The sequence below is a fragment of the Onthophagus taurus genome, chromosome 1 (genome assembly GCF_036711975.1).
Source record: "Onthophagus taurus isolate NC chromosome 1, IU_Otau_3.0, whole genome shotgun sequence".
In the NCBI taxonomy this organism is placed as follows: Eukaryota; Metazoa; Arthropoda; class Insecta; order Coleoptera; family Scarabaeidae; genus Onthophagus; species Onthophagus taurus.
The window spans coordinates 10171761-10292350 of record NC_091966.1 but is presented as its reverse complement, the minus strand read 5'-3'; the positions used below and the strand labels follow the sequence as shown (position 1 = coordinate 10292350).

At 31.2% G+C, this 120590-nt stretch overlaps 9 protein-coding genes, 1 long non-coding RNA gene and 1 other non-coding gene across 14 annotated transcripts in view; 7 read left to right on the top strand and 4 right to left on the bottom strand.

The window, feature by feature from the left end:
- The first annotated feature begins 1898 nt into the window (after nt 1–1898).
- Nucleotides 1899–2770, top strand: LOC139431436 (uncharacterized). The gene is made up of 3 exons (XR_011641552.1): nt 1899–2344; nt 2415–2570; nt 2631–2770. It is a non-coding gene; the product is annotated as an uncharacterized lncRNA (long non-coding RNA).
- A 12422-nt stretch (nt 2771–15192) lies between these two features.
- On the top strand, nt 15193–51402 carry LOC111420511 (modifier of mdg4-like). 4 transcript variants are annotated; one of them, XR_011640642.1, is made up of 5 exons: nt 15194–15421; nt 27947–28309; nt 31884–32391; nt 44026–51013; nt 51070–51402. XR_011640642.1 is itself a non-coding variant. In XM_023053523.2 (4 exons), exons 2-4 carry the CDS (start codon nt 27950–27952, stop codon nt 32970–32972), a joined length of 1077 nt encoding a protein of 358 aa, XP_022909291.1. In that variant the 5' UTR covers nt 15193–15421; nt 27947–27949; the 3' UTR covers nt 32973–33089. The 4 variants fall into 4 exon arrangements, 3 of the variants coding, with proteins under 3 accessions (XP_022909291.1, XP_022909290.1, XP_022909289.1); XM_023053523.2 differs by lacking the exons at nt 44026–51013; nt 51070–51402 and adding an exon at nt 32764–33089 and having other exon boundaries at nt 15193–15421; XM_023053522.2 differs by having other exon boundaries at nt 44026–51402.
- A 2971-nt stretch (nt 51403–54373) lies between these two features.
- Nucleotides 54374–56560, bottom strand: LOC111420488 (inner centromere protein A-like). Its single transcript, XM_023053489.2, has one exon. The coding sequence runs from the start codon at nt 56476–56478 to the stop codon at nt 54502–54504; it is 1977 nt and encodes a 658-aa protein (XP_022909257.2). The 5' UTR covers nt 56479–56560; the 3' UTR covers nt 54374–54501.
- A 3879-nt stretch (nt 56561–60439) lies between these two features.
- Nucleotides 60440–73783, bottom strand: LOC111420498 (abnormal spindle). Its single transcript, XM_023053503.2, has 6 exons — nt 73547–73783; nt 73292–73483; nt 72987–73190; nt 64082–69163; nt 61162–61354; nt 60440–61067 (listed from the first exon to the last, which is right to left on the bottom strand). Exons 1-6 carry the CDS (start codon nt 73556–73558, stop codon nt 60523–60525), a joined length of 6228 nt encoding a protein of 2075 aa, XP_022909271.2. The 5' UTR covers nt 73559–73783; the 3' UTR covers nt 60440–60522.
- A 2015-nt stretch (nt 73784–75798) lies between these two features.
- LOC111418225 (uncharacterized protein MCAP_0864-like) lies at nt 75799–77996 on the bottom strand. The gene is made up of 2 exons (XM_023050718.2): nt 77890–77996; nt 75799–77821 (listed from the first exon to the last, which is right to left on the bottom strand). The coding sequence occupies exon 2, from the start codon at nt 77772–77774 to the stop codon at nt 75882–75884; it is 1893 nt and encodes a 630-aa protein (XP_022906486.2). The 5' UTR covers nt 77775–77821; nt 77890–77996; the 3' UTR covers nt 75799–75881.
- Nucleotides 77997–81333: 3337 nt separating this feature from the next.
- On the top strand, nt 81334–88214 carry LOC111418218 (uncharacterized). The gene is made up of 2 exons (XM_023050708.2): nt 81334–82452; nt 86267–88214. The coding sequence occupies exons 1-2, from the start codon at nt 81417–81419 to the stop codon at nt 88096–88098; spliced, it is 2868 nt and encodes a 955-aa protein (XP_022906476.2). The 5' UTR covers nt 81334–81416; the 3' UTR covers nt 88099–88214.
- A 155-nt stretch (nt 88215–88369) lies between these two features.
- Nucleotides 88370–92079, top strand: LOC111418223 (uncharacterized). The gene is made up of 3 exons (XM_023050715.2): nt 88370–88603; nt 88658–88850; nt 89364–92079. The coding sequence occupies exons 1-3, from the start codon at nt 88568–88570 to the stop codon at nt 91970–91972; spliced, it is 2838 nt and encodes a 945-aa protein (XP_022906483.2). The 5' UTR covers nt 88370–88567; the 3' UTR covers nt 91973–92079.
- A 935-nt stretch (nt 92080–93014) lies between these two features.
- On the top strand, nt 93015–107874 carry LOC111418222 (ubiquitin conjugation factor E4 A-like). The gene is given in 23 exon segments (XM_023050714.2): nt 93015–93124; nt 93179–93383; nt 93442–93611; nt 93670–93909; nt 93959–94331; nt 94386–94577; nt 95505–95767; nt 95836–95971; nt 96036–96564; nt 96618–96734; nt 96798–96906; nt 96965–97133; nt 100761–101282; nt 101340–101626; nt 101693–102028; nt 102084–102293; nt 102371–102477; nt 105978–106163; nt 106216–106653; nt 106736–106885; nt 106940–107183; nt 107238–107605; nt 107664–107874. Coding segments are annotated over 23 exon segments (5520 nt in total). The 5' UTR covers nt 93015–93088; the 3' UTR covers nt 107797–107874.
- LOC111418219 (queuosine-tRNA galactosyltransferase-like) lies at nt 98925–100430 on the top strand. Its single transcript, XM_023050709.2, has 4 exons — nt 98925–99203; nt 99254–99924; nt 99976–100255; nt 100306–100430. Exons 1-4 carry the CDS (start codon nt 99195–99197, stop codon nt 100384–100386), a joined length of 1041 nt encoding a protein of 346 aa, XP_022906477.2. The 5' UTR covers nt 98925–99194; the 3' UTR covers nt 100387–100430.
- A 650-nt stretch (nt 107875–108524) lies between the features above and the next one.
- On the bottom strand, nt 108525–108615 carry TRNAY-GUA (transfer RNA tyrosine (anticodon GUA)). Its single transcript is given in 2 exon segments — nt 108525–108560; nt 108579–108615. It is a non-coding gene; the product is annotated as a tRNA-Tyr (tRNA).
- Nucleotides 108616–115160: 6545 nt separating this feature from the next.
- LOC111417357 (serine-rich adhesin for platelets) overlaps nt 115161–120590 on the top strand; it is a 177854-nt gene continuing 172424 nt past the window's right edge. The window contains exon 1 of the mRNA XM_071196672.1: nt 115161–115436. The gene's annotated coding sequence lies outside the window, so the exon portion shown is untranslated. The remainder of the gene's footprint in view (nt 115437–120590) is intronic.

Sequence of the window (120590 nt, the reverse complement as noted above, 5' to 3'; positions counted from 1 at the left end):
CAGTTATATCATACCGTGCCATTTGATGCCATTAGATTTGTGCAAAATTGAGTGCAAAGAAACGATCGCTACAAATACACTCGAAGTAGACATTTAAATATGTCGGTTGGTTATTCTGAGGCGTATGAAAAACTTTAGTTGATCAAGAGATACTGAAGTAACATTGGATTATTTGGGTTGTGGCAATAACGCAAAAAGGTTTTACATGTTTTTGTAAGCAAGCAATAAACAGTTTGCATCGCAAGGCGATTGACGACTCTGAATTACATGAAACGAAATTGGGAGTACCGCCGTAGTTTACAAGCTTTTTGCTAATGTTTTACAACACATTTTTTTTTTAATTTGCTCTCTAAATTGTTTGAATGAATAATTTTAATGCACACAAATTCGAACAACTATCCACACGGTGCGTTCATCCCGATTGTTACATCCCATGAACAGATGCATAGCTCGAAGGGCCGTTCAAAACGTGATGAACAGAGTTACCAAATACTCAATTTATTCTATTCGTGTTCTGTAATGTTGTTAGTTTGAGAGTTAAGGTTCATAACATAAAATAAAGACCAGGATATACAAACGAAGTAATTTCTTACCCTATTATTACCATGGAACGTTTCATGGATAGTATTAGTTTGCTCTATTATCAAAAAAATCAGTCAAAAATAGTAGGTAAAAATTTACGAGAAGAATTTATACGGCCGGGTTTAGGTGTTCAACTATCTTGATTGATATTGCGATTTGTTTGAATCGAAATTGAGAGTAATCGTGGTGTCTCATGAAGTAAATAAAATAAATAAAATTCCTAAAGGTATGGAACGTTAAACAATAATAATTGGACCATTTATTACATTGTTAAATACATTTTAGTTCCTAAAAGTAAGATGTACTTTCATAACATTAGCTTGCTTTCTCTCTGTATTTGATAAGAAGTTAACGCTTCTTATTGTCATTATTATTTTCAAATGTTTGAAGCTTCTATTACATATTGTTAAACAAATTTTATTTTGTACACTATTATTTACAAATCGGCATAAAAGTATATTAAACATTAAGTTTATTCGAAGAATCGTCGTACCTCCATAAAATTTGTTTACATTAAATTCCATTAAAGTTCCATTAAATTTACTGATCGTAAATCAATTGCAAATATTCAATTATTAATACTAACATGATAATAAAACCTGCGTTCTACATTCTTGGTGTTCATTTCATTCAATAGATTCAGTCGTATCAATTCGTCGGTGTTTAAAATGACAAAAACGCTTGGTTTTTTTCTTATTGAAAAATATTTGCGAATATGTGGTAGTTGGCCCACGTCTCAAGGACTACGAGGATTTGGACCACTTATTTTGATAAGTATTAATTTCATTTGGTCAGTTTATCCATTGATAACAGAAGTTAAAGGTAGCTGTTTTCTAATAACGTTAAAGAAAAATATTATGATCATTTTCTTAATAATTTCAGATTTGAAGCCGAATTTTACAAAATTTTTATTCCATATTGAGTATGTAGCACCGGGGTTATTACTTCTATCTATTAATATTCAATTATCGGGGAGTCAACATCGTGAATTCAAATCGATAATTCATTCATTGAGTGATTTCAGCAAATTCGGTATTCCGCAACGTTTTAAATTTATTGAAAAAAAAATGAAAACTATCCTAAAAGCTATTCGTTGTGGAGCATTTCTTATGGCGTTTTATATCTCATATAGTATTATGTTACAGAAAAACTGCGCCATCTTTAAGAATACTAAGCATTGTTTACTCCTTGAATATTACATACCATTTCAAGTGAAACAATGGCATATAACGTTAATATTGTTATTTCAAATATATACTATAGGTATAACTCTAAACGTTTCATTCCTTATCATATTATTGTATTGGTACTCGTTTGAATTACTGGTTATTCGTATAGAACATTTTAAAGAATCTATTGATAACACAAGGTTCACCAGAAACAAGAATAGAAACTCTGAAATGTTGTGGCCTGTTGTCTTACAACATGTCGACATATTTCGGTATTATAATTTCGAACATTATTTCATTAATAAGATTTAAGATTACTATGAAATTAACAATTAACGATTTCAGGATGTTTCAGTATGCTAAAAATATCTGCATTGGTTTACTTGTACCAACAAAAATATGGGCTCCCCTTTGTTTAACTGTGTCTGCTACTGTATTTATTCTGGTTTGAGTGTTGAGTTACTGTCCCATATAGGTTAATTAATAAATAATAAAACTTTTAGAAAAAAGATTTGGCAAGCTTTTCCGTAGCAGCATTGGCTTTCGTATGTTTATTTGTATGTCACATCATTGGACAGAGATTCACAACAGCGGTAAGAGTAACTCAGTCTTACGCATACATTTGCTTGAAAATACGAATTCTTCTTTTATTTTTAATAATAGATTGACAATGTAGCGGAAGCCGTTTATAACATGAATTGGTATGATGCAGATGTGTCAACAAGAAAAGATGTGTTAACGTTGCTTTGTATAAGTCAGAAAGTTTCCACAGTGGAAGTTCCTATCTTTGGGCAATTGTCACATACTGGAGCAGCTAAGGTGTGTTATTTATCACATTTGGGTAATTTGGATAATTGTAAAATGAATGCTATTTTTAAGGATTTCAAGAAAGTTTATGTTTTCTGTAATTGGATAGTAAATGTTAAAAAGATGAAAAGCTTTTAAAACTTATTTACATCCGGATTTAATAACTATGTTAAATAGTAGTGGAAAGCTGTTAAAATAATATTTATCACAAATATTGCACGATTAAGCTTCAAATAAATATATTTATTGTTGAATTATGATTTTTTATTATAATCTAATTATTTTGACCAATGTGCAAATAAACGTTATGATAATTCTAACTTGGCTATCATTTACAACATTATAATCTTCAAAACCAATGGATATCTCAAGAAGGATTTTACTCCCCATATTGAACAGAACTTCTACATCCATTCAAAGATCTGTGAAAATCCTTGGTACTGACATGTAGTTTAAGAACAAAAGATTTGTGAGGAAATATCGGAGGATGTTATCACCGAAGATGTTGCCAGATAAAGACATATTCAGAAGACAATTCCGAGAAGAGAAAAGAAATTACTCCAGTACAAATTGGAGTGTCAAGTACTATTTTTATTATAAATAAAGAATAATAAATGTTATAAATGTTATATTTATCCTTTTACATAATTTTTAATGTATAGATAAAAAGATTATTTACTTGTTTATTTTTGTTTGTCAATAACGATATGATAATAATAATAATCATAACATTTTGGTAACTAATGTAACATAGCAAACTCGATTTGAAATAATACAGGGCCCGATTGCACTTGCTCGTTTTAAATTGAACATATCTTTTTGCCGTAAAACACATCTATTAATTTTTCTCAGTTCAAAGCTCGTTTTTTTAGCTTTTATTTCATATTGTTAAACAAATTTCATTTTGTACACTATTTTTTACAAGTCGGCATAAAAGTATATTAAACATTAAGTTTATTGGAAGAATCGTCGTACCTCCATAAAACTTGTTTATTTTCTATTGGCTGCAAAACACCACTGATCGTAAATCAATTGCAACGATTCAATTATTAAGACTAATGGGATAATAATACCTGTGTTCTACATTCTTGTTTGTTGTTGTTCTTTTCATTTAGTCGATTCAGTCGTATCAATTCGGCAGTGTTTAAAATGACAAAAACGCTTGGTTTTTTTCTTATAGAAAAATATTTTCGAATATGTGGTTGTTGGCCCACGTCGCATGGACTACGAGGATTTGGACCAACTATTTTGATAAGTATTAATCTCTTATGGTCAGCTTATCAAGTGATCATGAACGTTAAAGGTAAGTGTTATGTAAAAACATTAAAGACAAACATTATGATTATTTTCTTAATAATTTCAGATTTGAAGGCAAATTTTACAAAATGTTTAACCAATATTGAGTATGCAGCGCCGATGTTATTACTTATATTTATTAATATTAAATTATTGCCGAGTCAACGTCGTGAATTAGAATTTATGATTCATTCATTGAGTGATTTCAGCAAATTCGATATTCCGCAACGTGTTAAATTTATTGAAAAAAAAAATGAAAACTATCCTAAAAGCTATTCGTTGTGGAGCATTTCTTATGGCGCTTTATATCTCATATAGTATTATGTTACAGAAAAACTGCGCCATCTTTAAGAATACTAAACATTGTTCACTCCTTGAATATTACATACCATTTCAAGTGAAACAATGGCATATAACGTTAATATTGTTATTTCAAATATATACTATAGGTATAACTCTAAACGTTTCATTCCTTACCATATTATTGTATTGGTACTCGTTTGAATTAATAGTTATTCGTATAGAACATTTTAAAGAATCTATCGATAACACAAGGTTCACCAGAAACAAGAAGAGAAACTCTGAAATGTTGTGGCCTGTTGTCTTACAACATCTCGATATATTTCGGTATTATAATTTCGAGCATTATTTCTTTAATAAGATTTAAGATTACTATGAAATTAACAATTAACGATTTCAGGATATTTCAGTATGCTAAAAATATCTACATTGGTTTTCTTGTACCAACAAAAATATTTGCTACCCTTTCTTTAACTATGTCTACTACTGTCGTTATTCTGGTTTGAGTTTTGAGTTACTGTCCCATATAGTTTAATTAATAAATAATAAAACTTTTAGAAAAAAGACTTGATAAACTTTCCCGCAACAGCAGCGATTTTCGTAAGTTTACTTGTATGTCACACTATTGGACAGAGATTCACAACAGCGGTAAGAGTAATTCAGTTTTACGCATAAATTTACTTGAAAATTTGAATTCTTCTATTATTTTTAATAACAGATTGACAACGTGTCGGAAGCCGTTTACAACATGAATTGGTACGATGCGGATGTGTCAACAAGAAAAGATGTGTTAACGTTGCTTTGCATGAGTCAGAAAGTTTCCACGTTGGAAGTTCCCATCTTTGGGCAAATGTCTCATACAGGAGCAGCCAAGGTATATTATTTATTACATTTGGGTAATTTGGATAATTGGAAAATTAATGCTGTTTTTAAGGATTTACAAGAATGTTTATATTTTCTGTAGTTGGATGATGAACGTAAAATAGATGAAAAGCTTTTAAAACTTATTTACAACCGGATTCAGTAACTATGTTAAATAGTAGTGTAAAACTGTTAAAAAGATAAATATCACAAATATTGTACGATAATTAAGTAATAAATACATTTATTGTTGAATTGTTTTTCTTTTATTATAATCTAACTTTGCTATGATTACAACATTAAAACCTTCAAAACCAATGAATATCTCAAGTAGGAATTCACTCCCCATATTGAACAGAACTGCGAATAGCCTTGATAAGGACATGTAGCTTAAGAACAAAAAATTTGTGAAGAAATATAGGAGGATGTTATCATCGAAGATGTTGCAAGACTAAGACATATTCAGAGAAGAGAAAACGAAATTACTCCAGTACAAATTGAAGTATCAAATAATATTTATGTTATAACCGGCTTAGGTGTCAGGCACCAGTATTTGCAAATCAATAATCTAACTGAACCTGCGTGTATCAAATTTAATACCGAGTTTTAATCACCACAGGATGTGAAAAAACTTACCTAACTAAGAAAGTTAAAACATCGGGTGGGTTGAAAAAAACAGTAGTAAATGCTAATTCTACAATACTGAAGTAAATTCTTCAAGTAGTGTAAATTCTTAGCTATCACTACAAAATTTCAAAAAGCTTTGAGAAGCGATGTGGAACTGCTATCACCACCATGAAAACCCAATTGTATCGAAGACAGCTGATATTTGAAAACAAATGAGTAAACGTTAGTGAACTAACACTTTGTTGCACTTTTGAAGTGCGTACTACTCTTTAAAAATATTTACTTCCTGCTAGTAGTATTTACTTTAAATAGCATAGTTCGTACTACTTATGTGAGTAAATTCTACCAGAACTAAAGGCGTACTACATCCGAAAGTATTTGCTATGCAGTAAATTCTTTTTCCTCAAGCATTGGCATGTACTACTTTTTTATTCAACCCACCCATTCATTGTGTTAAAACTACAGTAAACTATGTATCTATTCATAGTATCTATAATATCATAGGAAGAATGTCAACAATACGGCAATATTGGAGCAACAGCTGATATAATTCGCAGTGATTTCAATAAACCAAAATGAAAGAAGCGTCTATTGAATAAATCAAACCGTATTAAAGAATAGCAGTTATTGTAAGAGTAAAAAGATAAGGATTTGTAAGCCATAAAGGAGTTTCAGTGGCTGTAGATAAAATAGACCCGATTGCACTTGCTCATTTTAAATAGAATATATCCTTTTGCCGTAAAACACATCTATTAATTTTTCTCAGTCAGATCCTTTCTCCAATCAACTATTCAATTACTTTATTAACACTATAACTACACTTTGATTTGCTACAAGAGTATTCACTGAACTAAGTCAAAAATTTTATCAATCTACAACAAAATGATATTCAATGTAATTATAAATTTACCCCACAATATTATTTAACATCTACCTGTTCCATATCATCAAATTACAATATTTTGTGTCATATCTCACAGCTATATTACATAAAATTCAGTTATATCATACTGTGCCATTTGATGCCATTAGATTTGTGCAAAATTGGGTGCAAAGAAACGTTCGCTACAAATATACTCGAAGTAGACATTTAAATATGTCGGTTGGTTATTCTGAGGCGTATGAAAAACTTTAGTTGATCAAGAGATACTGAAGTAACATTGGATTATTTGGGTTGTGGCAATAACGCAAAAACGTTTTACATGTTTTTCTAAGCAAGCAAAAAACAGTTTGCATCGCAAGGAGATTGACGACTCTGAATTACATGAAACGAAATCGGGAGTACCGCAGTAGTTTACAAGCTTTTTGCTAATGTTTTACAACACAATTTTTTTTAATTTGCTCTCTAAATTGTTTGAATGAATAATTTTAATGCACACAAATTCGAACAACTATCCACACGGTACATAGCTCGAAGGGCTGTTCAAGACGTGACGAACTGAGTTACCAAATGCTCAATTTATTCGTGTTCTGTAATGTTGTTAGTTTGAGAGTTAAGATTCATAATATAAAATAAAGACCAGGATATACAAACGAAGTAATTTCTTACCCTATTATTACCATGGAACGTTTCATGGATAGTATTAGTTTGCTCTATTATCAAAAAAATCTGTCAAAAATAGTAGGTAAAAATTTACCAGAAGAATTTACACGGCCGGGTTTAGGTGTACAACGATCTTGATTGATATTGCGATTTGTTTGAATCGAAATTGAGAGTAATCGCGGTGTCTCATGAAGTAAATAAAATAAATAAAATTCTTAAAGGTATGGGACATTAAACAATAATAATTGGACCGTTTATTACATTGTTAAATACATTTTAGTTCCAAAAAGTAAGTTGTACTTCCATAACATTATCTTGTTTTCTGTCTGTATTTGATAAATTAACATTTCTTATTGTCATTATTATTAAATGTTTGAAGCTTCTATTACATATTGTTAAACAAATTTTATTTTGTACACTATTATTTAAAAATCAGCATAAAAGTATATTAAACATTAAGTTTATTCGAAGAATCGTCGTACCTCCACAAAACTTGTTTCTTTTCTCTTGGCTGCAAAACACCACTGATCGTAAATCAATTGCAAATATTCAATTATTAATACTAACATGATAATAAAACCTGCGTTCTACATTCTTGGTGTTCATTTCATTCAATAGATTCAGTCGTATCAATTCGTCGGTGATTAAAATGACAAAAACGCTTGGTTTTTTTCTTATTGAAAAATATTTGCGAATATGTGGTAGTTGGCCCACGTCGCAAGGACTACGAGGATTTGGACCATTTATTTTGATAAGTATTAATTTAATTTGGTCAGTTTATCCATTGATAATGGAAGTTAAAGGTAGCTGTTTTCTAATAACGTTAAAGAAAAATATTATGATCATTTTCTTAATAATTTCAGATTTGAAGCCGAATTTTACAAAATTTTTATTCCATATTGAGTATGTAGCACCGGGGTTATTACTTCTATCTATTAATATTCAATTATCGGGGAATCAACATCGTGAATTCAAATCAATAATTCATTCATTGAGTGATTTCAGTAAATTCGGTATTCCGCAAAGATTTAAATTTATTGAAAAAGATATGAAAACTATCACAAAAACTATTCGTTATGGAGTGTTTCTTATTGCATTTTATATCTCATATAGTATTATGTTACAGAAAAATTGCGTCATCTTTAAAAATACTAAACATTGTTCAATTCTTGAATATTACACACCATTTGAATTGAAACAATGGCATATGACGTTAATAATGTTATTTCAAATATATACTATAGGTATAACTCTTAATATTTTATTCCTTGCCATATTATTGTATTGGTATTCGTTGGAATTAGTAGTTATTCGTATAGAACATTTTAAAGAATGTATTGATAACATAAGCTTCACCAGAAACAAGAAGAGAAACTTTGAAATGTTGTGGCCTGTTGTCTTACAACATCTAGACATATTCAGGTATTATAATTTCGAAGATTATTTTATTAATAAGATTTAAAATTACTATGATTATATTAACGATTTCAGGATATTTCAGTATGCTAAAAATATCTACACTGGTTTTCTTGTACCAACAGAAATATTTGCTCTCCTTTGTTTAACTATGTCTACTACTCTATTTATTCTGGTTTGAGTTTTGTGTTACTGTCCCATATAGGTTAATTAATAAATAACAAAACTTTTAGAAAAAGGACATGCCAAACTTTTCCGTAACAGCATTGGTTTTCGTAAGTTTATTTATATGTCACACTGTTGGACAGAGATTCATAACAGCGGTAAGAGTAACTTAGTCTTACGCATACATTTACTTGAAAATTCGAATTTTTCTTTTATTTTTAATAATAGAGTGAGAAGGTGTCGGAAGCCGTTTACAACATGAATTGGTACGATGCGGGTGTGTCAACAAGAAAAGATGTGTTAACCTTGCTTTACATGAGTCAGAAGGTTTCTACAGTGGAAGTTCCAATCTTTGGGCAAATGTCTCATACAGGAGCAGCTACGGTATGTTATTTATCACATTTGGGTAATTTGGATAATTGGGAAATTGAAAAACGAATGCTATTTTTAAGGATTGCAAGAAAGTTTATATTGTCTGTAATTGGATAATGAATGTTAAAAAGATGAAAAGCTTTTAAAACTTATTTACATCCGGATTTAATAACTATGTTAAATAGTGTAAAGCTGTTAAAATGATATTTATCACAAATATTGCACGATTAAGCTTCAAATAAATATATTTATTGTTGAATTATGATTTTTTATTATAATCTAATTATTTTGACCAATATGCAAATAAACATTATGATAACTCTAACTTTACTATGATTACAACATTAAAACTTTCAAAACTAATGAATATCTCAAGCAGGATATCCATTAGGACTACATCCATTCAAATATCTGTGAAAAGCCTTGTACGAACATGCAGCTTAAAAACAAAAGATTTGTGAAGAAATATCGGGGGATGTTATCACCGAAGATGCTGCCAGACCAAGACATATTCAGAAGACAATTCAGAGAAAAGAAAAGAAATTACTCCAGTACAAATTGGACTATCAACACTATTTTTATTATAACACACCTCAAAAACCAGCTTAGGTATCAGACACGATTACCTGCAAATCTATAATCGATTTTGAACATGCGTGTATCAAATTTAATACAGAGTTTTAATCACCACAGGATGTCGAAAAACTTACTTAACTAAAAAAGTTACAATTTTTATGGTTTTAAGACTACAGTAAACTGTATCTACAAAGTTTTAAAGAAAATTTAGTCAAGATTTGGAGTTTAATTGATCAACATTTGATGATTTTCGAAGAATGCTGAACGATGCTTCTAAAACCCAATGTAACTCCCAAGAAAATGTGTGAACCCTTTAAGATGGAGTGTTAACATTTGACGTCGTGCCTGAGGACGGTTACACGAAGTAGCCGAAACAGTCTGTAGCACCGATTTTATAAATAAATAAATTGTCATCGTTCAATGCAAACACAAGTTGTTTTTCTTCTATATATATCATAAGACGATGAATCTGGAGGAGACTATTGCTAAATGATGGAGTATGTTTTAGTGCCGAGAACGGCTGTCTAGAACGTTTGGTCACTTTACTATGGCACGTTAACTTTTCAAAATTTGGAAGTACCATAACTTCATTGTTTTAAATGGCACCCCCCATATTTTATTACTTAGTCGTCTTCGGCGTCTCATTCTACATCTTTTATATCCCATATGTCCCATACCTAACATTAATAGTTTGGGAGATAATTAGGGTTTTTTGAAAAATGCACATATATCGTATGGATATTTAGCCTAGTGTGCCATGAAAAACAAGCCTTCTCAATGAGTTCTTGTCAAAGACTCACTTGTTTACCTCACTTGATGCATGTGAGCACATAATTATCTGTTATGTCCCTTAATATTAGTACTGAAAAGAGTTAAAATCGATAACAATAACGAAAGTACTATTTACACAAATCAAGAAATTCTTAATTTATTTTTTATGCATAAAAAGCGCGACAAAGTTCGTAGTATGATTCCTAGATCTTCTTTGGTAGCTCGAATTGAGGTGTTGAGACTGCGCTCGAAATAAGCCAAGGCATTCACCTCTTCCGTTGCATTATCTACTACATTTTTTGGTCAGTTTAACACGTGATTAATTCGTCCAAAATGCAAAAAATTTGCTTCTATTCTTCTAAATTTATCTTTTGTCATCGGAGGTAAATGCGGATAATTTTCATTAAACATTCTGCAAGTTCTACTAAGAACTTTGTCGCACTTTTCGTGCACAAAAAATAAATTATGGATTTCTTTATTTGTATAAACATTATTTACGTTATTAATATCCATTTTATCTGGTTTCAGACTCACAAGCATCAAACAACGTAAATCAGACTTTGACGTTTGTCAATAAGTCATTAAACATTTGTTTTCCATGGCACACTAGGTTAATATCGATATGATATGTGAGCATTTTTCAAAAAACCCTAATTATTTCTCAAACTATTAATGTTAGGCATAGGACATATGGAGTATAAAAGATGTAAAATGAGATGCCGAAGACGACTAAGTAATAAAATATGGGGGGTGCCATTTAAAAAAATGAAGTTATGATAGTTCTAAATTTCGAAAAGTTAACGTGTCATAGTAAAGTGACCAAACGATCTAGACAGCCGTTCTTGGCACCAAAACATACTCCATCATGTTGTTTAAGCATGTTCTGAATCCTAAATTGATATCTCAAAAATCGAGTGTTCTATGATTTTTTGAACAAATGTCCGCTGGAGCAGATTTTTCTAGAAAAAATCGAATAACTCGAGAACGACCGAATCAAATTGCAAAAAGTAAAGTTATTTATAAACCTTCAAAACAGACAAATCCAAATATGTAAAAATATACAGGATGTTCCATTTAAAAAAATAAAGTAGGTGGCGACTTCCGGTATAACCGGAAGTGCTAGAAGTCTGAAAATATTTTAGACGAAGAGAACGTAATTGATAATACTTAAGTCTGAATTCTCAATTTTCTTTTTTGGCCAGAACCACAGAAACGTGTAATGACCGGTCTCGCTGAGACACCCTGTATATTAAATATATTATATCATACAGCAGATATCAGTATCTCAAGGGGGCGACGATTCTGAATTACATGAAACGAAATCAGAAGTAGCGCAGTGGTCTACAAGTTTTTATTAATGTTTTTAATGTTAAGATTAACATCAAGATAAATTAATGAAAATCAAGTATTTTCTCTTTTCCCACCTAAGGCAACTCTAGTTTTTGATAAGAAGTTAACAAATTTTGTTTTATACACTATTTTTTACAAATCGGCATAAAAGTATATTAAACATTAAGTTTATTCGAAGAATCGTCGTACCTCCATAAAACTATTGTGTTTTCTCTTGGCTGCAAAACAACATTAATCGTAAATCAATGCCTATATTTCAATTATTAATACTAATATTATTCCCATACCTGTGTGCTACATACTTGTTGTTGTATTCGCATTTTGAGTCCACTCAATCGCATCATTCTCATAGAACAATATTTTCGAAAATGTGGCATTTGGACCACATCGCAAGGACTTCGAGGATTTGGACCAATTATTTTGGTAAGTATTAATTTCATTTGATCAGTTTATCCATTGATATATTCATAAGGTTTTCACGGTTCTGAACATTGTGATAATTTGGAATATCTTCTTTTTTAGAAACCATGTTGATTTTTCTAATTAACCAGTCTTTAAGTTATGTTTTATTAAGTGTTTGCTTCTTAAAGTAACATTTGTAAATATCCTTTCTAAATAAAATAGAAATTCCATTCTAATATTGTTAGAATCAACACATAATTAGAGAAAATAATTTTGAATGTCGCATCATTCTCATAGAACAATATTTTCGAAAATGTGGCATTTGGACCACATCGCAAGGACTTCGAGGATTTGGACCAATTATTTTGGTAAGTATTAATTTCATTTGGTCAGTTTATCCATTGATAACAGAAGTTAAAAGCAGCTGTTTTCTAATAACGTTAAAGAAAAATATTGTAATCATTTCTTTAATAAATTCAGATTTCAAGACGAATTTAATAAAATGTTAATCCCATATGGCCTATATTTCGCTAGGATCATTACAATATGTAGTAGCTCCACCAGAAACAAGAAGAGAAACTTCGAAAAGTTGAGGCCTGTATTCAGGTATTGTATCTTAAACATCACTTCATTGATAAGATTTAAGATTACTATGAAATTACGGTGTATAACGATTTCAGGCTACTTCAATGTATTGGAAATATCTAGAATGGTTTTCTTATTCCAAGTTTTCTTGCTTTAACTACGTTTACTACTGGTTTTATTATGGTTTCTGTTACAAATTTATAGCATCATACAGTTTTATTAGAGAAAGGACTTGGAAAAGTTTTCCGCTAGTCTAATGGTTTTCTGCACTTTATTGACAGTTTACGTTATCGGACAGAGATTGACTACCACGATAAGAGTAACTCTTTCTTATAATAGTATTTAATGAAAATTGGAATTCCAAAATGAAATAATACTAATATATTTTTATTTTTAATAATAGATTGACAAAGTGTCGGAAGCCGTTTATAACATGAATTGGTACGATGCGTATGTATCAACAAAAAAAAGATGTATTAACTTTACTTTGCATAAGTCAGAAGGGTTTCTCAGTGGAAGTTCCTATGTTTGGGAAAAAGTTTCATGCAGGTTCAGCTAAAGTACGTTATTTATGTTATTTAGATAATTTAAAAATTGTAAAATGAATAATATTTTCAAGGATTACAAGCTAGTTTACATTGTCTGTAATTGGATAGTAAAAGTTAAAAATGATGAAAATCTTCTAAAACGTATTTACAGCCCCGATCGGTAACTATAGGTATTTGTGAAATAATATTTATCCTAAATGTTGTATAAAAATTAAGCTTCAAATACACACATTACTCTAAGGGCTTTTTTCTTTTCTTGAGTTAATTACATTCTGTTAATAGTTATCACATTGGTCAAGCTGAGGATCAAACTTGTCGACTTTGTCACGACCTTGGTCACGACGAGTCAGAGACTGCTGAATATATACTGTGTGAATGCGTCGCCAGAGGCCGCCTAAGGCACCAAATTTTCGGTAAAGTACGCCTGACACCTACCGACATAAATGAACAAGACCTTGGAGAAATACTAAAGTTCATCAAGGACCTACATTTGCCCTAAAGTTTTGGAGGGTTTAAGTTACAATACATCTTATAGATCGCGGTGACGAGAGGGGCTGCTTCCCTCAACCCGCCAGCAATTATAATAACAATAATAGTGCGTTGGTTTAGCTATGCAGGTTAGTTTGACTTTACCTTTCATAATGGCAAGAAAGTATTTGACGAACAAAGAATTAGAAAGGTGTTGGGAAGGTGATAGTAAATATGAGTTTAGCGACGCAGACAATAGTGAAGTTGAAGGACTCCAGGACTGTGCCATTCAATGAGATGAAACAGTCCTGGATCCATTCATGCAAGCTATTTATACCTCAAAGTCTGCTTTGAATGAAAACCAACATCTCGTGCAAGCACAAAACGATTAGATTACGATAGGTAGATTTGGTTTGCAACTTCTAGGTAAGATAAATTTTATTTATTTAGAATATATCGAACAATAAATGTTATGATAATAGATGTTACATTATGGTCAGTAGTTGTAACTGGCGAAAATCTCTGTACTTTAGACAAAAGCCCTATAAAATGATTTATAGCTTGATTCCTATTTGAAAAAATTTGGGAAATGCTTAGGAGGATAAAGTTTAGGATATAATTTTTGCGTCAAAAGTTGTCCGCCTGGGAAACAAACTTGACGTGATTCAGGTCCCTGGCATTTATACCCTTCAGCTCATTTTCAAAGGGCCAGCCTATATATTCCATTAACATGGTTGTGGGAGGGTCTTCCTTTCTTTGAACGTTTAATTTTTATAACGATGTGTTCTAATATCTTCATGTACCACTTAGAAGTATTATATCTCTATAATTTGTAGCCTTTTGTCCCCTTTCTTATGAATTAGTACTCTTGTGCTGTTTGCCAATCTTTTGCTTTTAGACATTATTACCAGACTTTATTCAGTATATGCAATAATACCTCCTTCCCCAGCTGTCCCATACATTTAATCATGTACTTTTTAACTTAAACAATCCGTACTGCATCTAAAACAAACATAAAATTGAATAAATGTGTATTTTTCACTACAAATTTATAATCAACTCACAAAAATAAAATCAACTAGCGACATCTATTAAGCAAACGAAGAAATTGTAATGTATAAATTTAATGTAAAATTTAATACATTTTTTTCAATTAAATTTCAAGGAAATTAAATTTTATTACCTTAACTGAGAAAAAATAAATAATTTTTTTAAATAAATTATTTCGATTGGTGTAATCTCAAATTTTAATTTTTATTTAACGGTGACATCTAACGATTGCAATGGGAAGTTTAGATACATTTTCAGTGGTAGCACTGGTTTCAGGTGTACAAATTTTCATTTTATTAAGTTTCCTTCGTGTCGATCACGTCGCAGCCGTCGTCGTCGTTGCCCGGATGCTCCGGAACGTGGATTCTTCCCGGAAATGATTTATTAGCGGCGGACACTTTTGTTTGTCGATCGTGTACACGGACCCGTGCGTGTTATGTAATTTTTAATCGTACACGACGTAGAAATCGAGTGACCAAGATATTATTGTTTTAATCTGGGATATTATTATTACACACACTTCCGTTACGAACGTAAGTAAATAACATTTTTCATGCTTATTTCATTATTACTTATGATTTAATTTAAGTGCTTGTATATTTTGTATATAAAACAATTGATAAAAAACTTATGATTTTCGTAAAAATCTTAGGTGGCTTTGACAAAGTTAGGTTAGGGTTATTTGCTAAAAAGTTTAAATAAATTTTAAAAAGCACTTTGATAAGTATTTTTGATGATTAGAAAGTATAAAGTGTTGTAACTTGTAATTGTAATCAGTTTAATATTATAATAGTTGATTGACTCTTTTTTGTTAGGTTATGTTATTCAGATTTTTCAGATTTAAATGTATAAAACCAAAAATAGAAAATAAATTTTCAATACTTTAATTTATCCTAAAATTCTAGTTGAGATTCTACATATACATTGCAGTTTAATGAATAAACATGATGAAAATGGACCAAGAATTCCAGAATATAAACATTACAGGTTAAGAGCTTTTGAAACTGAACTTAAAACTACGAGGAATGAAAGGAGAATTAATTTTTTAATTTCTCTATTCAATATTTTGTATTTTAGGAATTTCAGAAACAAATAACAATTATTATTATAATGAACAATTATTTCATTCAAAGCTAAGAAAAAAGCTTGTTCAAAATAACTTGTCTTGCAACCATCAAATATTTATAAAATTAAGAAATCATATTCATAAGATTTTCACGGGTCTGAACGTTGTGATAATTTGGAATATCTTCTTTTTTAGAAACCATGTTGATTTTTCTAATTAACCAGTCTTTAAGTTATGTTTTATTAATTGTTTGCTTCTTAAAGTAACATTTGTAAATATCCTTTCTAAATAAAATAGAAATTCCATTCTATTATTGTTAGAATCAACACATAATTAGAGAAAATAATTTTGAATGTCAGAAAATTCACATCACTAACGTTTATAAAATTGCTACTTATTGTATCTATATAAATTCTAAATTCAACATAAAAATATTCCATGTTACGTTTCAATAGAACCATATTGATTATTCTAATTTACTTTTTGTGATATAATTTGCTATGAAAAAAGGTGATAATAAACTTACTTAAAGTTTTTTTTATTTGTTTCAAAATATAAGTACATGCATAAATAATTACTTCAGATATTGCATGCTTTTCCAAATCAATACCGACACGAAAACTATTTATTACTTTGTATGCACGTCGCGATTACAAACCCGATAAGTTGTTTGTACTGTAAAAATTCCATTTCTTTCGGGTTTTATCGCATTCAAAGAATGTTATGTACAATATTCTGGTATGTCAACTAATGTTTATTTATCATTTCTTAAGTATTTTGTATGAAAATACTTCGTGGGATTTCTGAAGCAAAATATTTTGATTTTACAAATTAAAATTGTTGGCATTTTTTATAGGCATATCTCTCAGTTTTAATAAAATCAAAAATTGGAATTTGTTCTAAAACATAATTTTTGTTACTTCGAACATAAAAAATGTTGTGTTGATATTTAAATATCGTCACTGATATTTTTATAATGTTCCAAGTATTTGATGACCATTTTAATGCCTTGTATAGCTTGCAAAGTTGCTGAACAGCTATTTCCTAATTCATCATTTGATTCAGACCTATCTTCATCTTGATTGTCATGACTTTTACTTATGAATTAGTACTGGATAATATACCCGGGGATATTTACTCAAGATGGGTATTTAGAGGTATTTATAAAATTTAAATTGAATTGATGGCAGTTTTGTAAACACTTCAAGAATGCAGAATCGATTATCAATACGTTATTTTAATGACGTATCAATTGGGCGTGGGGTAAGACAAGGCGATACAATGTTGAACCCAAGTTGTTCATCATAGTCTTGGAGAGTGCATTTAAACAACTGGATTAGACCCAAAATAGCATAAACATTGCTGGCAAATTTATAGTAATTTGCGCTACGCGGACGATATAGTCCTTATTTCGGATAGCCGAAAGATAGATGAAACGGATGCTGAACGACTTACATTAGGTGTGTGCAAAAATCGGGCTAAATATCAACGTGGAAACTTCAATTGATGATAAATCTTGTTCCCAGCTCGAACATCAACATTGGGGATAATAAGATTGCGAGCGTTGACAGCTATGTACATCGTGTATCGAGAAATAATCAAACGAGCGAACTAAACAGAAGGATCACACTCGCATGGGCAGCCTACGGGAAACTTAGAGACATCTTCAAAAGCGATATTTCTAGATATTTGAGAAGAAAGGCGTGCTTCCGGTTATGACATACGGTTTCGAAACTTTAACATTAATGGTGGCCACTGCCAGAAGGCTCAGAGAAACGCAAAGAAAGATGGAGAAGTCGATGCTGGGTATAATCCTGCGGGACCACATACGAAATGAAGACCCACGAAGAGCAACTGGCGCAAATGATGTGGTCAACATTGTGGCAAAGCTCAAGTGGATCTGGACAGGTCATGTCTCGCGAATGAAGAATCAAGCGGGCAGACGAAGTAGAGAAAGACCGCATACACGCTGGATGGACGACGTCAAAAGAATAACTAACAATTGGATTCAGACAGCACAGAATAGAATCGAATGGAACAGAATAGGGGAGACCTATGTCCAACAATGGACAGAGAGGGATGCTTGATGATGATAATAAAATTTAAAAACGATACAAAGACCACTACAAAAATAAACAAATTTAATTCAAAAATAAAAGTTCTTTAATAAAAAGCAATAACGATGGTTATTTATACAAGAACTACAGAACACTAGCGCCCATCACTGAGTAGTTAGCCATAGAGTTAAATAAATGTGAATGATTGCCTACTCACTATTATTATTCTAATCGATATTCTTTTGACTATTTTCTATTTTTCTTTGTTGATTAATTCAAATCGTTTTTAATATAAATAATGGTAATAGTAAAAAGAGTACACTAAAGACTTCAAATTGTAAAGATAGATACAGGTCATCAAAGTTAGAAAATTGTAGCACATTTTTCTAAACTCTTCAATTGTATTTATGGTAAAGCATTGAAATTTAGTAAAGTACATACCAAATCGAACCGCGGGATCAATAATATACAATACATGATGTTTCTGAAATTTGTTTGTGTAGAACCGTAAGGGGTACAAATTATCGGTGCTTTCGCTAGTGCAATCTAGCATCCCGGATAATGACCGGAATTTGAGCTATGCGCTGGTATTTAACCGAACTTCGCCTACAATTTCATCAAATCCTTCCAAATATTAGTGGTATGTAATGGACTCAATAAAATCATCGCCCGCAATTCCAGAAATTTTCAGGAAAATCTATTGCGATTATTCCATCTTTAGAACTTGTTTTAAAAGTTTTTCTAAAAACTGATTAACAATTTGTATATTTTGCCGCATATTCTGGCAATATTCTAATCTTATTGGATAATCAGTCAGGTGTACTTCCTGGACTTGACAGCACAGAAATGGGTAAAGCGTACCCTCCGGAAGAAACGCCATACAGTTTTAACCAAATTACCTGGTCACATCAGAAATTCTTAAAGTATCTCCAAATTCTCTCTTCTAATTTAAGAGTTCGAAGGGATCTTATGTTAACGTTATTAATAAAATCACATCAATTCTTCATAATTTTACGGAATTTTATGCTGCGCTCTATATCGTCTTTATTGAGTTCATGCAGTATTTACAGATTTCCGCGAATCTTGATTTTCATGCGATTTTTTGTTTTCTTTAGCAGCTAACAAAACCTTTTTCGCCAAAAACGTTTTTATGAATTTACAGCGCTGTATGCGGGAAATCAGGATAGCCTAGATAGTGGCAAATATATGTTATTCATACTTTAATAAGTATGTTATTATTGAGAAGTATTTCATAACATACTTTTATGTTATTCATACTTTTCTTCGATCTTTCGCGTGTAACTTTGATTATTTATTCCCAACGATTCCATGTTACGGCCCTCAGTCATGTTGTCATTTGTGTTGGGTTGGATTGTCATTTTAAGTCACTGTTATTGATTATCTGTCTCCGAATTCTTCTGTGATTAAGAGTCACCGTATTCGTTCTTCTATGAGTCATTGTCCAATATGTACATGTATATTTGTACACTTTGCGCAAATATAAATACTGTGACATGTTGAAAATTTCCAACAATTAGCGATAGTTCTATTTAGCAAATTCATAAACAAAGGCTACCATCAGTTTTTGTGGCTGAGCAATCATCACGTCTTTATGCCATTCCTTTTGGTTATAGCTTATAACACAGTAACGTTATTACTAATACTTTTTCTATCATCTCTGCTAGCGCTATCAAAACAGGCAAGTTTTCGTAACGACTCACACCTTTTTCAGTATCGGTACTCAACTTTTTACATTAAGTATTTTTAGTTTTTTCACTAATAGCAATGTTTAATCTTCAGAACTGTCAAAAGCATCATCACTGTCTTTACTACCATTTCAAAAGCTTTAGATATTTTTACCTGATTGTTTGTCCAGTTCCGAAAGAACATATATAACATCAATACTATCTAAAAATAGGGTTCTCACAACCCTATCAAACCGTTTCTGGTTTCAAACTTGAAATTCCATTCACATACATCCAATAATACAAGAAAATCTATGGATATGTAATTACAATATTTGACATATAGGCTATAAAAGGAGTTTTCAATTAATTAAACTTTTTTTTATTGTTTGTTCCATTGCGATAACACAAAATGTATGCCAAACAAGAAAGAAAAACAACCGAAATAGAGTGGGTAAAAGGTTTGCTTTAGGTCATTATTTATTCATTTATGCTATCATTATCGTTTCCTAACTCATTCTCACAGTTTTCTAGGGTCGCCCCTAATTCATTTTGATTAACGTAAGTATTTATTTCAAGATTCACAACACTACTGATAACGTATCAAAATTCAACAATACACTGCAATATAATAGCAGACACTAACCACTCCGATATCAAGACTTGTCTAGACTTGCATTTTCAGATAAAATACTCATTTGGCCAATGATAAGTGAAAGAAAATTTATTTAAAACAGTGTGTTGGCCGTAAATGTGTTAATACTCTTGACTATGACACGTCCACCCAACGCAACATATTACATTGGAAACAACTAAAATCCTGCAGAGATTTTAAAATATTAATGTTAAGAGATATCATTTTTAGTTATTCGCTTTGAATTTATCTAAGAGTTGAAGATTAAAATTTTGAAATACTCCTTAGTTCTTGTGGTTAACAATATGGTATTATTATGTTGTAAATACAATTCCATAAATGTTAGAATGAATATATATTTCAATATATTGATTTATGAGGTGGCTTACACTATTACAGTTCATGATTAATAGTTAGACAGTAAGATCTGAAATCTAAAGATTTTACATAAAAGGTTTTGCTCGATTTAAGTTGTTCGTAACGACTTTTAAGAAGTGCTTTTAAAACATGAATAAAAGATTAACTTTGAAGTGTTTTATGTCAAATGTGTTTAATAGTGAGGGAAGCATTTTTGTTTTGAAGGTTAATACTAAATACATAGCTTCGCTATTGACTCTTAGCGTCAAATGGCTTAATAATGTTTTTAAAAGGTGCTATTTTTATTACATATCTCGAATGTACGAGAACATTCATTGAAATACCATGAAAGATAGTAAAATTAATGAATGCCTAATAATTATGACTTTGAATTGAAATTAACTAAAAATAAAAATTTAAAGGTATTTTTATTCAGCAGATAGATTCTTTTAACGAAAGGTCGAAGTTGTAGAATTAATAGTTAAATGGTGTGAGTTAGTTTAATATTTTTTCTGTCTCGTAAGCATAGAAAATTTTAGAATGTTCGTAATTACTAATTGTAAAATTTTCGACGTGATATTAAGAAACCTATATTTTATTCCAAAAAGAACCTATGTTTTTTTGTTTTAATAAAATTCTAACAATGTATTAAATATTAATTAATAATTATCATTAATAAACAATTATTAATAACCTTGATATAATACATAAACTTAATCCGATTAAGTCTCATAATTTTATTATTTAGAGGAAAATCAAATGATTCTATTATAAAGCTTTAATATTTTTTTAATTTTTACTATTTTTATGGTTTAATAATAAACAACACAATTTCATTTTTTATACATTCCTCAATAATGAGCTGTTAGATTAGAGAAAGATTTCTGATACTTTTACTTCCTTGTAGGAAATATGTATTGTATTAATTACCTGAAATTCTAAACAGCAAGCGTGAACTATCTAACCGTTATTGTATAACACTTTTATCTTTTAAGTATGTTACCACATTACGTTACGTATTTTAGGAAAAATTCTTTAAAATATTTCTTTTATTTGATATTTTATATTACAAAGAAACAATTAAACTAATCAATTTTTATTATATAGACTTAACTGATATAATACAATAATAATAATAAGAATAATTCAGTTTAAGAATTATCTCTAAAGTTACATATGAAGAAGCCACCACATTAATGTATTCAAATATATATTTATTCTAACATTTATGGAATTGTACTTACAACATAATAATACCATATTATATTATAGAACAATAACATCAACAGCAATTATTAATTTTAATTAATTAACATTTAGTTTAATTAAAACATCAACCTTCTGATAACTATAATTTTACTTAAATATTCTGCAGCGGATATCCGGTAGTTTTAACGAACGATGGTTCGATCAACGGTCTCTAAAAGGATTCTGTATTGGTGCAGTTAATCCATTTGTGAAAGTAATAAAAGCAATTAGTATTTTAATTATTAATTACTTTTAATTAGATATTTACATAAAAATAAGTTTCTTGATGTTAATAATATCAATATGAAAGATTATTTTAATGCACTTGCATACTATATTTGAAAATAGAAGAAAATTAAAAATAATGCATTTATACCTTTTTTTATCCCCATATTTAAAATTGTATTTAGTCCAAAAAATGTCAGTGTTGAAATGCATATTATAAATCGCTGCAGTTGAACAAGCATGTTTTCTAATAGCGAGTCATACAAGAAGATGCAGAAGTATAATTAAACCTTATCTAAAAGTATGCTACCTAGTTAAATAGTCGTTAGAACAGTAGGAGATTACTAGAACATTGAAAAAAAAATACAACCTCACGATACTTAGACACTTTCTTAGACTTAAACTTAAATTTATCTTTATCTTAATTCGATTAAATCTATTTCATTTTCGCTCCAATTTAGTATTGAAATTCGCAGACATATTTTGTTTGTAAACATATGACGTGGCTAGAAACCGCCAATGAAAGTCTCATATCTTTGTTTATGTCGTAAAATAAATTACGATTTGTTAAATGGGATTTTAACGATTTATTAACTGATATTTTCATCGTTATTTGATTATTATTTGTTTTTAGAGTTAATAAAAGGGTCTTTAAAGACAAAATAATTTAATAAATTTTATTTTATTTGAAATAAATTAAAAGTTAAACGAGTTGATTCCATATTGGAGAATCTAATGAAATATCTTTTTATAAATTATAAGAATTGTTTTTAATTAAAAAAATTCATTATGCTTTTAGAATTGTTTTTACCAAGAAATGATCACCATCAGAATTTTCGCCTCTGCGTGTTCGCACATTTATTATTGATGAGATGCGTCTCTTTGTTATGAGAACATGATCAATTTGATTTGTCCTGGTTGTTTCTGAAACCTTCCAGGTACCTTTATAAATGTCCTTTCTTTAGAAGTCTGTGCTCTTCATTGCAATGGCGTTAACCATTTGGCACAGTTTCTTTCTGTTCAGACTTGTTTCATCATGCAGAGATAATTTTCCAGCTACTTCTGTTGTGTATGATTCTTTACTTATCCTTGCATTAAAGTCGCCCACTACCATCAGCAAATCATATTGCCTCGCATACCTTCTCCAGTTTATCATAGAAAACGCCCTTTTCGTTATCATCACTTTCTTCTGTGGACGCACACACTTACAATAGTTAAATTATTAATCTTTCGTTTAGCCGAATGATACTTATTCTCTTATTTACCGGGATGAAGTAGACCTTCTAATCGTACTAAAGACATGGAAACCCGTTACATAATCTGCCTCATCTGGTCTTCCACTGTGGAATATTGAAAAATTTTCCATATCTACTTGTCATTGACTTTTCTACCTAATTACCTAGAGTGCCACAATATCCTATATTTTAGCACTTTACCTCCAATCTCCATAATCTTTCTAGACTGTAGTATGATTCTTACGTTTCATGTACCTATCCTTAAATCATTGTCCTTTTTTTCATTGCTGGAGTCGTCTACTGGCGTCTGTCCTAACATTCTGAGGCTGTTTAGATTTCGTAACTGTTTTGTTTCTACAAGTTGAGGTTGTTGGCCTCATGCCTCCGCCCACCATCCGTTAAAACTTCCTTAAATACCCAGTTAAATAACTACGTTTTTCAAAGTAGCTTCATGAACCCTTCTGTAACCGTCATCCACAAAGTTCAGTTTGCTCTGGCAAGCTAGAGATAGCAAAAAGTTCCTTTTTACGTTTTTTATGGCTTGTTTTAGTGTTATAAACAATATTCCTTTAGTATCTGCAGATTTAATAATCACATCATTGGTCGGGAGTTAAAATGTATTGGTGTTACTTTGAAAAACTTCTTTATTAAATGTTAAATTTCAAAACCATCAACACACACTAGAAATATAAAAAAAACTTTATAACACTACGCTTAAACCTGCTCTCTAAATGTTAGATTAATACGTGCGCTTAATAAAATTGCGTCTATTTGACTCCATGTAACACGTTAATTGTTAAAAGAAAGTTTATAGGATATATGGCTTTTAGAAAAAAATTGCTCTTAGAAATTTTGTTCAGAATTAAAAGTAGAACATGGTTTCCTGACGGTTTAGTAGTAATTCCTGTATATAAAGTCCCAAAATTTTATCTCTTAGTCGCTTAAAAAAAGGTTGTAGCCTTGGCCACTTTTGACCAAAATAATAAAATTTCGAGATCGTTTACGATAAATCGAAACAGATACACAACATTTTTTGGACAACCGCATGAAATCCATAAATTGATGGCATAATAAAATTAAACTTTTTAATTTTTATCGTCCGTAGAGAGACATTTTAATTTATAAGCATTCCTTATAACAAAACTGAAAAAAAGTGATTTTTCAAGAATATCTCGATTCTTTTATCGATACAGCTAGCAACTTTGGTTTATTCCTTATTATGATGTGGAAAAATTACGAATAACTTAATATTATTTGTGTAAATTAATTAATATAGAGAAAGGGCTTAAATTTAAATACACATTTACATGAATAAACTGTTATTAATATATGTATTTTTAGAAACCTATTAGTATTGGAAATGCATTTAGTGTAAAAACGTTTCTTTTTAGCAATTATCCCTTTCATAAAAAAAGTTAAAAAAATGCAGCCAGTTCGCAGTACAATCTGAACCTCCCAAAACTCCTATAAATAAACGATAAACACATAAATTACAGGTTTACGCGAAATACTAAAACGTGGTAATAAATCTCTAAATTTCTTACACTTTCTGCTGTATCAGCCGCCTAATACTATTACTAACTTTTCGGACCTTTCGATAAGGAAACTTGGTTTACAACACGTCAAATTGCCGGTCTGTATGCCAAAAATAAATTAGAATTCTCTGTAAATACTGTATAAACTTGACATTAGTTGCTCCTAGTGATTCATAGTATAATTGTGTCAAAAGTGGATTCTTTTACACTTAAAAATTACAAAAAAAATGATCACAAAATGATTACAAATGAACTAATTATATCCCCTATTTTGAGCAATAAATTTCGTAGCGATCACCATAGAAAATATACAGAATGTCGCAAATACATTGTGTAAAATTGCATCAGTATGTTTTCTGTCGGATTTAAACTAAAAAGCCTAATAAACGTGGACCCGGAAATAGACCAAATTTTTAGATATTTAATGTTTTAGTTTCGTAAGTTGACTTATCGTTAACATGGTGTATGCTAATGAGTTAAATATAAGTCTTAAATAATTAACATGATTTACATAAATATATTATGGGTATTGATTAAACTGTTTGATTATAGCTGTTTGATGACCTCGATTGTAACCGCTCGTTATTGTACCTCAAATTAATAATGTATTGAAACTATCATGATACATATGGCTATCATAGCAAGTATATAAATAAGTATACCAAAAATACATCATACATCATCAAATTAATTTTAAAAAAAGATAACACCTTTTACGTTAGAAGTTAGTTATATTTATTAAAGCACGAGACTGTGCTGTAAAGCATTCTAGGAAAACGATAAACCTCTACGTTTTTATTATTATAAGAGGTTATGTAATTTTCTTACGGGTCCTATTCGTCGTTAGAAAAGAGATTTTATTGAACGAAGCTGTATTTTGATTTACCTCCCCACGCGGCTGACTCTGATAGTATCAACTTATTTTTTGTAAATCTGTAGCTGATGTTATTAAGCCAGAATCCTCATTTTTCCTCACATTTCTCTAAATATGGTAAGGTTGTGTTGACCGTCGTATATTGAATGTTTTTTGTTATATTTTTAACATTTGTTTGAGAATGTTGGTTTATCCTAAAGCATGGAAATGTGGTGTGGTGACTCTTCTTCCTAAAATTAAACTTTACCATTCTTCAGGTTTTGCCTAAAGTGTTGGAGAATATTATGGCGAATCAATTAAGATCTTTTAATATACTACCTGACAAATAATCTGGTTTAAGTAGGCAGTATAGCTGTTCCAAAGTGCTTCTTGACTTAACTGATGATATATATAGAGGTCTTGATGCTGATAGATCTACTATGCTTGTGTATCACGGCATTTTATTGGCTAATCTTAAATTTGTTGGTGTGTCCGATTGTGCTGTTTCTTTGTTTAGAAGTTATCTATCTGAAAGAACGCAAGTGAACGAAATTGATTGTTGGTGTTCCGTGGGATCTATCCTTGGTCCTATCTTATTTACAATGTATACCAGCAATTTGTTTTCAAAGTTAAAGTATTGTTCTTATCATCTTTATGCTTATGATTCCTAACTTTATTTCGATTTTCTGGCTTGTGATAAAATAACGAAGGATTTATGTCACTTATGACATGCTCTTTTGGTCAACCCTGACAAGATTCAATGTATTTTGTTAACTAAAAGCGGTAGTTTATTTATTAATAAAGATGATATTTATATTAAGATGCTTGGAGTATAGTTAAAACTAACGAATTCAGAGTTTGGGTCTTGTTATTCATCTTCAATACGCTTGCTTTTGGTGAAAATAATCACCATTCCTCCTGAAATACTCTGCAGTAGGAAAAGCATGAAAAGGTTTACCGATTAAGACCTAAATAATCCTATATAAACAACAAAAGTCAATTTTACAATGATTTTTGCAGAATGACAAATTGCCATGGCTCTTTATCAAAAAAAAACTTCTTTATTTTGTTCCGAAGATTCTTCATAAGCAGAAATTTTGGTGTTGAGATCCAGGATAGACATCTCTATTGTTTTATTCAGGAAGCTATACTTCAGGCTTGGTATTTTCTATACTGTTCCTTGTTAATTACATCCAGGTTAAAAGATACCTCCTTGAACAATTAATCAGATATATATATTTTGTACTTCCGTCTCCGCTTCTTCTCTAAACCGTCTTCGATTACAACCGATCCATGTATTTATATTTTGAGTAATATCGTTGATATGAAATTATTCGTCGTATTAGTATTGTGTCGTCTCGATATACATTCAAAGATAAGTTTTAATTCTATATTAGTTTATAATCGACACCTGTATATTTACTGTTAGATTTGATCTACAAGAAATCTTCAAGCTACTGTGACATCCTTTCTACAGCCCGTAGATTTTACTTTGATGCCTCAATAAAATACTTTTTTTTTTTTTCAAAAAAAGATTTGGCCAATGATTAAGAAGAGCAGCTTTAAAAAAAGAGTAGAATAAAAAGTTAGTTTACTGGTTGGATATGCCCACCGGTGATATAAAATCTTACGTCTCATTCATATCTTTTATTACAGATGTGTTGATAAAACTATTTTCTTGAAAGTTGTTAGAACAGTTTAAAAATGCGTATTAATATGTTAAAACACTTTATCAATTTGTATTTATATTGTTACAAGAAAGCAAACAATTCACTAACAACAAGAATTTATAACGAGTTGTAATACTACCGGTGGTTTTATTTAAAAACATGGTGCTTTCGACCCTTTCGACAAATTAAAATGTAAAAAAGAAGAAAGTTTCAATAAATAAAGCGAATAGTTCTACAAACGCAAAGTTCAATATTTAAAAACTACTTTCGAAAATCGAAGTTGGATGCAAATTTGTTTGTTGACCTCTGCAACGGATTATATTGCATTTTAATTTCGATTTTCACTTTGCCAGCAAAAAAAACCCAAAAGAATTAAATATAATTCCTTTTTAACGACTTTTTAGTTAGATGATCTTTGTAATATGTAATATTTACAGTTTTACAGAAATCATAAAGATCTTGTTACTAACATTATAATTTTTTTGTCCTTTAGAAAATGGCTACAAGTGAACAATTTTCATTACGATGGACAAATTTCCATTCGAACATAACGGCTGGTTTTCACGATTTATTAGAAGCAAATGATATGGTGGACGTGACACTGGCCGTTGAAGGACACTTTCTGCAGGCACACAAAATCGTCCTATCAATATGTAGTCCGTATTTTAAACAATTATTCAGAATCAATCCGTGTAAGCATCCAATCGTAATACTCAAGGACGTTTCGTTTGGTAATATGAAGGACATTTTGGAATTTATGTATTTGGGTGAAGTGAACGTGTTAAGGGAGAATTTATCGGCGTTTCTTAGGACTGCGGAACTGTTACAAGTTAAGGGATTAACGGGTGATGATTCTGTAAGTATAAAAAATGTGTACAAAAACATTTATTTTTTTCAATTAAAAAAATAGAATGTGAAAGTTTGTAGTGAAGTTGATGAATAATAATTATTATGAAATGATTTTTAAAATAAACTGGTAATGAATAATAATCCTGAGAAAATAAGTTCGAAAAGACTCTGTCCTTTCTCTTTATAATTTTGAAGACTTAAAACGGTTTATTTACGTAAGAGATTATTGTTTAACTGAACGAAAAGTTTACATTGTTATCAATGAGATTGTTAGGTATAGTGTAAAGTAAACTAGGGTCTTATCGCGTTGAAATGACGATAATTAAACTTAACTAATATTAAATATCATGAAGAGAAAGATATAATTGATTTATAATTAATTTTAAACTGTATGTAATTAATAATTAATCATTTGTCTTTGATAATTAGACATGGTTTTAATTAATTTTGAAAGTAATTAACAGCTTTTAATCGTCATTTGTTGATAATCACAAGAAAGTTGTTAGTCATTTGTTAGAAATTTCAATATTTTCTGGTATTTTTTCTAAATGAATCACAAGAATTTTATCAAAAAAAGAAAATTAAAACCTTTCAAACAAATTTATCAAATTCTTTGTTAAATGTTTAACAATGGTTGATTACAAGTCAAATTCTTTATTTAGTACAGTTTTAGATAAATTTCTCATTCCAAGTTATTTTAATCATTAACTGTTTAAAGATATTAAATGTTTTCCTGGATTTTAATTTCAATTAGCATCATTTCCTTAATAAAGTGACCTTACTAACATTATAGAGTATATTCCTAATAAATCTAACTTAATTTGAGTATGTTGAACTCGTGCTGATTGCCGTTTTCTATTATTAGGTTTTGATATTTTGCGTAACGAAATCATGCAGATTTAAATTTTGAGAATATTGTCATGTTTCTACTTCAAGTTATATCAAAAATTGATGTCAACTCTGCTTTGAAAGTTTCCTAACAATAAAATAAACAATTCTCTTTTGTATTATAAAACGGTGCAAGGTCCTTTTTTACACTAGAAATCTCTTCCGGTCGTATAATACACGGCATCATTCTACTTATTTTCGCTTTTGAAAGTTTCAATTTTTCTTCAAATCATTCAACAGATCATGCGTTAACAGATGTGGTTTTTACATGGAAATAAAACAACTGTAATTTGGAATTTTAGAAACATGTAACTACTAAGTCGATTTCGAAGTTTGCTAAATCTGGGTGTAAATACGAAATGTATCGCAAAATTATTTCTTAAAATAATTGTAAATGGTGTTCAATTGCTTAATGCTAAAAAATCCATTCGAGCTAAAACTCTGACATTAATATTCATAAGGGATGTAGACTTTTCTCAGTTTTCCTTCAAAGGTTCTCTCTTGTACAAAATATAGAGAAATACTAAATTAACTTTGATTTATCTTGAGAACGTAATTGTTATAAATATACCAAAAGTGATCGATTATTATCGTATACAAATGTCCACTGTCAACTTTGATAAGTGATCACATAAAGTTGCCTATAGACAATAACTGATAAAGAATTGCAACACAAAATATTCATGCTGCTCTATATTTAGCTGATTATGCCTATTATAATGGATTACCTGTTTGTCCTCCTTTCATTACTTAAAGTCCGAAAAGGTCATTGAGCTTACGTGAGAGCAAAGAAATAACAATATAACTTTAATACACTACACAGGTAAAATACTTAGAATTAATAAATAACAGTAAAAATACAGAAAGATGTGAATTTCTGCACATTCACATCTAACTTAACTTCTTCAGTAGATCTTGATTCTTAACCATTATTCTGACACGAATAGAAATACAGGAAATACAAGTACTATATAGATTTATTGTGTATAGTTAAATACAGTTAGCATGAAAACTTAAAAACTTTTTAATTCCGTCAAAACAAAATGAATAAAACATTTACGGCAAATAACGTTGATTTGTCTTGTTGAAAAAGATCTGGAGCGACCACTTGTAAATTGCAAAATAGGTTCTGAAGTAGTAGAACTTAATATTGGTCAGCCCACTATCTACAATCAATTGATCCATTCTGCATTTGACTGTTAGTCTTCCACTAATGTAGGTACATCGAATTTCATCCATTTTGCAATTCAATCTACTACAATTTATGATTTCATAATAATTATTATTTAAATTTAACATTTGTGGAATTTCTGATCAATCAGAAGCAAATACCTTGAAATGTCGGATACAGATTGTAAAGTTATGTGGATATAATTGCTGGAAGTAGTAAACTGGTTGATATCGAACTATAGTTAGTACCGTACTTTTTTACAGCCATATATTAATTGTGTTACACTGACATATTCTTCTTTTATATTTTATATATAGATTATGAATTCACAACGTGATAACAAGGCGATTTAAGAATTAATCGCATGATTTTAAGTTTCTTAGTTATTTCTTCAGTTGCAAAAAATCTTAAACAAATAACTTACCGATATTGCTTTATTTGATTTATATGTAAGATAATTACATGTCAAGTTGTTATTCTGTATTTGATCAGCATAGACACAAGATTGAAAATTTTTTCCATGAACTATATCTGTTGTTTAATAAATACCTACTTCCTTCCTGGAACTGACATTCATAAGGAGCCTTGTGAAATCGGTTAATCTCCTTCATTTCTATACTATTCCAGCGCAACGCTCGTTTCTTATTATACTTAAACTTCTAAGTATAATAAAAATTTAGGAAACAAGATCGATTTGTAAAGATTCTTAATCTTTTAACTTTTAATCTTTTGGTTTATCTTTCTTCTATTCGTTTCTTTGCATATCCATCCTACGTTGCGTGTCAAAAATATTACAAATTTATTCGTTTTTCATTCTTACATTGTACTAAACAGCGATCTTTTACTGTTGAAAATATCTTAACGTACAATGTCTCTTCGAAACGATTCCTTGGTATGGTAATGGACTTCAACGTTTTAACTTTTTTTAAATAAACACCAAATCGAGACTCAGATCACTCTCTATATTAAGACAAATATGGAGATCGTGCAGCCAAGGTCACAAAAATTCTTAACAGAATTATATAGTCTAATTCTTATTTAATCAGCTGATATTGTCATATTTTATAAACTAATTATGACAAAATGGCTTAAATAATGGATCTCCAGTTATACGATGTTGAAAATAACAGTCGCAAAGCAGACTTTTACATAATAACTATGTCAAATTTACAATGTTTATAAAAAATAGGCTATAGCAATCGCAGTTACTATCAGATATTGTTTTGAAATAAGGATGTATTTGTTAGCCACTGCTATTAAAACTTTGAGAAATAAACGACATCTTTGAATTCAGCATACTCAAATTATACATGCCATTCAGGTGTTAAAAAAGTTAGTCCTATACATATAACAATTAGTTGTAAATGCAATGAATGAATCATTACTGATTTTAACATCCATCAATTTTATAGAAAACAATTTTAAAACTTTTCTTTTTCTTTACCATAACATTTACAGCATTTTCTTTGACTTTGACTTATTATTCATTAAAATATTTGTATTAATTTTTAATTTTAATTAGAGTGATACTTCATCCAAGAAAGATGACAAAACGGACTCTATCTGTGATAACGACGATGATGATCAGGACTACACTCAATTAATGGAGTCCGATAGCGCCGTCTTGATGCCCCAATATCCGCCCGAAGTTCCCTCGCCGCCCCAACAAAAGGCGATAGTTCCTCCTTCAAACGTGAAACGACTTTTTAAACAAACGCCCACGACCGCCACCAACATTTCATCAACCGCCTCCGTCGCCACCTCCAATAACAACAGCAGTTTTAAGAAGTTTAAACAAGATGCGACGAGCACGCCTATTCCGCTTAAAATGTCCTCCTCGTTAACCGACGTCAATGATGCTTGTCAATTAACAAATGATGAAGAAACGGAATACATTGAAATGCCTGCGAAAATGGATCAACCGCAATGTTATGAAAAAGATACGGGGGTGAATATTAAAAAGGAGCCTCTTTATGATTCGAGTGCTTCATTTAATAACTCGATGGGGGATGGTAGTTTACAAGATCATGGTAAGTTTATTTTTTATTTTAGAATTTGGTAGAAAATGATTTTTTTACTTTTATTTGTTGTTGTTTGCATTTGTAGCTTGTTAGAATTTATTAGAGATTTACTGCATTTTGTGGCTTATTTTGCTTCTTAAAACAAATATTTTCACTTTTATTTAACCATTATTTTTATTACACAAAATTATATATACATGTATATTTTTTTAAAGAAGTTATTTGCTTCTTATTGTATGATTCGGTTTTTATATTCTGTTTTGTTTTTGTTGCGGTGTAAATAGTGCCATAATTATTATTTTTTTTTTCGTTGCATGGTAAGTACTAATTCACTAATTTATAGGTTGTTAAAAAAGAGTGTTGTGAGTGTGATTTTTACAGCGAGCTGCGTCGCATGCGGTAAATTGATGCGTAAGAGGAGCATCAAACGGCACATGTACGACGTTCACTTTCCAAATCAACAGATGCCCTGTGACATCTGTCATAAACTGTTTAAAACCGCTAACAGTCTTTCAACCCATCTAATTACAATACACAAACGTATCAAGAATGGCCAACGACCTAAATCGAGTATACGACATATTGCATGAGTTCAAGAGTGATTTATAGTTAAGTTTCATTAATATGCAAATTTAAATGACTTATTTTATTTAAAGGTTACTAAATGTTCCATTTCTAATTTTTTAAATATACTGAGTGTATTTTGATTGGTTTTGTTGAATATTAAAGATGTATTATTATGAAATCTTTAAAGATATAGGTACAGAGGAATTTCTCTAATTCGAACTTCAATTGATCATTACAGCATTCTAGTTTATATAGAAATTTTTATCTCTTTGAGGGTCAATTTAAAAACTAAGCACAATCAAAAGAAAATACAAAAAATTTACAAATTACCAAATGCAAATTTTATGGGGGAGAGCAAACAAAACTCTTAAGTTATATTGCTGATGATGATTTTCATGAATTGTTAGGTTTAATACTTACATTCCTTAATTCTTAATTTAGTAAATCATACAAATACCATTGAATTTAGCAAATATAATTTTGTATTAAACAACAAAGCACCAAGGATGTTTTTAGAAGATTCAGATTGTGAAGCTAATCAAACGAAAATTGAAAGATAACTTCATATTGGCGAGTAACATAGTTCTTGTAAAAAACTAAATGAAAAAGTAATTTAAATAAAAATTTGAAAACAGAAAATTGAAAATAGTTCCCAAACTGGAAGAGATATTACAGCGTGACATGTAACTTCTCCATTTTAATCAAATTTTGTTTGATTGGAGATATAATACTAAAATTTCGTTCCCACATCTGGTAAAGCAAATAAGTCTGCTGAGATGTGATGACAATACTTGATAGAAATAACTGTAATATCTATTTTCATTTATATTTTAATTCATCTAATTAATAAATCTGTGAGATTAATTCCTATTATTTTTAATAGGCTTATTAATTATTGGACAAATCTACATAAGTAAAGCTACTTTACTCCATCTTGCTGAGGCGTTCCGTTCTTGTCCCCACTACACCTTATTTCATTACCTAACTTCAAAATTGCTTGTATAAATAATTTCTTAACTCCATCTTAAATCTTTCACGAAATGGTTCTAATTTTTCATCAGTCATTATGTATTCTCCTATTACATTTCATTTTTACATATTTTCCTGTAATTTTGAAAGAAGACACCTTAGCAGAAACGAAAAAACTCTTCCTGGACACACAGGAGATGAACAGACCCATTCCTAAACCATCTTTTGACCATAAATCATGTATATTTAGATGCGCTGATTTGATTACTCCAGTGTATATGTTAGTATACATTACAATCAAATCCAATATATTATTAGTGATCATGCAATTCCAAGTATCTACTGACGTTAAAGAATTTTTTGTCGTCTCCTTTAGGCCCAGGTATTGCATACTCAATTATAACTCTTAGTCCTTACATTTTTGGGAAAAACATCTCTTTTGTCGTCGTCTGACTCGTCGGTGACGAAACTTTAATCTTGTTCGCTGGCTTTGTCGTGATCACTTTGAATCATACAGTAATTTGCTCATACTTTATCATCCATTATAGAAGTTTGAATTAGAAAATCCACTGTATATTAGAATTCAATGGTTTTGTTTGGACATTTACTATATCTTACTACCGCATAGTAAAAGTAAAATGCAAAAAGAATATATAAAATATTAAAAAAGTTATTCAACTCCGATATATTTTCACAAACGAACCCAATAGAAAACAATCAGATTTGTCTCTTATTGACATCAACAGGGACTTAGAACAATTATAATTATATATATAATTATATAATTATTTCTTTAAGTGTTATTTACGCTACACCGCATGAATTTACTAAATATTTTTGATTTTGAAGTAACATTTTTAACAAAAATGTAAATTTTATATTTGACAGAGTATTCTACTAGTTAATCAAAATAATTTTTGGAAAACCGACAAGACTCCTAATGATGGCGAATTTACCGAAACCGGCGATTGAAATTTATAAAAAATTTATAATATAAATATTTTTAAATATAGTGATAAAGCATAAGAATATAAAATTAAATTATATACATTTATATTAAATTTTAAATTAAAAAAATATATTTTTAAGATTAGAAATGGAATCATTTCAATTTTGGGTTTGCACATTTCAACAACCTAAAACATTTTTCAACCCTTTGAACATGTTTATTATTTTAAACCATTACAAAAATTAATTATTATGCAGGGTAAATTCGGAGATCTTAAAATATTTTGAAAATGAATACAGCTCTCTAAGTTAGCTCCTTTTATTTTAGTAATCTAAGTTTTATCTTATAATTGTTTGTACTTTTTAAATGTTTGAAGTCTTTAATTTTCTGTTAAACAATAGAACGCTTTCATGTTTGGCTATAATTATTGATGGTAATATTTCAGAGGTATTGAATGAAGATTTTTATTTTGTATACTTTCCATAAACGAATTATAAGAATTTCTTAAAGTATTTCCTTCACACTTTATCTTATACCTGGCTAAAAATTCATTTCTTTGTTATTTGTATACAGTTGAATGTGATACCGGGCAAACCCAAGTTAAACCATACTATGGATAATTAATCTATATACAAAAGCTTGTCTACCTTCTATATGAACATTATAATGATATAATGTAAATCTGTGTGCCTAAAAGTGACCTGCTACATCAAGAGATGATGTGGGAATACATAAAAAACAATGTGAATATTTGAATATTTTCAAAAATATGAAAATGTCAATACAATGAAAAGAAAAGGTTCTAAGTTACATAAGGACATAAACGAAGATGCAGCATAGAAATCATCCAAAGATGAAAAGAATAGTAAATCAATTTACTCAACCCAACCCAAAATATCCGTTTTGCACTAACTGCCTATATACAGGATGATTCAAAAAACCGCTGACAGACTTCTAGGACAGGTAATACATCAAAAATTAAGATGAAAAGTCTTGATATACATGGTGTCGCAAATGCCTCCTTAACGAGATATAGCGGGACAAAGTTTCTTTAAAATTAAACATTATCTGCAATAAAAAGCCCTTTTTTAAAAATATTTTCAACGCCACTGCTAATTTTGTCAAATGGGCAGTATTTTCGTGTAAAGTGATCAATTATCTATCAATTGGTCTCTTACAAAACATTGATTAAAGCAACAGTTTTTGGTTGGATTAACACATTTTCTACAAACTTGTTTTTCTTAAAAACTATTGCTTTTATTAAAGTTTTGTAACAGACCAATTGATAGATAATTGATCACTTTACACGAAAATACTGCCCGTTTGACAAAATTAGTAATGGCATAGACAATATTTTTAAAAAAGGGCTTTTTATTGCAGATAATTTTTAATTTTAAAGTAACTTTGACCCGCTTTATCTCGTTAAGGAGGCATTTGCGACCCCATGTATATTAAGACTTTTCATCTTAATTTTTGATGTATTACCTGCCCTAGAAGTCTGTCAGCGGTTTTTTGAATCACCCTGTATATTTCATATCAGTAATTTAAACAACAAAATATTATGATAAACATCCTTACTGCAATCATAAAAAATTAAGGCACTTCCAATAAGATTCTCTCGATCGAAATACTGAAAGTTAATAGTTGTTTTCATGTATGTTAGGAAAAATGTTGTTGTGATAATTAAGTTGATTAAAAACACATAGAGACAAAACGTAGCTAAAATCAGAGCGTAAATGGTATAGATCAAAATTGTGTTCCAAAAACTAATAAAATAAAAGAATTATTGAAATACATTTAATTTTGTCATTGATTTGCAAATTATTGCTTTACTGCAATGTTTTGAGTTATTGATTGACAGAAATACCGTCCGCTTGAGGATGAATTTCGAGCACAACCAGGTTCAGGCACACATGATGAATAACGTTCAGATCAGTAGACAAGATAAAATTACCTTTAACTGTAACAAAGAGCCTCACAGACCTTTTGTAATTTTCAGTTTCTTCGAATTAGAATTCCCTTCCTATTATTACTTTATAAAGTCTAAAAAAACTAATATAAGTTTAAATCTCATTTTGAAGAAGATTGAAAATAACACTAGACCAATTTGTTAGTAATTTCTGTCAATGTGTCCCCTCATATGTAGGAGTCTGTGAGGCCAGATGTCCAGGCGTGTTGTATGAAAAAGGAATGTCCATACATAAAAGTTAAACTTTTCCAATAAATTTAATATTTGATCTTCATCAAAAGCTCCAACATTTAATAATAGATTCTCCTATCTTTGATGGATGACTTGTGTTTCGTAGGTTAATTCAACAAGAAAATGTTTCCAGATATCCTATAGAATTTCTCAGGTCCCAACTTGCTTTTTCATAGTAACATTGTGTGTTCAGCTTCCTAATTAGTTTGAACTGTATCTGAATCTGTATCAGATTCAAAAGTATTGATCTTATCATTACAGTATAGAAATGAATAGAGTCAACAACTTCTATGGTCCTTGCACTTATTTCAAACAACTAAAACCTCGTTAATATACAATATATGAAACGGAAGTTAGCCACGCAAATTGATATTCTATAAAATGTTTAAGCATAAAATTAGAGACTATAAGCTTATATATAAATATACATACCCAAAATAATATAAATATCATTCTATATCTTGGGTTCAATTTTCTTATTTTGTTTCCCTGTACCTATCATCAAAATATTTGCCATTTCTCAGAATCAACCCTGCATATTTGCTAATATTATTAATATTATTGCATGATTATTTTTTTATAGTTAACAAAATGTTATATATTAATGATAATATGTTGTTCTTTTTCTTCACACCGTATACTATAATTAACATATCATTATGTAACAGGGAAGAGAATCTGATTATTCATTAAGCATACATATCTTGCCATTAAATTAAAATCAATAAAATTCCTACAAAATACTATGCAAATTTTGTATCTTGGCTGTATTCAACATGTGATTCACTACCCAAGAATAATTGGTTACAAGATATGCTTAGATCAGATTCACTCCGAATTTAACTAACAATATGATAACAAGAATTTTTATAAATTTTTTATATACAAAGAAAGCAATGTGCTGTGTTATAAATTATGTAAACAGTTTCGTATTATATGTGTCGTATTTATACATTCAATGAATATAAAAAAGAACCATGCAAAAATACAAAAACAAACTTCATTTTGCATGTTTTCATAATGATGTTCAACAAAAATGTTATTCAGCTTGAGCCATACTGATTGATGCATGTTATTACAATAATAATTGTTAAAATGAAAAAAAAAACGAATTGTAATAGATTTATTTATACTAATAATAACGACAATTTGGGAATGTGATTGATTTTAAAAAATATAAATTGTAAAATAATATGATTTAATAATATTTTGTAATTTATTCTATTAAATATTTTTATTTTTTATGCTGCACATAAAATGGATTTTAAAATTCAAGTAAGAACCAAAAAGCTTTCCCTATTTAAAATACAGCATGCATTTTTTTGTTTTCGTTCGCGCTTCTAACGTGAAAAGGCACGCAATCGTATTAATGCTGGATTTATTTAGGAAAAACTGAATCCAAATACGGAATAAGCAGGAGTCATCTGTTCAGATGCGAAAAGTGCACGAAGGGTTTCTCGAGACGCGATCACCTGAGAACACACGAAAAGAATATCCACGGTGAAGACGCCGGTCCTTTCGCCTGTATAGTTTGCGCACAGCTTTATAAAAATTCGGAAAGTTTACGAAAACACATTGCGAAATTTCACTTCCAAAAGGTGTACGATATGCAACAAAAAGTACAAGTTAATGCGTGATTTAATCTTTTTCTCTCCAACTAATCTGTATTTGCAGTATTTATTTGTGTAGTACCAAAGATGTGTATACTGGGTGTCTTAGAATGTTTATTTATAATAATAATTTAGTTCTTTTATTTTTTATTTCTAGTCACGTAAAAACAGTGTTTCGAGACTAATTTAGTTTAATTTTGTTACGAATTTGATTCTTATTTTATTTAAAAACGGAGACGATTTTTAAGTTAATTATTTAATTAGACACTTGGTATATGAAAAATAATAATCAAAACTGTTACGTTTTTGTATAATCTATATTCATATTTTTGATATTACCTGCAATAAAATTTGCATAATGTATGTTATACCAAAAAAATAAAACTAATAGGATAGCTTTAAGTTTTAGTTTTTAAACACGGCGAATATCAAAGAATTTATTTTAGTTTCATTTATATTTTTTTTTTCTGGGGTAAGCTAATCATGAAACACAAATTATGTTTTGGAATTATTTATATTCATATTATTGAGATAGGAGTATTATTTATTTTATTGCTAGTCGTCAACAAATCTTATGTATTGCCATTTAAATAGATAATTCATAGCGTTTCATTGTGATCGTTGATTCCAAATGGAAATTGTTTAAGAATAAAGTTGTTTACATCCCTATTAAATATTAGATTTTTTTTAATTCAAATTAATGTAAATTATCACATTGATGGAAAACTAATGTTTTACACCAACAAGTTTCTTTTCCTTAAATAAGTAAATAAATTTGACATGTTGTGTGAAAATGTGTTAAACCTTTAAATTCGTAAATAGCAGTTTTCATAAATCTGTACTAAAAGCGGGGTTGAAAAGGTTAATTAACAAACGGTGATGATTTTGTTGTGTTAAATAATTAAACTCTGATTTAGGTGAGTAAGATTGTGTTACATAACTCTCTCCTTTTCATGGTAGCAACTGATATTTGTTTATTTTTATCTATAAAATTAAATGTCCAGTATAAGTAAATGTAAAAAAACACATTTGTTCGTTTCTCTCCGACATTGTACTCTGAATTCCGCTTAACTAGGTAACCTCTGGTCTTCCTCGCTTTCTGTCAGTACCCACTGGAAATCAAATTTTGGAATTAGCTGTTTTTGTTGAGTATAATCTATTTTTTTTTTATCCACTTTTATTATTTCCCACATTCTTTCGTTTCTTACACTATTTATTCTTGATATCCTAACTGGTATTCCACAGTAAACCATCTCCAGCGGTAATAGTCTGTGTTCGATATTCTTTGTTAACTGCTAAGTTTAATTTCCATACAAGATGATTAAAGCCCACTTTTACCACCTCCTGATAAATTTATCCGATAGATAAATCCAGCTCTTAGCAAATGAGAGCGCTTAAAACCGCCGTAACCATAGCAACTATCCTCTAGATAGTTTATCAGGAGGATGGTAAAAGTGGGCCTAAGATGCTTTTAAAGGCTGTGGTATACCGGGAATTTCATATAACTCGCAAAATATGAAGGTATTAACCATAATTACGAAACTAGTATGCACTTGTACTGTCCCACATTACATGCAACATAGCTTAATAGTACAGGCATTGGATAGTTTTGCAAAGGAAAAGATTTGCTTGGAAAAAGGTGACGTCAGAACTAGAAACATTCGAGTTTAGCCACACGTTTCTCAAGACGGCTAAACCGGAATGATTCTAGTTTTAGGTCTTGTGTTAGTTCTAGTGATAATGTAAAACTAGAACTAACACTAGGCCAAGAACTAGAAACATTCGAGTTAATAATTGTAGTTCTAGGTCTAGTGTTAGTTCTAGTTTTAATTCAATACAAATATGCAACATAGGGATATTTTATGTTAACTAGCGCTACCTACTACTGTCACTAGAACTAGAAACATTCAAACATGTTACATTTTATGTGGGACAAAGTACGCAGGTACGCCCTAGTTTCTATGGAACTATATTTTGGTTTATTGCATTTTAAGTGAAATTCACTGTATACAGCACCCGTTATAAATGCACCCTCCCCTAACTAATTTGAAACCACTTCGAGATGTCATGAGCCGAAACATGTCGATTTTTTTGTTAATCCAAATAATTTATCATAGAATATACGAATCCAATGATAACCCACAATCAAATATTGGTTAATTAGTTTTTATGATATTAATTAATAAAAATTTAGAAAAAATGCGGCAGTTGCAGGTTTTAAATGGCTTACCTCTTAGGTTTCTTGGTGAGGTATATATTTATAAGCAATATAAAATGTGTCAAATCCTTCACAATTTGAGAAGGAGAGAGTTACTAACATAAAAAATCTAAATATTCCTATATAATGTTATGATTTTTTTATTTTTTGTTTTTAATAAGATAATTTCATAATTATTATGATATCTTTACTATTACTTAAGCTTTTCTTAATTTCTTTAACACATAGCAATGTATGTAACAAAATTGTAACAAAACTCTATAATTATTTTTGTGTACATGAAGTAGCATTTTTGGTAAAAGGTTATTGTTGTTGTAAATATAGATGATTTAATAGTAGTGTGTATCAAACGAAAATCATATATTATAGAAAATTTCAATTTAAATCGATATAAAAGATTCAAAATTTTATAATGACGCATTAATACAAAACATGTATTTATGTAACCAAAGCTGAGAAATTCATGGTTATTCTGTTAAGAGAATTATTGTTGCCAAAGCAGTACTAATATTCTCATTTTGTTTCTTAATATTTGGACAACGAACTCTTTTTACGTATCGTGGTAGACTTTTTAGCTGCCTGGTCTAATACTTTGTATGTTAAATCTTCTGGCATAATTTTAAAATAAAAAATAGTCGATCAACTTTCAATTATTTTCAACACATCTTATTTTTATAAATACTAAAAAAGTGAGACAATTCGTTTAGGAAAGAATTCCAGAAGTCTACTTAATATCCCGCTCGTTAAGTAACCCACATCTTGATGGAATCATTAACTCCTAATGTCTATTCCCAAACTCTGTAGCAATTTTTTCCAAAAATAAAGACCGATCACTAAATGAGGTAACAGCATACCAGAACATCACTCGAGGGCTATGCCGAGATCGTTCATGCAATTTTGGGCTTTATCAATGGGTCTATATCTGTAGTTATATCATCATGATCGACACGCCGTTATTAACTCAATAATTCAACATACCCTCTGAGAATTATAAATAGTCTTGAATACTCTAACTCTTGAAGAATAACTAATTTAAGAAGAGGGGATTTTAAATCTAGTCGCTTCACTGAGCTGATCCTCATCCTGAGAGCGTGTTTGAGAACAGACGTGCTCCTCAATATCGTCTCTCTCACTCCCTTAATATTGTTTGGTGTCCGTGTGTACAAATAGTATTTGTTGTGTAACAAATGTTCTATGGACCTGAATTTGTTCAATCTTAATTACGATGGTGTAATCTTTGTATTTGTATAGCAAATACATCTGTAATTAGTAATTACACTATAATGCCTGATTCAGGGTGATGAAGAGATACAACTCAAAAGTAGTATCCACAGAGATTGATACATTTTGACTAAAGTCTCTGTGTCATTTGCGTTTGATTAATTGTAAGAGAAATGTTCCTGTCACCGTAACTGTTACACTGGACTAAGGTATTGTGGTTAAATTCATTCCATATAATTTTATCTCTGCCACATTCTCATAATGCCATGGTTTTGCCAATCATCATACATATTGACAGAAAAATTGATAGTCAATACTTCCCTGGTGCCTTTCATAGTCCAATATATATTTGACTAGAATAACATGACTAACAGCAGGGTTTTCTTTTATGGTTGATGTTTAGACAACGCATTCGTTGTAATACTCACTATACTTAACACTTAGGAGTTCGTTTTGGAACTCCTAATCTGCTGTACATATAGATCGTTAAGGAAGTCTACAAAAAAGTTAGATTCTGATGTCCAACGTTGTTTCGTTTGTAGAATCACATATTTAAGTGGTCGACGCGGTGTTACTTATATGATGTTGTTATAAAGATTGATTTGTAGTAGTTTGCTTAATTCTTAGAACTTTTACGGGAGGTTAATGCGCCATTTTTAGTCATCCAAATGCAGACATTTTTCAATCTATCTACCTTTAGAACATAAGCCTAATGCAAAATCATCTTTAATACATCAAACCTAAGTTTTATTCTCAAGGAGGATGACTTCAATTGTTATCTAGGATTCCTCTAATATTTCAGATGTTATATAACAGTATTCTTCGATAGAGTGTCAAATAAAATACGTATAAGCATGATGTATTTACATGATTTTCATTAAAATTGAGCGAAACGATATGCGGACAAGTGTTAGCGTAAATCTTCTGCTTGCATGTTGACTCAATTTGTAGACTATTATTTTTCCAAACGTTTACTACTTTTAATTAGTTAAGTATGTTTCTTAGTTAAGTTTACCTACTACTATGGTTTTAGGTATTTCTAACATTCCGTTTGATTTCTAAAAGTATTTCGGAGTTCCACCATCGTTTACTTCGATGGTACTTCATCAAAAAAAAAAATTAATTCCATTTATATATTAATTTACACTGTAAATTAACATAAACGAATTATATGAAAAAAAATATGTATTTGGTTTGTTTTGAAACCAATTATATTTTTTTGTTATAATGCCATTAAGAGAGATATAAATAACGCGAATACATTCGTGAGCGTTCTTGCTCATTACTTGGTGTATATTTAGCTAAGTAGTCCACTTGAATATAACATATGAATATGTTATGTTAGAATATGTACATTGCATATTTGAATGTATTCAATATATTAGGAAAAATACCGATTGAATTTGGTTAACATCACTAGGAAGTGATTTAGCGGTAACAATCATGAAGCAGGGGTTAAATATGATTAAAAACGATCCCCAAGTAGAAATCCATTACCATTTGCGGTGTTGAACCAATAAAAACCAAATGAACCTAAAATAGAAAATTTAGCTGGGGTAGTAGAAATTGTAGTTTCATCATATGTACTAAACTAATTATACTTCTGTGATATACAACTAATACTAAGATTATTTAAATTTTCTTAAGTGTCCTTAATTTGTCCTTAATATTAGTCAATATGACTTATTCTACGATATCTCAGTATTTCGTAATTATATTTATTCTTCATTACTCTTAACAATAAAATTAATACAATTGTACCACTTATTTCTTAAGGTTTTGTTCTGATAACTTTTTCTGCTTTAATAAATAACTATTTCTATACTGCATACTACTCTTAAATCATTGTATATGGATTTAACAACAATATAACGTAATACAACACCGTTCGAATCGTTTTTCATTTCAGATGCAAACGCGCGATTTTCAATGGATTCCAAACAACACGTCTTCTGTCCGTATTGTTATCGAAAATTCGTTAATCGATACAATTTGAAAATCCACATCAGGGATAAACACGATACAAGTGACGCGAATCTCGAGTGCATCATTTGCGGCAAGGCCATGCGCAACAAGAGCTGTTTGCGAGTCCACATGTATCATCACCGGAAACGGCAGTTAAAACTCGAGGGCACCGTTTGACCTTCTAATCAGGGATTCGAAAGGTTTTTTTTTATTTTTATTATTATTTTATTTTCGTTTTTACGTGTTAAAAACCAACCGAATACATTCCAAAAACTAGTTACATTCCATATTTCCTCTATTATTTAATTTACTCTTTATTTTATTTGTTTTGTTTATTTGGTCTTTTCGAACAATGTTGGGATTGAATATGAGGATATTTTTTTGAATATTGGTTATTATTATTTGGGTTAAATATTTGATTAACTCTTTAATGTTACTACAAAAAGAAGAATACAACGATTTCATTATTTGTCAATAAAACATCTTATACCACCTTGAAGAACTTTAGTAGTTAAATATAACCATTAAGTTCTTATAGATTTCATGCGTACGTTTTTGAAAATATTGATCGCTAAACAATGTTGTCTTCTAGGATGTATTTGATTGTTAAAAACATAAAAACTAAAGTATTACACCTCCAAAAAGTTTTATTGGTAAAGTTGTGGTGCCAAAGACAAAACATATTTTTATAAGAAATTTTCACATTTCATTACAAGAGCCAAAGTATGATTTATTATGTCACGTACTCGCAAGCTATTTTAATTCTATACACCTTCTCTTAGCAATGAACGTAGATTTAACGTTCACATAAATATATTTTTGACCAAATGGAATAATGCGCCATTTGTGTGTTATTTGTACAAAAACTAAAAATTGGTACATATAGATTATAGACAAATATTAAATTTGTATCATTAGAAAAAGTTAATTTTATAACAGCGTTAAATTAGCATTTTTTTTTAAATTTAGATTACTAAAGATCATTAAATTTTCAACGTTAAAAATACTTTAATACCTTATAAGAAATTCACTTTAAAAATACATTTTATAAATTTGATGTGACCTACAATCGAATTTGGATTAGAAACGCAGTCTTATAATTAATCATATTATGACAATAAAACTTCATTAAGGGTTACAGAACGAAATATCCAAAAATATCCAAATATCTTTAATCGTACTGTTCGGTATCATCTTCGAATCCTTCCAAAGTATTAGTTATGCAACCGTCCTTAATTCCATATTTTTTTAGAAATCGCTTTCTATACCGCCGACTCCCAGCGAATATGTTAAGAAACTGGAGTACTGTTTCATAATGAATAATTAATGTAGTAATTCAATTGTTCTCGTTATTGTTAAATCTTGAGTAGGATCTGCTATTCATTTTAAATACAGTCATGAAGTATCAACGTCATCCTCACTAACGTACATTACCACAACTAGAAAAGATCACAATTTAGTAAATTGTTGATTGTAATAAAAGAAATAGTTAGAAATAGTAAAGCAGGTTGAAATAAAACAAAAAAATTATAAAATGATAGTATGTAATATTTAATTCTACTTCATCTTCTTACTTTAGGAACTAGCCTTGTTCTTTTCCATTTCTCCTCTTCCTTCCTGTTTCCTTTTTCCACTTCCGTTCCTATGGATTATCTTGTAATGACGTCCAACTCTCATGGTCATGGTCTTCCTGGAACCCATCCTTCCAACATGATCCCTCCAGCATCTTCTCTTTGATCTTGTCCATCTGATCACAAGATACACGATCTCGCACAACTCGCGGATTCTCTCGCATCTTACACTGTTTTGCAGGGTTAAGCCTGTAATAGTTCTTAAGGTTCTCATCTCTGTGGCTCTCATGACCTATTTGGTTATTGATATTAATATTTAATTATTTTTAGAAACATCTTTTGTTAGAAATGAATTGTTACTTGAACAAGACTAGACTGCTTTTTTCGTGGTATAAAATTATTTTATAAAATCTGTTCTCAATTTTTTTAATATACAGGGTGTGTCAAATGCCTGGAATATAGCCAATAACTTCGCCATTTCTGGTTTTAAAGAAAAATGTTTCAAATACAAGTTTCTTTATTAATCGTGGCGCATTTTCTGACGATATTTGCTTGTGTGTATTGTTTTTTATTTCGTTGCTATGGCAACCAACATTGTTATTTTAAATGGGATGCATATATTTTCTTTGCACACTTTGATAGAGGATAAATCCCTTTATGCGATGAACATATCAAATCATATGGTTGTATAAGAAAAGAATCGAGAAAAAACGCGTTTTCTGAAAATATTAAATCAGCAAATTACAATCAAAGTAGGTGCCGAAATAACGCCGTTGATAACTTTAAATGTCAAAAAATGACAGTTTCAACAATTATGAATAATTAATAATGTATGGGTACGGTGACACACATTTAATGTAATTTCGTCATTGGTAGCTGTCTTCGGCCGTCCACTTTTTGGAAAGATTTTTAACACTTCCAGTGTTAAAGAATTTTTTTAATGTTTTGGATTGTGTAATTTGTGTATCCAGGTAAATATTACTGAACAGTGTACAAACTTCACTTTGAGTGCGTTTTCATTCACCGTACCTATACATCATTAATATTTGGATTCTTAATTGCTCCATATTTGTTTGAACTGTCAATTTTTTAAGATGCTGTCAACGGCGTTATTTCGACGCCTACTTTGATTGTAATTTGCTGATTTAATATTTCCAGAGAATGCATTTTTTCTTAATTTTTTTCTTATAGAACCATATGATTTGATATATTCATTGCGTAGAGGGATTTAACCTCAAGCAAAATATGCAAAAAAAAACATATGCATTCCATCTAAATTAATAATGTTGGTTGCCATAACAACGAAACAAAGAACAATGTAAACAAGCAAATATAGCCAAAAAATGCGCCACAATTAATACAGAATTTTTTATTTGAAACATTTTTCTTTAAAACCACAAATGGCGAAGTTATTGGCTATATTCCATTTGACACACCTGTATAAACTTAACTTTTCCAACTTTAATGTTCTATTCTATTTAACGCTGAAGTTCTGCATCATGGGATTGTATTAGTTCATCAATATCTTGTTTATTTATTTCTAGATCTAATCGCTTCATTTCTACATTTTCTCACACAATCTCATCGCCGACAAATTGGGGTCACAACTTATTCCACACATTTTTCATGGCTGATTTTTGAATTTCACTCCAACTCGCAGAAATGTTTTTTAATTCCATAAAGGAACATAGCTCTTCTAGCATTGTGGGATGCCCAGAGGCATTATCCAGAAGTAATATTACTTTAAAGGCCAAGTTATTTTTCGAGCAGTAGCTTTTCACTTCTGGCACAAAATAATTTTTATACCAGTCTTCAAAAATAGACTTCGTCATTCGGTTTGCCCTTCTAAATCACTAACAAGAATAACTTGGAAATGTCTTTCAATGCCCTTGGGTTTTTATTCAAAATCATTAAAGGCATACATTGCTACCTAATAACAGTTTTATTCGATCTTTGGAAGCTTTATATCCAGGCATACGTTTTTCGTCTTTGGCGATATCCATCCCCAATTAGCGTTAAATACATTGACGTCAGTTGAACTCTGTTCCATTTTCTCTTGCCGTCAAGGCAACATTTCTTTGGATCTGAGAATCCAACCAAATTTTTAATAGACGTTCCATTTCTTCCATCACATTAGGACTAACACGACTTCTTGAACTGTACGTACGCTTTTATATTTTCTTTACTTTTCACTGTTGTATTAATAGTTCATCGACTTAGCCCTACATTTGTTTCTATTACAGCCAATTTTTCACTCCTTTCAGCCTTTCCAATGATTTTGAGCTTTTTTGCACTTGTAATCGTTTTTCTCTTTTCGAAGTTCGTACGCTGTCATTGTCCCCTTTCTTATCTATGTTCACATCTTTAAATCGATTCATAAATGCATTCGAATAATAACAAATCTTCGGTAAATGCAGGAACGTACAGCATTCAGGTACGCATTGTGTGCGCTAAGCGAACATCGACTATATTGTTTTCTCATGTTATTTTTAGGTTTTGTGTACTTGACATAATTCATACAAAAAATTTGTTCATTTTATTTCAGTAAATAGTAAAAACATGGTTTTTTTATGTGTATATGAAAAAATGTGGATTTTATTTATTTAAATAACATTATATAATAACATATTTTCTAAGATTGAAAACCGCTAAGGAGCAAAACTTCCAGAAAAAATAAAAAATTATCCTGTATGATTATTTGTTATAGCATTTTGTCATAATTTACTAGAACTTCAATTACAGCATCAGCTAAGAAGTATCGAAACAATTAAGAACTTACATCTATCCTAAGTTATTATCAAAGCTCGGAAAGTTAAGGAAACTTATGTTCCTCCACCCTTCGCATACTTCGTTTTACGTCGCTGAACATTGAGCCTGGAGAGAGGGGCGTTTGAAAGCTACTTTCCTAAACTGTTCATCTCCTTCATGCTCTTCGGATCCTCATCAATACTTTCATCATTTGCACTTTAACAGCATCTTTTGACATTTTATTTCCAGACGTATTCGAATCTTTTAATTCTTCTAGCAATACGTGTTTCAGTATCCTTGTTTAAGTCTAAAAAATTTAAGTTTTGCTAAAAATTTAATTTAGTTTAAAATAGTAGTTCAAGAAAACGAAAGATTATAGCATTGGCAATTAAGTTACTGCATCATTTCATGCTTTCGTTATTACTTACGTCCATAAACACAATCATGTACAGTATAATTTAAAATATCACTAAATGAGATGTACATAGAAATGTTAACAATTACTTAAAATCGTTGTATTCTAATATTTTGTAGGACAGATAACATTTTTGGTGTTAAAATATAGCAAACTAAAATAATCGCGTAAAACTGATATTGAAATATTTGAAATTAAAATATTTGATGTTTCAGGAAATATCTAATATTATCTCCTTAGCACATAAATAACTGTTGATAAGAATCACTAATTTTTAAAGATTATCCTAGATATCTTTGTGTACAATTACAATTGTAATTTAAAAATATCCTCATATTCTACCTGTTATTATAAATATTCTTAAACACTGACTCAATATTTGTTTTGGTATTGGTAATTTTATGAGCTAGTTAATAAGATAGTCATTTTCGTCGTAATAACTCCTATTTAATGTACTGTTTCATCGGGATAATATTCTTTCGATTTCGTTTTTTATTTTCATAAAACAATAACAAAAAAATTTCAAAATTGACTCTAAAATTATTATAAAAAAGTTCTTGACACAGTCCCGGCTGTGATTACTATTCAAAAAAAACCGTCGTATTAGTCTCTAAGTATTATTATATTATTATAATTTCTCTAATCTAATCCTAGACCTTAACTATGGTCGACTGGTGATGTATTTTATAAAAGAAACTAAGTAAATATGTAGAAAATCATGTATACCTTAAACGTAGATTTTTTTTCGTTTTTACCTTGTATTTGTGATATCGCACGGCTGCTCACGACGTCGAGGTCGTCGCGTGTTTTCTCTCTTGATTCTGCACTATGAGCGTGATATTTGAACGAAAGGATTAAAAAAAGAATAAGATTAAAACGGACGCGTTCAATTCATCTTTCCTAATAACACGAGATCGTATTTTACCGAACGCCTCACTCGATAATTATGATTGCGGTATTGTTTTGTGATACGATTTAATACTACTACTGTTATTATTACTATTATTATTTTTTTTTGTCATTCCTACTTTGTAATTTATAATTAATAAAATATTCCGTCTCTTCGAACTCGAAACATTATTATTGGTGTGTATTTAAAGAAGTCACGTTAATTCAAATTGTTTCTAAATTGAGTTTTACCAGACAGTATCTTTGGTAGATATTTCTATAATTACTATTTTTTGTGGTTGTTATTAATTAACCAGACTTCAATAAAGTTTTTTTTTTTTTCGAAAATGTGTAATTATTTTTTCTTAATAATTGGGATTATGACTTATGATATTAACCCTTAAAAATAATTTTATAAACACTAATCGCTTAAAATGTTAATTCTGCTCTTGTTTAAGAAACGCTTGATGATGGAGATCTCGACAAATCAATGTACTACCATTCCTCATCACCTTCTTGCAACGTGCATCTTAATTGTATTCAGAATAATTTTTCATTTGGAACATACAGATTATTTCAGCGCCAAAATATTTAACTGCATTGTATTTTCAAAACTATTGTTTCTTCTTTTTCCCTTCTTCCTACTCATAAAATAAGACTCAGAATTCATCTTTGTGCCCTAAATGATTCCACATATATAAAAATTGCTATAAACCTATTTCCATAAACTTGCGTATCCCCTTTTCTTGTAAAAGGAGACAGAATCTTGGCAAGGTGTTTTGCTAGCTGATGCATAGGTGAATTTATGGCACTAATAATAGGTCGTAACGGGACATTCGGTTTATAAATCTTAGGTAAACCATATATTCCTGGTAGTACTGGGACTTCTACGAACAAACTTCTCTGTTGTTCTGCTGCAATGCCTGTAGATTTTACCAATTTTTCCAATTGCTACATGGATGTGGAAGCGTTAAGGAAGATCCGTGCAAAGATGACACTTTCGTGATCTGGCAACACGGAAAAGAGCGACTCGAGGAATTTGTATTGTTCACTAGGAAGGCAGATGGGGGCATGGAACTGACAGTGTATCAGAAGAAGACACACACGAAGAGACTAGTAATGCAAGCCTTTATTAGTGATGCAAGCCTTGTTCTAGCGAGCAGAAAGAATATGCGACAAAAATATGCACCAAACTACGCAAACGGAGGGAAGACTCGGTAAGTACTACACCAGCCGGTTTTATCCGCCTTCCTTATATTTCAGGTGTGATAGAGCGGATTTCGAGGTGCCTGAAGAAAAATGATATCGTGGTACAATATCATATGTAATTTTATCAATACCAGAGCTTCACTGGTAGCATTTGCAGATCTTCTGGTACTTTCCAACGGATTCGAGAGCTAACTTTGCTAGTGTTAAAAGATGACGGTTGCAAAGAGAAACTTTTCAAAAAAAAAAGTGGTACTTAGTTTCGAAAAATATCCTATCTGATCGAAATCCTCAATCATCTGCAATATTTAGCCAGTGTCAAGAAAGTGTTCTAGCTAGAGAACAACTATCATCGTTTCATGGATAATCGTCTCATTTTTAAATGTGCCATTATGAATTTGCATTTAAACATGAAATGAAATGATAAAATAATTAAATGTTAATATTTTGTGTTTGTAATTTGTTAATAACAATAAATTAATAACCAATTTAATATATTTTTAATTCATAATGTGAATACCATACATAAACTTAACATTGTTTCATATTTTTAATAATGATAAATTTTTATCAGATTTTTGCCAAACATTTTAACTTCTTTACATCATTTATCAAAAACACTTTATTCACAAAAACTTATATCAATCACTTCTTGGACACATCACCACGACGTTTCTTACACTATAGCCAAAGAACTTCTATCAAAATCCGTCACTCTTGCACACCCATCACCACAAGCTACTCTTTCATTGACCACAGACGCCTCAAGTAAAGGCATGGGAGCAGTTTTATCATAGACTATAGACAATAAAATACAACCTTTAGCATTTTTTTCTCAAAAATTATCTTTAAGCCAAATAAATTATTCAACTTTTGATAGAGAATTGAACATTTTTTGCATTGACATCAATTTGTGGTTTACACTGACCACTAATCAACACAATTTTTTCTACCACAGAAAAAACTCACGTCAGACACGATATCTTAGTTACAATACACATCAGATTTCAGGTACATTAAAGGAAAATCAAACATTGTAGCGGATAGGTTGTCCAGAACAACCAATATTGATTCTCTAAATTCACAGTACCCTAACACACAAACTTTAAAAAACGCACAATTTAATAATACAGAATTAACACATTTACTAAACAAACAATACGCAAACACAGAAACTAATAGATATAATCTATCGCAACAAACAACATCACATTCAGATGTAAAGCTTTGGTGCGACCTTTCAACAAATTTCACAACTTAACACATCCTGGTATTCGTGCTACCTACTACACACATCATCAAAACACGATTCTTTTGGCCTCACATGACAAAACACATTCAGTTATGGACAAAAACCTGTTTGTGATGTCAACAAACAAAAGTTCACAAACACACAAAATCATCTATTACCAAAATTAAGATTTAATCATATTCACATAGATTTGGTCGGTCCTCTCACTCCATAATAGATCGTTTCACGCGTCGGCTAGAAGCTTTTCCTCTCAAAGATATTTGTTCTACTTCTATTACGGACAGTGATGGGCGCTGGGTAAATACCCGGCGGGTAGGTATTTCTAAAATGGGTATTTATCCGGGTATTTACCCCGGCCCAGGGTAAATACCCAAACAGTGGGTATAAAAGTGATACCAGTAAAAATATATCGATTCCAATAAAAATGAAGAGAAAGACGATGAGGACGTTGAAGACGAGAAATTGTCAACAATCAAAGACGTATCATTAGACGAATCTGCCGTAATTTAGATTAGATCAAGTTATTATGATTATTATCACCAAGCAGCCCTCTGCGTCCATTGTTGGACATAGACCTTCCCTATTCTGTGCTGTTTGAATCCAATTGTTGGTCATTCTTTTGACGTTTACTTCGTCTGTTCGCTCGCGGTCTTCACTCAAGCAACCGTTTTGTCCACTGCTCATTCTTCATTCGCACGACATGAGCCGTCCAGTTCCACTTAAGCTTTGCCACAATGTTGACCACATTATTTACGCCAGTTCTTCTTCATAGGTCTTCATTTCGTATGTAGTCCCTCAGAGTTAGACCCAGGATCAACCTCTCCATCTATCTTTGCGCTACTTGGACACTCCTGGCAGTGGTTACCGTTAATGTTAAAGTTTCGGAGCCTTATGTCATAACCAGAAATACGCATTGATTGAAAGCCTTTCTTGGCCTTTTCTCTTGAAGATGTCTCTAAGATCCTTCTGTTTAGTTCGCTTGTTTGATTATCTCTCAATATACGAACCTCATAGCCAAGATATACATAGCTGTGAACCCTCTCAATCTCATTATCCCCAATGTTGATGTTAGAGCTGGGAACAAGATTTATCATAAATTTTGATTTCTCCTTGTTGATATTTAGCACGACTCTTGCACACACCTCCTTTAAGTCGTTCATCATTAGTTTAATCTCTCCAAGGCTATCTGATATAAGAACTATATCGTCCACGATATGGTCCAATCCAGTTGTTTAAATGCACTCTGAGGACTGTGATGAACAATTTGAGTTCAACAGTGTCCCGCCTTGTTTTACTCACAATCAGTACTTTACTACTTTTACTCTCTTCAGTACTTTCAAGCAATTTTACCGTCATTGTAGCATTCTTGTAGATGTTATAAATAAGTTTGGTATGTCGATAAGCGACTCTGCGTTCTTGAAGTCCTTGGAAAACTGCCATCAACTCAATTTAAATTAAATTTATAAATACCTCAAAATACCCATCTTAGGTAAATACCCCTGGGTATATATCCAGGATATTTACCCTTGAAAATAAATACCCGGGTATTTAACAACACTGATTACGGATACTTTGTTTCGGCATTATTTCAGCCGATTTGATATTCCTAGCGCTATCAAACCTTTTTTCAAAATTTCACACTCTTTTAGGAACGTATCAAATTCCTACATCCAGCTTCCATCCCCAAAGCAACGGAATTTTAGAAAGATTTCACCGTTCTTTAAAAACACGAGGTGGAATGATCTTCCCTTGGTTCTTCTAGGCCTCACATCATCTCTTAAGGAAAACCTAGGTTGTTCATCTGCCGAACTAGTAAACGATCAACCACTGAGAATTTTTGATTAATAATCAAGACCCTGTGGAATCTGATCCACTGCTAGTTTACGAGAAACATTCTCTTGCTTGAAACCAGTAAACATAGTTTTTCATTCAAAACAAAAACCATAAATAAATTCATTTCAAAATTTGATTTTGTCAAAATTAATGGAATTCAACCCCCTTTAACTCCAAGATATGAAGGCCCATTTAAAGTAATAAAAACATTTCCGAAATATTTTGTAATTTTCTAAAACAATCAGGAATTAACTGTTAACAGCAACCACCTTAAACCAGCATTCCTTTTGTAAGAAAAGTTAACCCAACCTATACATAAACTTAACATTCTTTGATATTTTTCCCCAACATACTCAATAAAAAATAAAATACAAAACCATTTGAGTTGAACAACTAAATATATTTAAAAAAAATACATATAAAATAAGCTGATTTACAAAGCTAATTGTGGCAAATACATACAACAAATATTTTTTAAAACAAATAAAATAGAAATAAATTTAATTTTTAAATATCCTCCTCCTCTTCTTCATCTTGTTGTGGTATTGGAATAAGTGTAAATCTTGGCGGTTTGGTCCAAACAGCACTAGACGTACGTTGTAACTTTTTCTTATTCATTGGACCAAAAAGATCTTCTAAATTCGGAGTGGTAGCTTTTCGCATAAAAAATGTGTTTGTAAAATCCATTCCAGCATAAGTAACACGCATTAAAGAAGGGAGTAATTGTCGTGTTCGTGTCCAATCGGGACGTTCATAGCTTCCTTGTCTTTCATCGTCACTATCAAAGCAATCATCCAGCGGCAACAACGGCGCTGTCATATCCATATAAATTGGTCGCACTTTTTTCTTTTGTGGTACTTTATTCAGTAAATCCATTTTTGCTAGTTTGTGTTGATGCGGAATCTTATCCACTTCTTCAGCGCGTTTCAATTGAGCTTTTAATTGTTTCTCTTCATTTTTACGTTTAATTTCTTGTTGTTTCGCTTGTAATAACGCTTCTTTTTTACGTAATGCTTCTTGTTCTTTTGCTCGACGTCTCGCCTCTCTCTCTATATATTCCTGTTGAGATGTTTTTAGAGCGCTGATTGTTTTTGGAGGTAAAATTTTCTTCAAAGTTGATTTTGAAGCAGACTGCATTTTGGAAGAACTTAAAGGAGTGTTTGTGTAAGTTGGTATACCACTTTTAAGAGGTGTAATTTGTTTTGATTTAATAGAATATGATGGTTTCATTGAGTTTTCTTTTAATTTTTTTTTCGTTGTTGTCTGTGTTTGTCCTGCACCCAATTTTTCAAAAGCTTCAACGCGTTTTTTAACAGGACTTGTTCCGTATTGACTAAATATAGGTTTTTTGCTAGTAGTACCTTTTGATTTCATGTATATATTGGGTCTATCATCTTCATCATCTGTTAATGAATCATCTACATGTACTTGTTTATTTAATGGAGTTGTAACTAACATTCTTTGTCCTTTTGGAATTACCACTGTTTCGTTTGCACTTGGTACAGGTTGTTCTGGAGATTTTACATATGTGGCATTCACAACTGAAACAGGTGTTTCCTGAGGTTTTATATATGTTTCATTTACAACATTATTTTCAATTACTTGCTTAATATTATTGTCATTGGTAATTCCTGAAGGACTTTGAGGTCTTTCAGATATTTCATGAGCATTTGTGTGTTCTATTTTGGTTGCTTTTGCTGTCATTGCACGAGTTTTTGTACGTGTACTTCTAACAGATGTCTCTTCAACATGATTTGAAGCTGCTTCCCTTACTAATTCTTCTGCACAAAATGATTTATTTGTTATTTCAGGTTTTTCAATAGATTTTTTCTTCTTTATGGCCGTTTTCTTTAGATCTCCCTCTTTTGGTTCTTCTACAGTGTTTGTAATAATTATTTCATCTGAATTCATTTCCTTTTTAGCCAAAGCTCTTGTTTTTGTGCGAGTAGTTCTTACAGGTTCCTGTAATTTTTCATGCTCATCATCACTATCAGTTAAACAAATAATGCTAATATGTGGTAATTGAATTAGGACATCTGATTCCCTCTCTGATTTTACTTTAATAATAGCAGCCTTTTTTGTTTTTCCTTTACGAACCGGTTGTTGAGGAGGAGGCATTGAAGCAATTTCCACATCAGATAACCTTTCTTCTTTAATTTTGTCCACTTTAATACTAATATTGTTTTGAACATCTTTAAGGGCTTTAGATCGTGTAGTCCGAGTTGATTGTTCTTTTTTCAAATCCACCCTATTTTCTTTAAAATCCTCGTCATTAGGTTGAGCATTAAGTACTTTTGTTACATGAGTGATTCGTTCTTTTTTAACCATAATCGCCTGCACTGGAAATGAACCACTATTTATTAAAGCATCAAGTTCCTTTTCTTTTCTGCAAAAATATTCATTGATTTCATCCTCCAAAGTGTTATCTCTTAAACTAATTGCAAAATCCGTCACGTATTTTAAGAAATCTTGAAAATCACCCATTTTAATATAAAAATACTAAATTAAAGTTCTTAAAGCAACGACGCCGCTTCAGATCGGTTGAACTACACCAACTACACTGAGATGACCGTTACACGAAGATTTGAAATCTATTGTGCTTCTTGGGTAACATAAGTAGCGGTAAAATTAAATGTTTAACAGTTTGTAAATGATTTATTATAGTTTGAAAAAGTAAGTTTTAAATAAAATAAATAAGAATATGATCGAAATTAAATGATTTATTGTTATTAGAAGTTTAATTTACTAAAACACTTCTAATTCAGTGTTTCTACAATAGTTCAGCAACTACTTAATAGATGGCAAATGTATAAAATGATAAAATTAAAAAAACTCGGTTCTTGAGTGTTTAATCTCAATTATTGCTAAAGCAGCTATTGTCATTTCTTATTCTTCAAATCTGCTCTTGATCCTTATTTGCTGCTTCCATCCTGGTTAAATTACAGGATGTCCGATGTAGTGCCTTTCGACACTCTTTTAAGTAGTTTAAAGTAGGGTTGTTACGAATGTACTTATAGCAAAAGCGAACTGTAGGAATGAGCTCTTTGTACTTTAATCTATTGTTGTACCATCATAAGGGATTTTCTGACAGCGGTAATTTTTTGTGCTTATTATAGTCGACTAAAAGAAACTGCAACTTTCTAGCATTGGGACGTGTGTCATTTATAATCATTTCCTCTTCATCCACATTCCACATCGTCTTCCTCATTACTTTTTAAGCCCAATACATTTTTCAAAACATTCTTGATATGGGAATGATCTGATTTTGAAGTGGCAGTTCTCATTAGGTACTAAATTCTGATGAACGTAAGTCATAGTAATTGGTTAAAATAGTAATAATTTCGATTTCGATTTATTCCTGAACTATTTCATTAAAAAATTTATGTTTGTAACAAGGGTCCAAATACGTAGCAACTGAGAATAAGTTATTATTTTCTAATGCCCAAACTTTAAGTTTATTTCTGAAATTAACTTTCTGACGATACCCTTGATTTGAGTAACTTCGTGTCTTTGTTTTTCCTCTTCTAGTGATGATTTAATTACGTGTATTAGAAGGCTGACGGATGAAATATTGAAATTGGCATTACTTAATTCTTTAGTTCGTTCTTCAAATGGTTTCAATATGTTCATACATTTTTTCATAATTTTCCAGTCTTCAGAAGATACTAATACTGATATTCGATTGGTAGTACTTAAATAAAGATCAATAGAATCTTTTATTTTTAAGGAACGTTCTATCATATAGTATCCGGCAAATATCCGGTATCCGGCCATTTTTTAAAATCATTTCTGGAAATATAGAGCATATATGAGTTTGAAAAATTCCCAGTGTTAATAAGAAAGTCCTCTTCCAATGAACCAACACGTTTTGAAAAATAACTTTTAGTTTTTGAGAAAACAATATTTGAAGTTTTGGTAACATTTTCGATGTTGCAATTTTCATCGATAACTTTCAAAATTCGCTATAAAATTCATTTTTTGAAGGATCCTTGTGGAAATATCACCAATTATTAATTAAAGTATCCTCTTTTTAATGCAGCAAGCCGTTTTGAAAAATCACTTTTAATTCTTGAGAAATAAATTTTTGAAATGATCGACAATTTTATCGAATTTTGCAATTTTCGCCGATTAAGTTTTAAAAATTCGTATAAAATCCATTTCTTGGAATATGAGTTCGAAAATTTCCCAATGTGTTAATAAGAATGTCTTCTTTCCAATGAACCAACACGTTTTGAAAAATAACTTTTAGTTTTTGAGAAAACAATATTTGAAGTTTTGATAAAATTTTCGATGTTGCAATTTTCATCGATAACTTGCAAAATTCGCTATAAAATTCATTTTTTGAAGGATCCTTGTGGAAATATCACCAATTATTAATTAAAGTATCCTCTTTTTAATGCAAAAAGCCGTTTTGAAAAATCACTTTCACTTCTTGAGAAATAAATTTTTGAAATGATCGATAATTTTTTCGAATTTTACAATTTTCGCCGATTAAGTTTTAAAAATTCGTATAAAATCCATTTCTTGGAATATGAGTTTGAAAATTTCCGAAAGTGTTAATAAGAATGTCCTCTTTCCAATGAACCAACACGTTTTGAAAAATAACTTTTAGTTTTTGAGAAAACAATATTTGAAGTTATGATAAAATTTTCGATGTTGCAATTTTCATCGATAACTTGCAAAATTCGCTATAAAATTCATTTCTTGAAGGATCTTTGTGGAAATATCGCAAATTATTAATTAAAGTATCCTCTTTTTTGCTTCGTTAGTTAAAACAGCATCAAAAAAGTTCATTTTGTATCTTGGATCCCAATAAGTTGACATATCTTATCAGCTTTTTTATTAATTTCATTTTAATTCAAGTATCGCAATAATGTGGCAATATAGGGTATCTTCAGAAATGCACCAGAAATTATAACCGTAATGGCAAAATATATCCGGTATTCGGATTTTGGCAAAATCACTATCCGTTCCATCACTAATTCTAACTAATAACTAATAAAAATCGTTTAATGATTAAAAAACAAAAAACCAGTGGAACCTTGTTGGACAGTCTTGAATTAAATTTTCTGATGAAATTTAAGTGATGGATAGATTGGCCAAGTCTTTCGGTTTAAATTTTATATAGATCGTCTTTCGTGTGGAATAATTAAAATTGGTTGCAATTTTTTTGTATTTTTCCACGATTTTTACGGTCTTAATTTTCGAATAAACCTGATTTGATGCATAATTGAAGTTGGTGAATTGAGTAATTAGCATGACCAAAGTGAGACAGGTTTATAGCACTAATAATAATAATATTTATTGATCACAATGTACTACACTTCAGAATAAACAACTAAAAATGGTTCAATCATGTTTGATCCTCTATCGTGAATAAAACAGTGAACCTTTTCTTTTCACTTATGTTCCACTCTTTAAGCATTAAGCTTAGTTTTTCAAATATGACATGATCTGTGTGACTGCCGTGAATTGGTTCACATTTTAAAACCATATTAACTTTTTTTAAATCGTCTGTTATTCCATAAGTTAAGTCTGTTAGGCTTAGAAGTGACACGCCTGCACTGGGATCATACCAAATATCTGTAGTGAATGTTAGCTTTTCAAGTTCGTTAAGCGATTGTTTCACTTTAAACACCATTTTACCTCTTAATTTATATTTGGATGACGTTGCCTGCAGTAAACGTTTCAAAAAGACACCTTCCACAAAATTAAAGGATACATTTTGACCAACAATCATCATTTTTTATCAGACGAATCCTAAAATTGTCTTAACTGAAGCGTTTTCGATACCGTTATTTGATTTTGCTTTTTCATCAGCTTTTTCATTAAAGTAGTTCGATATACCACTCGACCTTGATCTCATCTTTATCACAATTTGATCAAATTGTCGTACAATTAATCTCCAAACGTATAGAAGCAATAGAAAACACTCAAAATACTAAATACAAATTCGTAAACTAGCAGTAAGCACGAACTGTATAGTCCTGGTATCTCTCGAATCTCTACTACATACTTAAGACGATCGTTCGGACGGTGGCATCTCTTAGTCGCATGAACATGTGTGAACTTTTATATCTCACCAAATCTTTCGCATTAAAAGTTGCGAATGCGAAAGCTTGATATTGGCGAAAGCAAATGCAAACATTGGTTACAAGCCTAGTTTAAAGCACCATTATATACTTCTTGTAGTTGCAGGTAACAGTTTGAGGCTATTACAACGCTTTGAAAGCTCTGAAACTATAGAACCATAGCAAAAGAAAATATAAAACGTAAAGAAAAATAATAATTTATTCATGTGCTTCCAAAACGAACCGTAAATACAATAGCAATTTATACTTTAATTATTAAAATAAAATACATAAACAATCATCAAAGACATTTTTAACTTACTTAAACACTAACAACATTGTTCGCCGGCAAAGTTCTGATGAAATTTAAGTGTTAAAATATTCTGTACACTAAACACCAATATACAAGATACTTAAAACATAATTGCATCGATGTACATAATAGTAAACGTTTTAATTATAAATCTAATTTGTTAATAAGACTCTCTATAGCATGCATTGCATTTTTGAAAAATTTCGGTCTTGCTTCGTAATTTATACCCCAGTCTGGTTCTAATGATGGCAATGGGAATCCATTATATGGGCCAAAATATGAAACAACAGCTCGAGTGCTGGCCCTTAACATCATACGTTGCTTACGTTCACAAGCCGTTTTAATTTTGTATAGTTTTCGTTGACAATGAGCCGTTGATTTAATAATTCTTTTATATTTGTTACTATGAGCGAAAAGCCATAATAATGTACAAAGGTAAACAAATAACGAATGGTCTTTATCACACCAATGTGTCATTTTTGTTATTATTATATCTATATAGTCCGCATTCCAAGACTGCTCTCTTGATTCTTCAATTTTCCAAAAATTTATTAAAATACTTGTGCTAAGAGTTATTGTTTCTCTTTCCGGTTCAGATCGCGTTGTTACTGATATACTATCGTATAGATAATCGGGGATGGCTTTACTTAATTCTATACAGTCTTCTTTTGACATTCTGCTGACATAATCTATAAACAAGAGTAAAAACAATTTATTACAAACATATAGTAACCAATTAATTTAACATTTCATTTATAACAGTCGCAGTACTTTTTAACTTACCTAAAACTTTAAGCGCCCGATTTAATTCGGATGTAGTACAACTTTCCACTTGAGCTAGAACCAAAAGGGCTCTTTCTTTTCTTGTTGATATTGTGTTTTGTGCTTTCCATAAAGAAGAAACTGATCTTAGTTTTTCTCTGGTTGGAGCTAACTTCTTATTTCGTTTTCTTATTGAATAACCGCGATAATAAGCCTTAAAAAAATAATGTTTATTATTAATAATGTCAAGTCTGTCATAAATAAATAAAAAATCTCTCTGGAGTAACTCATATGTTAATAATTGTTATATGTGTAAGACTCATCTAAATATTTTGTAATATGTATTGCTAAAAATCTTTTAGACTGGTGGCAACCAAACAGATTCATAATAACATGTCAAACGAAAATAGGAAGATTGAGTCTAGTAATAAACATTTCAATACATCTGGTGGCCTATGTGTACTTAACATCTTAAGCCGAACAGAATGAATACCAAAGAAACCTACAGACAAATAAAGGACGTGGTGAAGTTGGTGGGGCTGAGAACAAATATAGAGAAAATGAAAATAATGTTGCAGATTAGGTCAGACAGAGTCATGGGAGATGTCACGGATGATAACATAGAGATGGTGTTGCAATTCGTGTATCTTGGAATGGACTTGAAAAGGGATGGCAGCAAAAATGAATGTATTGCACATGTTGAAAAGAGAATGGGCTCTCGAGTCTGAAACATAAGAGAAAGTCAAACATGGAAGAAAAGGAAAATTGACAGATGATGTAATAAGAAAACTGACTACATATTATGGCCTCTCGGTATTCTAGAAAATTTTTAATAACAGAGATATTTTCTGTTGACGACGAAGGAGAAGTGGTCGTTTCAGAAGAAATAGCTCAAGCAGCCAAAAACTCTTCTTCCATCAAAATCGTGGGACAAGTATGAAAAAGAATACAGAAATGTTATGGACTAGTCTCAAACTAAGAAAATCACAAGCAAATGTTCCAAAGATATTCTCCTTGCCTATTTTTTAGAAAAATCAGAAAAATATTCAACAGCTTCTCTGTGGACATTTTGAAAATTTTAGAAAATGCCAGAATAAAAATGCACTACGCTGAATTACGCCCTAAAAACTAGTCCATAAGTAGGCAAAAATCGCCTGACTGGACATAAAGAAAATTAATAGAAAATTAATTGAAACACATATTGTGTAAGGTTAGTTTAGTTTACAGCTAATGAATGTTAGGCAATTGAAAACAAAAATTTAATATCTACATGTTAGCTTCACAAAAAGATAAAATAAAAGAAGAAGAGGTAAAAATAACCATTTTACTAAACATGATTGGTGATGAGGGCCTCAGAATATATAATTCGTTCAAGAAAGATGAAGAGGGGACTCTAACAAGTGTGTTAACAAAATTTGAAGAATATTTTATTCCAAAACTCTTATGGTTTCTGAAATCCCAATGGTAGGGATCGAATTTGAATTACCCTATAGAGTTAGGAAAATATCACGGACAAGTCTTAAATCCTTCGATGGAAATAAACAAAATAGAATGTAAATTTTATGGATTCCAACATGCACCAAGGAAATGTCCCGCATTCGGCAAGATATGTGCAAATTTTCAAGGACGCAAACATTTTGCCAAAGTTTGCAAAAAAGACAAGCAATCCCAAGGTAACAAAATTAACAAGCATTTTAGACCAGCAAATGAAATAAAAAAAGAAAAACTAAATGAAATTCAGGAAGAAAGAAGCAATGAAGAACAGATTTCTATAATTAGAAGTAAGGAAAGAAAATTGTTAGAAGAAGAGATATTTATTTACTCTGTAGCAGACAAGAAAGAAAATGATTGGTTTGAAAATATTAAAATTTTGGACAAAGTTATTAAATTTAAGTTAGATACAGATTCTGACGTAAGCATTTTGCCAATAGGTAATAACGGATTGAAATCAATTAGAAAGATAAATTTAAATTGTGTTTATAAAAACTTATCTAAAATTATTACTTTTATAATAATTGATATAAAAACTGAAGCACTCTTAAGTTTGCAAGATTGCTTAAAGTTTAATTTGTTAGATAGAGTTAAACTATAAATAAAGTTAATGATAACATATCAATGCCCAAAACAATATCAATTATACCGTGAAGGAATATTGAGTAAGGTCAGTTTTCTTTTGAAACGGCAATTAAATCGTGAAAGAATGTTGAGTAAGGTTAGTTTTCTGTTGTAATGTCAATCGTCGCAACAATTTAATAGACGCCGATAAAATGGGTGAACACCGAATAATTCGGCACAGAAAGCACGGAAAGAACAGCTGCCGATGGAAAGTTCATTTTATGAAGAAAAGGAAGGTTTATTGTATGGTACTGGATTTGCAGACTACCAAGCTAGTCATTGGAACGCAACTTCTCAAAACAACGTTTCTACAACTCTTGGACACAACATCTCAAAAACTACTCGACCAATATTCCTGCAATTTGTTACAGATATAAATAGTGATGTTATTTTCTATTTGGACCTAAAAAAATATATAAATTATTTCAAAAAAAGTGCTTTGTTGTTGAATAATTCATCAAAATTTGCTTAAAAAATAAGAACATCTTTTTAGAAACATTGTATTTTCTTTAATAGTAAAAGGACCACTTTTACCGTCCTCTTGATAAACTATTTAATGCCGAGTTTTCATTATTAGAATTAATGGTAGAGTAACTACCGTACTTTTAAGGGGGCGACAAGTGGTAGAGTAACTTTACCATGGGCATTTACCACTCTACTCTGCTACAATTAAGTGCTGTATTCTACAACTTACGTTTTCATCAGGCGAGTTCACAAGATATGAAAACCCGGCTTAAGGGATAATCTATTATTGGTTAATAGCTGTATTTATAAAGAAGTGGTAAAAGTGTGACAATAAAAATTTATAAATAAAAAAAACTCTTACCTGTATCTTAATAGCAGATTTTTCCTCTAAAAGTTCCCTCCTTCTTTCAGCAATCTTTTCAGGACTAAATTCGTCTAGGAATCTCTGCCTAAATAAAAATCCCCTGACACGAGCTTGTAACGAAATTATCAAAACATTAAGATTCTTTCTTTCTACAAAACTTCTATACGCCCTTTGAATCACAACACAAGCATAACACACTCTCAAAAACTTTTCTCTCTCTATTTTCATTTTTCTCCACCCTCTAAATGCTTTCTGTATCACTTTAGCACTTTCTTTCATCATTTCAAATTCTTTTACTTTTTGTCTCATCAACACCGTAGCTCTAAGCCGGTCTTGAATACATTTTACAGCCGTTTTTACAATCATCAATCTTCGAATTTCTTTTACCATTAATTTTTTAGCCATATATCGATCTTTTATAATACAAACAGCTCGTTTTAAAACCAAAAAATCGTTTCGCTGCTTTTTCATTAATAAATTAGCTCGAAATTTTCTTTGAATGAAAATCGCAGCTTCTTTTAACCGTTTAAAATAAAATTGTTGTTTTTTCATCAATTTATTAGCCCTAAACTTATTTTGAATCACAATCGTGGTTTGTTTTAATTTTTGATACTCCATTCTAGAATGGACCATTAATTTTTTTGCCCTGTATTTCTTTTGGATAAAAATCGTCGTATTTTTTAATTTAATAAAATCGTGTCGAACGGAACGCATTAATTGGAGCATTCTCCAATGTTTTTGTACGCAAATTGAGGCATTCTTAAGATTATTAAAATCATGTTTACATTGTAACATTGCCTTATTTGCCCGAATTTTTCTTTGAACTAAAATTACCGTTAATTTCAAATGTTGGTATTTAACTTTTTGTTGTGTCATTTCTAAATTAGCCTTATAACGAGTTTCAATTGAATTTACCGCTTGTTTAAGTTTTAAATAACGATTGCTTTCGATTTTCATTAGGAATGAAGCTCTGTACCATCGTTGTATTTTAATAGTGGATAATCTTAAAGTTTTATATTCTTGTAGTTGTTGTTTCATTAATAATTTAGCTTTATATTTTCTTTGAATCACGTTAGCAGAAGTAATTAATTTACGATAATAATTCCTTTCTTCCCGCATTTTCTTTAAAGATCTAAACCAAAGTTGTATTTTTATGGCACTTTCTTTGACCTTTTTGAACTTGTTTCGTTCTTGATTCCCTCTAAATCGGCTTTGAATCAAAATGGTTGCTGTTTTTAATCTATTATAAGCTTCAAGTTGTTGTTTCATAGCTAATTTAGCTTTATATTTTCTTTGAATCATATTAGTAGAAATAATTAATTTGCTATAATAATTCCTTTCCTCCCACATTTTCTTTAAAGATCTAAACCAAAGTTGTATTTTTATGGCACTTCCTTTAAGCTTTTTAAACTCTTTTCGTTCTTGATTCCCTCTAAATCGGCTTTGAATCAAAATGGTTGCTGTTTTTAATCTATTATAAGCTTCAAGTTGTTGTTTCATAGCTAATTTAGCTTTATATTTTCCTTGAATCACATTAGCAGCAATAATTAATTTGCGATAATAATTCCTTTCTTCCCGCATTTTCTTTAAAGATCTAAACCAAAGTTGTATTTTTATGGCACTTTCCTTAAGCTTTTTAATCTTTTTTCGTTCTTGATTCCCTCTAAATCGGCTTTGAATCAAAATTGTTGCTGTTTTTAATCTATTATAAGCTTCAAGTTGTTGTTTCATAGCTAATTTGGCTTTATATTTTCTTTGTATCATATTACTACAAATAATTAATTTGCGATAGTAATTCCTTTCTTCCCACATTTTCTTTAAAGATCTAAACCAAAGTTGTATTTTTATGGCACTTCCTTTAATTTTTTTAAACTTCTTCCGTTCTTGTTTCCCTCTAAATCGATTTTGAATGAAAATTGTAGTTGTTTTTAACCGATTAAACGTTTCAACTTCATTTCTCATCGCTAATTTCGCTCTGTATTTAGTTTGAATTACAATTGTGGCATTAATTAATTTTTTATAATTATCTCTTTTAATTTTTAATAAAATTTGATTTTTAAACCAACGTTGAATCTTAATCACTTTATTTTTAAAGTCGTTGTATTCGGTTTGATGTTTTTTCATTAATTGATTTGCACGGAACTTTCTTTGTATCAAAATGGTGGCATTTTTTAATATTTTGTACTGATATCTAGTTTGAATCATTAATTTTTTCGCTAAATATTTTTCTTCGATACATTTCACAGATTTTTTCACTACATCCAATCTCTCCAAATATTCGTTTCGTGTCAATTTCATCAATTTATTCGCCCTATAATAATTTTGAATCGTAATTGCAGCTTTTTTAAGCGTTAAAAACCGATTACGATTCTCCAACATTAGCTTATTGGCGCGAAATCTTTGTTGAACCAACAATATTGAATGTATCAAGTTTAAATAATATTCTCTTTGAGCTCGCATAGCTTTATTTGCGATATATTTTTCTTCAATCGCAACAACAGTTAATTTTAATTCTAAATATTTTCTTCTTTCATCTCTCATTAATTTCTTTGCGACATAAATATTTTCTATTTTTAAAACCGTCGATTTCAATGCTTTAAACTCTTTTCGTTGTATATACATTTTACAAAATGATTGAATCTTTATAATTGCTTTTCGTTTTCTTTCAAGATCTCTTAATATTAAAAATCGCCTCGAATAAGCTTGGATTGCAATAATTTTTGATTTTAAACACAAATATCTTTTTCGAGTTATAACCATTTGAAAGAAAGATTTAATTTTGTTTGCTGCAATTTTTATTCGACGTTGAACCATTATTTCTTTAACAATTGGAATTAAATTCTCATAAATTTTAGCTAAACGAATCCTTCTAAACCAAATTTGTATTTTAATAGCTGCTTCAATCCTTTTTTGTCTCAACCTTACTAAATATCTCCTCTTAATAGTTATAAATAAGCTTTTCCACCATCTTTGTATTGTTAAAGCGGCCTTTTTAAGCCTGGGGGCTTCAAATTTATAAATAATTTGCCATAAAAACGATAAAGTTTTTTCTTTATGACCATCCACGATATCTTTGGGTTGAATATCGTGCAAAATTATAAAATTTGCTTCGGTTAGCGCTTCAAAAGCAATTTTAACATTATGAATCTTTTGTAATCGAGAAATCGCGGGAACCCTCATATTTTCCAACAAATTATCCCTTAATAAAATAATTTCCATAACTTTAGTTAATCGTACGCCATCTCTTAAATCAACGCCTAAATCCGTAATTGCATAATCAAATTCGTGAATGTATGTTTGTTTATGATTCAAGACATAACCAAATTGTTTTAAATATTTTGTGATATCCCCAATGCCAGATACAAGATCTCTCGAAAATTTTAAAACGATCTCACGACTTTCTTTGAACGGCGCATTTTTTGAAAATAAACAAGGATCATGTGGAATTAATTGTTTTTGTTTTGCTTGGTCCAGAAAATAAACCAAAGATAAAAATTTTTTGAGCACTAGTTTTTTTAATTCAATACTATATTTCGGAGAATGAGGAGTTTTATATTTTTTTAATAAATAAGAATCTTTAAAATAATGTTGTGAAATAAAAACGGATAATCCCATAATATCAGAATTCGAATGTAACGGAATTCTTATGTTGTAAATTGTTTCTAATCCAATTCTTAACCATAACGGGTTATAACTGACGAATAAAATCATTATTTCGGCTTGTAGACTTATATCCAAATGAATATCTCTGTCAGTTCTTATTTGTAACCGTTCAGTTTCGATTTTTGCATAAACGTTACATAAAACTTCATTGATATCTGGTGATGTAAATAAATTTCCAGCAGATCTTCTTAAAGATTCTAATCGACTATTCACATGATATTTATTTGAAACAACTTCTTTGGTTGGAGCTTTATTTACTTCACGCTTAGCACAATCTTTCCAAAGTTTTGAAACATCAATTTTAATATTAACATCTGAATTTAATTCACTTGGAGGAGTCACAAGGGCGTTTAACCATTTTTTGAATCCGTTTTCTTGTTCATCCACCCATTTAGTATCAAAATAAAGCGAACTTGACATAAATGGGTCAATGTCTTTCGTTGCTGTTAATAGTAAAGGATTGTCTACTCGAAATAATTTCGAAGAATTATATATTTTACCGGTTACTTCATCTTTAGGGACTTTGAATGTTGAAGTTTCAAGTTGAACATTGGTTTTTTCGAAAAATGATTTTAAATTCAAAGAGGTCGATTTGGTAAATTTTGATTTTAATTCAACAGGTTTTGTTTCGTTATTTTTGTTGATTCCTTTCGAAGTTGTATTGCTTGTAAAAGTTTTTGCGGAATAACATTCTTTCGAAGTTTCTTCTACAATTAATCCTAAACCAGATTTATGTTTATTAGAATAACTAATTTCGAATGTTTCACTATGATTTTCAAACATTTTGATTGGAGATATAGTACAGTTTGTCATCGAATTTTTGGGTGAAATATCAATGGTTGCATCTTTAATTTGGGTACTAGAACTAATGTTAAATTTTGTGTTGCAATTAACACTATTTTCTAAATTATATTGTGGAACAATAATTTGTGGAATTTTAAAATTTGGCGTCATTGCCATTCTGTTTAATTTTTCTTCGATAGTTTCAGAAACATTTAATACATTTTCTAAACTATCATTAAATTCCTGTCTTACGTTCTTCAAAGGTGATTTCAATTGAGAGTCAGACAAACCAAAAGTAATATTTGGATTCTTCATACAACTTTTGTTAGACGATGATGTTATAGTTGAAGGAGCCGATTCAAAAACGTTTTCTTTGTTTTCTCTTGCTGTGTATGTACGGTTTGTTGAGGAACCTTGCGAACTTGTTGCTGGAGTTACATCGAAGAATGAAGATGTTGCATAGAGTTGATTAGTTATATCTGGTAGTGGTTTTCGAAGTATTGTGGGTGATAAAAACTTTTTTGTCGGTGATTTTTTCGTAGGAGAAAAATGTCTCCGTAATGGGGATCTTATTTTTGTTGAAATAACCGCCGGTTTTGGTTTAACTTTTACTTTAACAATCTTCTTTAGTTTCTGAAAATTATGTTCAAAATCATTATTCAATATTTAATTCAAATTTATTTTTTAATATTAGTTTATGCAATAAAATATATATGGTGTCTCTAAATTGCTTGACCAAACTTCACCAACGATTTGTATCAAACAAAACTGTAAAAAAGATTTTATAAACATGTGTTTAGAAATGCTTCACAAATTTTAAAACAAAAAAACAAATTTCACATCATCTATTCTGGTGCTTCTTAGAATCCCACAATCTAAAATATTCTATTTAAAATATGCTGTTTCACGAAGACGTTGATGGATTACCACAAAAATCCGTTTAGCTGGACATCTTTGATTCGGAAATCTTTCGGCACAAAGCCGTCGGCCAAATTACTGTTACTTTATTTACTTGGCCATACATGAATTATGTGTGCCATTTCTTCGTTAGTAAAATTCATATCTAGTTTTCAAAATGTAACGCTGTTTTTGTATGACAATTATTTGTTAAGAAGAGAATAATATCTAATTCGTCAACAACGAACTTAATTAACTCGAATGAATGGTTGAAATAAACCAATTATTAGCTTTTATTAATTTTTAAATTCGCGAGTACCTTTAGGAAGAATTTTTAGATACATGTTTATAGGAACTTTTTTTACAGTTTTGTTCCATACAGCACGTTGGTAATGTTTGGCTAAGCAATATCTATGAGTTCACAGCATTTATAACTGATAAAAAACATAGTGATAATTGCTAAAAAACTTTTAAACTAAAAAAAACAATAATCATTTACATTTTAAGTCCGGTAGGTGACTTCTAACAACTCGCCTAGATACTCGTCGGACTCGTACTGTTACAAGCAAGACATACCAGACATGCATCATATAACATTTTATTTCATACTGTCTAGTCCGGTTAAACAACAGTTACGGTGTAAAACATTTACTGATTTCAAAAGTTAAAAATAACATTATATTTTATGAAAATTAAATAAAATTTTTTTCTGCTGAAGCGATTTGAAAATTGGTTCCTACGAAGTCGGCAAACAGGTATGAAAAGGAGTATCAACAGTTTTGCCACTGGAAAAGGCACAATGGTGTACAAAAAGTAGAATAAGAGGTTATGCTGGCATATTTTTTGGACTCGGTAAGTTTCTTAATGTAATCTTTGTATAATGATTTCACAGGCGGCTTATTATAGTTTCGTTGTATAGGGTAAACTTTACTGTATTTATAGAAAGTCTTGGAGATGTATTAAATTTTCATACATAGAACTTTCCCTGGAAATAAAAGAACAGAGCCCGGATAGTAAGTTAAAAATGAAAATTATAACGTATAGAGAAATACACGAAAAGCAGCATCGACCTGTTTAAATCAGATATTAAGAACGTAAACTAGGAATGTATACTCGTAATGAAGGGGCTGAAGAATGCTTAAAGAATGCTTTTCATAGTGAATTTGAAAGGCTATATAACAAAGCTTTCCCCAACAAAACCAAACATATAAGAGAAAGAAAGAAAATTTCTGATAACTATCAAAAGACTTACAAATTAATGAAAATTATTTGGATGTTTTAGGAATGATAGCGTTACATAGCAAAGATTCTCACTCATATACAATATATAAAAATTATAAACAATAATACATCTTACTTATAGAACAGGAGAAAAAGTCGCCTAACATCATAATGATAAAAGAAGCTGACAAACAAAAAGCAATGTGGTCAATAATTAATAAGAAGACGAAGAATAATCATGATGGAATGGAATTAAATGCATGAAGTAGAAAAACTTCTTTCAAATATGCCACAAACTACAAAGCAACCTGATGAGTATTTAAACAACATAAAAACAAGTTACATTAACTCATGCTATTTTAACAAAACAAATGCAATTGAAATACAAAAAATTATAAAGAAAATGAAAAATTAAAAAAACCGTAGATTTAGCCTTACAGCTCGTGTAATAAAAGAAGTGAAGGAAATATCTGAGGTTTTAGCTCTGGTATTTAAAAAATGTATTGAGGACGGCGTATTTCTCAATAAATTAAAAATTGGAAAAGTGGTTCCAATACACAACAGGAACGAAATAAAACATGAAAACTTTAGGGCTATGTCGGTGCTACCTGTTTTCTCCAAAATACTAGAAGAATTGATTAATAAGCGTTTGGTAAACTATCTTGAAAACAAACTGATTCTGCATAACAGTCCAGCATGGTTACAGAAGTGGTAAATAAACAACTACTGCAATTATTAACCTGGTACAAGAAATAGTTGAGAAACATGATAACAATGAAAAGATTAAAATAGCTTGCTGCGACTTAAATCGTGCTTTCAATACTGTTAACCACTGTATACTAATGCGCAAACTGCATTTTTATGGCGTAACACGTTTACCACATGCTCTATTGGCTTCATACCTTTCAAACCAAAAACAGGTTGTTCTGAAACAAGAAACGCTCGTTTGAAAGCTGGTCTGAAACAAAATCCAACATGTAGACCTGTAAATATGGAATACCACAGGGTTCCATTCTGGGACTTACACCGTTTGTTGTAGATATAAATGATCTACCTTTTTGTGTTGACGATGTCACAACGATTCTCTACGCGGATGATACAACGTTTGTTGCAAGGGGAAGTACTCACGATCGAGTCAGTGCCAAGCTTGACAGTGTTGTTGACGACTCTGAGGAATGGATGTTATCAAATGGATTAAATATAAATAAGAACAAAACGCAGATGTTGAGTTTCTTCAACAAGAATAGTGAGTTCCTTGGAATGAATCTGGATTCAACATTGAAATGGTGTAGTCATATTCAAAACTTGTTGACGTTAAGTACCGGCCAGGAAGCGGCAAGGAATGCCTGTTTTTAAGGTATTGCGACATATGAACTCGCTATGTGGGGATCATTATCTGCAGCAACCTGAGTGTTTATACTGCAGAAACTTTGTGTTCGTGCTTTGGAGAATTTAAAACCAGGTGAATATTGCAAACCCGCGTTTAAATAATTAAAAAGTTTGACGTTATCCAGTCTTTATGTGTTCAATTGTGTAAAATATGTCCATAAAAACCGAAGTAAAGTAGGTTGAATGAACTCACAATTAATAATCACAATTTATTATAATACTACAAATAGGAAAACTCTAGAAATACCTTTACATCGTTTAAGCGTTACCCAACGCAAATCAAACAACACAAGGCGAAACTGGTAAGCTGTCTGTTCCATAACTTGTGTCTCTTTGTGTTTTGAAATGTGTTTAATCTTAGCTGATGTATAGTAGACATTTTAAGATTGTATTGTATTTTTTCGACGTCCTGCGACAATTTTTATTGAACAATAAAGATTATTATTATTTTTAAATAAATTTGAAATTTGATTTGTGATTCGAAAAACAGTAGTAGTGGGTCATTATGGGCCAAATATTCCATGGTAAAATTGATGCTACTTGTTAAAGGGGATATAAACATAGGTAAATTTAATAAGCTGTGGCGTTTTTGAAGAAAAGTAATATTGGATACAAACCAAAACAGTCAAAAGTACTCATCAAGGAAGAAATGATACGCTTTTTGAAGGATGCACCTGACAAAGAATATCTTTTGGCAAAGGTATGTCTAAGAATTTTTATTGATTTAAAATTTGAGTAGAAAATTTTGAAATTTTACAACAAAAAGAAACATCTCATAATATTTCCACTTTGTCAGAATCTACTAGTATTCTTTAGTAGATTAGTAACACTTACAGGCCTTCTGATGTTATAGCTCACTCACCAGACTCAAATTAATGATGTAAACATCAATACACCGTACAGTATGAAATAAAAAAATAAACAATATGATTTAAAATTTTTTGCTCACCTTTTTAGCAATGATGCAATTAAAAATTACTGGAACATCTTTTTTTAGACGACCACCATCAGTGAAGGTTATGGTATTTCTCGAACTGCCTTCATTTTCTGGATACCATCTTATCTCTAATAAAACATCCTCCTGAGGTCCGATAACTTCCTGATACCAAGTGAGCTCTATTCTTTGATCAGTTGGCACTCTTGTAATACATATCTAAACAAAGAAATTGTTTCAAACAAAAAATTTTTAACCTCCCATTCAAATCTTCAAATCAATCATATTAATTATAAAACAAATATAATAATAATTCATACCTCGATCTGATGGCAACCAGGATTTCGAACAATTAAAGTTTTTGTAGCAATACTTCCCAAAAGAACATTTTCAAAAGTAATCTTTGGTAACGGTGTAAAAGGAGCTAAGGATAAAATGTACTTTTCTTCTTCCATGTTATCTGTTGAAAGTTGGTTTGGACTCTGCTTGGAAACCTTTGCCGACGATACAAACTGAAAAGAATTATGTCGTAATTGATTTTTTTAAGAACTATAAAAATATAGAACCCGTTTTACCTGTGAAAACATTTTTACCGTGAGACACACATTAGTCAAATATAATTACACAAAATCACTCGATTTAATATAGCTATTTCAAATCGTTAAAACACCTTTAAAAATATCAATCAATTCTGCCTGCAATAAACGTCGTGTTTATAATAAATTTAAAAGCCAACTGACCGTTGTAGTACGTTAAGTTTCAAATTCGGTTTGACAGTTTTTGTACAATCAAACATTCAAAATGCGCAATACACATTTAGCTCAATTGAAAATTGGTACTAATGATTAAACAGATTCTTAAATTTATTCTTAACATACATCATATATAATTGAATATCTTTTTGCAATATTGGACTGGACATTTAAGTTATTTATAAATTAAAACAATAATAAATTTAGTAAAAAGGATTATTTGATATATACATATGTACCAATGAGTTTGTAAAAATCACTCTTAATCATATAAAATCTCTCTTTTTAACTAATTTAATTGACTTGTTATAGTGTTAATTTTTATTTTGATGTGATTTATAAAAACTAATGATATATTTCCGAAATATATGTGATTTAGAGCATATGTAAATACTGACAAAAGTGTAATCGCCATCTGTTGGATTTAAGTAAGCATACTTGTAAGATTATGAAATTTTAAAATAAACGTCAAAACAATGTTTTAGGTTATGTTAGGTTATCCGGTAATGCAGATTTTTATTATTTTCCGTTGAGGTCCAAATTTCCATAAATTTAAAAAGAAAATCAATAGGGTTAATATGTTTGTTTCTTTTATGACTGAATACTACATCTAAAAAAAAAGTAAGTTTCTTCTGGATTTGGTTTATTGTTTATTTACACGTCGCATATACCAGAGCTTACCTTTGAATTCTTGTGTAAACTCAAGTTGTTCTTCATCCATTATTTGTATATTTTTTCACTTCTACAGAACCACAAACAATTTTGTTTAATCTTTTAAATGCAATCTGCCGAATTTATCTCTACAGTGACTATACTCAATAAAACGTTATGTTTATTTTCTTCAATTGAATTCTGCTTCTGATTACAAGATGTTCCCCCATGAACCGCCATCAGCTTGACGTCATTTCTGTTAAAAATCCTTGAAAAAGTTCTGGAACGGTATATATATCCGTACAGTGCCACAGAGTCGCCACCAGTACGCTTATCAAGCGGGAAAATCAGCAGAATTGGCTCTACACAACTTGGTTGGTAGAGTATCCAGCACGCTCCAGGATAAAAAGATCTTGGCTTGTGCGTTTCTGGATATAGAAGGCGCGTTCAACAACGCAATACCACAATCTCTTGAAAGAGCTGCTCTCGACAGGGGAGTTGAAGCAACTTGTACTGCCTGAACGACAGTCCTGGATCGAAAACGAAAATTCTCTAGTTCAGGCAGATATTTGCATGTTCACAGATGGGAATGAAACACAGATTAAGTCTGAAGGGGTCGGGGCGGGAGTATACTGTATACAGTACAGTATACTCTGGCAGTACAGTATATTCAGGCGGAAGTATTTGCTATTGACATGGATGCTAAAATCCTTCTTGAGAGAGGGGTGAAGGACATGACAGTACGATTTTTCTCAGACAGGCGCTGCAGGCCGTGAAAACGGTGTCAGTTCTGGTTAATGACTGTAAAAGAACATTAAACACACTGAGTTATGATAACAGAGTTTCTCTGATCTGGCTTCCAGGTCATGCTGGTATTGCTGGAAATGAAGCGACAGATGAGCTAGCACAAGAGGGCAGCTCCAAAGCGTTTGTTGGGCCAGAGCAAGTCGTTGATCATTTGCAATGGTCAAACATAGAATTGGACTGTGGGCTGAAGAGAGACTTCGCCTACTGTGGACCAGTTCTCCTGGAATGAGACACGCTAAGTTGTTTATTAACATCGCCACTGTCAAACCCGGCAATATGTTAGGGCTTGCTCATAGCAACATTAAAGTTCTAATGGTAATTGGGCACTGCCAATTAAAGACACACCTCAACTTGTTGGGTCTAGCAGACGATGTTGAATGCCGACTATGTGCCGAGGACGAGGAATTAGATGCTGACATCAAAGACACCAGATATTCTTTCGACGGAGCCATACGACACAATTTGATTAGACTTGATGATACAACTTCGATTCAACGCGATAACTTACCACTACTCTACAAAAGTGCATATTTAGAACGAGGAACGCTTGGTATGCCGCGGTTAAATAGCTACATTTAAGTTACTTAACTAATTTTCTTAAATAACAGTACTAAAAATTCAATGACATTTTCTTTATTATGAATGGAAATGATTAAACAACACAAATATGAAAAAGAAAATAAAACACAATCTCGTTTTTTTACTTTAAAGTCATTTTACGTTCACTTAGTTTATTTTTAACCGACCGTAGATGGTACATAGAGGCGTGTAATTTCCCTTCCTCCTCATTTAATTTATGTTCGATAGATGTGATGGCAATTTGCGAACTACTAATCCGTTCTTGAAGTTCTTGAAAAATACTGCTAGATTCAACCTGTGAAGCCGTAGGAATCTTGTCTTGTTGCAATAAAATATACTCTTTCAGAAGTTTATCATAATTTTCGATTACATCTTTTAATTTTTTCGTTAACATTAAGTTTTGTTGTATAATAACTTCTTTTTGAACAACTTCTTTAGCGTTATTTCTATTAACTACGGAAACTGTACTTGGAAGCTTTTTATCCGCAGAAAGTTCTTCCATTTTTATTTCCAACTTGGATGTTTTAACGCTTAGTTTTTGAAAGTTCGCTTTTAAATTCAGTTTTTCCTTATGTAAACGTAAATTGGCGTATCCTAGTTTTTCAATTTCTTGTCGTAAAAAGTGACAATTTATACAATCATCTTCGTCCTCGGTTTGAGAAGTTTGGGATTGCGATACTGTTCGAATTCCTGGATCATCTTTATCAATCAACATTTGTCCTAATCGTATTTTTAATTTTTTCACTTCCTCTTTTAAAGCTTGAACCTCGGCAGATGAATCGTTTTTACTTTCTTGGAATTTAATTAATTCCGCTTCTAAAGCTTCACATTTTAATTTATAAGTATTAATTTGTTCGGATAAAAGTTCGGCATACTTTTCGGTGGAAGAACAAGTATTTTTTAAACTTTCAACCGCATCTGTAGTTGTACCAACTTTATCTTTTAATTCATTAATAATTTCATCTTTAATTTTAATTTCTTTTTCTAACTGTTCTTTACCTTTACGTAAATTACTTAATTCGGCTTGAAGTTGAGCGTCAATTGATTGCCCGTTTGCTATGCTTTCTTTTAAAGCGGCATTTTCGTTTTCTATTGATTTATAAGAACTATGTAATTGTTGGTGAGAAATTAAATCTTGCTCGATTGAAAATTGTTTACATTTTAAACGTTTATTTTCCATTCGAAACTTAATGATATCAGCTTGAAGTAATTCAAATTTTTTTGAAAGAACACTATAACTTAAAGCTTTTTGTTGATGTTCGGCGTCGCTGTTCTTTAATTCACGAAACTTTTGGCCTAATTTAATGTTGTCTCGTTTAATTTCATTGTACTTTTTTCTCAATTCTTCAAAATCTCTAAGATGATCTTTTTGTCCTTTTAAATGATGAAGTTCTGTTTTATAGTATTCAATATCTTTAATTAGGTTTGATTTTATTTGTTCAGATTTATCACATTTTACGTGTAATTGATTGAGTTCTACATTTTTCTTTTCCAACTGTTTTTCTAAGGTTTTATTGATGGTAGCATATTCAATAAGGTGACAATTTTTCTGATTTATATCAACGATTAAAGATTCATATTTTTTATTTAATTCCGTATTTTCCAATGATAATTCATTAACCGCCTGATCTCGTTTCATTAAATTATTTTGTAGTGATTTGATTTGGGTGTGAATTTTTTTGTGTTCGTTCTCCAAATTAAGGAATTTCTGTTTAATATCTTCGTTATTAATTCGTTTTTTCAATCCCAAAGTTCTCGACATATTTATTTCGTTCTTCATTACCTTATTTCCTGTTTCACTTATCGAATCTTCTTCGGAATCCGTATCCAATTTACTCATTAATCCACATCTATCATGTGGCAGTAAACCATCACCACTTACGATAGCCGGACGTGGAAGCAAAGTTGGCAGTGGAGCGCTCATAGTGTTTGTTAAATGCCGAGGTTGATGTTGAGTAGTCATGATGAATTCCAATGCGGGGAGAGCCACTGGGATGCTTGCTATATCACTCATTATTGAATTTTTTTGTTCTTTTTGGAGAACCGACTAAAATTATGAAACTAAAAACGAATTTATTTTAGGAATCGTACGGATTTATGCTTTTATATATTTTAGAAATGATACTTACATTTACATAGAAGCTACAAGAAAAACACTTACACAGAAGAACACTTCATAATTTTGATGTGTACGTGCTAATGTCAACGAATTATGTGTTATTATTATGAACAATACATACTTGATTTACAAAAATAAAATGAGGTGGCCTCCACTCAACTTCATGACACTATTAGATAAACGTCTAACATCTATCAACAAAAAATAAATTAAATAAAACTCAATGATATATGATGTGACTGAGATGAATTAATATCTAACAGTTATTCATAATTAGAATAACATACAAATAAGTGTCTAAAACAAATGTGATTGTAATAAATTCATGCGTTTCTCGTTTTCATTCGTTTCTGGTATTACCATTTCTAGCACTTGTAGTATCTGCTTGAAAGGTAGAATAGGTGACGCTTGTATGACTTGGGCGTTTCCGAAAATCACTGGAATGCAAATATAAATTGCATGAAAGTTTGCACTGGACATGAGAAATGAACACGCTATTCCAACCCCATCCATAATGACTATAGCTAATGACTAGGAAAACACCGGGGAGATAGATAGACTCAGGCTGGAAAACATCAGTAACAAACTGCAAAACCTTCCCTGGTGCCGATTGGGGATCCGACCACCAACTAGTAGTAATGGAATATAGATTGAAACAAGAACCATACAAAAAACGCCTAAAGCCAATAATATTTCTCCGGAAGAAATCCTCTCTTCAAAACTCTTCAAGGCGGAAACCCAACCTCGATTAAATAACATTAAGAAAAACGCCATAAGTAAAAATGTAGAGCAGAAATGGAGCAGCTTCAAACATATTATACAAAAAGCAACTACAGAGATCTATGAAAAGAGACAAAGCAATAAACAACATAAGCACTGGATCTGTATTTATTTACATAATTAATATAATATAATGTTTACATAACCAAATACAGCAGCTCCCTCCACAACTCCAAACAGTCCCTGAGTTTGTGTATCTCGGATCTTCAATCTTCAGTAAGGAGACTTGTGAGTCAGAAATTGACGAAAATATGGTTAGACAAATAAAGAACATAAAGGTGCAGCTTATGAAGGTTCTGGTTTTACCGATATTTCTATACGCAGCAGTCATGGACCATCAGAACTTCCAATTTTCAACTATGTGCCAACGCAGAATTGTCCAATATTTTGGCCATGTGGTATGACGGGATGAAACAACCTGGAAAATTTTGCGGCTTAGGGCAAGGTAGAGGGAAAACGCCCTAGAGGCAGATTGTCCTCTAGATGATTAGATCAAATTAAAAGCATCACCGAGAAGCCTCCACAAACAACACTGAAAGAAGACTCATTCAGGTGGAAAGAAATAGTCATAATTCCTCAGAAATGATGAGACTGATAGGAAGAACAAAAGAGCTTTACCGGAAATTTTGTTTTAGGTGGCCTCTGGCAACGCAATTACACACTATATGTTCAGCCGTTTCTGACTCGTCGTTTGCAAAGTCGACAAGTTTGATCCTCAGCATGTCCAATGTGGAAGAGGCTTTCCTGAGATATCATACTCTTCGCTTGTATATGACCTGGAAGTTCTTTCCAGCATAAGGCTACCTTTGAGGCCTCCCAACTGTTGATGCTACAGCTGAGCTGTATACTAGCAACTACAAATTATTCATGTTGGATATTCATATTATAAAGGTTTTCCATTAAGAATCGTTATCGTAAATAACTTTAAAACGATTTTTTGCAAAGACTAGTCATATTCTTATTGCAATATACAGCCATACTCTACCACTGATTATAAAATATATCTAATAAACGCCCGTCTTGATTGTACTTTGCAAATGGTTATTCAAGAATTTCTGTTTTGATATTGTTTTTGACTTGTTCAGTTATTATTGAACCATTAATGTCATTCTTATCCTTCATGTAGCCTAAAAAAACCAAGTCCAAATTCCTATAATTTAAGAATTAACTGTCCTTTCTTGTGAGTCAAACCCAGCAGTAAGAAGCTGATTTGTGAAAACATCTATTTTTAAATTTTGTGAAAATTATTAACAAAATTCCAGTTATAATAATAATAGATTTATTAAGCTTTCAAATCTTTTATTAAATAAGTAGAACAAACAAAGCACTGGCAATATGGAAATAGGCCGATAGTTCTTATAATCATCTGGATCATCAGATTTTAAAATATTATCAGATTTATATGATAGGGACAAATATATCCACCACCTGTAGTCTGATGATATAGCAAGTTTGTGTTAAATTCCAATATTAAGTTTTGTTTTTCTATATTATCCTATATTTCATATATTAACACTTCTTTGTCAACCTAGCTTACAAAGAAAACTAATCTAAATTTTTGTGTAAAAGCTTGTTGCATATTCCTACTGCTACATTAATCTACTATGATAAACAACAAAGAGAATTCATAGATTTATCAGCCAAAAAATATTGGGCTGTGTTAACATTTTCAGCTTGTTTAGCCAATCTATTCCTTTGTATACCTTTTCAAGTTTAAATTGGTACTAATCAAATTTACAACATCAAATTTTCATTCAATAATATAACAAAACAATCTTTAATACTTGGTAATAAGCAATATTGTAAACTGAAAAGGTGATTCTCCATGTTTAAAATAGAGGTGTTGAGCTTTTGAATTGCAGCTATTAACCTTTTACAGTTAGTTATATTCATTTTTAGAATATTGTTCAGTTATATTTTCTAAGTTTTGAATTCTGTACTCTGTTTCAGACAAATTTTCTCAGTTATTTCCTTGCAAAATATTTGTAATTGCATTTGCCAAGTCCTTTTGAAACTCAATTTGAACTTGAAATGGAATAGTTTATAGAAAATTTTAAATTAGGCATAAATAATCCGTGCGAATATAATTGAATCCCGCAATCTTTAATCTCATTTCGAGTGTTGCTTCTAAAAGGAATGATTTAATATACACAAAATTGAAATATCAAAACAGAAAAAAGGTATTATTTTTACTCTAACCTCTAAAACTTGCGGATTGACATAAAGGCAAAAAGGCGGTTAAAAGTTAATTGTCAAATTTCAGACTTACCAACTAGAGGTTCCTTTATTTGAACATTAACACCGCATTAATAGTTCATAATCTCTTCTGTATACAAGAATCAGATTCAAAAATAGGTGGTTATAAATCTTTAATTAAGATTTTGCTAAGGAATTTAAATCGTATTTTGATTTTTTAATGTTGGCAATATAAATAATATTTCCTACAATAATTTTATATCAAGGTATATATTTATGATTCAATTAGTAAACACAAAAATAAGTAATTTAATAAATAAACAAAATGTAAATAGTTTTAAAAAGATTATAATTTTCTTTCCAATAAATTTTTGAAACCTTTATTGAAATTTTTAAGTTGGCACTACATTCTTCTGTTTCCAGTTCCTATTTTTTTAATGTTAAATGCCATACATTTTAACGATAATATAACGCCGTTTTTTAAACTATAACATACCAGTATTTATCAATTTTAAAACTAATCTTTAAAGTGTTAAACTGTATAAGTATATTTGTTGTACGATGAAATCCGAAGATTATTTTGAAGAAAGTTTAGCAACAACCCCTAAACCGACAGCTACTTCTACTATAACCAAAAAACCGCATACTGGGAATCAAATTCCTGCCCGTAAGCCTCTTGAATTTAATTCTGCGACATTAGACGAATCGGCAGCTAGTTTAGGGATTTTAAATCCAATAGAAATGAACGTAACAACTTATTCAGAATCTGGTAATGGTGAAGATGTGATGAACAGGTTACAAACACAAAGAAATTTGGCGAAAAGTTTGCTGAATAAAGCCAGTAAAACTGTTGGATTACCATCAAAATATTTTCAACAAAATTCCGTATTGCAAGAAAGCTCCCGTAATTATGTTAAAGATTTTAGCACTGTAAATGAAAGTGATTTAATAAGAAAAGATTCGGTTAATTCACAATCATTTTACCCGGGGAACGTATCTACTCCAAGAACATCAGAACATGTAGAAAAATCAGACAAAAAAGAAGTTTCAATGTTTGATAATATAACAGCAATGTCTGAACAATTACGACATTCCGATATTAATATTCAAGATATTTGCTCTCAATTACAGTATCGAGCTAGTCTTTGTAAATCTTTGATGGGTCAACAAGTGTCTGGTCTTGAAAGTCAAGTTTTTACACCAGCAGAATTGATGAGCGAACAATTAAAGAGGGACGAAGTCTCTTGGAGGAAACAAAGAGATATTCCAGCTGAAAGGAACAGTACTTCATCGTTTTCTACAGTAACCGGCAAACATTCAATTGGAAATTTCTTTGAAACTCGTGGTAAAAACGATTTGGGTGATTTGTTTAGGTCAAAAAGTCCAGAACGATCACATTCACCAACTCCGTTAATTGATAGCACCCGTATTTCTAATATTTATCCTTCTGACAGCTATAAGGTAGATAATAAAACATTTAAGAAACCAGGACCAATCGACGATAGTTCTGTATTAAGTCTTACAAAGATTCAGAAGATGTTGGCCGATGTTGATGTTGATTCCCCAGGCAAAATGGTTGATAAATTATTAAAAAAATGTAAGTTAATACTTAATAATAATACTAATTTAATTGATTATTATTATTAATTTAGTAATTAATTATCAGAAAGTTGTGTAGCATTGAAATGTTGGTCCCATCTCTCTATTATCAAATGGTTTCATCCTCTGAAGGCGACGCAGGACATTCTCGTTGTCAAGAAGCTGGATGGCGTCGATGTTGGGATTCTCTTCTCATGTTTAGATGCGAATGATGCAATTTCTGATTTCCAAGTCGCGATGGAGGTCGGTGTTTCTTATACAGGTGTCTCACATAACTGGTTTGTTAGAACTTTTTCAGGTGCCACTATTCATAGAGATTTGAAATTTTGGTAGCATGGGTTGTTCATTCGGAACATTCGATCTAAAATATTTTCAAGATATCATCCACTTGGAGGTACAACCCCACAGTTGGATTCTGTATGTCCATTTTGGTTTTAATACTTGCTTGTGTATTAGCAACTTGTTTGCAACATGATCTTGTTCCTCATGTTCTTTTTTCTTTTTTGACGTGACCTTTCCATTTGAGTTTGGCATCCAGCGTCATACCAAGATATTTTGCGGTGTCGGCGTACGGGACTGCATTGCCATTTATGTATACTGGGACATAGTTTACTTTCTTATCTTATAAGTAAAGTTTATGTATGTCGATTTATTTGTATTTAGTTTTATTAGCCATCGTTTGGTCCAGTTTTCTATTGAATTTAAGGCCAATTGTAACTTATTTGCTGCAACTACTTCATTTTCTGCAACAGCCAAGATCGCTGTGTCAATTGCGAATGTAACTGTTAAAGTTTCTGGTATCTGAGGAAGTTCGAATGTGTAGAGTAATTACAGTGATGGGCCAAAAATATGGCAGAGCAGACTTTATTTTCTTCCATTGCTATTTCGATAGTATTCGTTATTCTATGCCTATGCACTTGGTGTATTGTTCCATGTTTATTCTGAAACACAAATTGATGTGTTGATGTGAGGGCTTTTTCTTCTATCACAGGTTTTAGTCTTTTTAATTTTCAAGTAATTTTGATAATAAGCGTAATAATCATGTTTTGGTATCATTATTATTTCAGCAACTTTCTATATACTTGGAAAGCATTTGTGTTTAAAAGCAGCATTAATTATGTGTAATATTTTATTATAAAAATTGTGACATCATTCCCTCCTTTATTTCTAAAACTCCAATTATAACGACGTTTCAGGAAATGTTCCCATCATCAGGTTAATAATACTCTTATATTAAACTTAAAACTATCCATTAATTCCTGTTTCACCAGATTGAACATCATTACATCTTTATTCCTCATCTCTATCCTCTTTATTTCATGGATTCTTGTGTCTTCCATATTTTAATCTATAATTTTTAGTTTATGGAGGTTTTGGTATATTTTATTATAAAAATTGTGACATCATTCCCTCCTTTATTTCTAAAACTCCAATTATAACGACGTTTCGGGAAATGTTCCCATCATCAGGTTAATAATACTCTTATATTAAACTTAAAAACGAAGTAACTTAAATACGATTTCACAAGAATCCATGAAATAAAGAGGATAGAGATGAGGAATAAAGATGTAATGATGTTCAATCTGGTGAAACAGGAATTAATGGATAGTTTTAAGTTTAATATAAGAGTATTATTAACCTGATGATGGGAACATTTCCCGAAACGTCGTTATAATTGGAGTTTTAGAAATAAAGGAGGGAATGATGTCACAATTTTTATAATAAAATATACCAAAGCCTCCATAAACTAAAAATTATATATGTGTAATAGTTTTGTAATCGGCCGTTTTGGTAAATGTTTCTCCATTAACTAGGTCATAGCCTACTGATTTCTTTATATTTAGTTTTTGTATTTTATAATACAGTTCTTTCATTCTTACACATGGTATATTACTCTGCTGATCACTTTGAATTATGCTAGAAACACTAACATAGTTGTTGGACTGTCTGATGTAGTTGTTTCTTTCAGATGTTCAGCAAACAAATTAATTTTTTCTTGATAGCTCTTAGTCCAATTTCCATTACTATTTCGAATTGGAGGTGTATGTGTTTTGGGAACTTTAAACTTTCTTGTTGGCTTCCACAGAGAACAATCAGTATTGGCACCGTCAGTAAGATCTTTTTGAATATTATTTTATTCGTGGCTGTCTGTTAATGTTCTTAATTCGGTTGTTATTTTATTTAATTTAGTTTTATCACTAGGAATTCCGTTGGATTGCCATTTCTTTCTTGCTTTCCGTTTTTCTGCAATTTTATCTGTAATGAATTTAGGATAAATGTTAGATTTAGGTTTTGGGTTAAAATAGGTATTGAGGCCGAGGCTGACTTTAGTATGTCTTTTAAGAACTTTTCTACTTCCCTGTCAATGTCTTGTTGTTTGTTTTCATAAAGCATTAAGATAAATTTTATTATCTAATGTTTGTTGAAATAGATTTCAGTTAGTAAATATATCGGTTACTGGTAAAAAGGGTTCTTTGTTACATACTTTGTTATTTAAAGTAATAATTACTGGTGAGTGATCTGAGTTCAGCCCTAACTCTTCTTCTATGTTTACGAAGTTAAGCGATATATTTTTGTAAAAAAAAAAATCAAGCAGTTTCGGAATTTTACTTCTATCTGTTGGCTAGTAAGTTGGCTTACCAGTGGAGAGCACCTCACAATTTAGGGCCTCTATTGCATGTTTCAGTTCTCTTCCTTTTGTATTTGTCAAGCAAGAATCTCAAGACATATATTTTGCATTAAGGCCTCCTCCAAGTATAAATTTGTTTTCAAGATGCAGTAGAATTTCCTGATAATCTTTTCTTTTGAGATTTTGTCTCGGCGGTATGTACGTTGCTGCTACAGATATTAAGCCATTAGCGGTTTGAACTATTACCACTGTAGTTTGATGTTCTTCAGTACTAATAGTTGTGGTTGCTGCTTTTTGGATATTTTGATTTCTTTTGATTTCAGTTTCTTCTTGTTGAAATATTTTTTCTAGTATTCATTGTCAGCCTTTTTATCGACTAATGTACTTACAGTTTTATATACAGCTGCATCACTCGCTTTTTCGGCATACGAGACGCCGGACTTTCTTTTATTTGAATTTACTTTTTTCTTATTCCTGATGGCTTGTAGTTCCTTAATCACAATGCATCCTTGGCAGTTCGCTGGATGATTTTCTCCACAGTTGAAACATTTAGCCGGGATTTCTATGGCTTTAGTACATAAGCTGGTCCAGTGTTCACCAGCGCATTTACCACACCTCGGATTTTTGAGGCAGTAAGCTGACACCTTTTGCACTGGGGCATTTGTTTTGGCTATCTGTACTCTTCGATTTTAACAAGCAATCCTTATATGTTTGTTAATTCATGGATTCTTTTTACATCTTCTGATGGTGCAAAATCCAAGATGTATAAAAGAAGAGGCTTTTTTGTTTTGTATGTTAACAATTGGGCTCCAATAGTTCATCTTTGATATCATTAATATCACAGCTTTTATGCATCTTTTTAGCTACCACTTTCAGATTTCTGGTTTACTTATTTTCATAAGTGGACCAGGTCAAATTCTTTTCAGTATCTTTGATGCTTCTCTGTACTTTTGTTCCGAAGTAAGATTCAGTTTTACTGTGCCGTTATTTAGCGCAGGTGTTAAAATCCATCTTTAATTACGCTTTTAAGTAATTATTGCTGAATTAAGGAATTGCCGAATTGTTATTTATTGTTATAAATCGCGTGTACGATGTATATTATTAGTATGTTTATGTTATCAATATCAAAAATATTGTACTGTTCACAGTTTTTTCCTATTATTAATGTTATTGATCTTTTCAGCCGATCAAAGACGCCCGAAATCAAAATCACCAAACGCACCATCAAAAGAATACGATTGCGATGAATATCTAGCACAGAATTTATCCAGAAATTCTTTAGCAGTTCAAACACATTCTACAGTCCCAGTACATCACGTTTCTAGACGTTCACCACAACATCTCCAAGTTTCAACCGTACGTGGAAAAAGCAAAAGTCCATCACATGATGCCATTTGTTTTTCGTCAACACCTTTTTCACAAAGTTCTTCAATCCAAATGGAGCATAGTTCCAGAAATACAGAACGAACTCTCCACGTATCAAATGCCCATAGAAAAAGTACTAGTCCATATGATGATCCGCGATGTTCAACATCTCACATACCAACTATAACAGTAGACTCTCATAACTCCAGAGATTCTGGTGTAAGAACTATGGAAAGTGAAGCTAATTCAAATTTACGATACAGCTCTAAAGTGTCTACAGCTTCTTCAATTAAAGGTAGCAAAGAAAATGTTAACGGAGGATGTGGTTCGTCAATGGGTTCTAGATGTCCAAGTAGCTTGGATTCTATACCTGAAGGGAAATTACCGATTAAAGGAAATAAAGTAGAAATTGTGTGGGGCTGTATCAAAGTGGGACGGAGTCAGTCGCAATCGTTTCAAATTCAAAATCAATTAAACCAAAAGGTGCGCATAGAAGTTTCGGTGGGTGGCTCGAATTTTCAACTTATTAAAGAAGGCAACATATCCGAAATGTTAACAACAATGGTTTTTACTCTACATGCATTTGAAACTAAAACATTATCGGTTATTTTTCGACCAACTAGAATAGGAGCTATATCGGACAAGCTGGTTTTCTATCCCTGTTCTAATTCAGATGTTATCAAAAGTTTAAAACAAACAATAAAATTATTTGGGTATGGTGGACATATTTCGGTTGATTTAACTAAAATGTTTAAGGATTCTAATGGAAATTTTTGGTTTTCAATGGGTGCTTTGGATCATAAACCAATAATCCAAAATTTTTCTATTAAGAATACTGGTGTTTTGTCAGCGTTTGCTATAATAGAATTAGAAAACAATGGGTTAATGTCAAAATCAGTTAATGTGAAAATTAATCCAATTGAAATGGTTTTAAAACCACAGCAAGAAATTAAAGTAACATTAATGTATACCCCAAAAAAAGAGGATTTTAAATCTCAAAATGAAATTATCGATGTAGGATCTTTTAAATTAGTATCAGGAGCTGAAGTTGTTCGAGCAAGAATAAGAAGATTATGCAGTATGCTACCACAAAAAAATGAAAACATTGATAAAACAATTAAAAGATTATCTAAACAGCTTCCTGGTGAAGATATTCCAAGTGATTTGGGTCTACTAAATGAAGGAACATCTTCTATTGCCGATCTCTTGAAATGCATTACTGCAAAACAAATTCGTTTAAACATTGAAAAGAATCCAAATGTTACTTTAGAAATCTCCAACAGTTTCTTCAATGATTCTACCATGTTTAAAACTCTTTATCAAGACAGTACGACAATACAAGATGAAAATGACTTTAATAAACCTAATAAATTATTTACAGTCGATCCGAACCGTATCGTATTTTCGTTACCATCTAAAAAAAGTGATACTATTTTCATCCAATCAAAAAGTAAAACTCCTGAAAAGTTTAAAGTTACAGTAACTGAAGGTTTTAAAGTGTCTCCGTCCAATGGTGTTGTATCTAGCGATGAATTTGTTGTAATAACAGTTACATGTACGAAAATGCGAAATGACGTAGGTAAGCTGCAAGTTTACATTAAGAATGAAACTGTTGATGTGGATTTAAAGGCTATTGTACTTAGAAATTGAGTTTCTTAAATTTTTATAATATGTCTATTTATTAATATTATTACACTCATTAGTTCTAATTATATTTTTGTATTTTGTACTATTTTTTCAATACATGATGTTTTTATATTTTATAATGAGTTGTTGTTTAATTCATGGATAGTGTAACCCATTTAAAAGAGAAGTACTGTCATAAAACTTGTATTTATTGTTTAATTTCACATTTTTTTTGATTTATGTATTGTGAAAAACTGAACTGTAGGAGAAACTGTCCTAAAGTGAATGTGAAGTGTGTAGAGATCAAAAACTTGGCTTTTTAAATTTATTTAACTTGGTTTTAATCCCTAGATACACTTATAATAATATTTCCCTATAAAATGTTTTCTTTTAAGAGAACACAAATAATCTAAAACTAGTTTGAAACCAGTTTGTTCCCACATTTTTCACATGCCAGTCTTCCACCTAACCTTCAACTTAAAGCTTTTCTAAGATGTCGAGTGTAATTGTTAAAAATCTACCTAAAAAGGTAAGTTATTCAAAAATATTAGTGATATTAATATAAATAGAATCAATCTTTTAGATTACCGAAGAGAACATACGCAAAATTTTTGGAAAAAGAGGTTTATTAGCGGATGTTAAATTAAAACATACATCTGAAGGAACATTTGTATTTGCTTTTTTGGTGTATCAATCCGAGAGAGAGGCAAAACAAGCTGTTAAGGATTTTAATAATACCAGTATACTATCTAATACAATTGTTGTGGAAGCTTTAGGTAATTTCTTCTTTCTTTCTCTCGTAATTTCTTCTATTTCCCTTACAGGCAGTGGGCAATGAAATACTAGAACTAACACAAGACCTAGAACTAAAAACATTTGGATTTATCCATACGTCTCTCAAGACTAGGTCTAGCTGCAACATAGTTTTATTGAACTAAAACTAGAACTAACATTAGACGTAAAACTAGAAACATTCAGGTTTAGCCGTCTTAAGAGACGCACGGCTAAACCAGAATGATTCTAGTTCTAGGTCTTGTGTTAGTTCTAGTGATAGTGCTAGTGTAAAACTAGAACTGACACTAGACCTAGAAACATTCGGGTTTAGCCACATGTCTCTCAAGACGGCTAATCCGAATGATCCTAGTTCTAGTGTTAGTTCTAGTGATAGTGTCACTAAAATTTCGTCTAGATATTCGTCTTCAGACTTCTCTTTGCGCATTCGCCGCTAATTCGTCTTCAACCTCTTGCAATGTAGTTTTTTCTATTATTAATGTTGTTGATCTTTTCAGCCGATCAAAGACGTTCAAAATCGGCAAACCCACCATCGAAAGAGAACGACTGCAATGATTACATGGCACAGAGTTTTCCTAAAAAATCTGTAACATTTCAAACACATTCCACTGCCCAAGCACACCATACTTCCAGGCGTTCACAACAAAGTCTGCAAGTTCCAACAGAACGTGAAAGAAGCACAAGTTTGTCATACGATGATATTCGTTTTACATCAACACCTTTCCAACAAAGTTCTTCCATCCAAATGGGGCATAGTTCTAGAAATACAGAACGGGCTCTCCACGTACCAACAACCCGTAGAAAAAGTACAAGCCCATGTGATGATCCTCGTTATTCATCATCTCGTATATCAACTTTGACAGTTGAACCGTATAAGTCCAGAGATTCTAATGTAAGAAGTGTGCGATTTGAAACTAATTCAAATTTGGAATACTGCTCAGAATTGTCTACAGCTTCCTCAGTTAAAGATAAGAAGGAAAATGTTAGCGGAAGACGAGGTTCATCATCGACACAATACGATTGCAATGCATATCTAACACCGAGTTTATCTAAAAATTCTTCAGCAGCTCAAACATATTCTACAGTCGAAGCACAGCATGCTTCCAAGCTTTCACAACAAAGTCTGCAAGTTCCAACAGAACGTGGAAGAAGCAAAAGTTCGTCATACGATGATATTCGTTTTACATCAACACCTTTCCAACAAAGTTCTTCAGTTCAAATGGGGCATAGCTCTAGAAATACAGAACGGGCTCTCCACGTACCAACCACCCGTAGAAAAAGTACAAGCCCATGTGATGATCCGCGTTATTCATCATCTCGTATATCAACTTTGACAGTTGAACCATACCATTTTAAAGATTTTAATGTTAGAAGTGTGCGAAGTGAAGCTAATTCAAATTTAGGATACTGCTCAAAACTGTCTACAGCTTCTTCAGTTAAAGATAAGGAAAATATTAGCGGAAGTCGTGGTTCATCATCAACACAATACGATTGCAATGAATATCAAGCACAGAGTATATCTCAAAACTCTTTAGCAGCTCAAACACAACAAAGTCTCCAAATTCCAACAGCACGCGGAAGAAGCAAAAGTTCGTCATACGATGACATCATTTTTACGTCAACACCTTTCCAACAATGTTCTTCATCCCAAATGGGTCATAGTTCTAGAAGTACCGTACGGACTTTGACAGTCGAACCATTTAAACTAAGAGATTCTGGTGTAAGTAGTATGGAAAGTGAAGATTCTTCGCTTCAAGATGAATATGTAAATGGAAGATGTGATTCATCAATGGGTTCAAGATATCCAAGTTATCTGAATTCTCTACCCGATGGACAATTACCAATTAAAGGAAGTAAAGTAGAAATTGTTTGGGGCTGTGTCAAAATGGGACGTACTCAATCCCAATCGTTTCAAATCCAAAATCAATTGCATCAAAAGATACCCATAGAAGTTTCGGTGGTTGGATCAAATTTTAAACTTATTAAAGAAGGCAATGCATCTCAAGTATTAACAACACTGGATTTTACTCTTCATGCATATGAAACTAAAACTTTAACGGTTATTTTTCAACCATCTAAAATTGGAGCGATATCAGACAAAGTGGTTTTCTATCCCTGTTCTAATTCAGATAGTAAAAAATTAAAACAAACAATAAGATTATTTGGATATGGTGGACATATTTCCGTAGATTTAACTAAAATGTTTAAAGTCTCTAATGGTCATTTTTGGTTGTCAATGGGTGTTTTTGATCGCGCACCAATAATCCAAAAATTTTCCATAAAGAATACTGGTGTTTTGTCTGCGTTCGCTATAATAGAATTAGAAAACAATGGATTAATGCCAAAATCAACTAATGTGAAAATTAATCCAATGGAAATGGTTTTAAAACCACAACAAGAAGTTAAAGTAACAATAATGTATAGTCCAAAAACAGAAGATTATAAATCACAAAATGATATTATCAATGTAGGATCATTTAAGTTTATATCGGGAGCAGAAGTAGATCGTGCAAGAATAAGAAGATTGTGCAGTATACTATCACAAAAAAATGAAAACATTAATAAAACAATTAAAAGTCTATCTAAACAGCTTCCTGGTGAAGATACTCCAAGAGATTTGGGTATACTGATTGAAGAAACATCAACTTCAATTTATGATCTTTTGAAATGCATAACAGTGAAACAAATACATGTAAATATTGAAAAGAATCCAAATGTTACTATGGAAATGCACAGCAGTTTCTTTAATGATTCTACTATGTTTAAAACTCTTTATCAAGATAGTACGACAATACAGGATGAAAATGAATTTAATAAATCTAATAGATTATTTACAGTCGATCCGAACCGTATCCTATTTTCCTTACCATCTAAAATACATGATAGAATTATCATCCAATCAAAAAGTAAAACTCCTGAAAGGTTTAAAGTTATTGCAACTGAAGGTTTTACAGTGTCTCCGCCCAATGGTGTTGTATCTAGCGATAAATTTGCTGTAATAATAGTTAGATGTACGAGAATGCAAGATGAAGTAGGTAAGCTGCAAGTTTGCATTAAAAATGAAACTTCTGATGTGGATTTAAAAGCTATTGTATCTAGAAATTGAAGAGTTTCATTTTTATAATCTGTTTATTTATTAATATTGTTAATACACTCAATAGTTCTAATTCTATTTTTGTATGTACTTTTTTCAATACATGAAGTTTATACATTTTTGAATGAGTTTTTGATTAATTCATATATAATTATTATACACGATTTTTGTAACCTTAAAATATTATTACAAGGGGGTGAAAAATCAACCCCTATAATACTTTGCATCAGAACTTTTTAATGCACCTATATTTCTTCATTTAAAAACTTGATTAAAGTAGAGGGATTCAATCTGAAATTTTTTTTGTCTCTTAAATGGGAGTAGTCTGGAGCGAACTCTGAAGTGAGGCTGTTACGGCTCCCTGGGCCTAAGTACTATGAAGGAAGTCACCCCCACACGAAACTACATACATCATCAAGAAGCTGGGGTAACTCCTCTTCTAATTAAATAATTGTCAATGACACCAAGACACACATAATGAAAATTAGTGTTAAAAATTGGATTCAACAATTTTATGTGGATTTTCTTCTACCCATATGTGATTGTTTGGAAATTTCTAATAGATTCTTTTGAAAAATGCGCCTCATCAGTAAAGAAAACAGGACATAAAAATTGTGGGGTTTGTGTAACCATTTGAAGAATCCATTGGCAAAAAACTTGTTACAAATTATAAGGACAACAGTTGTTGTTTTAAATCCTGAAAAATATGCTGGAATAGCTTACATTTAATTCTTGGGCAATTTTTTTTGTTACTAGTTCTGAAAGATTCCTCAATTAAATTAAGAACTTCTTCCTCTAGTGCTACAGTTCGCACTTCTTGTAAACGTCCGCAATCGGCAGTGCTTCTTAAAAAATGTTGCAAATATGCTGTGATGGGGTACTGTACTTTCTGGATATAACTCAGCATAAAGCCATCAAGCTTCTAACGTATTTCCATTAGCACGTTCATATACAAAATTCATGTCTGCCATTTCGGCATTTGTGTAGTTTATTTTATAATGTAAATAATTAAAATATTTTCCTATAAAATTTTCTCAAACAATCTGAAGGTAGTTTCAAATTAAGTTTGTTTTGACATTACTGACATGTGAGTTTTAAACCTAACCTCAAATTTAAAACCTTTCTAAGATGTCACGTATAATTGTTAAAAATCTACCTAAAAAGGTAACTTATTCAATAATTTTAATAATATTAATATAAACAGAATGAATGTTTTAGATTACCGAAGAAAAAATTCGCAAAATTTTTGGAGAAAGAGGTTTATTAACCGATGTTCAATTAAAATATACATCTGAAGGAACATTTAGACGATTTGCTTTTTTGGGGTATCAAACTGAAAAAGAAGCACAAGAAGCTATTAAGCATTTTAATAATACCTGTATACAAACTAATACAATTGTTGTTGAAGCTTGCGCAGCTTTAGGTAATTTCCTTTTAATCTTTTATCTTATTTTTTTAAATTTCATTTTCGATTAATTAAGGTGATGTTGCTAAACCAAAATCTTGGAGTAAATATTCTGCTGATAGTTCAGCTTATAAGAAATTACATCCTGAAACAATTCAAGATGAATTAAAGAAAAAGAAAGAGGATAATAAAAAAAGTGAAAAGAAATTGAACAAGGATGATAAAAAAGCTGAAATTTTAAAAAAGGTTATTTTAATTACTTAGTTATTAAGTGGTGATTTAAGTCTTAATATTTATATTATAGTATAAAGATGATCCCCAATTTGAAGAATACCTTCAAGTTCATGCACCCCATGAAATTGAATTATTAAATAATTTAAGGACAAAAAAAGATAGTGATGATGAAAGTGACGATTCATCTGATTCAGGAGTTTCTGAACCAACTAATGATATAAATGAAAATGAAGAGAAAGTGGATACATCTAAGATTAAACAAGAAAAGAAACAAAAACAAAAAAAAGATTTAAAATTATTCAATTTAAAGGTGATTTAATTCCTATCTTTAGATACAATTTAAATTTTTTTATTTGTAGCTGAAAGACTTACCCTATAAATGTAAAAAGAAAGACATAAAAGAATTTTTTAAACCAAATATTCCGTTTTCTATAAGAATCCCACGAAATATTAAAGGTATAGCTTTTGTTGGATTTAAAAATGAGAGGCAAATGAAGAAAGGTTTAATGAAAGATCGTAGTATATTATCCGGGAAAAGCATATCTGTAACTAAGCATATAGATCCAACAAATAAAGGAGATGACGCACAAGATCCTAAGAAAGTCAAATGGAAATCCCAAGAAGAAAAATTAAAAAATGAGGAAGATATTGGAGAATCTGGGAGGATATTTATTCGAAATTTAGCGTATATTACAACAGAAGATGATGTTCAAAATCTATTTGCAGCTTATGGTGAGATGTTACTATTAAAATGCTGTATTATCTAATTTATCTTACTTATTTTAGGTCCTATAACAGAAGTAAACTTGCCAATTGATTCCACATCACGCAAAATGAAAGGTTTTGGTATTGTAACTTTTCTGTTGCCAGAACATGCTGTAAAAGCGTATTCTGAATTGGATGGTTCAATTTTGCATGGGCGAATGCTTCATTTACTTCCTGGAAAAGCAAAGGACGTTCAAGAAAATGAAGAAGAAGGTAAAGTATAATTTATTTTTGATTTTTATTATAAATATTTAGAAATTTTATAATAACTGTTGTTAGTGTACCTGTCTATAAATTATATCTAGATTGTTTTTATAGTAATATCTAGTTATTAAACCTACAATGAGAAACATTTTCTCCAGAGTTCTTTGTTATCTCATTAATTTTTTAATTGAAATATTACGCTTTCGGAAATAGTTGGTGGTTTCGTTTATCATCATTGATTATTGTGGCTAGAACTACCTTGATGAAATTCTAATGGAGGAAGTGCTATTCTCCACAAGAATCTCGACAGTCTGAAGTGAGCCCATCAGCAAAGATGGGACGATCTCCACAATGGGTACCTTTTCGCTATGGTGGCTGTGTTCTATTGTACATTGTTATTTGAATAAAATTTGTTTATATAGTCACTTGTTAAGCTTTTCAAACCTTAGAACAGAAGTTATTATATAAGTACATCTATTTTTCAGTACCTAGGTGTAACACCCAACATTTTAATTGGGAAAATGTATTCAAATATCATAATATTACTTTTAAATTAGTTAATCACCCGTTTGGTCAACCTTTGGGTTGTGGAAAATCAAAAAATTCAGCTGTTTCAATAAGCACTGGAAAATATCTATGTTTTCAAGATGTGGATGATTTAATGTTTCCTCATAGATTAATAGAACAATACAAAGCAGCAAGTGAATTAGCAAATAATTATATTGTTGGTGGGTCACTTTATCTACTGATAGTACTCTATGACAGTATTGTCATAAATGAAGCTGAACAAAATTGCAAGTAACAGAACGTTGAGTATTTAACTATACATAATACAGACCAAATAATCTAAATAATATAATTAAGTTAAATAATATGTTCTTTAAAATATAGACTGTAAATATCACTCAACCTATCTTCTGTATTTTTCATTTTTAGGAAACATAAATTATAAAAAGCAGAAAGAAAAAAAGCAAAAAGCTCAAGCCGGATCATCACACAATTGGAATTCATTGTTTATGGGCCATGATGCAGTTGCTGAAGCAATGGCAGGAAGTTATGGAACGAGTAAAAAAGCGGTTTTAGATCCTCACGGACAAAGTAACGTAGCTGTTAGATTAGCCCTTGGAGAAACACAAATCGTAACAGAAACCAGAAAATATTTGGAAGCTGAAGGAGTTATTTTAGATGCTTTTAGTGGGGTAATAATATCACTGTTGACTTAAAAAATGTGGTTTTATGAATAATAAAAAAAACATTGTATTTTTAGGGGTCAATTAAACGCTCAAAAACTATTATTTTAGTAAAAAATCTTCCAGCTAATACTGAAATAGTGGAATTAAGAAGAGTTTTTGAAAAGTATGGTATTGTAGGTAGAGTGGTTTTGCCTCCAAAGGGAATAACTGGTACAGTTTTTTATATGTTATTTACAAAATAGAATATACGTTAATTTTGTTTTTTTAATTTTAGCAATAGTGGAATTTATTGAACCAACTGAAGCTAGAAAAGCGTTTTCATCGTTAGCTTATTCACAATTTAAAAGTGTACCACTTCTTCTTGAATGGGCCCCCGAAAATAGTTTACAGGCGAAATCTTTAAGCAAAAATAATAAAAATCAATCTATAACAAATGTGAACAATGAGAATTCTAATGTACAAAGCGAAACGGAAAACGTTTCTGAATCAAAACAAGAAGAAAATGAAGTGGAAGAAGAAGAAATTATTGAACCTGAACCAGATACAACTTTGTTTGTTAAAAATTTGAATTTTAAAACAACTGATGAGGACCTAAAAAGGCATTTCGAAACTTGTGGTAAATTGTATTCTGCAATGGTCACAATGAAAAAAGATATGAATAATCCCGGAAATAAGTTATCAATGGGTTATGGTTTTGTTCGATATTTTCTTAAATCAAGTACTAACAAAGCTTTAAAAGAATTACAAGGAAGTTCATTAGACGGAAAAACTTTAGAGTTAAAACGATCGGAAAGAACTTTAGCGTAAGATAATAACATCAATCATTTCTCTTCACTTATTTATTTCTCTACATTAGGAATGACGTTATAACTACTCGTAAAGTAACGAAAAAAGGAAAACCAACGGGTTCGAAGCTGTTAGTTCGTAACGTTCCTTTCCAAGCCAAAAAAGAAGAACTTTTTGAATTATTCAAGTAATTATTCTTTTTTATTTTCCGACTTTTTAAATTGATACTAATTTTTACCATTTTTTAAAGAACATTTGGCGAGATAAAGGCGTTAAGATTACCCAAAAAAATGACCGTGGGTGAAACAACTCATAGAGGATTCGCTTTTGTCGATTATTTCACTTCAAGTGATGCTAAGGTAAGAAAAATAATTTAAAAACTCCTTTTTATATTTTAATATTTCTATTTTATATTAGAAAGCATTTGAAGCTTTATCACAAAGTACTCATTTGTACGGTCGAAGACTTGTTTTGGAATGGGCTACAACTGAAGAAGGAATTGATGATCTTAGAAAAAGAACAGCATCTCACTTCCACAATGAAGAAGCTCCAAAATCAAAGAAGAGTGTTTTTAATATTGATTAAAATAAGATTTAATATGGTTTTAATATTAATAAATAATATTAGTCAAGTATTTTGCATTATGTTATTATGAATTAATTTTTTTTTTTGAGAATGTGATCTTTGTTCATTGAATTTTCGCGGTTTGTGCTTCAATCATCAAGATATTAACAATATTATTTTACAAATGTCTCTAATAATGCCATTGGAGTGATGTTGTCACAAATCACCTCATTCTCATTATTAATCATTATTAACAGAAAAGGAATTATTAGCAGTACTTAAGGTTGATCATTTTAGGCGATATCTTGTAGACCAAAAATTTTCTGAACCTGGACAAAGTAACATCCAAGAAGCAGTAGATGCTGTGCATAGTCTTATAGAGAGAAAAATGCTTTTTATCGAAAATTTTAGACCATTGTCATTACTGGCATGGTTCACACATTCAATTGAGAGCACCCTCCATTGAAGGTAGATCTATTAACCTCAAAACCGAAGTCAAATACCTAGGGGTAATACTAGACAGTAAACAAAACTGGAACTTCCACTTAGTCAAGATGAGGAAAAAGGCCATCATGGCTAACCTAACATCTGCCGCAATCTCCTTGGAAGGCACTGGGGTCTTAAACCACGAATGGTATGCTCTTCACTTAAGTTGATGCAGGGTAACATCACAGGACACCTCGAAATCCTCAAGGACCCAAGTCTAAACCACTTGATTGAAAGAAAAGAAGAATATAATTTCGACCAGCCGTATAAGGTCATATTTAGAAGGAGCAGGGATGTTTGGGCGAAGGGTGAGCCTCAACTTACAAGTGGAGCCGTTGCCTGGTACACTGATGCTTCAAAGACAGTGGGATCCGGAGTAGGTAATGGCATTAGTGGACCAAAAATCCTCAGCTCCGACATAACCATTTTCAAGCAGAAGTACTTGCTATAAACTTCTGCATCGTTTTGAATCTAGAAAAGAGACAATAAGGTGCATCGATAAATATTTTTACGGACAGTCGGGTCGCCCTAAAAGTAAGTCAGGCCTAGCAGTAACCTGAGAGAACTCGATAGGGGGTAATGATGTTACTCTATGATGGATTCCAGGTCACAAAGACATTGAGAGCAATGAAAGGGCGGACAAGCTGGCCAAAATTGCAGCGCGAACGCCCTACATTACACCCAACCCGGCTGTGGACTACAAAAAAGCCACTTAAAACAGGTAATTAATTGTTTGGAAGTCTCAAAGGTAGCCTTCCGCTGGAAAGAACTTCTAAAATACTACCTCTTCCATATTGGACAAGCTGAGGATCAAACTTGTCGACTTAGCAACGACGAGTTAGAGACTGCTGAACATATACTGTGTGAATGTGTCGTCAGAGGCTGCCTTAAACACAAAATTTTCGGTAAAGTTCGCCTGACACCTACCGACATAAAGGAACAAGGCCTTAGGGCAATACTAAGGTTCACAAAGGATCTGCATCTAAACTTTTAGAGGGCTTAAGTTACAATAGATCTTATAGGTCGCGGTGATGAGAGGGGTTGCTGAGCTGCTCCCCTCAGCCTGGCAACAATAATGGTTCATACATTTTTGTAGTTAATCTGTTTTGAAAACTTTTGATAATGAATATTATTTTTAGGCTTTTTCATTATTGAATTTTGTGCATGAGGCCCCTTTAATTAAATTACATGAGGATTCACAATGAACATGTCATGTTTCTTTTTGAGGTTAGAATAGAGAATTTGGAATAAAGCTCCTACATACTATAATAAAACAAGTAATTAAATTACAAACAAATTAAAAGTCTTCAATACTTCCTGGCAAGTTAATTAAAGAGCCTCCACCTTCTTTTTTTTAATTAACTAATTTTATAGTGGCAATATCCATACAAAAATGTGAGAAATTCTCACATTTTTTTGTGGTGTATTCTCACTAAGAATCTACCACTCCAGTTAATTTCGTAACCTTTTATACTAATTTTATCTATAAATGGTTATTTTGCAGAAATACTTGATTTATTTGTTAATGAGGTTAGGTCTAAAAAGTCAGCTGTTTGAGAGGATTAATCTTTAAACAGACTATTTTAATGTATATTCAATGGATATAGTAAGTAAACATTAACAAGAAGTTTTTAAATTAATAATAGTCTCTTTTAGTCCATAATAATTCCAATTTATAACGGCGAAAAGTTTATTGATTCATGTTTTAATAGTATATTATACCAAGAAATTGCAAATCTTAATGTTGAAATATGTGTTTGCAATGATGGAAGTATAGATAATACCCCAAATTTATTATCAAATTGGGAAAACATACTCAAATCTCATAACTTCACTTTTAAACTAATTAACCACCCATTTGGTCAACCTTTGGGTTGTGGAAAATCAAAAAATTCAGCTGTTTCAATAAGCACTGGAAAATATCTGTGTTTTCAAGATGTGGATGATTTAATGTTTCCTCATAGATTAATAGAACAATACAATGCAGCAAGTGAATTAACAAATAATTATATTGTTGGGTCACGAATTGTAAGAGAACCCAAAAATTCAACTGTAAGGTATACAAATTGGGCTAACAACTTAGATGATAATAAATTGGATGTACAAATATTTACTTCTAATGGACCAACAATAATTATGCCAACGTGGTTTATGCATAGAAGTATATTTCACAAAATTGGTGGTTTTTCTGAAAAGGTAAAAGGAGAACCTGAAGATTTGATATTCTTTTATAACCACTTGGATTTAGGGGGAAAATTACATAGGGTTAATCAAGTTTTAGTTTCTTATACTTATCATACAAATTGTACAACTCATTCTATTCATGAGTAAGTATTTTAAAATAATACACCAGTTGTATTTATTTCCAATATTTTCAGAGACATTATTTGGGATGTAAGAATAAAACGATTACAAGAAAAAATATTAATTGATTGGAAAGAATTTACTATATGGAATGCTGGGAAACAAGGACGAAAGTTATTTAAGTCATTATCAGAAGAGAATCAAAAGAAAGTTATTGCATTATGTGATGTTGATAGCAACAAAGTTGGAAAATATTATACTCCTTTTGATTTAAACCTTAGAATAAGTAAAAAACCTATTGAAATTATTCATTTTTCAAAAGCAAAGGCACCGATTATTATATGTGTTAAAATGGTACCTATAAAACTTATTAACTAATTTATTGTTATATTTTTTTTTTCTAGGATATGACCAATGGAGTATTTGAGGACAATTTAAATTCATTGAACTTACAAGAAGGAAAAGATTATATTATATTTAGTTAAAATGTTAAATAAATTTCCTAATTTTTTTTTAAACATTTTCAAAAGATGGCGCTTTTGCATTCCAAACTTTTTACTAAAAATATTGTTATACTGCTTATAACAATAATAACTCATTATCAAAACATCCTCATAATAAGATAATTATAAAAAATCATTAAGTTAATAATTTTTTTTAACCTATATTTAGTGTTATTACGTATTAAACAGTTGGTAGCAATGAAATACAAACGTCAAATTCGTACACAGCTCGTCAATATGTCAAATCATTATTACATTTAATTTTTCATAACAAATTCGTAGATTGAAGAATTCGACACGCACTTGTGAGAGTATAATGAGTTATTAAAGTTAAATGAGTGAAAATTAAAAGTAAGAAAACATGTCGAATCCGTTTGCTGCACTTTTCGGTGAAAACAGTAGAAGTAGTACAGATTCTACTAGAGCAAACGTAATATGTGATACAATAGAAACTGTGTTTGGATTTACGTTGAATAGATCTAGGGCGATTGAAAGGAACCTTTTGTACATGAGTGATTTGTCTGTTTCATTTAATACCGAAGTGATTACACTTGAAATATTAGAGCATGCACTGTTTGAAAGGCTACTTATAGACGATTTTGAACAGTACCTGATTGGAAATGAAAAGGATAAATACGAAACGAAGGTTTTTATTTATCTGTTTAGATGTTATAACAATAATCTGGATGTCAAGGATAGTTCAGTACAAGAAGTAATAAAAATGTTAATCCTTCGTAATGTTCTAACATCTTTAAAACAACCGGAACTGTACCATGTACAAAACGTTTTTGCTCAATTATATGATATTATGAGAAATGCTGAACCAAATTCCGAAGTATTCTTTCAAGATGTTTATCAAGCTGCTTTAAAAGATGAAGGTAATGTTACATTAATATCAAAAACTTATAATAATTTATTTTTTTATTTATTTCTAGATGGCTTTGAGGGAATGAAAGAGGCTTACATAGCCTTTTTAAAACGCATCCATGTTGATATTGCCAAATCCACATTAATGTCCTTTAACTTTAGTGTTTTTAACATATTGATGTTGTACACAAATCATGAACACTTGGCACTAACTCTTTTAGAATACTCTAAGCCAAGAATAGAAAAAACCGGGGCTGAGTATGCAAATACTCTTTTAGGTGCATTATTTTGTGTATCAATACTGCCAAAAACTGGTCATTCCGAATTTGAATATTTTCAAAACCCTTTAGACCAGGTATTGAATTAAAGACTTGATTCTCTTTATTAAAAAAAATCATTTTTTAATCTTTTTTTGTTTTAGCCAAGCACTACTGCCCAGGAAGGAGCTCTTCAATCTAATATGGCAACAATCACCCAACACATCCATTCCTTTTTTTTAAATCTTCTAAAACGTAGTCCAAATGTAAAATCAGGCACTCTCCAATGGCTTGGTGATTGTTTGAAATCGAATGCAGATCGTGGTAAAATTTGGGCCAGCCAAGCAGCTGATTTTCCAAATCCCACTGCTTTTAATAATGTTAGTGATGGATATATGTTAAATATGTTGATGGTGATTATAAGGCTTTGCCAACCATTTTGTTCACCTGGTAATGAGGCAAAAATATTAAAAGTAGACCCCACTTATTGTGCAGTAGAGGTAATAATAATTATAAAGTAGAGGTTTAAAAAATTAATTGTTTTTGTTATTTTAGGAGGAACATTGCGCAACCAAAGGGGTACATCTAACAAATTTATCCAAAGAAACTTGTTTAGTTCCAATTGAAACCGAAAACTCACAAGAAGTTCAACATCGATTGACCGCTTCCAGTTATAATTTTGTTACCGAATGTTTCTTCTTGGGACATAAAGCTTTTGATTTAGGTTTTAGGGTGGTAGTTGATAAATTAGTTAAATTAAATCAGGTACTTAAATCAAAAACTCTTTGTTATTCCCAGTATTATAATGTTATTATAATGTTCTGATTACTTTTTTTTTGTAGGAAATGGTCCGAATAGAACGCTTATATAATGAAGCTGTTAACCAAAGTCATGGTACAAATGAAACTATGGATGTTATTAAGGAACGAATGAAAACTGAAATGCAAAAGTAAGTTTTTAAAACTATACAGGTGTGTCTAAATTGATGCGAAAGTTTTTAAGGGGTGATTTTTCGACGAAAATTAAGTGGGGTCTTTCATATTCCTTTTTGGTCAAAACCTCTTCTCCTCCAAGTTATAGTCCTCTACAGTTAAGGGTACAAATCTGCAACTTTTTTATCTCTTGACATTTTACAACTAACAAACTGTTAGTTTGATCACAAAAAATACAATAATGCTGTGACCAATTTCACATAACTTTATTTCTTTGACTAATAATAACCAATATCTGAATTAAAATTCACCTGAGCCTTTGTATTATTTTATTTTTTTTGTGATCAAACTAACAATTTTAGGAGAAAATGTCAAGAGACAAAAAAGATGCGTATTGAATCCCACTATTTAAATCAAGTTTTTAAGTAGAAAAATGTAGATATATTAAAAAGTTCTAATGCAAAGTATTATGGGGTTGATTTTTTCAGTCTCCTGTAAAAACATATTAGGGTTATAAAAATCGTCAAAAAATGTTACCTTATTAGTAATAGTTATCTGGCAAATTTCATCCTTCCAAATTCTTCCATAGTGGATTTATTAAAGAAAAACAATTTTTTCCCCTAATTTTAGAGGGTTTATAATATTTATTAGTTTGACTTAAAAAAGCTAAAAGACAGAAAATATTGAGCAATATACAAAAGACAAATTAAAAACTAAAACAGATTTACCTAAAATTGTGATTACAATAAATGACAAATATCTCACTTAAATGATCAAATAGGAAACTTTGTCTGAATGCATGTAAAACATTCTTATACATTGAAGAACTTCATTCCACTTCCACTGAAGTTATAGGTGCAAATTTAAATGCTAGTGCTTCACTGAGGTTATTTCTGTGGATCCTTTACTCAAACATGTAGACATTTCTTTCAAAATAGAAAAACCACGACTCCTTGAAATAACCATAACCATTTTTTCATTACTAACTTAGCAGCTTCACTGTTTATGCTATTAATTAAGTCCTGAGCTTATGTCACTACATCAACCTGTGTAGAGAGCGGAAGCCCAGCTGTTTCCAATATACAGGATGATTCACATAAGAACTGACACAGAACACGGACATGTAGAGGACAATAAATTAAAATGATTTAACACAACTTATCTCTATACTAAGTTTTACCCCTGAAGAGTTATAGGCCTTCAATGTTGGCTCTTAAATTTTTAAAACATTCAATATCTTCGTAATACATTAATCTAGAAAAACCAAATTTGGTAGACGTTATGAGTATACCGAGGATATTAATTGGTAGCAAGTTGAGACCAATTGAGGCATTTCAAAGGGTTGATTAAGGGTAATTAAGGACGTAATGAAGGTTGTGTGCAAGACAAGTTAAGTGTGTCACTTTTAGATAAAAAGTATCTATGGTCTGAGCTGTTTTTACCATATAGGGCGTAGCATCTGATAGAAAGAGTAAAATCATGTCTCTATTGAAACTCTCACCAAAAATCTTAGTAGAATTATCGAAAAGCCTTGCAATAGTGCTATGATTCGCTTTATCAAGTACCAAACAAAAATTGTTGTTTAGCGATTAACTCATCATGATCCAAAATACCAATAATGACATTTACCACATATCTTCCTGTTGCATCTTGCTGTCGATTGAAATCCACAAAAAGGGACTATTGATGCATTGTATGTGGTCTGTGGTATTTTTGTGAAGTTCCTTCATATTTTGTGCGAAGGGTATTTTTCAATTATACTTTGTAGATACTCTGTGTATGATTCTAGGAACGATACTAATTTTTTTGTTGCGCATTTTATATAGGGGTATATCAACGGAAATTAATGCGCTACAGCTTCTGCAAATTAAACATCTTTTGATTTATATGTGGAAAACATTATTCATAAACATAAACTCATTATTGGTTTTCTCCAGTTTTATGTGGTTTAAACTTGCTAGACGCTGTTTTACCAACAATATTTTCACGGCTGACACAGATTTGTTGCACACTTTGCAAAAAAGTACCTTATCATCAATCTTGAATACCGGATATTCACGCACCTATTGGAATAATTGTCCCAAGATGGATGACTTCACTTTCGGCATAATTCTACAATAATTTTCTTCAATAAATGTCGAAACAGCTAATGTATTGCACATTTCTATATTATCAAATCGACTAATCAGCTGAGGTTTTATTTTTATGATTATTTCTTGTAAAATCATCCTCGATACATTTTTTTGAAAGTTTTTCACAAATATCAACAAGTCCATTCGCTAAAGGGATTACAAAAGAACCTGTGGCATAGTTTTCTGCACTTATAATTTTAGTAATTTTTTCGAATGGTTTTTGTGGTTTCTGTTCTCGCATAATTTCTGGCACATTTTTCATTCATCTGAACTTAATAGAGAAATATCTGCATTAAATATTGCTATGGTAGTTCTAATGGCAGTTTCTAATTCGACAAATCACTCAACATATAATAAGTCGAATTCCAGCGGGTGGAAACATCTTGCAACAATTTTAATAGCGTTTTTCCGGAATTTTCTTGATAATTTGATGATTTTTCATTTTATAATACTGCTCCTTTTAAAGTGAGAGACGATCCTTTTTATTTTTGATATCAGTAGGGAAATATGAGATGTTTCCAAACAATTTACAATACTAAATTTATTGAATGAGCAAAACATTCAAAATGGTTCAGTTTTAGTTTAGCTGTGATAGCATTTTTAATATTCGATGCATTATCAGAAACAACTAATATAACTTTATCTGCTATTCCAATCTGAAATTATGTTTCTAATTTCAATAGCTAAGTTTTTACCTGTATGGTGTTCTTCCATTATTTTAGAATGTAGTAAAATCGTTTTTAATTCAAAGTTTTCATTTATGCGCTGTTAAAGCTATATAACTTTTGGTGTTTATGGAAGTCCAACAGTCGGTTGTCAGACATAAGTATCTACAGCCTCTTACCATTTCTTGGTATTTTAAGTAGCATTTTTCGAATAAAAGGTATCTCATATGATTTATTTATTAATCCTTTGTCTTTAACTACACTAAATGGTTGAAAATCGTCGGTAAATAATCATAGTAAATTATCGCCAATGGATTTTGATGTGAAAGTATTTACCCTCGCCGGTGAATATCCTGTTATTGTTTGCTGGTGTTGTTTATTAGTTAGTAATCCCTGAGAAGTAGATGGTAAACTTGAAGTAACTTCTGAAGTAACATGTTTCACAGTTTGTGATCGACCATATTTCTCTTTCAGCGATATAGTACGATGATTACGTTGGTTTTAAATGATAAAATCTTAATATAGCTTAATAGCTCTTAATATCTTTCTTAAGAATGTTCAGTTATATCTATTATTAATTATTATAATTGTTTCAATGAATTTAAAACTCTCCAACGTTTGATCAAATCTTGCACCAACAAGTTTGTATTAAGACTATCAAAATTATACTATATTTTATATTCTAAAACATTTTTATTACAAAAAAATTGTTTTTTTCAGATTCTTTTCCATAAAAACCACATTATCCGAACCTACGTTAGTAGATATGTTATTTTATTTTACATCAGCGACATCAATGTGGTTTAATCAAGTAGCAGTTAACAACAACTTTGAAGAGCACTACGCCCCATTAAAAGAGGTTCAATTAAAATTTCCTCTACCAGAACCGATTCCAGATACATTAAAGTAAGAATTATTATAAGACATAAAAAACCATTAATGCAATTTTTATCTTTAGGTGCATTCCAGAATTTGTAGTAGAAAATGTGGTTTGTTTCTTAGTATTTTTACGCAGATTCAATCCGAAAATATTTGAAATCCAAGGTTACGGTCGGATGAAACCGATTTTAACGTTTATTTTAATATACATGAGTTCTCCGGAACGTATGAAAAATCCTCACATGAGGGCTCGTTTGGCGGAAGCTTTAGAAGCTTTGTTACCGTTTCATAAAGATGAGCCGGTCGGTTTGAATACTTTAGGTGGATTTCAACGGGAGTTACTTTTCAAAACGCACGAACATCGACAACAAATTGTTGGTAGTTTATTGGAGGTTTTTGTTGGGATTGAAATGACAGGGCAAAGTGTGCAATTTGAACAGAAATTTAATTATCGACGTCCAATGTATTTAGTTATGGATTATTTATGGGAACTACCTGAGCATCAATCATATTTTAGGCAAGTACAATAAAAAAGATTCTATTTTCTTAAATTTGGTATTTTTGAATTGATTTGAATCTCTAATTACAATTGATTTTAGGCAATTAGCTGAATATGCTGAAAAGAATATGGATGCTGTAACCCCACCTTTGTTTTTAAGATTTGTCAATTTGCTCATGAACGACGCTGTATTTTTGTTGGATGAAGCATTGGCTAATATGGCCAAATTAAAAGAGTTACAAGCTGCAAGGTAAATTTTCCCAAAAATAATTATTTTTGTCTTACTGAAAGATTTTTATTTTAGGGAAACTGGCGAATGGAATAGTTTATCAGCAATGGAGCGTAGTCAAAATATGGGTTACCTTCATCATATAGGAATGATAGCTCGTTTTGATAACATTTTAGGAAAAGACACAATTCGCACATTAGTTAATTTAACATCGAAAATAACGATTGTTTTTACACATTCCACAATGGTCGATCGTATTGCAGCTATGTTAAATTATTTCCTATTAAAATTAGTTGGGCCAAATCAAAAAAATTTTAAAGTATAATCTAAAAATCATAAAAAAATCACTTTAATTTGATATAATTTTTATTAGGTTAGAGATAATAAAGAATATAGTTTTGAACCAGCTGCAACAGTTTTGGATATATGCAAAATTTATGTCCACTTGAAAGAAAGCGAAGCGTTTTGTTTGGCGGTATCCCAAGATGGGCGTTCCTACAGTCCGCAATTATTTAAACAAACTGAAGACGTATTGGTAAGAATAGGTGGCGGAGTTTTAGTGGGCGAACTTCAAGATGTCGCGGCAAAAGTTGCGAAGAAATCTGCGGAATATCAAGCTAATGAAGACTTGGTAGCTGAGGCACCTGAACATTTCTTAGATCCAATTATGTCTACTCTTATGACTGATCCTGTAATACTTCCAAGTTCAAAACAAATTGTTGATAGGACCACTATTGCTAGGTGAAGAGATTAAAAAATTATAAATTTTGATAACTTTAAAACAAAAAATCCTTTTTAGACATCTTTTGAGCGATCAAACCGATCCTTTCAATCGATCGCCATTGACTCTTGACCAAGTTATTCCCAATAAAGAATTGCAACAGGAAATAACACAATGGGTTAATGAAAGAAAAGCTGGCACAAGTAGTTAATTTTTTATAGGTAGATGTTTATACATTGTTATATCGTTTTTATTTTAATAAACTTCTTAGGAACGTGAAATTTAAAAACATACGTTATGAATTAAACATATCCTTGTAAATTTAGTTCCAGCATGATCCGGATTTATATCATGAACCTTCAATAGCCTTGTTGTTTTCGAAAATCCTATAAGAAACCAATAATCTTGTACATCCTTATTAATAAACTTAATACCATCGCAAAATTTAAAAAATCTGTTTGTGCATAAGTTGTATGTTTTTGGAACAGAAAATTAGCATACATTATTCCCAAAAAAAGTTATTAAACCTTAGTTATTTTTTGTATTAAGGTGATTTGCAGAATTCCAATATTGAAGTGTTACAACTTTTGTTTATCAATACTGATCAATAATTTTGCCTTGACATACATCATAGGATTTTATATGTATATTACTTTAATTATAACAAGAGAACAATATTTCATTTGAAAGCTTGATCCTCGGGCAATACGAATTTGGAAACACTCGTTCCATACGAAATGAAACATTTAGCATTTAATAATTAGTTGTTTTCGGGGTAGTCTTGTTTTATACAAAAAGTTTGGTTGAAAATATATGTTTGATGAAAATAAAACATATTTTATTTTTTTAGATTAATGATTTTTGGGATTAGTTTTCTTTATATAAATTTGTACAGAAATGTACATTTAATAAAAATCATTAGAAGTATTAAAAAGAAACTCCTTCGAGCCGGATTTGAACCAGCGACCTATGGATATCAACTAATCGTATCTTCTACAGTCCACCGCTCTACCAACTGAGCTATCGAAGGATGTTATAATTTAATATTCCCGCAAAAGTCGTCAAATACTCGACTTTCTCTCATTCTAGTGTAATTCATAAGTTTAGAAAAGTGAATCATAAAAGACTCATCCCAATTTAAAAAATGAGAAAAAACTTGATGATTGACGTTACAAAATAAAGGGTAAGCCAACATTCTTTCCCGGAACGATTGACGGTTCAAAAAAACTGACCATACTCACCATTCTTTCCCCCTGATGATTGACACGTTGTAAATAAAACTAACCTTACCTAACAACCCTTAGTTGTAAACGAAGCTAATCTTATGACCTGTACAAAATTGAAAATTTTCATCAGAAATTCATTTGTTGCAACTAACTAAGGTTGGACTTTAATTTCGAAATGTTCTCCATCCCAAGAAAAGTGAAAAAACGACTTTCTAAATATGTCTAACAATAGCATATAATTAGTTATGATCTGAATTCCATTTGCTAATACCAAAGGTGATAGAAGACATTTCTTTTTATAGTAATTATTATAGTATTGTATTACTAGCTGTAGCAAAGAAAACTATTTGACAAACTTTCTAGGTTAGTTCTAGTTTTAATTGTTATTAAGCACGTTAAGCATTCCTAGAACTAGAAACATTTGGGTTTAGCCGTACGTCTCTTAAGACGGCTAAACCCGAATGATTCTAGTTCTGCGTCTGTTGTTAGTTCCAGTTTTAGTTCAATAAAAATATGCAACATAGTGATATTTTGTAATGTTTCTGGTTCTAGGTCTAGTATTAGTTCTAGTGCTAGTGCTAGACTAGTTTTATTTGTTATTCAGCGCTAGATTGTTGTATTATTTTTAGCTATAACGGACATTGGGTTCCCCGTATTGATCCGTTATATCGAAGTTTTACTGTAATGTCAAATTATATTGATATGTGGCAATATATCTTGCATTTTATGTGGGGCAAAGCAAGTAGGTACGCCCTGGTTTCTATGGAAATATATTTTTGTATAATGCATGTTAAGGGAAATTCACTGTATATCACAAAGTGTAAAATCAAGTTGATATTCAAAGTAAGTTGATCAGTTTCATTAAGTGAAGTTGCCAATGCAATCGCAGCAGGCCCATCTTCCATGAACCAGTAGCAACCCGACAACCACCTTGCCTACGTGAACAAATTCAAGCTCAATTTCAAGAAAGAGGATGTCAAATTTAAGAAATATAAATTGTCAAATTGTAAACATACAACATCATAAGTTTATCAACCTTTGACATCAACCTCAACATCTCATTTTCACAATTGTTGCCAGATTTGGGCGATTTACATCGATTCTTCTAGCATTTTTCAAAACATTCAATTATAACCCAACAATGCATATTGACAAAATATTTCCTAAGTCCTCCGTAAATCCTCGTTCTTCTTTTTGTCCATCACCACGGTGGCATTACCTTTGTCTTGCCTTTCACCTTCATTTATAATTTTTTCTTTTTTGATGTTCTAAGGACATGTATTTTTTAATTTTTGTTTTATCTTTTCTGGAATCTATTCTATTTTGAGGTGTTGCAATAGCTTTTTAGTTCCATGTTGTAGGTTTTTGTAAATTTAGAGATTATATAATTATTGTGGACCAAATATTATGATTATTTGCCAAGAAGAATAAAACTACATTAATATTCTCATAAATATCTTCTTTTCGCGAAAACCATAAATTATCAAGTAAACTATAACAAGGCAGGTCTCACTCGGCCTCTTCACATTTAATCTGACAATAGATAAAATAATATAAAACCTTTTCAGAACAGCTGGATTCAAAATGAGAAACACGTTCTTCCATGCAGTCTGCGATGCTGACGATGCTGCCCTTATTGCAGATTCTGAGGACAACCTCCAAAGGTTACTACATTCTTTTAACATTAAAACAAAAGAAGTAAATATGTTCATCAACACCGAGAAGACAAAATGTTTAGTAATATCCAAGGAACCGATAAGATGTAACCTGAAGATCGAATCCAAGACTTCCTCATAAACGCCAGACTCGTTTAAAACGCAAAAATGAATAACCCAAGAAAAAAGATCACAGGGAAAACCACCAAAACGATTGCGAGAATGTTGGACATCATCGTCCGGGTAGGACGTATTGACAATGAGCAGACAGTAGCTTACCAATATCGATATCCATCTAATTTCGTGACTGAGATTCTTTTCAGTTTCTTTTTCATAATCATCAAGATAATCCGTGTTTAACGCAACGTTATTCTAGTATTAACACTTTCTGATTGGCCCATACATCATGTTAGTGTTCCATTAATTTTACCTAAAATTATAGTCTTATTACCTTTCCATATTTATTTACAAATTTGTGCTAAAGCGAAATTTCACAAGTTAAAAGCGGTATTTCTTTTGCTTATTTTATTTCTTGGTGGAGGTGCCGGTTGTAATAAAATGACTAGAGATAGTCATTGCAGTATATTATTGTGGTTATTTCTCAAACAGGATATTATTACTTATGCTATATATTTATTATTCTTATTCGACAATTACAATGATTGATTGAAAGTTCTTCCTTTGTTGTGTTAAAAAGGTATATAACAAGTTTGAATGAGAAATGATAAATTAAAAACCAAAAAAACCTTTCATTTGACTGATCATCAATTCATTTCAGATCCAAAAAATTTAATTATTCCCTCTCGGAAAGTCTTTTCCTCTTTCCTTGTTCATATTTATTTTTTTCTTCTGAACACAAACACGTTCAAGTATCGATCTACGCAAAAACTACCCTAACAAGGGTTGTTCGTCGTTTAATCTTACGACGAAACAATCTTAAAAGGGAGTAAATCCCCTGAAGGTAAATGTAAGAAAGAGGGGGAACTTTTGCAAGACTGTAAAAGCACGTAAAATGCGGACGCAAGAGGATATCAAACAAAACCATGGTCCGGCCATCTGGTCGGGATGATATCCCCCTGCATAATAAAAGGCGTCACGCTCGCTCCTGCAATGCACCCGTGGGGAACGCGCGCAATGTGACCCCAGAGTGCGTAGTGAAAAGGTGGTAGGTACGAAGAAGGGAGCTTATTTAAATTATGAAGGGTCGAAATTTAAATTAAAAATAGCGAACATATTTTGTATGGGAACAAAAAAATTATTTCTATAAATAGAATGAATGGAAAGAATTTCGCTAGAACTAGAAAGTTTCGGGTTATGTGTTTTTAAAGTTAGCAATGTATTTTTAGAATGCAACATGTCTAAATGTTTCTAGTTCTAGATTTAGTGTTAATTCTAGTGACAGTGGTAGGTAGCGCTAGATACCGTAAAATAACACTATGTTGTATAATTTGTATTGAATTAAAACAAAATTAAAAAAAAAATTGATAGTGCTAGTGCTATACCAGAACTAACACTAGCCCAAGAACTAGAAGCCGTCTTGAGAGATGTGCGGCTAAATCCGAATGATTCTAGTTCTAGGTCTTGTGTTAATTCAGTGATAGTGTAAAACTAGAACTAACGCTAGACCAAGAACTAGAAACATTCGAGTTTAGCCGCACGTCTTTCAAGACGGCTAAACCCGAACGATTCTAGTTCTAGGTCTTGTATTAGTTCTAATGATAGTGCTAGTGCTGTGTTGAATCCTAAGAAGACAGAGTTGATTCTTTTCACACAGATGAGGAGTTTGGCAAGCCCAGAATGCTATCCCTTGCTAATACTCCATTGGTGTTGTCAAAAGAAGTCAAATATCTGGGCATCACACTTGACAATAAAATGACATGGAGGTCCCACCTAGGTAATAGAGTAAAAAAAGCGTACGTTGCATTCGGTCAATGCCGGAGGGATATAGGTAAGACATGGGGTTTGTCACCCAAAAATGCCCTCTGGATTTACACGGCTATAATCCGACCTATGCTTACATATGGTGCAGTAGTATGGTGGTCAAAGACCTTAGAGTCTACATCCACTGCTGCACTTAATAAAGTACAGAGACTTGCGTGTTTGTATGTTACAGGTGGACTACCCCCACTGCAGCCATGGAAAACATGTTGAACCTAACCCCACTTCATTTGTTCATTCAAGAGGTAGCATTGGTGACCATGATTCGACTACGACCAGCAGGAATTCTAATGGGTGAGAGATATAGTAAAAGTGCCATTCTCTGGAATGAAATGGTAGACTACTCACCAATTCTGGAATGTATAACGGACTTCACACCCCTTCAACACGTTTTTACGAAGAAATATCTCACCCACCCAAGTTACACAGAAGTAGAGCTAAAAAACTGCCTTAAAATCTACACTGATAGTTTAAGGAGACGGGAAGGAGCTGGAGCCGGAGTCTTCTCGTACGATCTCCGACTCCACGTATCCGAACCTCTAGGTAAAAGTACCACCGTCATACAGGCGGAATTAATCGCCATACAACTTGCCGCTGACGTTATTGTCAGATCCAACTTGGTAGGTAAGACTTTTACAATTTATACTGATAGTAGACAAGCCATTTTGGCCCTGAGTAGAATAACAATTACTTCAGGACTTGTTATGGGTTGTCATCTGACATTGGAGAAGGCCGCAGTGCATAACTGTGTTATACTTCAATGGATAAAAGGACACTCGACTTGTTCAGGTAACAAGCACGCTGATAGGCTTGCCATGTTCGCCTGAACCGATAATCGCTCCGTCCTTATCAACTCAGATTGAGATAATTAAAGATTTTACTCACAAAAAGTTTATGAACTGGTGGGATATGGTTAAAGGCTGCTATCTGTCTAAGGAAGTATTACATTATCCTTCAGCAGAGGCAGCCTTGTCTTTCGTAAGGCTTGGTAGGAACGCTCTACGAACTGTAACAGGACTCGTCACGGGTCACTGTAAGATAAACAAGCATCTTTATAACCTTAAGCTTGCTGTTAGCCCTCTCTGTCGCCTCTGTAAAGAGAGCGAGGAGACGGTCCGACACATCTTGTGTGAATGCCCCACTCTGCAAGACCTCAGAATGAGAGACTTCGGAGAGGAATGGCCGACCACAGATGGCATCAGGAACACACCTCTGAGCTGTATCCTAGCCTTCGGAAATTCCTTAGGCTGGTTGATGTAGCCGGAGAGAGTGTAGGAGGACGTACAAGGGGCCCGTTGGGGCTTAGGTGCTGTATGCGTAAGCATACCCTCCGCTTTCCTACATACATCACACTTGGCAATAAAATGACATGGAGAGCCCACCTAGGTAATAGACTAAAAAAAGCGTACGTTGCATTCGGTCAACGCCGGAGGGCTATAGGTAAGACATGGGGTTTGTCACCCAAAAATGCCCTCTGTATTTACACGGCTGTAATCCGACCTATGCTTACATATGGTGCAGTAGTATGGTGGTCAAAGACCTTACAGTCTACATCCGCTGCTGCACTTAATAAAGTACAGAGACTTGCGTGTTTGTATGTTACAGGTGGACTACCCCCACTGCAGCCATGGAAAACATGTTGAACCTAACCCCACTTCATTTGTTCATTCAAGAGGTAGCATTGGTGACCATGATTCGACTGCGACCAGCAGGAATTCTAATGGGTGAGAGATATAGTAAAAGTGCTATTCTCTGGAATGAAATGGTAGACTACTCACCAATTCTGGAATGTATAACGGACTTCACACCCCTTCAACACGTTTTTACGAAGAAATATCTCACCCATCCAAGTTCCACAGAAGTAGAGCTAAAAAACTGCATTATAATCTACAATGGTAGTTCAAGGAGACGGGAAGGAGCTGAAGCCGAAGTCTTCACGTACAATCTCCGACTCCACGTATCTGAACCTCTAGGTAAAAGTAGCACCGCCATACAGGTGGAGTTAATCGCCATACAACTTGCCGCTGCTTTTATTGTCAGATCCAACTTGGTAGGTAAGACTTTTACAATTTACTGACAGTAGACAAGCTATTTTAGCCCTGAGTGGAATAACAATTAAACCCAAATGTTTCTAGTGTTAGTTCTAGTTTTACACTAACACCATCACTAGAAGTAACACATGACCTAGAACTAGAATCATTCGGATTTAGCTGTCTTGAGAGACGTGAGGCTAAATCCGAATGTTTCTAGTTCTTGGTCTAGTGTTAGTTCTAGTATTGCACTAGCACTATCACTACTACTACTTACGTTACTTCTACTTTTAGTTGCTATTCAACGTTCGATCTTATATTATTATTGAATTAAAACTACAACTAACACTAGAATTAGAACTAGAAAGTTTCGGGCTTAGCCGTGCGTCTTCAGTTCTTCAATTTAAATGCAAATTCAAAATTTTTCATATAACGGACACTCCCTGTTCCATATTAATCCGTTATATCGAGGTTTTACTGTATATGTTTTTTTATTTTTATCAATTTTATTTAATAAACACAGAAAATAATTCAATTTGTAGAAACAAATTTTGCAAAAAAAACTTATTGCGTCGTTTTGGATATGTATTAGCGTCGCGACGCAATCCCTTTAGGCCAGCAGTAGTCGTAGCTCAGCAGGAGGATCCCCCGAACCGGCGAGAAGTTGCGCAAGCGCAACTCGACGGTATGAGGAAGTGCACGGTTTCTGCTGCCGGTCGTCACGATCAGCCGTTCAGACGGTCTGTTGAAAGCGTCGCACGCGCCGTCGGATTTACCACATTCACTATTCCTTACCCAATACAAACCGAACTCACGTTCGCCGATTTCGTCCGGCAACCGGCATCGGAGTTTTTAACGTCGCAATATTAACAAAAATATAAATCAAAAAAAAATCGGAATCGGTTTTTTAAAAATAATTTTGAGTGCTTGGTTGTGTTTTATGTTTCGGTCAGTGTCAGTACTAAGGACAACCTTCGATCCTCTTCGATGAACAAACCGCAGGTAAATGTAAAATCTATTTATTTCAAGTTGAGTGTTTGATTGAGTTGGAAAAATGTTCCCTAAACATGATTTAAAGATTTTTGTGGGTTATCATTTAAAATTTTGTTTTAATTGTTTTGTTTTGAATTGTAGACGGTGTGATGCCGAGAACTCCGTATTTTAAAAGCCGGTTAGCGCGGTGCGCCACTACTAGAACCTAGAAACGTGATTGATCAATAAGTTTGTACTTACTCTGGTTTCACTTTAGAGTATTCGCTAACTGGCTCGGATTTAATGTTGAGGGCGCCTAAGCTTGTTTTCAAATATAGTCAGACGAATTACATAATAGGTGTATTGAGGACTGTCACGGATCGGTGATGTTGTTTTTGTTTTGGTATGAATACTGAAACTTATATTGAATGTATTTTAAAATAGATATCATCACATAACAAATAAACAAACACAATATAATAAAAATTTGTTTAATTATGTTGCAGAATAAACAAATATAGCAATAGAAGCTTTTGGAAACTTCTATTTTAAATTTGCCAATTTGTTTTCGAAATCATTCTCTTGATTGAGTATATAACTAGATTAGTGATTCATTAGAAAAGAATCAAAAAATTTGTGCCTCATTCTGGGAACCATACACGTAAATAAAGTTATTTTTTGCAATGTTACATTATTATTATCTGTATGATCGCCTGTCATATTTGCATAATATTGATAAATCTTTAAGAAAACATTGTTTTCTGAGAATACGCTTAAAAACATTTTTGCGCCAACTAAGTTTCAAACAAAGTTCGTGTCCAATTTGGTTCCACTCTTCTATAATAACTTTTTTAATCTTCTTTTGACCTTACCGTATCATTTCGGACTTTTTTCTTAATTGGATATAAAGTCCGGTTAATGGGAAGGTGTTCTCGATTGTCTTGGAACACTCCAAATTAATCAAGTTTTATTTATTGCAGCAGTGTGGTTGGAATTGTAATCTTCTGAAATAAATAAATGCATGGCATCTTCAGCACTAATTACTAACTTAAGATTACAACTTCACAGTACAACGTTAATAAATGTAATGTGCTTCAAATTATCACCTAATTCTTAGCTTAAATCTAGACGTTAAGGAACATACTTAAATTTTCGATTAATACCTACTTCATTAGTTTCTATAACACGCAAAAATAAAAATGTTGTACAAACCTTTGACTATTAGGAATCGATTAATACTAGACCTTCATTAGGTTACATATATCTACATCAAAACCCATTTATTTGAAAATCACAGCTCGTAGGAAACCAACAACATAATATTACTTGTCACACCTGTAATTAACAATAGTTGTATTATAATAAATAATAAAATGAATAATACAAAGCGTATAGCCTTGTTAGTTTTTTTATTTAGATAATAATTCTACTGAAAATCCCAACGTTTTGGGACCGTATTATCTGGATTTATAGAAGAAATTGTACTTTAAGCGTTGATACTTTATTAACTTTGTTATAAAATGCTTTGTATTTCATCTTGACATCTCGGAACTGAGATAATTTAATTTTAATTAATCGAACAAAGTGGTATTGAAAAATCAAAGCGACGAGAGTTGAGCAACAATTTTAAGTAATTTAAATAGTTGTTAAATTTACTTCAAAATAGTTTTTATTTCAATTCAATTAAACTGAGCAGTTGTTGATTTAAAGTTCTTTTATTGTCAACCTATTCTCAATCAATGTTGTGACTAAAGAGGCTATAGTTAATGAAATTCTTGCATCTACAAGCACTTGTTCTTTCTTCTTTATTTGCGTTTCTGTGTCTGAGTATGTGATGCCTTGACGTTCTTTAAGTCCACTTATCGTTCTCACACCTATATCTACCCTTCATTTTTTAAAGAAGCATGTTGTCAGGCGGATATCGCGATCCGTTCTTTAAGTATTTATTTATAATTTACATATAAATTTATCATGTAAACATTTATTTATCCATTTCTTTACACATATTTTTTATCCACTTCCTCATCCAATATTATTTTTAAATGATGTCGTCGCATTTGTATTATGATATTTACGGCCATGATGTTATTTAAGGACAGTTTGGCATGAGATACAAAATTTTTCTCTTTGATTGATCTACTTAGTCGCATTATTATTCAAAGTCTTCTGAACGCTGCTTTGCGGAGTTTAATTTATACTTGAAATGTTTGTATTATAAAGTTGTTTGTAAAAAGGCTGTCTTACAATGCAGGTATTATCCACTTTATCAAGTCCATTAATTCGGTTGACCATTATGTCTTATTGACTCCTTCTTGCATTTCCTGTTTAGTGTTATTATCGCTGTTTGTACGTGGCTGCTTTCCTGCCTTTCAACTCAACTGGGGTTTACTCTAAGGTAGTGTCTTGGAAATGTTTGTGCCTATTCAATAACATTTCATGCATATATCTATGCATATATATTCATCCAATATAAGGTTCTGGATTAGGCTTAAGATCATATAGCCTAGCATCATTTGACTTAACTCAATTAGCATTTTATCAGGGTTAAAATTAAACACCATCTTATTAACATTATTATCTTTTTATTCTTAATTATACTACATATACCATTCTTGAATAGTATTACAACAAAACCACACAGTTTCAGTTTACAAACTGATAATAAATTACAATTAAATCTCGGTATCATCAAATAGTCTTTAATTACGATTTTGTGTCTTTTATTATTAACAAACATCCCATTTATATCAGCTATTCAATCAGCTAGTAGCGACCTATTTTAGCAACTTTTCTTTACTTTAGTTATCAATATTCAAATGTTCTTCAATCCGTCTACTTCACTTAAAAATTGGCCTCACTTGTATAACATGGAAAACCTCTTCGTGAGGCTTGCTAATCCGAATTTCCGATTGGAATTTGGTAAATTTTCAATAATTTCTGCATTTGTGAATCTTTCTACAGTGACGTCCACTTGCATATATATTTCTTCTGTCTATATATCTTCAAGTATTCTTTAACGGTGTTGTAGAAGCAATTTCACAATTATTGTATATTGTATTTAGTGAAAGAGTTTCCAAAGGTGCAACCAAAATATTGAATTTAGATAGCAAGGTGGCTCAGAAATAATCATCCTAATTTCATTGTAAATCATTTCTTTCGAAGTAATAACTCATTTGCTATTCCATTCTGCTCAAAGTTGAGTAATAAAGACTTTCATATCTCGTGCAGATACTGTATTTTTAACCTTAATATAATTACATACTCAACTCTTTCACCGTTACTGGCCTAATGCTCAATGGTAACCTTATGAATTAAGTACTGCTTGGAAGTCTCAAATTCAACATAGTTTCAACAAACTTTACTCTTGCTTCAACATACCGCTACTCGCCTAATGGTGACGTTATGCACTTTACGAATATTATCAAAAACCTTTGGGTTATAATGTATTAACTGCTGCCCTTGAAGTTTCAAATTCTGCATATTTTCAAAAAAGATCACTCTTGTTTTAACACATTGGACATACTTCATCCTTCCCTTCCTCTTACTACCAAATAACTGCATTCGTTACGTATTTAATCTGGAGAAATTTTCGCCAATTACGTTATTCCCGGATTATTTACAGATATTAACTTCCCAGAGTCGTAGGTCTTCCGGAATACTTTCTATTTTATACAAGTTCTTCGATGTAAAGTTCAAACGTATTTTTATTGTACCTTTCAACTTTTATCATCACGTGATTAGCCTACTCGATTTCGGTCTGACGTCATAGTTATCGTTTTCGTAGTTATTTATGGTTAGTATAGACATTTTTTCGATTGGTGGTATCGATATCTCTCATAAACTTTTTACTGTCCAATCGATTACATTTTGTAAAAATGAGCCTACTGTGTCGTTGTGCATTTATATATAAATTAACTCTGAACATCCATTCAACAATTTTCTTGAGTTTCAGACCTGGGATTATCTGTGTATAATTATTTCTTTTATTGTATTGATTAACAATAAACGTATTATTATTAACAATTCAATGAATTATTGTTGATACATTTTTTTAGTTCTAACGGATTGAGAAAACTATAAACATATTTATTTTATCGGGTTTATAGTTTAGGTCATATTATTTTATTCTACATTAACACTATAAACACTTCTAATAATAATTTAACTACCGCAGAATCCAATGTTCACAACGCTGCTCTAATAATTTTGTTTATTTTGCTTTTATTGTTAACAGATATTCCGATGCATTTCATGCTTTCCATTTTATTACATCATTCGGGGTCGGATTAATCAAAATTTCAACATACAACAATTATAATATTTTCTAATGGAGTTTTATTTTTAGTTTTCGTCATAATTTAATTTCTTTCCATGATTTCACTTGAATAAAATTATCTTATTATTAGATGCTTAAGCAGTACCAAAGAAGATGTCATTTTAATTGATTTATTAGTGTATATCCGTTCAAAGTTACCTATTCACTTCGAAACTATTTAAATTAATTCGAATAAAGTTGTCCTTGAAATATAATCTTTCAAATTATTCCACTTCTTTTTTTCAAATCTTTATTAAGGTTGAATTAAATTTTTCGATTCAATATTGGGGGTTAAGTTAATAATTTAAAAACAGAAATATTTATAAAAGTTATAAAGAAAAATATTAATTTCAATATCTTTTTAAGAATTAAAATTAAAACGAATTTAATAACTTTGTTGTTATGAGACGATATTGAGTCATTTCGAGTTGTGTTTTGCATAATATCTTATTTCTTTTTCTAAAATTAATCTCTATTGATCTAACCTTGAAACTCAATTCGAATCAATATATCGACTCAAATTAATGCAACAATGAAATAATTAATTTCAATAAAAATTGATTTTTTTATCTACCGTTTTAAAACCAATTCAATTTTTTATCGTTCTTTTTTAAAGGTATTTAAAGTATACATATTTAAATTTTAACACAAGAAGTTAAATTTTGTTGTTACATTTTATATTGGTGTAAAACACAAATATATCTGTCTCATTAAAATACAGTTTGAAAAAATGTAATAATTATTGTGTAAATTTACCTAATTGGTAAGCAACTTTAGTAAGCTACTAAATTTAGATTTTGAGTCATTCTAGTTAATGTTTATTGCGATTTTATACAAAATTTGAATAATGATTTGTGAATAAATTTTGT

Coding starts and splice junctions, on each gene's coding strand:
- LOC111420511 (XM_023053521.2), top strand. CDS start 27,950: ATGGCTACAAGTGAACAATTTTCATTACGATGGACAAATTTCCATTCG. Junction 28,310..31,883: donor GATTAACGGGTGATGATTCT/GTAAGTATAAAA, acceptor AATTTTAATTAG/AGTGATACTTCATCCAAGAA. Junction 32,392..38,453: donor TGGTAGTTTACAAGATCATG/GTAAGTTTATTT, acceptor GGATTTATTTAG/GAAAAACTGAATCCAAATAC.
- LOC111420488 (XM_023053489.2), bottom strand. CDS start 56,478: ATGGGTGATTTTCAAGATTTCTTAAAATACGTGACGGATTTTGCAATT.
- LOC111420498 (XM_023053503.2), bottom strand. Junction 69,164..72,986: donor ATTGCATCATTGCTAAAAAG/GTGAGCAAAAAA, acceptor CATAATTTTCAG/AAACTAAAGAAGATTGTTAA. Junction 61,355..64,081: donor AATCTGCTATTAAGATACAG/GTAAGAGTTTTT, acceptor TATTTTTTTAAG/GCTTATTATCGCGGTTATTC.
- LOC111418225 (XM_023050718.2), bottom strand. CDS start 77,774: ATGAGTGATATAGCAAGCATCCCAGTGGCTCTCCCCGCATTGGAATTC.
- LOC111418218 (XM_023050708.2), top strand. CDS start 81,417: ATGAAATCCGAAGATTATTTTGAAGAAAGTTTAGCAACAACCCCTAAA. Junction 82,453..86,266: donor TGATAAATTATTAAAAAAAT/GTAAGTTAATAC, acceptor TGATCTTTTCAG/CCGATCAAAGACGCCCGAAA.
- LOC111418223 (XM_023050715.2), top strand. CDS start 88,568: ATGTCGAGTGTAATTGTTAAAAATCTACCTAAAAAG. Junction 88,604..88,657: donor TTAAAAATCTACCTAAAAAG/GTAAGTTATTCA, acceptor TCAATCTTTTAG/ATTACCGAAGAGAACATACG. Junction 88,851..89,363: donor AATTGTTGTGGAAGCTTTAG/GTAATTTCTTCT, acceptor TGATCTTTTCAG/CCGATCAAAGACGTTCAAAA.
- LOC111418219 (XM_023050709.2), top strand. Junction 99,925..99,975: donor ACAACTCATTCTATTCATGA/GTAAGTATTTTA, acceptor CAATATTTTCAG/AGACATTATTTGGGATGTAA. Junction 100,256..100,305: donor TTATTATATGTGTTAAAATG/GTACCTATAAAA, acceptor TTTTTTTTCTAG/GATATGACCAATGGAGTATT.